The sequence below is a fragment of the Myxine glutinosa genome, chromosome 1 (genome assembly GCF_964187855.1).
Source record: "Myxine glutinosa chromosome 1, kmMyxGlut1.1, whole genome shotgun sequence".
Classification (NCBI taxonomy): domain Eukaryota; kingdom Metazoa; phylum Chordata; class Myxini; order Myxiniformes; family Myxinidae; genus Myxine; species Myxine glutinosa.
In genome coordinates, this window is record NC_136261.1 from 77,825,663 (window position 1) to 77,969,841 (window position 144,179).

Consider the following 144,179-nt stretch of genomic DNA (forward strand, 5'->3'; position numbering starts at 1 on the left):
GTTCAGGGGGCGGAGGAGTTTGTTTATTGTCGAGAAGAGTGCTTTTGGGTTTCCGGAGCCAGAGTGGATAATTTGAGAGTAGTAGGCGGAGCGGGAGAGGGCATCTTTGTAGTGTTGTATGTGGTCCTTGTAGGCTTGGGAGTGAACTGTGAGACCTGTTTTATTGCGGAGTCTTTCAAGTTGGCGAGCACGAGTTTTCATCAGGCGGAGTTCGGGGGTAAACCAGGGAGCAGAATGGGTGAAAGAAACTTTTTGGTTTTTACAGGCGCAAGCTGGTCAAGGCAGGAGGAGAGAGTGTGGTTGTAGTAGTCATTGAGGTCGGAATGGGTGTGGAGGTCAACGAAGGGAGAAGTGGACATTTTTTCAGAGAGGGTGGATGAGAATGAGGTAGGTGAAAGAGCGTTTAGCTGACGGAAGGTGATAGTGCGATAATGTCTTGGTGTTGGGGTGGGGATGTTGATGGTCATAGTGATAGCTAAGTGGTCAGAGAGGGTGAGGTCGGAGCCAGAGAGATGGTGCAAATTTAATCCAGTGGAGCAGACAAGGTCCAAAATGTGACCACGGATAAGCCTAGGAAAGTCGACATGTTGAGTGAGGTTAAAGCAAGTGAGTAAATCAGTGAAGTCAGTGGTTATTGTGGAGTCAGTGGAGTCCATATGGATATTGAAATCACCAAGGAGGAGGATTGAGGGGGAGAGGGAACATAGCTGGGTCAGAAAGTAGGAGAAGTCAGACAGGAATGATGGGTGTGGTTTGGGAGGGCGGTAGACGACAGCCATGACTGACTGCGTGCGACCAGAGAGTTTAAAAGCCAGGTGTTCAAATGATGAGGATGAGGCGATGGGGATGAGGCTGGTCCTGATGTCTTGACGGTGGATAACGGCAATTCCACCACCTCGGCCCCCCGAGTGTGGTTTTATTGACGTAGGAATATCCATTGGGTGTGATGAGGTTGAGTGTGTAGTAGTCCAGAGGTTGTTGCCAGGTTTCGGTGAGACAGAGAAAGTCCAGTTTGTTATCCAGGATGTATTCGTTCAGGATGAGGCATTTGTTGTTGAGGGACCGGGTGTTGAAGAGGGTGAGCTTGATGTTGTTTTGAACAGCAGGGATGAATTCAGGTGATTTAGCCAGGGTTCGTAGGCAGGAGGTGCGATCGTGTGCATTGCTGTGACCAGGTGTGCTGGGACGATGAGTGGGAGTGCGCTGAGCCGACCAGAGGACGGGGATGGAGTGACCTGATTGCAAATATACAAACTTACGACCGGAGCCATGGTGAATGTACCTGGGTCGTCGGAGGAGTCCATTTGATTTGATGGCAGAGATGCATGATGGGGTGGAGCGGGTATTGAGCAGAAGGAGCCTTGCGGCGGAGTACCGCAGAGCCATGCCAGGCAGGAGCGGAGAGACGAGACGAGGCCAAGGTTGAGGAGGTGAAACAATGGTCCCAACCCACGGGAGCGGGCCCGAGGAAACGAAGGAGCCAGGTAGGTGAAGCCAGGATCAGAGCCAGGACCAAGCAGAGGGCAGGCAGGAGCAAAGAGACGATCACGAGGCCAAGGTTGATCACAGCAAAGCGGCAAATGCAGCGGCAATCGACCGCCGCCGCTACAAATCTAGATCATGGCGGGAAACCGCCACCAAACCGCTGCGATGGTCACAACCCACGAGAGCGTGCCCGAGGAAACAGCGAGCAGGCGAAGGAGCCGGGCAGGCGAAGCAGGGAGCAGAGCCGGGGCTATGCAGAGGGCAGACTCAATGGCCAAAAAAATCCGCACGACCACCAAAAAAGCAAGCAACTGACAGTGGCCCGGTCGAAGAAGCGGCGAGCATGTGACACCTGCGTCCTCTTCATACCGGACCGGAAGCGGAAGTGAGATGAACTGGAATGGTAGCGTGGAATGGTAGCGCCTGCAGTGAACCTAGCAGGTGCTCCGGTTCCAGAGGGGGGGGGGGGGTGTGGGGAGGGGGCTGTGTTATGGATTTTGGGACATATATAGATCCAGGTAGATCTGCATAGGTAGGTGCTCCGATGTCGTGAAGAAGAAGAACCATTTCGATGTACAGTCAGTCAGGGATCTGTTTCGGTGGTTTGTCAGATTAAGTGCATACCTGTGATCATACAATGATGATCGTGTGATAAGTAGAGTAGGGATTATGCTAATTCCCCTGTGTGTCAAACGTGATCTATCCAGTGATCCGTATGGCAATGCACTCATAGACAGTAGTTAGGCCCATTAGCACCATGCTAATTAAATACCCCCTCCGCCACAATAACTTACGGAAGAACAGACCGGAAGCGGCCGTGCAGTATTACACCATGGCAATGAAACATCGAGCAGGCGGGCCGAGAGCCACGCCCAGAAGGACTCTTGATTGCCGGGAGAGGGGCGAGTAATAAGCAGGTTGCTGATTGGCAGAGTAAGGAAGGTGAAGGATGTGTCACACTGATTGGCCACCGACCGATGACCTAACACAAAAGGCGCGAAGCACTCGGCCAATCAGAGAGGAGGGTGCAAAAGACTAGCAAGAAGCGACGCACTGGTTGGAGGGGAAGAGAGCTGACATCACGAGACGGCCAGTAAAACCACTCGCTGGCCGACATTTCCTTATTCTCGTCTTTGGATTCCTTCCTGCCCGGACCTCTCTTTCCTTCTTGCCTTCTCTTTCCGTTGGACCCTTGCTTGTTGGACGTTGAAAGACGTTGGAGCGTTGACGATCCTCTTACCCTGCATCCACGCACGGGACCTCGCGAGGGATCGCGCAGGGACGCAAGGCTTGCCGTGCAGCGGCGTACGTTGGCCCAGCAGCATGCTTACGGGGGCGTAACGAGGCCTACTTCCCACCAACATCTGAGCTGCGGCGGGCTTGTGCGCTTGGAGCCGACGATACCTGACGAACCCTGACACACCTCAGCTAGACGGAGATAAGCCCGCACCCACAGAACACAACGATTGATTTGATTAATTCTTCCCCTGTGCTTGTATTTGAAGTGAGGTGTGGGTCGTCCCGATTTAAGAATATTATTTATTTACCGGCGCGTTTCCTTGTATCGGGGTCCGGCAATAAAGCCGTGTTTATTTTTGTACCATAAATCCGTCGTTTTTGTGAGTTACTTTTCGCAGGTTGAAGACCGCGCGGACCGTCAGGTAAATTCCCGCTTCTTCTTCCCCTTCTTCCTCCCTGCGTGCATTGGAAATCCGCCATTGATTGTCGCCTAATTAACGCTCGATTGCCATTCGTGATTTCCCCGGTCTTAACCGAGGGGGAGTCGCGCGACAATATGTATGTATGTATGTATGTATGTATGTATGTATGTATATATGTCGGTCATGGGGTTTAGACCCTATGCACCATGTGATCAGAACATTTGAAAATATATATATAATTATGTCTTTACTGTGGCTTGCTTTTAACACAGCTGGATTTGGCAGCTGAAAAACATGTTTTTCTCGGCTTGGAGAACTAGCCTTGGAGAGCTCTTTAAGCATGTGCCAGATTGAGATAAGAACCCACAACCGACGTGCAGGGAAAACATGTTGACAAGTTATTTCCTTTACAAATGTGAATGATTTACCATATAATTCCTGTAGCCTTCAAGTTAAGAGTATTGTTAACCTTGAATAGAGTAGGATCTCATAATATATCCTTTGATTTGTATGTACTCAATCTTTTAACCCACTATTAATGCTTTTTTGCCAAGTGTAAACAACTGGACTCTATTGTGAGAACGCTTCCTTTAGCCTTGCCCAGGCCTGATTTGTTTCGATAAGGGCCTGAGAAGGTCAAACCTATCTTATTCCCACATCTTTGCATTCAAAGTTTGGCCCTCTGCAGGAAGGGACCATGGTAGGGGTCTCTAGAGCCCAATTTTCCTTTGTCTTCAGCGGAGACTTTTATCTGATTTTTTGCCTATATAAGAAATGATCATTTACTGGATTTTCAGTGAGTGTCTTGGTGGTGAACTGCTCTGTGTAGAGCTTTACCCTGCTAAGCCTTGCTCCACAATTGTGTTCGTAATTGATATCATTAAACCATTGTCGCTCTAACTTTGTCTTTCTCTCCTTTCCTATAAAGTGAAGCCCAACAGAATTGGTGTCAGAAGTGGGATACATCCAGCGTGCAGGTTCGAGGTGGCTCCTCACTCCTCAGGTCGGGAGCAGGCCAGGCCAGCCAGCAACAATTGGGCTGAGGTAAGAAAAAATTTTGCACACCTAAATTGGAAAGCCTCTTCCCTTCTTTTGGATGTGGGGGGCCTCTGTCGACTGTACCTGAGCGTGTATTCCGAACCAAATTTAAGCGGAGCGCCAGTGGGTTAACGAATCAGTTATAGAGGGCGCCCGAGGTTAAGGAGGGATAACCCATCAGGTATACCCCGGCGTGGGTGATAATAGGTATTAAGAAATACCCCGGCATGGGTACTGAGTTAAGATAAAGGGGTGGTGAAGATCGGGTGGCGACCCGATCTCAGAACTACCAGGAGGGATTAGCCCAAGGAAGGAAGGACGATTGGTAATAAGGTAGAAAAAGAGGGAGAACCTTTAAAGAACAGCCCGGCGTTTTATATGAAAAGAGAACATGGGTATGCCGCTTTGCAACTGGGCAAAGCATGGGCTGCGTTAACCAAGGGTCGGAGTACGCCTTGGCCAGAAGAAGGGTCATTTGCATTAGACAAGTTGGAAGTGCTATATGGGGCTTTAGATGCCCTGGAGAAGAAAAAGAAGAGTCTCCCACCAGACTCGTAGAAAGTATATGGTTGGTGGAAGGAAGAAGCCTTGAAGAGACGAGCAGCCTCCAGACAAGCAGCCTCCAGACAAGCGAGTTTGCGAGGGGAGTTGGGAAAATACCAGGATGAGCGAAAACAGGGACGAAAGAAACAGGATAAACAGATGAAGGCGCTTGTGGCGCAGTCGAGCCAGAAGCTAATGGTAGCCCGGATGAACTCCGGTGAGGAGGAACCGGATGAGGAAGGTGAAATCCCCGTTCCCTATCCCTCCCAAGGCCTTGGTCCAGTCCCAGGATCTAAGGCACATGCATCCCGAGACCAGGGCGCTGTAGGGGAAATGAATGGGCGACCCCCCCAAACTCAAAAACCCCCACAACCATCAGCCCCTCAGGTCGAGGACGATGGAGATAGTGGCACTGACACCCCGGGATTCCCACCTCCGATAGGTCCAGATTGGAAATTATACCCTTCACTAGTGGAGTATCAGGCACTGGTGGAACGTGCGACAGAAGTGAAAAGGGCGTTCCCCGTGCGATGCGTGGGAATCAATGCGAACGGCGTCGTAGTAAGGGAACGGGTGCCATGGAAAGAGACGGATTTAACCGCAATGAAAAATAGGGTTAAGGACCTACTACTTGATCATCCTACAGGAATAGTCTCACTCATGGCGCAGTTGTTTCTCCAAGGGGACGCTGATTGAAGAGATATATGTCATTTGGGAGTGTCAGTACTGCCACCAAGAATTTGGGAACGGGCCAAAATTCGAGCGGCTTGGCCAGCCGACGATCCCCAGGCCGCCGGGGCATTACCGGCCCCAATGGGCCAGCAACAGTGGGCCACCTTAAAGGCCCTACTGTTGACAAGCATTGACCACGAGCTAGCGCCGCCTGGAGGACCAGATTGGGGAAAAATTGGGAACATAAAACAAAAGGCAGGAGAAACTGTCGGCGACTTTCGAGAGAGAATAGAAAAAGCAATAGCTCGATGGGGTGGACTTGGGTTAATCCAAATCGGGGACCTACCCGCTCCCCTGGTGAACAATTATCTAGTAGAAGGGCTCCGGCCAGTGCTGAAAAAACAAGTGCATGCCGTCCTTTTCGGTTGGAAGGGAATGGAAACCAATGAATTATGTGTGAAACTGGAACAATGCCCAGGCTCCTCCTTGGAGGAAAAGAAGGAAATCAAGGAGGAAATGTTGCAGATGTTGGTAAGGGAAAAATTGGCCCAGCAACAATCGAAGAGAACAAAGGGGAGCAAGAGGAAACAAAAAGGGGCAGAAATAATGGGAAGTGATAGTGAGAGTGGGCCGAGTGACGATGAGACACCCGCTCTGACACTACAGGCAGCCGTAATGCAAGTACCAAAGGGGCCACAAGGGCCTAGCGGGCCAGGGAACCAGATTTGGGGACCACCCCAACCCCAATGGGCCGCTCCACCATATCCTGCGCCAGGTCCCCCGCCAGGCTACTGGCCGCCGCAAACACCCATGACAGGATGGGCACCGCAATGGGGACCCTCTAATATGGGCCCCACCCCATGGGCTCCCCCCAATTCGGGTGTGCCATACGAGCCTCATGCCCCAGGCCTACAGATTCCGAGGGGAGGGCAAGGGCCCCCACCTCCCTACAGAGGGGGGCGAAGGCCAAGCCAACAGGGGGTTCCAGGACAGGGGCCTCTAGGGAAAGGGGCATGCTTCGAATGTGGGCAGATGGGCCACTGGAGAGGGAATTGTCCAAATTGCCCAAGGGGACTACGAGGGCCCCCGGGACAGCAAGGGCCGCTGTATGGAAACACCTATTGACGGGACGAATGCGGACCACCAAAGGAATGTCCATTGATAACGATGACCCCAGATGAAGAACCGACCTTGACCTTAGATGTAAATGGACAGCCACTAGATTTTCTGGTGGATACGGGGGCGACCCGCAGTACCATAAATAAGGGACAATTACCTACTTTGAAACCCACACACCAGAGCGTCCAGATCCAGGCCGTTTCGGGAAAATTAGAAGCTCTCCCCGTATCAAAGGAAGCCCGAGTGATGCTCGGACCGTTAGAAGCTAAGCATGCATTTCTCATGACCACCACTGCCCCAACTAATTTACTAGGAAGGGATTTGCTCTGCCGATTGGGATGCAATATAGCGTGTACCGAGGAAGGCGTATACGTCGACGTAGGAGAATCGAACCGAGATTTGTTAATGATGGCATTACAGCGAGCCGGCCCCAACGTGTATTGGTGGCGGTTGGAGGAGGGGGCTTTAGCAACATGGACCCATGTGATCGACATGGTCGGAGCGAAGACACAAGAAATTCGCTATTGGCTAGAAGTACACCACATAGCTACAAAGTTGAAATACGACCCGCCGCACTGCACCGCATGTTACGACGCGACTGGGAGCGATGATTACTAGTTAGACATGGCTGCGGAAGCAATCGGGAAAACTTCTGACCTCCAATTATCACACATATGGATTGGCCGAGAGGGAATCGGAATTGCAGTAACCTTGTCGCCGCGCCAGAGAACAAAGGCTAAGTACCCCGATGGGGTGGTAGCGCATGTTACCCTTAGCACCGCCAGGGGATGGCCACCTGAGAGCATTGGATGGATGATGGGCCGGCTGCGAAGAACGCCAGTAAAGTGTCGATACGATGTTGAACACCGAACGGTCCATGTGTTGGACAACAATGAAGGGTTCGTGATCGATTTGGCACCACAGGAAAGACGAGTCAAATTTGAGATGGTGGAATTACCACCCAAAGCGGCACACATGGTTAGAGCGATCCCCACTACCCCAGGGGACTCCAATGGGTTGCTCGACACCGTCACCCCGTCACTATGGGCGCAACACGAGAACGAGGTGGGCCGCATTAGGGACGCACCCCCCCTGGTGATTCCGATTAAAGAAGGGTTACCTTTACCACACATTCGGCAGTACCCACTTCGGCATGAGGCCGACGTAGGCATTTTTCCAGTGATAGAATCACTCGTACAGCAGGGGATAATAATCGAGGCCAACAGTCCATGTAACACCCCAGTTTTTCCAGTGCCAAAACCAATGACAGGAAAATGGCGATTCGTGCAAGATTTGCGGGAAATTAACAAAATAATTCAGGGCATTCACCTGGTTGTACCAAATGCGGAAGTTCTCATGACTTCCATTCCGCCGGAAGCCACACATTTTACAGTCATAGATTTGTGTTCCGCCTTCTTTTCGGTACCAATAGCTCCAGAATCCCAGTACCTCTTCGCTTTCACATTTAGAGGGCGACAGTTCACCTGGACAGTGCTTCCGCAGGGTTTCGCAGATAGCCCCACCTTGTTTTCACGGGCGCTGCATCGCGACCTCGCGGACATCCAGTTGGTAGGCGGCTCGGTACTGTTGCAGTACATCGACGACTTACTGATCTGCTCTCCATCCAAGGCAGCTTGCGAGACGGATTCACTAGCGCTATTAAATGCGCTGGCCGAGAAAGGCCACACGGTAGGCCAGAAGAAATTGCAGTTTGTGCGGGAAATAGTGACGTATTTGGGACGTGCGATTTCGCACGGGAAACGCGAGCTCGACGCGAGCCTGGTTACTGCCATCATGGAAGCCCTGTTACCTCGCACACAAAGGGAGGTGTTGCAATTTTTGGGAATGGCAGGGTACTGTCGCACATGGATAATTGACTATGCGTTACTAGCTAAACCTCTGTATGAGGCGACGAAAAACGACCAGCCACGGATGGTGGATTGGACCGAAGATCGCATTCGCTGCTACGAAGGGCTCAAACGAGCCTTGGTAACGGCCCCAACTTTGGGCCTTCCCGACTATAAGAAGCCCTTCATGCTTTTCACCCACGCAGTAGGGGGATTCGCACAATTTTTTTTTTTTTTTTTTTTTTTTTTGTATACAAGATCGAGGCTCGTGAAAGAGCGAACATTAACCACACAGAAAGACAAACCGACACATAAAACATATAACATCGGGAGCGGTAGACAAGATGGGGAGAGAGGGGGGAGGACACAAACACAACATTTGAGAGCAGGGACCGAGAGACATGGAGACATCGAGAGATCTGAGAGAGGGCGAGGGCTTTGGGGGGGGGGGCATGGGAAGGGGGCGGTGGGAGAGGTATAAAACATATGGACACTGCCAGGACTTCCAGGAAAGAAGTTGGAATTTCAAACAAGGTGGATCTGGGGTGAATTAGCGGGGGTAGAAAAGATCAAGGTTTTGGATGGGGGAAGATAAGAGATGGTGGTGAACAGCTGTTTTAAAGACCTGGAGGGAGGAGTGGGATTGAAGGGAGTGAGGGAGTTTGTTCCAGAGGCGGGAGAAAAGAGGAATGAAAGAGTGAAGGTGAGCAGAGAGCCGAGATTTCGGCAGTTTAACCATCAGAGGGTTGCTGGCAGATCTTGTGCGACCTGTAGGAATATTTGGGGGACAGAGCACAGAGAGAGAGCTGGGGGTGCAAGGCCGGAGAGGAGTCGGTAGAAGACAGAAAAACCACCAACCTGCCTGCGGTGAGTGAGTGAAAGGCCCTCAGAGATAGCTTCATCGCGGGAGATTCCAATAATTCTGAAAGCTTTGGTTTCAACAGCGTGAAGCTGAGCTAGGTGTGAGGCAGGAGCACCGGCCCATAGGGGAGAACAGTATTCCATTGAGCTGCGGATGAAAGCCTTGTATGTGGTGAGGAGCTCAGGTGTGCCGAGGAAGGACTTCGCACGACGGAGGATGCCCAGTTGGCGACTGGCTTTGGAGGCCAGCTTGGAAATGTGGTTTTCCCAAGAAAGATCATGGCAGATAGTGAGACCCAAAATCTTGAGCGACAGAACTTCTTGGAGAGGATTGTTGAGAAAGTAGATGGGAGGGTTGTCCAGTCGATCTTTTCGGAGAGACATAGTAAGAGTGTGAGATTTGTCAGGATTGAAAGACATGTTCCACTTGTTTGACCAGTCTGTGATTTTGTCCAGGTCTTCAGAGAGTGAGGAGGCAGCAGACTGCCGATCTGAGGGAAGAGGAATGGAGCGGCAGAGAGTGGAGTCATCAGCAAAGAGACAGAGAGGATTTTCGAGAGAGTAAGAGAGATCATTGATGAAGACCAGAAAAAGCACGGGGCCCAGAACACTGCCTTGGGGAACTCCAGCCTGAACAGGAAGAGGAGGTGAGAGAAACCCATTCAGGGCCACACGTTGACGACGACTAGAGAGGAAGTCCGCCAGCCATGCGTGGAGATTTCCATGGATACCAAAGGAGGAGAGTTTGGTGAGCAGAACGGGGTGCCAGACCGTGTCGAAGGCACGTGATATGTCGAGGGAGACAGCTCTAATTTCCTGTTTGGCATTGAGGACCTCCATCCATTGTTGAGACAGCAGAAGCAGCATGTCCAGAGTAGAGTGACCTGGTCTGAAACCAAATTGATGATCAGAGATCAAGCCATTGGAGAAGAGGAAAGATTTCATATCCGAAGCAATGATGGATTCCATGACTTTGCTGATAATTGGGAGAAGGCTGATTGGTCTGTAGTTGCTAGGATCTGTTTTTGCACCTTTTTTGTGCAAAGCGGTGATGTTGGCTGATTTCAAAGCAGATGGCAGTTGACCTTGAGCAAAAGAGAGGGTGAAGAGAACAGAGAGAGGGTGAGATAGAGCAGCAGAGCAGGATTTTAGGACCCGTGGGCTGATGCCGTCGGGTCCAGTTGCAGAATCAGAGTCGAGGGTTGACAGAAACTTTTCCACCTTGTCAGGAGGAAAGGACACGGAGTCCAGGAGCAGCAGGGTACGACTGGGTATGGTGGGTACAGAGAGGGATGGGTTTGGGACACAAGATTTAGAGGCAAACACAGAGTTGAGGCATTCAGCTTTTTCACGTGCGGAGTCAGCTGTGTAGCCGTTTGAGGTAAGGGAGGGGATGGAGGGGGAACAAACACCAGAAACGGATTTGACCAGACGCCACCAGGATTTGGAAGAGGGAGACAGATAAGAGAGTTCGGTCTTGAGAATGGAGAGATATTGTTTCCTGGCTCTCCTGAGGGTGGACACACACTTGTTTCGGGCTTTGTGAAAGGAAATGAGATTTCCTTCCGTTGGATTTGCTTTCCAGGAGACGAAGGCAAGTTGTTTCTGGGCAACAGCCTCACCACAGGATTCCGTGTACCATGGACGGGAGGAAGGGTATGACAACTGAAGACGAGATGGGATAAATCTGTGCATGAGAGAGAGCAATTTACTTTGGAAGAATTCCCAGGATGAGTTGATGTCAGAGGTGGTAGAGATGGGAGACCAGTCCAGATGATTGATGGCTGCTTGAAGACCGTGCCAGTTGGCCTGAGTGAAATTCCAGACTCGTCGACGCTGAGCAGGCTCCCTGAGGATGGTCAGAGAGATGTCCACTTTAACAAAGACATGATCAGATGATCCGATCGGAGCAGAAGAATAGCAGCAGACATTTTCAGGGAAGTTAGTCATAACCAAGTCCAGAAGAGAAGATGTTCCGTTTACTGAGATCCGGGTCGGGAAATTGACAGATTGTGTCAGTCCCAGTGAATCGCAGAAGTCCTTTGCTGAGGAGCCATGGCTGGTGAGAGAGGTACCCACACCCAGCCAACTGGCATGATGACAGTTGAAATCACCACATATGAGGAAGAGAGAGTTGGGATGAGTAGATAGAAGTTGGTCCATATCATCAGACGGCGAGATGTAGATGGAGTCATCACTGTTTGGTGGACGGTACAACACACATATGAACAAGAGGTGGGAGCGAAGGGGAAGCCGTAGCCAGAGGTATTCCTGGGGGTGAGGTGGAGATTTCTGGGGGTCAGACCTGGGGGTCAGACCCATGGAGATAAGGAACGTCTGGTAGCCTATTTCAGCAAAAAGCTTGATGCGGTAGAACAAGGCTTTCCGCTGTGCTTACAAGCCGTGGCGGCTGCCCGATACGCGGTCGAACGGACGGCTGACATAGTGATGGGACATGCGGTCCTTTTACAGGTACCGCATTGCGTTCATACGCTACTGCAGCAGCGAAACACACAGCACCTTACAGCCACTCGGCTGATGCAATACGAAACTGCATTGATTATGGCACCTAATGTAACGGTGAAGCGGTGCACTATTCTTAACCCAGCGACGCTTTTGCCAACAGAGGAGGAAGGGGACCCGCACGTTTGTACAGACGTGGTCCAATTCATATCGACTGTAAGGCCTGATTTGCAGGACACTCCACTACAAGAAGCCGACCACACCTATTACGTCGATGGATCAGCCAAACGGGCATGGGACGGATCCCTGTTATACCGGTATGCAGTATGCTCGGATATGGAGACGGTCGAAAGCGGCCGCCTTCCGCCCACCTGGTCAGCACAGCAGGCCGAACTGGACACGCTCACAAGGGCGTGCGAAGTAAGCGAGGGAAAGGCAGTCACTATTTATACTGACTCGGCGTACGCGCACGGAGTGGTGCACGATAAAGTGGCCATATGGAAGATGAGAGGGTTCCTCACTTAGGCGGGAGCACTCATCAAAAATGGAGACTTAGTGCGAAATCTGCTTCATAGTATTATGCTACCACGCGAAATAGCTGTAGTTAAATGCCGATGTCACCAGCGTACAGACGACGCAGTGGCGTGCGGAAACGCCCGAGCCGACGAGGCAGCAGGACAAGTGGCAAACCAACAGGTTGGGTACAATATGCCAGTAGTTATGCGCAAACAGGGCGCCAAGGCGGACGTCCCGACACCCGCACCTACAGGAACCGATGTAATGCAATTACAAGCCGCGGCCTCGAACGTAGAACATCAAGATTGGATTAAATTGGGAGCTCAGCGCCCCGCGGAAGGACAGATGTGGAAAATTAACAACAAACCCGTGGTACCACGCGCTTTATTGCCATGGTTGGCACGCATGGCTCATCAAAATGGCCATGTATGCCATAGGGGGGTGATGAGGCAGATTCTTTCCACCTGGGCAGCGCCAGGCCTTTCGGCTGTGGTTACCATGGTCTGTTGCTCATGCGCCATATGCCAACATCATAATAGGGGGGCTCCCCCCAGGCACCGCCACAACGGGGGCCATGCTCCTCCAGTTGGGCCGTTCTGTCATATCCAGTTCGATTTTTTCAATTTGCCGCCTTGTATATCCTTTAAACATGTGCTGGTAGTGGTGGACATGTTCACCAAATGGGTGGAGGCCTACCCATGCGTCAAGGCTGACGCTACAACGGTGGCCAAGTGCCTTTTGCGGCACTTCATATGTCGGTTCGGCGTCCCGCAGAAAGTGTCATCCGACCAGGGCGGGCACTTTACAGGGGACGTCATCAAGGCCGTGTTAAAAGCCTTGGGGGTAATACAATCGTTCCACTGCGTTTACCACCCCCAATCAGCGGGACTTGTAGAACGAACGAACGGCACACTGAAAGGTAAGTTGGCCATGATTTGCGCCGAGACAGGCCTCAAGTGGCCGGAGGCCCTTCCGCTAGCGTTAATGAGCGTGCGTTCCACCCCAGGGCGCACCACTGGTCTCTCTCCGCACGAGATACTGATGGGTCGGCCCATGAGCTTGCCGGTATCCACGCCAGTGGATATGGCGGCACTTGAATTACCTATCATGGATGACATGCTTTTAAAATTTTGCATAGGTCTGTCCCATGTGGCGCGCAGCATACACGAACGAGTTCGGGAGGCCCTGCCGGAGCCAACGAGCAAGCCTATCCACACCTTCAAGGCAGGAGATTACGTGCTGGTGAAGCATTTCACCCGTAAGACTGCGCTGGAACCAAGGTGGACGGGACCGTTCCAGGTTCTCCTGACCACACCAACAGCGGTGTTTTGTGAGGGCAAGTCGTCCTGGGTACATGCCACGCATTGTAAGTTGGCCATACCCACAGCCACCAACACCATAAACGGACCACCACAGATCGAGGATGCGGCTCCACCGCCTGCTAGGGGTGGCGATCATACTTAGTTTAATATACCTTGCCAGCACAAACCCGACCCCCCTAGACCCCGAGTCTCAGGTCCACCGGCAGAGCATTACCTGGGGTCAGAGGATAAACATACCCTGCTGCCCCGTAAAGGGTAACGTATGGATGTGGATAATGTGGAGGGCCGTACACATAGACCCAGATGGGAGGAAGTCAGGTTTTGCTGCCCTCACTCGTAGGAAGGAAGCACCACGGAAAGGCATTACACCAATAGTAGCCATGGCCAGAGCAGGTTACAAATGGGGAAAAGGCTCGAACAATTTAACCACGCACGCGTTACTGGACAGCAACACCACCCTGATATTACAATGTGAATTTATGACTTCACATAGCTTCCCCTACTCCTACAAGCCACCATGCGTCTCGCATGTACTGACACCATACCCACGGATAGAAAGTAAGAAAAAGCCAAAGGAAAACACGTATTGGACAGTGACCCGCGCAATGGCAAAGGTACAAAACCGATCACGTTGTTGGATGTGTATGCATTTTCCCCACACCAGTACTACAGGAATAGATATGGTAGTACTGCCCCTGTCCCTACGAGATATGTGTTCAGGACCCTTACGTACTCCATGTCTGACCACAACCTTGGAGCTGGTAGGCCCAAAACACCCAGCAGTGTGTTCCCGTGAGTTTCAATATACCCCACCCATTAAGCAGGCTTTGTTAGACAAAACACCAGACCCAGTCTGGGTGACGGAGCAAAGGGGACGGCTGTGTCTTATAGGAAAGGGACACGTCCAGATGGGAACCTCGGAATGCACCCACACCCTGCCATCCGACAATCTGCCGCCCAGTGCAACAGCGCAACAAAAGGGAGGAACCCTTAGAATAACGATAGATGACCAGGCCCACCATAATGTAATGAGGCTAACAGTGTCTTGGGGAGCACCAAACGACACTCGTTTCAAAATTAGTAAATGCATGGCCTCTGCCCTTATCCCACCCCATGGAGTAATGTTTATTTGCGGGAACAAGGCATATCCATACCTGCCCGAAAATTGGGGATGGACTTGTTATCTAGGGTCCATCTTCCCCAAGGTAAACTTGGTCGACCATTTTAACGAAACAGGGTATACCCATATCCACGAGAGGAATAAACGATTCTCTCTTTGGAACCCGGATGGGACAGTAAAATTGGATGGACGTTGGTGGCAGGTTCTGCTAGGAGCATTTTTTCCCCAGGCGGGAGTAACTATGAATAGCTGGCGAATAGATAGCCTTGCCTTAGTACTGGAACGAATTGGAAACGAAACCCGAATCGCAGAACTACAAGTAGAAGACGAATTAGTACACATGCGAACTATGGTGATGCAGAATCGCGTGGCGTTAGATATGTTGTTGGCAGAAAAGGGAGGAGTATGTGGGGTAATCGATGGAAAATGCTGTACTTACATCCCGGATCACTCGGAAGGAATAGATGCCTCAATCACCCGGCTTAAGGCCGCTACCCAGGATCTAATGGATAGCCGAAGGGGGAGGGAAGAGGCCAATAATGTATGGTCCGGAATAGCAGCCTGGTTCCGAGGATGGACGGGAATCATTGTAAAATGGCTGTTGACAGGCCTGGCCATAATCGTGGGAATCGTACTCACCCTGGTTATAATGAAATCCCTAATCATGATTTGTGTGAGAAATGTTTCACAGGATGGTCCACATCACCCGCTGCTACCAAGATGTTTCTCTCACTACATGGGAAGGATCCAAAGGCCCTCGGTGAACCGGCCAACTCTATCATCTCATGGCAAGATTCGGACGCCCACAATTGGGTTGACGTCCTGGACGTTTCATGGCAAGAGGATGAGGCTTTGGAGGTCTACGATGCCTGGCATGGCTCCAATGAGCATGCCGATGCGTGGGATTCTGATGAAGACTATGACTTTAGTTCTCTCCATTGGGATTCCTTTGATTTTAGTAGTGTAGGTTCCTTTAAGAGCTATTGCTATTATGCAAGTAGTGAGGAGCGATTGGCAAACACATATCCGGGATATCCGGGATAACCACCTTCACCACCACCTTCACCACCTGAAGCATGCAATTTGGGGTCACCTCAGTGCAAGGCACCCGACACTATGAATACAGACGCTGATTCAGAGATGGAGATTTGTGATAACGAATGTGCCACCTTCTCTCCCGCAGAACAATCACATGTACAAGGCTTGATGGCATTGGACGTCGATTGTTTGCCCTGATTCGCGAGGATTGCACCTGCATAAGGAGCGCCCCTCATTAGGCCGGCGACTGAGTCGCACCTACGCCGAGGGAAGGGTGGGCTTGGAACCCGGCCGGGCCTCAGCTATCTCCGAACCAGGGGTCTTCGTCGCAAATTATGGTTAACAATATGCGTTAAATGTCGGACAGCCACAACCAGGGGCCGGTTTCCCTCCCAGAGCATGCGTGACGCATTGCGCGCCTGGCATGTGACTGGGGGGCACTGGCCTGCTGGGGTTTATACATTGTCTTTTCGAGGTGTTGTCGTAAAGACAAAAGGGAGGTGATATCGGTCATGGGGTTTAGACCCTATGCGCACCATGTGATCAGAACATTTGAAAATATATATATAATTATATTATGTCTTTACTGTGGCTTGCTTTTAACACAGCTGGATTTGGCAGCTGAAAAACATGTTTTTCTCGGCTTAGAGAACTAGCCATGGAGAGCTCTTTAAGCATGTGCCAGATTGAGATAAGAACCCACAACCGACGTGCAGGGAAAACATGTTGACAAGTTATTTCCTTTACAAATGTGAATGATTTATCATATAATTCCTGTTGCCTTCAAGTTAAGAGTATTGTTAACCTTGAATAGAGTAGGATCTCATAATATATCCTTTGATTTGTATGTACTCAATCTTTTAACCCACTATTAATGCTTTTTTGCCAAGTGTAAACAACTGGACTCTATTGTGAGAACGCTTCCTTTAGCCTTGCCCAGGCCTGATTTGTTTAGACAAGGGCCTGAGAAGGTCAAACCTATCTTATTCCCACATCTTTGCATTCTAAGTTTGGCCCTCTGCAGGAATGGACCATGGCAGGGGTCTCTAGAGCCCATTTTTCCTTTGTCTTCAGCAGAGACTTTTATCTGATTTTTTCCTATATAAGAAATGATCATTTACTGGATTTTCAGTGAGTGTCTTGGTGGTGAACTGCTCTGTGTAGAGCTTTACCCTGCTAAGCCTTGCTCCACAATTGTGTTCGTAATTGATATCATTAAACCATTGTCGCTCTAACTTTGTCTTTCTCTCCTTTCCGATAAAGTGAAGCCCAACATATATACAGTCACGTGAAAAAGTAAGTACACCCCATGTAAAGTTTTGACTTTTTCAACATATTTCAACATACAGCTATTTGATCTTCATTTCAACAATATTGAGAGATAAAGTTGATATAATATAACAAATATCATTTTGTAGTCCATTGTATAATTTAAATAAACATAAATGCAAATTTCGCATGTGGAAAAAGTAAGTACACCCCTACATTTATCACGACTTCAAATACCTAAAATTAGAATCAGGTGCACCAGCTTAGGTGCAAATGATTAGAACATCATTAGAGAGGATCTTGGAGGAACCTGTCTCATTTAAACTTCAGACATTTAGTTTGGTTTGATCCTTGTTGAAGTGTGCAGTGTCACCATGCCTAGATCAAAAGAGCTCTCTGAGGCCTTCAGAAAGAAGGTTATAGATGCCTACGAGTATGGGCAGGGATTTAAAAAGATCTCCAAACAATTTGAAATCAATCATTCGACTGTCCAGAAGATCATCTACAAGTGGAGAAGATTCCAAACAACTGCCAACTTGTTCAGGCCAGGCCGCCCCAGCAAGTTCAGCCCGAGAGCAGACCGCAAGATGCTGAAAGAAGTCTCTAATAACCCCAGAATGTCATCACGGGACCTACAGGTAGCTCTTGCCACTGTTGATGTCAAAGTGCACCATCTACCATTGGAAAGAGGCTGCACAATTTTGATCTACATGGGAGGTGTGCCAGGAGGAAACCTTTGCTGTCCAGAAAAAACATCAGGGCAACACTAAAGTTTGCCAATGAACACCTAGGCAAAGACCAGCACTTCTGGAACAATGTGCTCTGGACAGATGAGTCAAAGGTGGAGCTATTTGGCCATAGTACCAGAAGACATGTTTGGCGAAAACCAAAGACAGCATTTGACCACAAGAACCTGATACCAACTGTAAAGCATGGTGGTGGAAATATTATGGTTTGGGGCAGCTTTGCTGCATCAGGGCCTGGGCAGCTCACCATCATAGAATCCACTATGAATTCTTCATTGTACCAGAGGGTGCTTGAGGATAATGTGAGGCCATCTGTCAGGAAGTTGAAGCTCAACCGAAGGTAGACCTTGCAACATGACAATGACCCTAAACATACCAGTAAATCCACCAAGGAATGGCTGAAAAGAAAGAAATGGAGGGTTCTGGAATGGCCAAGTCAAAGCCCGGATCTAAATCCCATCGAGATGTTGTGGGGGGATTTGAAACGAGCTGTGCATGCAAGAAACCCCTCAAACATCGCACAGCTGAAAGAATTCTGCATGGAGGAGTGGGCAAAAATTTCTCCCAGTTGATGTCAGAGAGTGGTAGACAGTTATAAGAAACACCTACTTGAGGTTGTTTCTGCCAAAGGGGGCAATACCACCTATTAGAGCCAAGGGTGTACTTACTTTTTCCACAGAAGGAAATGGCATCTCTGTTAATTTTTTGTTCAATAAATTATTGCAAAGTCAATTTTTCATTGTTTTTTGTTCAAGGTGGCGGCAGCCATTATCGGCGGTGTCCCGGCCTGGTTTCCTTTTGCCGGTTCTCTTTCACAGTGATGTCAGGGAAGGGCGTTATTTAGTGTTTCGCTAAGGACCTGTCGGAATGTCTATGTGGTTGCGGTGCCAAAAGGGACAAAGGTTTGGCTGACCAGGTGAGACACATAAGGGCGCTACTCTTTCGTCCCTAACTCTACTTAACACGAGAACCTCCTGGTAGTTTCACAAGTACACATCTTACCGACAAAACACCTACCCATGAACTTATTACAAGGTCAGATTCCTTACCGCGACAGACAAACCACGTTACCTATTCAGATGTATCTGCTCTATATATCACCACCACATCGACATAACAATATGTCCACATATGTCAAAAAGATTTTAAAAAACATTTCATGGGGTGTACTTACTTTTTCCACATGCGAAATTTGCATTTATGTTTATTTAAATTATACAATTGGAATTGGAATCTCCCGCGATGAAGCTATCTCTGAGGGCCTTTCACTTACTCACCGCAGGCAGGTAGGTGGTCTTTCTGTCTTCTACCGACTCCTCTCCGGCCTTACTCCCCCAGCTCTCTCTGTGCTCTGTCCCCCAAATATTCCTACAGGTCGCACAAGATCTGCCAGCAACCCTCTGATGGTTAAACTGCCGAAATCTCGGCTCTCTGCTCACCTTCACTCTTTCATTCCTCTTTTCTCCCGCCTCTGGAACAAACTCCCACACTCCCTTCAATCCCTCTCCTACCTCCAGGTCTTTAAAACAGCTGTTCACCACCATCTCTTATCTTCCCCCATCCAAAACCTTGATCTTTTCTACCCCCACTAATTCACCCCAGATCCACCTTGTTTGAAATTCCAACTTCTTTCCTGGAAATCCTGGCAGTGTCCTTATGTTTATACCTCTCCCACCCCCCCCCCCCTTCACATGCCTCCCCCCCAAAGCCCTCTCCCTCCCACAGATCTCTCGATGTCTCCATGTCCCTCGGTCCCTGCTCTCAAATGTTGTGTTTGTGTCCTTCCCCCTCTCTCCCCATCTTGTCTACCGCTCCTGATGTTATTTGTTTTATGTGTCTGTTTGTCTTTCTGTGTGATTAATGTTCGCTCTTTCACGAGCCTCGATCTTGTATACAAAAAAAATAAAAAAATTTTTTTTTTTTTTAATTATACAATGGACTACAAAATGTAAATGTTTCATGATATTTGTTATATTTTATCACCTTTATCTATCAATATTGTTGAAATGAAGATCAAATAGCTGTATGTTGAAATATGTTGAAAAAGTCAAAACTTTACATGGGGTCGGTGTACTTACTTTTTCACGTGACTGTGTATATATATATATATATATATATATATATATATATATATATATATATATATATATATATATATATATATATATATATATATATCTATTGTTGCGGATATGGGATTTGGCCTCCATCCATATCCGCTTGTAAATATTCCCCTATTTCCCCAATACTCCCCAACTATCCCCAATCCCCCATTCCCTAGTCCCATTGTCTGTAAACAACACTCTGTAGAACCGACCTTCCCCTATTTCCCCCATTAAATGTCGCACCCAGGTTCACCGCATCTCACGTAGACAACTATAGGACATCTTGCTAGTTATTCTTAGTCTATGTCAGTTAAGGACTCGTTTCCATTAATTCTGACTCTTCGTTGCACCAGAATGTGATTGTATGGCACCGTTAGAAAGTTTAGGACCTCCCAATACCTCCCCGCAGCTCTTCCTCATGGTACAACAACAACTACAACAACAGCGGCGGCGGCGCGGGGACTGTGCGTCCTCACTCCGGCTTGGTTAGCCGCCATTGAACATGTGCTCCGACGGGGTTACCACGCAGGGGCTCGCTGTCAGCTCCTCGTCAAGGGCGGAGCCCGGTAACCCCCCGCACCCAATAAGAAGCGGCGGACCGATTCCATCTGGGGCGGAGCTAACGAGCCGAGGGCGTGTCACTCCCCGCTGGGCATGTGCAGGAAGACGGAGGTGACGTCAGATGCGCCTCAGCTTGGAGAAGAAAGGACGCCACCTCCTAGCGCTGAGAAATACCTCCCCGCATCTCTGGACCGGACCGGGTCGATTCTGCCCCTGAGCCAAGGTGCACCTTGAGCTATCGACTGCCTGCCCTTCCCTGCCATCAATCCCCGTGTAAGTCAGTCTTGTCCCGTTTGTCTGTGGTCTGTCGGGAATAAGATAAGACTGTGTCTAAGTGCCCATCTTGCTGTGCTTTACCTCTTACCGTGTAATCTACCCGTTTCTGCATCACCAATTATATCCTCCTCCGGAGGTCTTGAGAACTGTACCCCTTGTGTCGTTACATTAATCCCAGCCGTTGTGTCCTTTCCTTCATTGATTTAGCGTAGCGCGATTTGGCCAACGTTCGAGTGGAATCGGGCGGGATAGGGTTCTAATCGGGGAGTACCTGTGCGGACGCGGTAATACCAAACCGCTCGGTAAACTAACATCTAAAACCGCGTCTGTAACAATATATATATATATACATATATATACATATATATATATATATATATATATATATATATATATATATATATATATATAGTAACGGCCCGCGGATAAGATGTTGTGTTTGCCGAGCGGATGGCCCCGCGGTCGTACAGTTACCCCGACTAACCCGATTCCCGAACGTTGGCCGGATCGCGCCACAGATATTCAATAGGGAAAAGACTAAGGCGACACGGATGTGAAGAAGAAGCAGACAAAAAGGTTGGAAATACGAATATAATTTATTTGCTATTTACAAGCTCAAAAAAACCAAGGAGAAGGAAAGATAAGAAAATAATATACAGAAGATATTAGAGACACAGTGAAAATCGCTAGCTTATCTAAACAGGTTAATTAATACCCAGAACAGAACAAACAAAACAAACTCACGTACACAAGAGGATGGAAAGGCAGGAGGTGGATGGCTGGAGGGAGAGGAAGGTCCAAGGGGTCCGGCAGCACGATCGGCGCGTTTAGCAGCCGCCGTTCCTTCGCAGCCCTGCTCAAAACCGCCGTCCAGGCCCCAAGCGGCTGTTGAGTGTTGTTGCTGCTGTGGCTGCCGCTGCTGCTGCTGCTGCGGTGGACGTCGCGCACTTTGCCAGGACTCGTCTGACTCAACCACACAACTGAACAACGTGCCTGCTTCTTGCCCAACTCTCTTGCTTGGTCCAACTTTGGCGAACAAGGCGACGAATAGCAGGCATTGTGCTTCCCTGGATATCTTACGCAGGCTTTTTGCTTCCCTGGATATCTTACGCAGGCTTTGTGCTTCCCTGGATCTCCTCTTTTATTGTTCCAACCACTCTTTCTCTCTCTTGGTCTAATCACTCCTCACCACCGACCACTTCCTCACCACCGACAACTCCTTTGCTTCTTGCGCGCGCGCCTTAATAGCGCCTCCGGCGATCAAGCCGCCGGCCTTCAGGACACGCCCATCGGTGTGCTCACCTCGGCCCTGGTTGGTCGCGCGACCCTCTGGCTCCGCCCTTGATGACGACGGGCGGGCACGCCCCTCTTCCCCGACCCGAGCACATGTTCAATGGTGGTTTTGGAGGGGATGTAATTGGCAATCGAGGCTTGGCAATGAAAGTTTTGGGAGTGGGAATGGGGAATGAAAGGAATCTACCTATTTCACTCGGTGCAATGGAGTGTCATCTTAATGGGAGACGAGGCCTTACCCTAATACACATAATAAAGATATAACTATCAACCAGGGGGAAATCTATGATTGGCTGACGTGTATGCTTTATGGACTAATTATGGGACGCCCTTTGACCTTTACACTATGGAGGTATTTACAAGGAATCATTACATTTTACAGAGGGTGATATTTACAACAATTTACTATACAATACAACACAATAAAAAAAACACAATCCTCATATCCGCAACACTGCACCCTCCTTCTCTGAGGCACAGCCCGGGCCTATAACTTTAACTTAGTGTGACACGTAGGTGTAGTTCCCTCTACTTTTAACCTGACCCTGAGTGCGACAGTTTTAAAACATAAATAAATATGTCCCGCTGCTCCATTGCACCCTACCTAACAGACTCACGCCCACAGCTAACCAAATTGCGGAATGGTCTTCAAACTATACACTGACGGTGGGGAGCATTATTTACACTGACGTTACTTTATTTACAAAACGCAACCCAGGACCTGTGATTGTTCTTTTGGGGGGGAGAGACAGTCTGCTCTGCATCAATGCACCCTGAAAGCACCCATAAACGCACCAAAACACCCTCAAGCACCAATCGGTGCACAGTCATCATTGTTCATGAATAAAAATAAAAACAACAACCCCTAACCCTGCAGGTGGTCTCTTGCTCTTTGGCTCCCTCTGCTGGCTATTATTATTTTCCTGGTGTTGTCATCTTCCTTTGCTGGCGGCCTATTTGGATTAATAAAATGCACCCAACGTGTCCATTTTTATTTATTTTATTTATGGCCCACAGGGCCGACTAGTGTGGTTCACCTGTGGGGCATCGGTGCCCTGTGATCAAGGTCCGCCAGCAAGATTTCGGGCCTTCATGGCCGGTTCCAGCAGAGGGGCCATGCCCCAACCCATGGGGTCCATAAGTGGTGCTCGGCCACAGACATGTGGTCCATAATGTGGTGCATCGATGCAGACAGCTGGTTCTGGGAGTTCCGGGCGCACAATGGCGGACTCACGCACGCTTCCCTCGGCGCCCAGTGGCGCACAGGTCCTCATGTGGGAGACAAAGGGGGGAAGAGACAGATGAGCGAGGGGTAAGGTCACAGGGTACACATCAATCAAGGCAATGCAAGGCAAAGTGCGTACGGAGAGCGAAGTGAGAAAACTCGTCCCTACCGTACGTCACCCCCCCTGTCACCTACTCTACCCTTGCCCTTACCCCATATTTACAAAAATCTACACATTTACAAATTCGTCACTAATGTCACGTCTTCCCCATATTTCCCCGATACCAAATTCGTCTCCACAATCCCCCTATCCAAAATTTGCCATCACCCAATTCATCATCAATCCTCATAAGGAGGCAGAGATGGAACATCAAGCACAATGTCGCACCCACGTCATGATGCGTCTCACAATCCAAACATTTGCACAATAAAAATAATAAAACATGGCATGGTGTGGAGTTACGTCACCTCAGGTGAGTGGATGTAGATGGTGCGAGGAGACTTTCATCCTAACTACTTTCTAAATGACATTAACACACTTTACACTACCCAGGGTCTTTCTCTGCCAATCCATTGGCCAACTTACACTATGGGTTCTAAAAACCAATTCCCATTGACCAAACTGTGGTGCTTCTCAATTTGGGGTCTCACTCCCCCGATTCATCTCCCGGTGCCCTTGCACAATTTCCGGGCTGGGTCGTGTAGCTCTCCCAGCAGGTCTACCCACCTGCACACCTCCACCACTGCAGTTGCCACCCGAGCTTACCTGCTCCTTACCTAACCTATCTAACTGGGGAAGGCCCCTCCTGGCTCTGTCACCCCTCGGTGCCCTCTGGCACTAGGCTACCCGGGTCCGTCCTCCGGATCCTCGGGCCCCATCCACAACAACTCTACCGGCTCCCAGAGCCCACCTGCGGCCTCACCTGGCCGACATCCTCACAGTGGTGGAGTGCCCAAACCAACTACACACACTAACAGGCTACACGCCCAGCCATTTCCACAACACTAATGCACCCATCCAAATACCATTCTTTCACCCGCACCACAGATGCCAATATCCAACCACAATTTACCTGTACCCTCTACCTAAAACTTACACTACCCGCCCCGGGTATTCGTGATGGGGTCCATCCTTCCCCCATTCACACCTTTGCACCATCCACTCCACTCCAGTTTCCACCATACCCACTCCACGACCATCCATTCCCATACTCCATATATTCCACACTCCATGTATTCCACACTCCATGTATTTCACACAACCATTCTCCATTCACCTGCAGTTGCACACCTGTGCAATCACCCCTGGTGCCACCTGCACCCTCCTTCCTTCCTGGACCATTTGGTCAGCACAATACTCATCACCATCACTCACTCAAACACTGCTCCATACACCTGTTCAGTTGCACACCTGTGCAATCACACCTGTTCACCATACACACGGCATCATCTAATCTACCTGTTGCCCTGCTAACTTAGTGCTCCCCGTCTTCCCTTTAAACTAAGCACATACCACGTCATTATCATCCACTCTAATCTCCCTGCGTCCCCACTACAGGTATCAGTCACTACCTAATCTTAACGTTACCTAAGGGCATCTTCTCTAGATCCCTACACATTATATCCTAACCCTCCCGGGCTAGTTTTCACTGCCATAAACCCCATAAGACTAGTGCTCCTTTGCCCCCGCGTGAGGGATGACAGAGTTGCCATCCCACCACATCGGGCATCTCTCACTACCTAAAAACTCACTCACTACCCACTCCCCCCATTCCTCTGACGCTACGAGCCCCCGTCGCAAGAGGTACTGGGTCCTGCCGAGGCATCTAGAGCCGAGGCGATCCATGAGGGCACCTGCTCGCCGGCATAAGGTCTTATCCGGTTGGCATGGACGATCCGAGGGGGGGCCCGTGGCCCCATTTTGATCTTAATGACCACGTCACAGATTTGCGACAGGACGACTCCTGGGCCTTGCCAGGGGGAGGTGAGTTTTGGGCACCTGCCCTTCCGCCTCCGGGGATTAAAGAACCAAATCTTCATCCCCGGAGCGTATTGACTCCCCTGGCTCCGGTCGTCGTACCTACGCTTCATCTTGGCCCCCGCCAGATGGAGCTGGCGGCGGGTGAAGGCATGGACCCGCTCCATGCCTTCCTCCAGGTGACGTGCGTAACCCTCCCTCGGCGGTGTATCCGTGGTGTCTGGCACGGGACCGCATAGCAAGTCGGCAGGAGCCCGTAACTCCCGCCCATACATAAGCAACGCTGGACTGCATGCGGTGGCCCCGTGCTGGCTAGTTCGGTAGGCCATCAACAGGTACGGGAGATGTTCGTCCCAGTCATCCTGACGGGTGGTGGTGAACAATGCCAGTTGTTGGATCAATGTTCGATTGAACCTTTCCACCATCCCGTCAGATTGTGGCCGCAAGGGCGTGGTCCTGGTCTTCCGAATTGACAGGAGTCTGCACACATCTTTTAATAATTGGCTCTCAAAATTTCGTCCCTGATCGGTGTGCAGCTCCTGTGGAATCCCGTGCCGACATACAAAGGGTCTTTCTGTCTTCTACCGACTCCTCTCCGGCCTTGCACCCCCAGCTCTCTCTGTGCTCTGTCCCCCAAATATTCCTACAGGTCGCACAAGATCTGCCAGCAACCCTCTGATGGTTAAACTGCCGAAATCTCGGCTCTCCGCTCACCTTCACTCTTTCATTCCTCTTTTCTCCCGCCTCTGGAACAAACTCCCTCACTCCCTTCAATCCCACTCCTCCCTCCAGGTCTTTAAAACAGCCGTTCACCACCATCTCTTATCTTCCCCCATCCAAAACCTTGATCTTTTCTACCCCCGCTAATTCACCCCAGATCCACCTTGTTTGAAATTCCAACTTCTTTCCTGGAAGTCCTGGCAGTGTCCATATGTTTTATACCTCTCCCACTGCCCCCTTCCCACGCCCCCCCCCCCCCAAAGCCCTCGCCCTCTCTCAGATCTCTCGATGTCTCCATGTCTCTCGGTCCCTGCTCTCAAATGTTGTGTTTGTGTCCTTCCCCCTCTCTCCCCATCTTGTCTACCGCTCCCTATGTTATATGTTTTATGTGTCGGTTTGTCTTTCTGTGTGATTAATGTTCGCTCTTTCACGAGCCTCGATATTGTATACAAAAAAAAAAAAAAAAAAAAAAAAAAAAAAAAAAAAAAAAATCCTTCCACGAAGGCCTGTGCTACCACCCCTGCTTCTTGGTTGGGGAGGGCATAGGCCTCCGGCCACTTGGTGAAATAGTCCATTACAACGAGGATATACTTATTACCTTGGCGGGTGCGGGTCCTAGAATATCCATAGCCACCCGCTCAAGGGGGGCCCCCACCTGGTGTAATTGAAGGGGGGTCCTCATCCTCCGTGCTGGTCCCTTTTTGGCAAAACAGGCGTCGCATCTCCGACACCAGTCCTGTATGTCGCGCCCCATATTCACCCAATAGAACCTCCGGCGGACCCGAGATATTGTCTTTGTCCTGCCCAAATGGCCGCCGGAGCGGGTACCATGCACCTGTTGTAAGATGACGTTCTTGAATTTGTCAGGGACTATCACCATTCAGGAAGTTCTATCAGAGGGAACCTCCACCCACTTGCGATATAAGATGTTGCCTTTCAACTCCAGGGTCTGCCACTGAGCCCAATACGCCTTTGTTTGCACCCCGAGGGGGGTGACCTCTTCCCCCTTTGGTCTTTGCCCCAATTTGACCCAATTGAACACCGGTCCCAGGACAGGATCCTCCTGCTGGGCCGTGCTCCAAGCCAAATCTCCAAATTCCTCATCCGCGGTTAGTGGCAAAATTGGCCCTCTCACCCGGGTTGCCCGGACGACGAGAATCGGGGCAGAATCGCCCAATTGTTCCCTCTCCTCGTGTCTTGCACAAAATTTGCAGTTTTCCCCCAGACAAGGACACCGAGAGAGTGCGTCCGCATTACCATGGGCCTTCCCAGCCCTATGGGTCACATTGAAATCATACTGCTGCAACTTTTCTAACCACCTTGCAATTGGCCCTCCGGTTCCTTGAACCGAAGGAGCCATTGCAGGGAGGAATGGTCAGTTCGAACCGAAAATTTCCGCCCGTACAGGTAAGGGTGGAAATGGTTCATGGCAGCCAGCATAGCCAATAACTCTTTGCGAGTGACACAATAATTTCGCTCGGGCCTACTTAAGGCCCGACTATAGTAACCAATCACTCTCTCCACGCCCTTCTGTGTCTGAGACAAAACTGCGCCCAATCCTTCCTGGCTCGCATCCGTGTCCAGGGTAAATGTCCCGTCACTAGTGGGGTAAGCTAGAAGGGGTGCGGATGTTAGACACCCCTTCAATTTTTGGAAGGCCTCGTGGCACTCCCGTGTCCAATTAAATCTCGTCCCCTTCTCCGTAAGCCGGTGGAGGGGACGGGCCAACTCCGCAAATTTCGCCACAAAACGTGGTAGTAGGAGCAGAGTCCCAAAAATCCCCGCACCTCTTTGATGGTACGTGGTGCGGGCCACTCCTCCACCGCTTTAATTTTGTCTGGGTCCGTTTTTACCCCCTCGCGGCCGATCACGTGACCTAGATAGGCCACCTCTCTTGCAAACAAGGTGCACTTACTCGGGTTCAGCTTCAACCCTGACTGTCTGAGGCACCCGAACACCTGGTCCAAATTAGCTAACGCCTGGGGGAAGGTCTTGGCATGTACTAGGACGTCATCCAGGTATACCAGGCATGATTGCCATGGCATGCCGCCTATGTACATGTTCCATTAATCGCTCAAAGGTGGCGGGGGCGTTACACAAACCAAACGGCATCACAGTGAACTGATACAGCCCCTTACCTGTGGAAAAGGCCGTTTTCTCCTTCCCTGTCCGATCCATCTCCACCTGCCAATACCCACTCTTGAGGTCCAAAGTTGAAAACCAATTTGAGCCCGCAACGGCATCGAGGGTGTCATCAATCCTTGGCAGGGGATATGAGTCCTTGAGTGTCACGTTGTTTAGCTGGCGATAGTCCACGCAGAACCGCGTGGTCCCATCCTTCTTTTTGACCAGCACAACAGGTGACATCCAAGGACTTCCCGAGGGCTCGATCACGCCTGCGTCGAGCATTTTTTCAACCTGCTCGTCAGCTTCCACCCTCTTGCTCCAAGGGAGCCGTCGGGCGGCCTGACGAATAGGCCGGGCCTCACCGGTGTGGATCTGATGTTTCACCAGGCCCGTACGTCCAATATCCTCGGTGGACAAGGAGAAGAGGTCCAAATGGGACCCAACCAGTGTGTGTAAGGCCTCCCTCTGGGTACCTCCCAACTCTACACTACTACGATTTACCATCTCGCAAATGGGATCGGGCCAATTCCTAGAACTTATTGAAGGCTACCCCTGGGGCCGGCTCGGCTGGACGTTCTCGCCCCTCACTGACGCGACTTCTCTAACTGGGGTGCAGCCAGCTACCTTCGTGCCCCTCACTATAGTGCGTGGTTCTGTACTAATGTTAATTACTCGGACGGCCAGACCACCGGCCCGTCCGTTTTTACGAGGGTACGGCCCACGATTAAACCAGGTATGGATAGCGCTGCCACCGGTTTGACCAGGCCGCAGGATTCCTGCCATGTCGGGCGAGCTGACCATCGGGCCGGCACTACTGCCTCGGCCCCCGGAGGGATGGTCACGGCCTCAGGAGCCTCCAGCTCCACCCTCTCGGCCGTGCTCACCCCCTCCAATGGTAACTCTTCCACTCCCCATTGCAGGATCCCCCGGCTCAAGTCGATTTTACAACCGCTGGCAGTCAACAAATCCAACCCTATTAAGCATGGGTCGCACACCTCCGCCACCCAAACCTCTATCTCTTGCTTTACCGACCCCAACTTAAGGGTTACAAAACCACGCCCTATGATCGGGGCCGTTACCCCGGTAGCCAACTGCAAACTATGATTTTCCAGACGCTGGATTTTACCCCAGCCGTCTGCACTCGAATTAAGGATCACGGGGCTGATGATCGTGGCGCTGGCTCCCGTGTCCACAACGGCGTCTACCCCCACGCCGGCAATTTTGCACCGAATTGTTGAACTACCTGTTCCAATTTGGCCACAATGAATGACCTGTCGCGTCAACGAGGGCTTCTCTCCATCCCCTACTGCCGAACACCGCCCTGCATGCCCGGCACGTTCTAGTTTCCCGGGCCCTGGCGGGGGGGTGTCTGTGGTCGGCTAGGCCGATCGATACTGGGCGGAGTTGAGGGCATCGGCTGACGGGGAACGTCCCGGCACGGAGCTCGACACTCCCACGCACGGTGACCCATCCGAGCACAATTATAGCACCTCACCTGGTAAGGTGCTTGCCTCCGGTATTCCAAATTCCCCCCCCTGTATGTCCGAATTGTGGTACTCTGTCGGGGACTACCGGGTGCCACCAGTGGAGCCGCCTGCCATGGTCCAGGTCCCGCTAGACGCCGATCCACCAGCCTCCGAACCATGCTTTCCAGGTCAGGGCCCCCATCGGGGGCCGGCCCCCTGGGGGGGGCGACCCCCATCACGGGCCCTACCTGACGCACCGCCACTACGTGGCGCTCGCCTCCCCGGGCCAGGGGCCTCGCTGCTTCCCAACGGGCTGCAGCGTCGGCCGCCTGACTCATGGTCTGCGGGCGCCACATGGCGAGCTGTTGTCGGAGCTCCAGATCCGGAAGGGCCTGAATAAAGTGATCCAGCGCCAGGCTTTCCTGGGAACTCGCTGCCATGTCCGCGTGTGCAATCCCTACCGCGCGGCGAATATCGTGAGCAAGTTCCCCGATGGTCTCCTGGGACTTGCGTTTATGCTGCGCAAGTTGAGCTTTAACAAGCTCGCTTTGCTGCTCGATACCAAAACGATTAATTAAAGCCGCACGGAGAGCTGACAGGGTGAGAGCACCCGGTGGTAAAGCTGTCAGCACCTCCGCCGCCGCACTGCGCAGCGCCCCTACCAGGTGTACTCCACCTTCGTCCGGACTCCAACCGTTGCCTCGGCACACGTACTCAAACTGCGCCAGGTACGCCCTCAGATCACTCTTGCCGTCATATGGCGCGAGTGGTACCTTGTGGGCGCCCGAAGGCCGGGCCCCGCGCGTCACTCCTGGCGGGATCAACGCGGGACCAAACCGTTCGGGCTCCCACAGTGCGCTATTCCCGGGGGGCTCCCGCGCGTCCCCCGTCCCTCCAAACACTACCCCTCTTAGTGTCGATGCCTGGGTCGCCCTTCCGCAACTCGCTACCCACTCCATACCTGCACATCCTTGCTCACCAGCACCCCCCTCACTCCCCATAGCCAGACCTCCTTGCACACCTCCTCTTTCCACACACTCCGGACCAGTCATACACCTCACTATTGGTCCCTCACGAACACCCGGGTCTAAATCAACCCCCAAGCCGACTGAAGCTCCCCTCACATCATATACATTTCCTCGTATATCGCCACTCACCTCGGTACCTCGTCGTCGCACCTCTTCTGCCACCTGCAAACTCTTTATTTGGCTAGTGAGCACATCATCATGATTTGAACACAGACCTTGCACATACTCCATCACTTCCTCCCTTATCTCCTTTTTAGTTTCCCTCCGTCTTTTCTTAATTTCACTCACCCCTTCTTCCACCTCCTCTAATTTTTCCTTTACCTCCTTCATCTCCCGGTGCGCCCCCTCTATCTCTTCCTCTAACGTCAGGAGAGCCAGGAAACAATATCTCTCCGTTCTCAAGACCGAACTCTCTTATCTGTCTCCCTCTTCCAAATCCTGGTGGCGTCTGGTCAAATCCGTTTCTGGTGTTTGTTCCCCCTCCATCCCCTCCCTTACCTCAAACGGCTACACAGCTGACTCCGCACGTGAAAAAGCTGAATGCCTCAACTCTGTGTTTGCCTCTAAATCTTGTGTCCCAAACCCATCCCTCTCTGTACCCACCATTCCCAGTCGTACCCTGCTGCTCCTGGACTCCGTGTCCTTTCCTCCTGACAAGGTGGAAAAGTTTCTGTCAACCCTCGACTCTGATTCTGCAACTGGACCCAACGGCATCAGCCCACGGGTCCTAAAATCCTGCTCTGCTGCTCTATCTCACCCTCTCTCTGTTCTCTTCACCCTCTCTTTTGCTCAAGGTCAACTGCCATCTGCTTGGAAATCAGCCAACATCACCGCTTTGCACAAAAAAGGTGCAAAAACAGATCCTAGCAACTACAGACCAATCAGCCTTCTCCCAATTATCAGCAAAGTCATGGAATCCATCATTGCTTCGGATATGAAATCTTTCCTCTTCTCCAATGGCTTGATCTCTGATCATCAATTTGGTTTCAGACCAGGTCACTCTACTCTGGACATGCTGCTTCTGCTGTCTCAACAATGGATGGAGGTCCTCAATGCCAAACAGGAAATTAGAGCTGTCTCCCTCGACATATCACGTGCCTTCGACACGGTCTGGCACCCCGCTCTGCTCACCAAACTCTCCTCCTTTGGTATCCATGGAAATCTCCACGCATGGCTGGCGGACTTCCTCTCTAGTCGTCGTCAACGTGTGGCCCTGAATGGGTTTCTCTCATCTCCTCTTCCTGTTCAGGCTGGAGTTCCCCAAGGCAGTGTTCTGGGCCCCGTGCTTTTTCTGGTCTTCATCAATGATCTCTCTGACTCTCTCGAAAATCCTCTCTATCTCTTTGCTGATGACTCCACTCTCTGCCGCTCCATTCCTCTTCCCTCAGATCGGCAGTCTGCTGCCTCCTCACTCTCTGAAGACCTGGACAAAATCACAGACTGGTCAAATAAGTGGAACATGTCTTTCAATCCTGACAAATCTCACACTCTTACTATGTCTCTCCGAAAAGATCGACTGGACAACCCTCCCATCTACTTTCTCAACAATCCTCTCCAAGAAGTTCTGTCGCTCAAGATTTTGGGTCTCACTATCTGCCATGATCTTTCTTGGGAAAACCACATTTCCAAGCTGGCCTCCAAAGCCAGTCGCCGACTGGGCATCCTCCGTCGTGCGAAGTCCTTCCTCGGCACACCTGAGCTCCTCACCACATACAAGGCTTTCATCCGCAGCTCAATGGAATACTGTTCTCCCCTATGGGCCGGTGCTCCTGCCTCACACCTAGCTCGGCTTCACGCTGTTGAAACCAAAGCTTTCAGAATTATTGGAATCTCCCGCGATGAAGCTATCTCTGAGGGCCTTTCACTCACTCACCGCAGGCAGGTAGGTGGTCTTTCTGTCTTCTACCGACTCCTCTCCGGCCTTGCACCCCCAGCTCTCTCTGTGCTCTGTCCCCCAAATATTCCTACAGGTCGCACAAGATCTGCCAGCAACCCTCTGATGGTTAAACTGCCGAAATCTCGGCTCTCTGCTCACCTTCACTCTTTCATTTCTCTTTTCTCCCGCCTCTGGAACAAACTCCCTCACTCCCTTCAATCCCACTCCTCCCTCCAGGTCTTTAAAACAGCTGTTCACCACCATCTCTTATCTTCCCCCATCCAAAACCTTGATCTTTTCTACCCCCGCTAATTCACCCCAGATCCACCTTGTTTGAAATTCCAACTTCTTTCCTGGAAGTCCTGGCAGTGTCCATATGTTTTATACCTCTCCCACCGCCCCCTTCCCATGCCCCCCCCCCCCCAAAGCCCTCGCCCTCTCTCAGATCTCTCGATGTCTCCATGTCTCTCGGTCCCTGCTCTCAAATGTTGTGTTTGTGTCCTTCCCCCTCTCTCCCCATCTTGTCTACCGCTCCCGATGTTATATGTTTTATGTGTCGGTTTGTCTTTCTGTGTGATTAATGTTCGCTCTTTCACGAGCCTCGATCTTGTATACCAAAAAAAAAAAAAAAAAAAAAAAAACGCTACTTTAACCGTTTCTATGTGCGTCCTCACCTCTCGGTCCTTTGTCTCCATTACTTCTGTCACCTCTTCCAACTTCTTCGTCAACCCCTCATGTACCATCTGACATTCCTTCTGTGTTGCTATTAATTCATTTTTAATGTCCTTTTGTGTCGCTTTTAACCCCCCGATTATTGCAGTGTTCTTTTCCACTTGGTCTACGAGTTCCTTTTGTCCCACTGTCAGCTGTTCTACTCCCCTCGTCAGACCCTCTATTCCCCCCTGTAACCTAGCTGTATTATTCCTCACCTCTTTCTCCATACGCTTTTCACCTCGCTTTACCTCCTCGCGTACCCCCGAGACCTCCTCGCTTACACCTCGTCGTATCTCCTCTTTCATCTCCTCCATCTCCTTAGTAGATGCCACCCTCATCTGTCCCAATTCATCCCTCTGAGCATCCAATTTACCTTCTAACCCGATTTTCACCTCCTCTATCTGGTTCCCCATCCGTTTGATTTCCCGGGCGGATTGCTCCCCTACTTCCCGCAATTTGCCTTCCATCCTATTTTCTAACCCCCTTAACCCATTTTTCACCCCCTCTATCTGATTGTCTAACCCCTCAAATTTCTTGTCTAACCCCTCAAATGTCTTATCTAACCCCTCAAATTTCTTGTCTAACCACTCACCGGTACCCCTCGCTTCGTCCCTCATTGCTCCCATTTGGCCCCTCAATCGCTCACTATCAGCCCTCGCTTCGTCCCTCATTTGCTCGCCCATTTCTCTTTGCTCTCGGGTGGACTTATCACTTTGGGCATCCATTTTTGCCATCATTTCAATCATAAAGACTCGCATGTACTCTGGCATCTCTGGCTCGGCTGCCGCGACCACGGGCGCGGCTAAATTTGGCGCCGCAATAACCATGTGCGCGAGGGCGCCATTTTGTGCGCCTGATACCTCCTCAACCACCTCCTCATTGTTCTCCTCCACCATTTCTTCCCTCTGATCCTGGGTTACCCCTAACCCCTCTTCTAGCTCACCCACCTGCATCCGATCGCCTTGACTATCCATGGCGCGATTTCAAAATTCGGGTTTTTTCTTTAAAACAAACCAAATTTCGGCCGCTCCAAATTTTGACCAAATTTTTTTTTTGATGTTTTAAAAATTTGGTTCGGGCCTCGAATCTCACTCCCAGACACCAATTGTTACGGCCCGCGGATAAGATGTGTTTGCCGAGCGGATGGCCCCGCGGTTGTACAGTTACCCCGACTAACCCGATTCCCGAACGTTGGCCGGATCGCGCCACAGATATTCAATAGGGAAAAGACTAAGGCGACACGGATGTGAAGAAGAAGCAGACAAAAAGGTTGGAAATACGAATATAATTTATTTGCTATTTACAAGCTCAAAAAAACCAAGGAGAAGGAAAGATAAGAAAATAATATACAGAAGATATTAGAGACACAGTGAAAATCGCTAGCTTATCTAAACAGGCTTGATTAATACCCAGGACAGAACAAACAAAACAAACTCACGTACACAAGAGGATGGAAAGGCAGGAGGTGGATGGCTGGAGGGAGAGGAAGGTCCAAGGGGTCCGGCAGCATGATCGGCGCGTTTAGCAGCCGCCGTTCCTTCGCGGCCCTGCTCAAAACCGCCGTCCAGGCCCCAAGCGGCTGTTGAGTGTTGTTGCTGCTGTGGCCGCCGCTGCTGCTGCTGCTGCGGTGGACGTCGCGTGCTTTGCCAGGACTCGTCTGACTCAACCACACAACTGAACAAGGTGCCTGCTTCTTGCCCAACTCTCTTGCTTGGTCCAACTTTGGCGAGCAAGGCGACGAATAGCAGGCGTTGTGCTTCCCTGGATATCTTACGCAGGCTTTTTGCTTCCCTGGATCTCCTCTTTTATTGTTCCAACCACTCTTTCTCTCTCTTGGTCCAATCACTCCTCACCACCGACCACTTCCTCACCACCGACAACTCCTTTGCTTCTGGCGATCAAGCCGCCGGCCTTCAGGACACGCCCATTGGTGTGCTCACCTCGGCCCTGGTTGGTCGCGCGACCCTCTGGCTCCGCCCTTGATGACGACGGGCGGGCACGCCCCTCTTCCCCGACCCGAGCACATGTTCAATGGTGGTTTTGGAGGGGATGTAATTGGCAATCGAGGATTGGCAATGAAAGTTTTGGGAGTGGGAATGGGGAATGAAAGGAATCTATCTATTTCACTCGGTGCAATGGAGTGTCATCTTAATGGGAGACAAGGCCTTACCCTAATACACATAATAAAGATATAACTATCAACCAGGGGGAAATCTATGATTGGCTGACGTGTATGCTTTATGGACTAATTATGGGACGCCCTTTGACCTTTACACTACGGAGGTATTTACAAGGAATCATTACATTTTACAGAGGGTGATATTTACAACAATTTACTTTGCAATACAACACAATAAAAAAAACACAATCCTCATATCCGCAACAATATATATATATATATACACAGACTTGGCATTTAATATGGAATATTTTTTTTGTGGGGGTGAACTTACTTTTCAAGATGACTTAGAACCAAAAGTTCATTGGAATTATGTTGAAATTATTCTAGATTTTGTTAATGTGACCTTTAAAAGAAACAAAAACCACATTTGACATTTCGAAGCAAATAAATTGATCCTTGAAAGTGATGTAAACTGATATCGAACTCAATTCACGGACAGTACTGTGTTAAACTTCTGTGCGTTTTCCAGAAGTATCTCTTTATTTTGCACATCAGCCAAATTTTTTTTTAAACAAAAACAAAAGTTAAATTATGACTAGAATTACGGACAGTAAAATTACTGTTCAGTACTTCGTGTAACCACCACGAGCACTCAGGAGAGCACGTACACGTTGAGGCATGCTGTTCACGAGATTTGCCCAGGTTTGGACAGGAATCGCTTGCCATGCAGTTACAATAGCCTGCTGCAATTCACGCACAGAGGCAGGCTGCTGGTCCAACTTGTCGATTTGATGCGTTAATTCTGCCCACAAGTTCTCTATCGGCTTCATATCCGGGGACATGGCAGGCCACTCCATAGGCTCTGCACCACGGTCAGCAAGAAAGTGTTGGATCATGCGAGCACGATGAGGCCATGCATTGTCATCTTGGAAGACAAAGTTTCCTCAAAAGGCTGCACGAACAAATGGATGCAATGTTTCTTCCAGAATGGCCCTGTGCTTGAACTGGTTCAGGTTTCCATTCAGAACAACCAGGTCAGTTTTGCCCCCTGCATGAAAAGCAGCCCAAACGGTCACCCCACCACCTCCAGCTTGGACTCTTGGCACTATACAATCTTCGTTGTAGGCTTCATGCACTTGTCTGTGCACTCGGACGCGGCCATATTGACGATAGACCAGAAATCTAGACTTGTCACTGAAGATCACGTGATTCCAGTGTCCTGGCTGCCATTGATGGTGCTCTCTGGCCCACTGCAATTGGCTCTGGCGGTGTTGTCTGATCAGACGTGGCTTTCTCAGGGGGCGCCTGGCATGATAGCCTGCTTGAACCAGTCATTGGTTGACTAGCCTTCTGGATACAGGCACATTTGTCAGTTGCTGCCACTCATCCCTAAGCCGATTAGCTGACTTGGTACGGCCATTGCGGACTAACCGGTGCAGCTGGCGATCATCCCTCCTTGTGGTTCTGCGGGGACGTCCTGACCTCGGTATTGGAGTAGGGACACCACTCTGAGCATTTCGTTTCAGGATCTTTGACACCTGACGTTGAGTGATGCCATACTGCCGAGCAATAGCACGCTGTTTCATGCCGGAATTTCGTAAAGCGACCACTAAATGACAAACAGCATTGTCGAGTTGACGGACCATCTCCAGGGGAAGCAGCAATAACTTTTGTAGACGTGCAGCAGTTGTTTTCCACTAATACAGAACGCAACAACCCTTATATACCCGATTGTGAAGCCAATCGTCAAATGTACCTGTCCGTACATTTTGCCACACCACCTGTGATATAATCCTGTTATTGACTTCTTGCTGCGACAGACAATCAGTGACATGGTTCTTTTCACAAAGAAATCACCGAAGCATAAAAGAAACTCACCAGATTGATACACCGAGTTCAGAAAGTAAACCCAAGTCAAGAAAAAAAAAATATTCCATATTAAATGCCAAGTCTGTATATATATATATATATTGTTGCGGTTTTGAGTCTGTCAAGTGAGTTTAATAAAGGTTAAAGTCTGTCCCCCATAGTTAGTCACACAAGCAACATGTAGCCTCGCAATAGTATAGTTATGTCTTCGTATTTGAGAGCTTAGTTCCCTTCCAGTGTTAATTCTGCGTTGAGTAGGAGCCAGGAAATAGGCCCTACTTGCCACCGATTTCCCAGCCACCCTAGCCTCGATCCAGTTTGTTAAGCATTGGGTGATCATTGGCCGAGATAACACGAGGTAGGCCAAGGAAGGATCGGGGCGGAGTCGAGGTGGAGCGGCAGAAGCAATGACGGTAAGCACGATCCGCCAATCAGAGATCGACGGTGGTGGCGGCGGCGTGGCGTCAGAGGGCGTGTTGAGAAGAGTTTGGTGAGTTCCAGAAGGGTCGGGGGGCTCAGCTATAAGAACCACTGCGCAAAAGCCCTCGAGAGGACTTGCATCGGAGGGCTAAGAGGACTTGACTTGCGGCGAGAGAGAGAGAGGTAAAAGGACTCGCGTTGTACTGCCTGATGAACTTGACCATTGCACGAGAACGCGCGCGCTAACCAACACCAAGTGTATTGAAGAAGAGGGGTTGGTTGCTACATATACGTGGGCGCAGCCAGGCGCGTTTATAACGAAATAGCGCATTTCAGCCGCACGGGTGAACAAGGCTGGGTAATCGCCAGCCGCGTTAAAGTCCGCCCTCTACCGTTTTCGCACTATCGTCTGCTTGTTCGAGAGACGCGCTACGAGTCCCTGCCTTCGCCTGCCATCATCTTCGCGGGACGTGCCGGGGCCGTGGAGAGCCGGACGGAGGCCGTCTCTGGACAACGACATCGACGCGTGGGGAACACCTGCCCATCTGCAATCCCCCGTGTGAGTGTGAGACGGGCCCGTTGTCCCAGGGATAAGTTAAGACTGTTTCAGGCTATCCTGTGTCTCTTCGTCCTTGAACTTGTACATACGTGTGGGGAATAATTAAACCCTTGTTCTTTCTTTCTGATTCGATCGTTCTGTGGTTTCCTCATTTGACTAAGCGTGGCACGAATAAGATCGCTCCAATCGGGGTTCCACTAATTAAGACAGCGCGGACCACATGTACGCAATCCGCTCGGCGTACTCAAACCACACGTGGTTCGTGCGAGGCTTGTTTCCTCGCTCCAAGGGCAGCGCGGGTACTTAGGTACGAGCGAAAAGTAGTCCCGAAACCCTACACCGCGTGTGTCTGGGAGGGACGTAATAAGTCTCGGTTCCGCCAGGCCCAGTAAAGACTAGGGGATTAATCCCCCCTTGATAAGGGGAAGAAGGCCGGCGTAGAGAACCGTAACAATTGGTGTCCGGAGTGGGATTTGGAACCCAACTAAATTTTTTGGACGAATTCGGCCCAAAATCACGAGCGACCGAAATTTAGTTTTAAAATCAAAAATTTTAAATTCGTGCCATGGCTACCCAAAGCGGTCGAATGCCAGTGGGGGTAGAAGATGAGGTAGATGAGGAGATAGAATCAATGACCCAGGACCCACGGGAAGAATTGGGAGAAGAGGAGGACATTGATGGGCTGGCAGTAGGGGAAGAAAATGGCGGCACCTCGCACGTGGCGACGAAAGCCGAGCCCGCAGCGCCAATGGATATGACCCTCTTTATGATACAACTCATGGCGTATATGGGAGAAGAAATTAATAAAATAAGGGACAAGGTAAGGTGTAGCAAGGGCGAGTTGACTGAAAAATTGGACGCCCAGAGTGACAAATCCACCCGGGAAAGGAAAGAATTGGGGGACAAATCCACCCGGGACATTAAAAAAATGGGTGATAAATTGGAAGAGGTGAAAAATGAATTGGAAAGCAAAATGGGTGGCCAATTGAAAGAAATGGATGGCCAATTGAAAGAAATGGGGGACGAATACATCCGGGGAATAAAAGAAATGGGGGAGGACATTGGGCGCAAGTTGAGTGAGGAGGTCGCGGTGGTACACGACGAGGTAACGCAGTGCGCGGAACGCGTGGAGAGCGGGGTAGAGCAGAGCGCGGCTACATGGACCGAGGGAATAGAAATCGCGACTCGGGGTGTGGAAAAGCCGACGGCCGCCGAATTGGAGAAGAAAATTTTAAGTGCACCGGCGATCGTCGAGGAAATAGAAGAAATAAAAGAAATAGTTGAAATTGGGGCCGAAGAGATGGCAGCGGAAGTAAATGTATCACGGGAGGTAGAAATGGAATGTCCTCAAAGTCTGTGTTTGCACCGTGATGTCGGGCTTGCTCACCCCAGTGAAAGTTTGCAGGTGGTGCTGCCGCGGAAGAAGGTCCCTAAGGTGAGCAGGAGTGTGCATGGCGGGAAAAGATTTTTGGCGCGCTTGGGATCGAGGCGCAACCCAGGCGCTCGTGGAAGGTCCTTTGCGTGGTGTACGAGGGTGAATGGCACACGTGTGCGAAAGAAGTGTGCTTTGGAGCGCGAGTGTATGACGGAGTGTGTCGGGGAAGAGTGTGTCGGAGACGAGTGTGAAACAGAGTGCCCGATGGCCGAGGAGAGTGAGAGAGGATGCACACCAGAGCGTGTTGTAGAGAGTGTGCAGGAGTGCACACCAGAGCACGTGATTGGGTGTGTACCAGAAGAGTGCACACCCGTGGATGTTACGGAGGGTGTACGCGAGGGTGTGCGATGGCCGATTGTGTTACGGAGTGTGTAACGGGGAAGTGTGCGGAAAAGGAGTATGTGGAGTTAAAGTGTGTAATGGAGTGCGTGAAGGGTATGAGTGCGCCTTGGTGTGCAGGTGCGAGTACGGTGTGCGAGAAAGAATGCACACCGGACCGTGTGCAGAGAGAGCGTGCGGTAACAAAATGTATGGAGTGTATGGGAGGCACTGGAGCGCCACGGTGTACGAATGTGGAATGGGTCGAATGTGGTAAGAACGCGGCTCGAGCATCGATGCAGACCGGGGTAGCGTTTAGCGCGACGTATAGCCGCTGCGAGCCCTCGGTGGGCTGTGTGCTTTGTGTGCAGTGGGGACCGGCGGGGATCGTTGCCGCGGCGGTCTCACAAGGACCGGCGTGCAAGGTTCGCGCCGGGCCCCGCCCTGTATGGTCGGTGCCGCGCCTTGGCGGGAAAGGCGATCGGCACGGTTCAAGGGGGCGTAGGAGAGGTCGGAGCCGCGCCCCCTGGCGGCTGCGGTGCTCCGACCATGGGCGGTTGGGCCATCGTGCGTGGGACCGCAAGGCTCCGCGCAGAGATGGAGCTCTGAACCTTGGCCCAACAAAGCCTCCTCCCCTGGATCGAAAATGCCGGATGGACCCAACCTACAGGAGACAAACCACCCGCATGCATCACTCGGCTTTTCGAAGCCGAGCTGTGACGACGATGTATTTCCACACGGAGAGGCTCAGGTGTAGTGGACGATTAGCAATAGTGTTGGCGAATGGTACCCGGCGTGTCGGAATGGTAGCTTTACCATTCCTCACTGGGCTCATGAGCATTAGATTAGGGGGATGGCAGTGAAATGCACATGGAGGGACCAGCGATGGTTACCTCCATGGGGCACCAAAGCTTGCCGAGGGCGGGCTAGGTTAATTGTTAGGGAATCAGCAGACAATAGGAGACACAAGATTTAAGTAGGGACATTGTGCAGGTAGAGGGGACGTAGAGAGATTAGATGGTTGCTAATGACGAGGGAAGTGCTGAGTGTAAGGGAAGACGGGGAAGCACGGTTTTAGGGGAAGTAGTCAGCTCGATGATGCTGTGTGTGTGAGGATGGTATTGAGCAAATGAGGAATTGGGTGCGATATTTGGTGTGTGAGAAAATATGGTGCGGAATACTTGGTGCGGAATAAAACGTGTGGAATGCATGGTGCGAAGGAGTGATTGGGGGGAGATGGACCCCTTCACGAATACCCGGGGTGGGTAGTTTAAAGCCAGGTAGAGGGCTTACGTAAATTGTTTGGATATTGACACCTGTGGTGCGGGGAGTAGCAAGAAGTGCTTGGTTGGGTGCATGAGTATGTGGAATGGCTGGGCGTGTGGGCTTTGTTGGTGCGTATGGTTATTGGGGCACACCACCACTGGTAATCTGTCGGCCAGGTGAGGCCGCAGGTAGGCTCCGGGAGCCAGTTAGAGTTGTGAGTAGTTGTTCAATGGGGCCCGAGGATCCAAGAGTAGGACCCGAGTAGCCCAATGCCAGAGAGGGCATCAGAGGGGTAGAGTGCCAGGAGGGGTCTTCCCTGGTTTAGGTAGTCGGAGGAGCAGGTAAGCTCGGGTGGCGACTTCAGTGGCCGAGGTGCGCAGGTAGTTGGACCTGCTGGTGGAGCCACACGACCCAGCCCCGAAATTGTGCAAGGGCACAGTATGAAAAATTGGGGAGTGAGACCCAAATTTGTGGGCACCGCAGAGTGGTCAATGGGAATTGGTTTTTAGAACCATATAGTTTAAAGAGACCAATTGGCAGGGTACGACCCCGGGTAGTGTAAGTGAGTTAATGTCATTTGAGTAGTTAGGAAGAGAATTCCCTTCGCGTCATCCACATCCATTCACCAAGGGAAACGTAACTCCACACCAGGGCTTTGAAACTGTTTGGGTGAGTAAGACGCATCACGACGTAGAGTGACATTGTGTTGGTTCCATCTCTTCCTTCCTGGGAGGGATTGGAAGACGAATTTGGCTTAGAGGGGGATATGGGAGACAGGACGTCGTGACAAATTTGTAAATATAAGGAAGGGCTAGGGTACTGTAGTGTAAGCCGACGTTGGGGGGTACGGACGGTTAGGGACGAGTCTGCTCTGCTCGCTCCTCCACGCCCCTCGCGTTGCATTGCTTTGTATTGATGTGTACCTTTGTGCCCTTTCTGCTTTGCTGACCGTGCTTTGTCTCTCCCCCCCACCCCTGGACCCACTTTGGAGGAGGAGTTGTGCAGCAAAAGCGAACTGTGCAGCTGCACCTTGCCACACGTGTGCAGCACCCCTGCTGCACTTTGCTACACCTGTGCAGATGAACTGCGTGGCACTTTGCTGCCATTTCATTGGTTATAACTTTGCTGCACATGTACAGCACTTGCTGCCACAGACACTTTGCTGCACATTACACATTATGGACCACAGGTTTTGTGGCCTTACACTTTGCTGCAGACTCACCTTGCATCTTCGGACCACTTATTTTGAGTGGCATCAATGTCACGCAGTTGGACCACATAGGGTTGGCCCTGCTGGCAAATCCAATAAAACGAACACGTGTTTTTGTACATTTTTATTATTGGTGGGCTAGGAAAGAAGAACAGTTAGTTTTATTGCACACAGAAGATGCAGGAAGACAGAAGATGCCGGACAGCAGCAGCAAATGTGAAATGTGAACTTTTGATGACTGTGTATTTGTGCATTGCTGTGCTTTTCTCTTCCCCTCCAATCTTCTTTTCAAAAAGGACAGGTCCTGGGTCATAGAATTGTAAATAGGTAGATTGTGATTGTATATAAAATGCTGCCCACCGGCTTTATGTTTAGTTTGAAAATAATTCCGCAATTCGGTTAATTGTGGGTGTGAGTCTGTTCGTTAGCTACTCAACGCAGTAGGTGGGACATATTTAGTGTTTTAAAACTGTCACATACACGGGATAGAGTAAATGTTAGGGGGAACCACATCTAAGTGTCACACGGCATTAAAAGTTAGTCCCGACTCTTTCTCAAAACCAGTCGATCCAGTTTTTAGGTTCGACTCGGGGATGATTCTGACGAGAGAGGGGGTCAATGTTGCGGTTTTGAGTCTGTCAAGTGAGTTTAATAAAGGTTAAAGTCTGTCCCCCATAGTTAGTCACACAAGCAACATGTAGCCTCGCAATAGTATAGTTATGTCTTAGTATTTGTGAGCTTAGTTCCCTTCCAGTGTTAATTCTGCGTTGAGTAGGAGCCAGGAAATAGGCCCTACTTGCCACCGATTTCCCAGCCACCCTAGCCTCGATCCAGTTTGTTAAGCATTGGGTGATCATTGGCCGAGTTAACATGAGGTAGGCCTAGGAAGGATCGGGGCGGAGTCGAGGTGGAGCGGCAGAAGCATTGACGGTAAGCAAGAGCCGCCAATCAGAGCTCGAGGGTGGTGGCGGCGGCATGGCGTCAGAGGGCATGGTGAGAAGAGTCTGGTGAGTTCCAGAAGGTTCGGGGGGGGGGGGGGGGTGGGGGCGTAGCTATAAGAACCCCTGCGCAAAAGCCCTCGAGAGGACTTGCATCGGAGGGCTAAGAGGACTTGACTTGCGGCGAGAGAGAGAGAGAGATATAAAAGGACTCGCGTTGTACTGCCTGATGAACTTGACCATTGCACGAGAACGCGCGCTATCCAACACCAAGTGTATTGAAGAAGAGGGGTTGGTCGCTACATATACGTGGGCGCAGCCAGGCACGTTTATAACGACATAGCGCATTTCAGCCGCGCGGGTGAACAAGGCTGGGTAACCGCCAGCCGCGTTAAAGTCCGCCCTCTACTGTTTTCGCCCTATCGTCTGCTTGTTCGAGAGACGTGCAACGAGTACCTGCCTTCGCCTGCCATCATCTTCGCGGGACGTGCCGGGGCCGTGGAGAGCCGGACGGAGGCCGTCTCTGGACAACGACATCGACGCGTGGGGAACACCTGCCCATCTGCAATCCCCCGTGTGAGTGTGAGACGGGCCCGTTGTCCCAGGGATAAGTTAAGACTGTTTAAGGCTATCCTGTGTCTCTTCGTCCTTGAACTTGTACATACGTGTGGGGAATAATTAAACCCTTGTTCTTTCTTTCTGATTCGATCGTTCTGTGGTTTCCTCATTTGACAAAACGTGGCACGAATAAGATCGCTCCAATCAGGGTTCCACTAATTAAGACAGCGCGGACCACGTGTACACAATCCGCTCGGCGTACTCAAACCACACGTGGTTCGTGCTAGGCTTGTTTCCTTGCTCCAAGGGCAGCGCGGGTACTTTGGTACGAGCGAAAAGTAGTCCCGAAACCCTACGCCGCGTGTGTCCGGGAGGGACATAATAAGTCTCGGTTCCGCCAGGCCCAGTAAAGACTAGGGGATTAATCCCCCCTTGATAAGGGGAAGAAGGCCGGCGTAGAGAACCGTAACAATATATATATATATATATATATATATATATATATATATATATATATATATATATATATATATTGTTGCGGATATGAGGACTGTATTTTTTTTATTGTGTGCTTTATTATTATTATTGTTTATTCTGCGCCTCCTGCCTCCGGAGTTGTGTAAAGATAAAAAGGGCGTCTCGGTAGTTATTCCATAAACACCACATTGCAGGACCCGATAAAACCCTTGTTCAGTAGCTTATATCTTATTATGTGTCTTAGGGTAAGGCTGTGTCTCCCATTAATTTAAATACTCCATTGCACCGAGTGAAATAAGAGTCGATCCCCTTTCATTTCATTTCAATGGCCAACTGCATTTTGGGCGGTTTTCTTCAACCACCATTGGCCACGAGGCAGGGTTGGGGAAGAAAGGCGTCTCTCCACCTCGTCATAGAGGGGAGGAGTGAGCCAGCCCCGAACAACCAACCGAGCACGAGGGGTTTGGTTTGAGAGGGCGGAGGAAGAGCGTTTGGGGGAGGTTCGCAAAGGTTGAGGGGCGGGGCCTATATAACCCGCCGCGGGGGCGTTCCCCGGGGAGATGAGTTTTACAGAGGAGAGATGAGTCCAAGAGAGGAGCTGAAAGGCTGAGCTGAGCTGCGTGGTGAGGTACAAAGGAAAGAGCTGGGTCGTCAGAGAGATGCGCTTTTACTGAGACAAGGAGCTGAGTCTGAAAAGAGAGGTCCATGACAAGAGCTGAGTTGGTCGACAGGGGTGGTCAGTGGTTGCGTTGGTTGGTTGCGTTGAGTTGTCGGTGGAGAAAGAGTGGTTGGACAAAAAGAAAGAGAGAGGAGAGAACCCGTCACGCCAGACCCCCCACCAACGCGTCGACTCCGACCGTGATCCGACCCGTGACCCCGCGCACACGGCAGGATCGGTGGCATCAGCGGCCGTCGAGGTCCAGCCCGACGTCCCGTGCGGGATCAAGCTCCAGCCAGCTCCGTGCCGTCCTCCCCCTCCAGCCACACACCTCCTTCCAGCCAATCCACTCTGCAATTCCCCGTGTGAGTCAGTGTCTTTGTTTGTTCTGTCCTGGGTAGGTAATTAAGCTTGTATAAGGAATTCACTGTGTCACCTGCGTCTCATGTCCCTGTACATAATCGTGACTGCTCCTTTTTGCTTGTGTGTGTAAATAATAATAAACCCCATTACTCTTCTGTACGTCTTCTTCCTCTTTGCATTCGGTCGCTTTAGAGTTTTCCAGATTGAGTAGCTGTGGCGCGATACGGCCAACGTTCAGGGTGAATCGGGTTTTAGTCAGGGAATAACTGTTCGGCCGCGGTTACACCACCGCTCGGTAAAATAACATCCTAATCCGCGGACCGTAATAAATTGGTAGTCAGGAGTTGGGATTCGAACCTGGGACTAAATTTATTTAGCCCAAATTTTGGACACCAATTGTGTTATTACCGTAACAAATTGGTGTCGGGGAGTGAGATACGAAGCCTGAAGCGCGTTTAACGCGCTCAAAATTACGAGCTGCTGGAAATTTGTGTTGTAAAGCAAAACCCGAATTTTGAAATCACGCGATGGCTGGTCAAGGCGGCGGGATGCCGGTGGGAGAGATAGACGGGGTGGAATCGACCCAGGACCTCGGGGAAATGTATGTGGAGGAAAGGGAGGAGGAGAAAAATGGCAATGTGGTTGCGGAGGTTTCAGACGCACAAAATGGCGCTCTCGCGCACGTGGTTGAGGGGGTAACGGCCGCGGAACCAATGAGCGCGGCCCAAATGCAAGCCTTCATGACCCAATTCATGGTGGAAATGCAGAAAAAAAACGATAGTGAGAAAATGGAAAGCAGAATGATGGGGGCCCTTATGGGACAAATGGGAGACCAAATTGGAGGTTTAAAAAACAGTATGGGGGTAATGAGGGACGAAGCGGGGGCTGAAAGTGAGCGAATGAGGGACGAAGCGAGGGCTGATAGTGAGCGAATGAGGGACGAAGTGAGGGCTGATAGTGAGCGATTGGGGGGCGAGATGGGGGGCAAAATGGGAGAAATGGGGGAATGGCTAGAAGCTAAATTTGAGGGATTAGACAAGAAATTTGAGGGGTTAGACAATGGGATAGAAGGGGTGAAACATGGGTTAACGGGGGTGGAAAATAGAATGGCTGCCCAGGAGAATCAGACAGAGGGGGTGAAAAATGGGTTAATGGGGTTAGAAAATAAAATGGAAGACAAATTGCGGGAAATAGGGGAGCAATCCGCCCGGGAAATCGAACAGATGGGGAACCAGATAGAGGAGGTGAAAATCGGGTTAGAAAGTAAATTGGATGCTCAGAGGGATGAATTGGGACAGATGAGGGTGGCATCTACAAAAGAGATGGAGGAGATGAAAGAGGAGATACGACGAGGTGTAAGTGAGGAGGTCTCGGGGGTACGCGAGGAGGTAAAGCGTATAGAGAAAGAGGTGAGAAATGGGACGGCAAAGTTACAAGGGGGCATAGAGGACCTGACGGAGGAGGTGGAACAGCTGACGGAGGGACAAAAAGAGTTAGTGGAGCAGGTTCAAAGGAACACTGCGGTACTAGGAGGGTTAAAAGCGACACAAAGAGATATCAAGGACGACTTAATAGCGACACAGAGGCAATGTCAGATGGTACGTGAGGGACTGACAATGAGGTTGGAGGAGGTGACAGAAGTAATGGAGACGAAGGACCGAGAGGTGAAGACGCAAATAGAAACGGTCAAAATAGCCTTAGAGGACGAACTTGAGGAGACGCACTGGGAAATAAAAGAGGTGAAGCAAAAATTAGAGGAAGTGGAAGAAGAGGTGAGTGAAATTAAGAAGGGACGGACAGAAACTAAGAGGGAGATAAAGGAGGAGGTGATGGAATATGTACAAGGTCGGTGCTCAACTCATAATGGTGTGCTCACTAACCAAATAAAGAGTTTGCAGGTGGTGAAGGAGGTGCGGAGACGAGGTGCCAAGGTGAGTGGCGATATACGAGGAAATGTATATGATGTGAGGGGAGCTTCAGTCGGCTTGGGGGTTGCTTTGGATCCGGGTGTTCGTGAGAGGCCGTTGGTGAAGTGTGCGACAGGTACGGTGTGCGAGGGAGGAGGTGTGCGAGAATGTCCAACCATGGGGTGTGTGAGGAAAAAGTGCGCGCCAAGGAGTGAGTGTGCTGTCGAGAGTGAGTCGGTCGTAGCGCGTGTGCGAGGGAGCACATGGAAGCGCGTAGTGAGGAGTGTTACAGAGGATGTAACGAAAGAGTGTACACCTGTGGTGAGTGTTACAGAGGATGTAACGGGAGAGTGTGCGCAAGAGGATGCGCGAGAAAGGTGTGTAACGGACGGGTGCATGAGGAAAGAGTGCGCTGTCAAAAGTAAGGAAGAATGCACACCTGTGGTGAGTGTTACAGAGGGTGTAACGGGAGAGTGTGCGCAAGAGTGTGCGCGAGAAAGGTGTGTAACGGACAGGTGCATGAGGAAAGAGTGCGCTGTCGAGAGTAAGGGTGAGTGCGTTGTCAAGTGTGGTGGTGAAAGTAGTGAGAGTGACACGGAGCGTGAGTTGGTTGTGACAGGTGAGAGAGGATGTACACCTGGAATGGAAGGAAGCACACCTGGAATGGTAGAGCGTGTGTGGGAATGCACGCTGGAATTAGTAGTGAGGCACGTGGTTGGGTGTGCGAGTGAGAGCACACTTGTGATTGTCACAGAGGAGGTGACCGAGAAGGGGGCGCGAAGAGGTGTGTTGGTGAGGTGTGCGAGCGCCGAATGTGTGCCAAGATGTTCGGTGGTCAGGTGTGTGACCAAGTCTGTGAGCGGAATGAGTGTACCTGGGTGTGTTAGAGAAGGTACGACGAGGAGCATGGGAACAGCTGGATGTATGAGCAAGGAACGGGCTGCTGGGTGTAAGCATGCAGGTGAGGCATCGACGGTAACCGGGTTAGAGGTTAGAGCGACTTATAGCCGAATCGGGCCCTCGGTGCGTGCCGGGTTTCGCGTGCCGCGAGGACCAGCGGGGATCCGAACCACGGCGGGTTCGAAAGGACCGCCGTACGGGATCCACGCTGGGCCGCGCTTGGAACGGCCGCGTCCGTGCTCCGCTAGGTGGAACGGGCAGCCCGATAGGAAGGGTCGTCATGGCGACCCCTTTTTGTTTAAGCGTTCCGGCAGGTCGAGATCGGGAAATTGGATGGCTCCGTGCCGAGGTGGTGCGTGGGATCTCGGCCCGGGTAAGCCCCCGTCCCTGCACCGAATGCAGGACGTATCCAGCCGCTGGCACAAAACAACCCGCATTCATTGCTCGGCTTTACGAAGCCGAGCTCTGGAAGTGAATTGGCGCACCGAGAGGCACTAGTAAGTGGACTGTAACGATGAGGATAGTGGTCTGGACCCGAAATTAGAAAAACAAAATTTGATGATTGGCAAAGGATTGGCAGAGTGATGATTGGTAATGGTACAGTGATTGGCAGATGATTGGCAAATTTTTGATTGGCTGAAATTTGGTGAGCAAAATTGGTAGTGGAAAGTCCCCGATGTGGTGGGATGGCAACTCTGTCATCCCTCACAATGGGGGCAAAGGAGCACTAGTTTATGGGGTTGATGGCAGTGAAAACTAGCCCGGGAGGGTGAGGATATATCGTGTGTCGGGACCTAGAAGATGACCTTAGGTGACGTTAAGGTTAGGTAGTGACAATGATACCTGTAGTGGGGACGCAGGTAGATTAGTGTGGATGATAATGACGAGGGAGCGCAATAGTTTAAAGGGACGACTGGGAAGCGCAAGTTTCAGAGGGGAGTAGTTAGATGAGATGATGCCGTGTGAGTGTTGGAGGTGTATTTAGAAGTGTATTGTGAAAAGTGTATGATTGAACAGGTGTGATTGCACAGGTGTGCAACTGAACAGGTGGATGGAGCAGTGTTTGAGTGATGGTGATGGTGAGGTGTGTTGTGTTGACCAACTGGTCCAGGAAGAGGAGGAGGGTGCAGGTGGCACCAGGTGTGAGTGCACAGGTGTGCAACAACAGGTATGGAGAACAGGAGTATGGAATAAATGGTAGTGTGGAATATCTGGAGTATTGGAATGGATGGTCGTAGAGTGAGTATGGCGGAAAATATGGAGTGGAGTGGATGGTGCGAAGGTGTGAATGGGGGAAGAGTGGACCCCCATCACGGATACCCGGGGCGGGTAGTGTAAGTGTTAGGTAGAGGGTATAGGTAAATTGTGGTTGGATATTGGCATCTGTGGTGCAGGTGAGAGAATGGTGATTGGATGGGTGCATTAGTGTTGTGGAAATGGCTGGGCGTGTAGCCTGTTAGTGTGTGTAGTTGGGTTGGGCACTCCACCACTGTGAGGATGTCGGCCAGGTGAGGCCGCAGGTGGGCTCTGGGAGCCGGTAGTAGTTGTTATGGATGGGGCCCGAGGATCCGGAGGACGGACCCGGGTAGCCCAGTGCCAGAGGGCACCGAGTGGGGTGACAGAGCTAGGAGGGGCCTTCCCCAGTTAGTTAGGTTAGGGTGAGGAGCTAGGTAAGCTCGGGTGGAAACTGCAGTGGTGGAGGTGTGCAGGTGGGTAGACCTGCTGGGAGAGCTACACGCCCAGAAATTGTGCAAGGGCACCGGGAGATGAATCGGGGGAGTGAGACCCCAAATTGAGAAGCACCACAGTTTGGTCAATGGGAATTGGTTTTTAGAACCCATAGTGTAAGTGGCCAATGGATTGGCAGGGAGAGACCCCGGGTAGTGTAAAGTGTGTTAAAGTCATTTAGAAAGTAGTTAGGATGAAGTCTCCTCGCACCATCTGCATCCACTCACCTGAGATGACGTACCTCCACACCATGCCATGTGTTTAATTATTTTTGATGCAGATGTTTGGAATGTGAGACGCATCATGACGTGGGTGTGACATTGTGCTTTGTGTTCCATCTCTCCCTCCTTATGAGGATTGATGAGGAATTGATGATGGCAAATTTTGAAGTAGAGGGATTGTGGTGACGAATTTGGTATTGAAGAAATGTGGGGAAGACGTGACAGTAGCGACGAATTTGTAAATGTGTAGATTTTTGTACATATGGGGTAAGGGCAAGGGTAGTGTAGGTGACAGGGGGGTGACGTACGGTAGGGACGAACTTTCTCACTTCGCCCTCCGTACGCATTTCGCCTTGCATTGCCTTGTTTGATGTGTACCCTTGTGACCTTACCCCTCGCTCATTTGTCTTCCCCCTTTTGTCTCCCACATGACCTGTGTGCCATTGGGCGCCGAGGGGAGCGTGCGTGAGTCGGCCATTGTGCGCCCGGAATTCCCAGAACCAGCTGTCTGCATCGATGCACCACATTATGGACCACATGTCAGTGGCCGAGCACCACTTATGGACCCCATGGGTTGGGGCCTGGCCCCTCTGCTGGAACCGGCCATGAGGGCCCGAAATCTTGCTGGCGGACCTTGGCCACAGGGCACCGATGCCCCACAGGTGAACCACATGTAGTCGGCCCTGTGGGCCATAAATAAAGAAAATAAAATGGACACGTTTGGGCAAGCTTTATTGCAAATAGGCCGCCAGTAAGAAAGCAAAAGAAAATGACAACAACTGGAAGAAATAATAATAGCCAGCAGAGGGAGCCGAAGAGCAAGAGACCACCTGCAGGGCTAGGGGTTGTTGATTTTATTTTTATTATTGAACATTGACGAACTATGATGACTGGGCACCGATTGGTGCCTGAGGGTGTATTGGTGCGTTTTGGGTGCTTTCATGGTGCATTGATGCAGAGCAGATTGTCTACCCCCAGAAAGAACAATTACAGGTCCTGGGTTAGTCTTGTAAATAAAAGTAGCGTCAAGTGTAAATAATGCTCCCCACCGTCAATGTATAGTTTGAAGACCATTCCGCAATTCGGTTAACTGTGGGCGTAATTCTGTTAGGCAGGGTGCAATGGAGCAGCGGGACACATTTATTTATGTTTTATAACTGTCGCACTCAGGGTCAGGTTAAAAATAGAGGAAACTACACCTACGTGTCACACTAAATAAACGTTGTAGGCCCGGGACGTGCCTAAGAGGAGGAGGGTGCAGTGTTGCAGATATGAGGACTGTAGTGAAATTATACCAAGGTGAACCCAGGGGTGCTCGCTACGGAAGGGGCTGTCTATAAGACCCGCGGCCAGCCGGGGCGTGCGGACACTTCGGCGGGACTCCCTGTGACATTATCCTGTAGTCTAACGGTATGTACGCCCCTAATGCTGCGCTGACGATGCGCTGTGCTAACCATTTGTTATATGGTAACTTCCATTGTTGTTCTTGAAGTGCTCTGATTTAATGCCTATTGCTGCGTGTATTGTTACAGAATGTATCAACGATCTGAATGATATTAAAGCCTACGCAGAGGTAAAGTCGTGTCTGTGTTTGATTTTCACGACAAGGACTGTTTTATTTTTATTGTGTGCTTTATTATTATTATTGTTTATTCTGCGCCTCCTGCCTCCGGAGTTGTGTAAAGATAAAAAGGGCGTCTCGGTAGTTATTCCATAAACACCACATTGCAGGACCCGATAAAACCCTTGTTCAGTAGCTTATATCTTATTATGTGTCTTAGGGTAAGGCTGTGTCTCCCATTAATTTAAATACTCCATTGCACCAAGTGAAATAAGAGTAGATCCCCTTTCATTTCATTTCAATGGCCAACTGCATTTTGGGCGGTTTTCTTCAACCACCATTGGCCACGAGGCAGGGTTGGGGAAGAAAGGCGTGTCTCCACCTCATCATAGAGGGGAGGAGTGAGCCAGCCCCGAACAACCAACCGAGCATGAGGGGTTTGGTTTGAGAGGGCGGAGGAAGAGCGTTTGGGGGAGGTTCGCAAAGGTTGAGGGGCGGGGCCTATATAACCCGCCGCGGGGGCGTTCCCCGGGGAGATGAGCTTTTACAGAGGAGAGATGAGTCCAAGAGAGGAGCTGAAAGGCTGAGCTGAGCTGCGTGGTGAGGTACAAAGGAAAGAGCTGGGTCGTCAGAGAGATGCGCTTTTACTGTGACAAGGAGCTGAGTCTGAAAAGAGAGGTCCATGACAAGAGCTGAGTTGGTCGACAGGGGTGGTCAGTGGTTGCGTTGAGTGGTTGCGTTGGTTGCGTTGAGTTGTCGGTGGAGAAAGAGTGGTTGGACAAAAAGAAAGAGAGAGGAGAGAACCCGTCACGCCAGACCCCCCACCAGCGCGTCGGCTCTGACCGTGATCCGACCCGTGATCCGACCCGTGACCCCGCGCACACGGCAGGATCGGTGGCATCAGCGGCCGTCGAGGTCCAGCCCGACGTCCCGTGCGGGATCAAGCTCCAGCCAGCTCCGTGCCGTCCTCCCCCTCCAGCCACACACCTCCTTCCAGCCAATCCACTCTGCAATTCCCCGTGTGAGTCAGTGTCTTTGTTTGTTCTGTCCTGGGTAGGTAATTAAGCTTGTATAAGGAATTCACTGTGTCACCTGCGTCTCATGTCCCTGTACATAAACGTGACTGCTCCTTTTTGCTTGTGTGTGTAAATAATAATAAACCCCGTTACTCTTCTGTACGTCTTCTTCCTCTTTGCATTCGGTCGCTTTAGAGTTTTCCCGATTGAGTAGCTGTGGCGCGATACGGCCAACGTTGGGTGAATCGGGTTTAGTGGGGAACAACTGTTCGGCCGCGGTTACACCACCGCTCGGTCAAAATAACATCCTAATCCGCGGACCGTAACAATATATATATATATATATATATATATATATATATATATATATATATTGCTACGTTTGTATGGGGTGGACAATGATTACCTTCGAGCCAGGTAGAGTGTATAGATTAGTGTGTTCCGACTGTTGTGAACAAGAAGAAGAAACTCATGTCATAAGTAGGAAATTTGTGTAGACCATATGTCGGGTAAGCTTGTATCTTCGTCCCCATGAGAGGGGGTGGGGTATGTTAATTAGCGAGGGATTATGGGTAAATTAATCCCCGGTATGTAATTGCCTCGGTAATATTTTCCTGTGTTCTTTATGACACCGCACTACACACCATAGCCAAGCGATTGACACCATAATTAATAACACTAATTAAAAACCAACCAGAAACCAGGCATCAAACACTACCGCTGGTGCCGCAGCCGCTACATCACCACCTCAATCAGGCAGGGCCTTGGAGCCACACCCTAAGAACAGTGATTGGTCCGGGATTTGATTGGCACAAGGACTGGAAAAGATGGGACTCGCTGATAGGAACGGGGACGTCGTGGGATGATATCAGAGCCTCAGAGATTGTATTGTTTGATATTGTTTCAGGTTGTTATACTGGTGGCGTTAGTACATGGTGTTTGATATTGTTTGATATTGTTTCAGGTTGTTATACTGGTGGCGTTTTAGTACATGGTGTTTGATATTGTTTGATATTGTTTCAGGTTGTTATACTGGTGGCGTTAGTACATTGTGTTTAATATTGTTTCATATTGTTTCAGGTTGTTATACTGGTGGCGTTAGTACATTGTGTTTAATATTGTTTCATATTGTTTCGGGTTGTTATAATGGTGGCGTTCGTACATTGTGTTTAATATTGTTTAATATTGTTTCGGGTTGTTATACTGGTGGCGTTAGTACATTGTGTTTAATATTGTTACTGATCGCGGATTAAGATGTTAGTTACCGAGCGGTTTGGTATTGCCGCGACCGTTACAGGATCCCTGACTCACCCGATTCACCCAGAACTTTGGCCGTATCGCACCACAGCTGCTCAATGAGGGAAAAGACAAAAACGACGCAATGCAAGAGGAAAAAAGGAATAAAACGAGAAGACGTACAGACGAGTAATGGGGTTTATTATTTACACACACAAGCAAAAAGGAGCAATCAAGTTTTATTTACAACACATAAGACGCAGGTGACACAGTGCAAATTTTAGCTCACCTACAGACTTAATTAAATACCCAGGGACAGAACAAACAAAACAAACTCACGTATACAAGAAGGATGGAATGGAATGAATGTTGGAAGGAGGAATGGGAAGGTTCAGCTGGGGGCAGATGGTTCGGGCTTGATCCCGCACGGGACGTCGGCTGGACCTCGACGGCCACCGATGCCACCGCTATTTGGTCCCCGCGGGGTAACGGGCTGAAGCTGCCTGGTGGAGTCAACGCTGCCTCGCTGGCTCAGCTCAGGGCGCGTCTGCCGTCTCTGGCGCAACTGCTGGTAATGGCCCTTGGCACCTTCTCTCTCTTGGCCCTGGTGTCTCCTCACCATTGACAGCTCAACGCAACCAACGCAACCACTGACCCCTCGACGCCACCACTTCTCACCACCGACTTCTTACCACCGCAACCAACGCAACCACTGACCCTCCTCTGGCAACCGACTCAGACCAACTCACTACTCACTTCCGTTTTGCGCCTTTTATAGCGCCTCCAGCGATTACGCCGCCGGCGTTTTGGACACGCCCATCGGGGTGCTCACCTCGGCCCTGGTTGGTCGCGCGACCCTCGGGCTCCGCCCTGGATGACGACGGGCGGGCACGCCCCTCCTCCCCGCTATGACGAGGTGGAGACACGCCTTTCTTCTCCGACTCAAGCACATGGTCAATGGCGGTTATTGGAGGGGAGGTGATTGAGAATCGAGGGCTCAGCAATGACGAGAGGGGATGTAATATGGAATGGAGATTTTGGGGATGGGAAGGAAAGGGGATCTATTCTCTTCCACTGGTGCAATGGAGTACTTCAATTAATGGGAGACACAGCCTTACACTAATACACATAATAAGGATATAACTGTCAACAAAGATATATCGTGTCCTGCATGTATGTTTCATGGACTAACTACGGGAACGCCCTTTGACCTTTATACCACCACAAACGGAGGGAGGAGGGGTGATATTTTACAACAACCTTTTACAACAACATTTTACCACAACAATAAAATTTAAAAAACATTCTCATATCCACAACACTGCACCCTCCTCCCCTTAGGCACGTCCCGGGCCTATAACTTTTACCTTAGTGTGGCACATAGGTGTAGTTCCCTCTACTTTTAACCTGACCCTGAGTGCGACAGTTTTAAAACATAAATAAATGTGTCCCGCTGCTCCATTGCACCCTGCCTAACAGACTTACGCCCACAGTTAACCGAATTGCGGAATGGTCTTCAAACTATACACTGACGGTGGGAAGCATTATTTACAATGACGCTATTTTTATTTACAAAACTAACCCAGGACCTGTGATTGTTCTTTCTGGGGGGGAGACAGTCTGCTCTGCATCGACGCACCATGAACGCACCCAAAAACGCACCAATACAAGCACCCAAGCACCAATCGGTGCAGTCACCATAGTTCATCAGTGTTCCATAAAAATAAAATCAACAACCCCTAACCCTGCAGGTGATCTCTTGCTCTTCGGCTCCCTCTGCTGGTTATTATTATTTGTTCTTCCAGATGTTGTCATTCTTTTGCTTTGCTTACTGGCGGCCTATTTGTATTAAAACTTGCACCCAATGTGTCCTTTTTATTTATTTTATTTATGGCCCACAGGGCCGACTAGTGTGGTTCACCTGTGGGGCATCGGTGCCCTGTGGCCAAGGTCCGCCAGCAAGATTTCAGGCCCTCATGGCCGGTTCCAGCAGAGGGGCCATGCCCCAACCCATGGGGTCCATAAGTGGTGCTCGGCCACAGGCATGTGGTCCATAATGTGGTGCATCGATGCAGACAGCTGGTTCTGGGAATTTCGGGCGCACAATGGCCGACCCACGCACGCTCCCCTCGGCACCCATTGGCGCACAGGTCATGTGGGAGACAAAAGGGGAAAGACAATTGAGCGAGGGGTAAGGTCACAAGGGTACACATCAATAAGGCAATGCAAGGCGAAATGCGTACGGAGAGCGAAGTGAGAAAGCTCGTCCCTACCGTACGTCACCCCCCTGTCACCTACCCTACCCTTGCCCTTACCCCATATGTACAAAAATCTACACATTTACAAATTCGTCACTACTGTCACGTCTTCCCCATATTTCCCCTATACCAAATTCGTCTCCACAATCCCTCTACTTCAAAATTTGCCATCACCAAATTCATCATCAATCCTCATAAGGAGGCAGAGATGGAACATCAAAGCACAATGTCACACCCACGTCATGATGCGTCTCACAATCCAAACATTTGCACAGTAAAAAATAATTAAACATGGCATGGTGCGGAGTACCTGTCACCTCAGGTGAGTGGATGCAGATGGTGCGAGGAGACTTCATCCTAACTACTTCCTAAATGACATTAACACACTTTACACTACCCGGGGTCTCTCCCTGCCAATCCATTGGCCAACTTACACTATGGGTTCTAAAAACCAATTCCCATTGACCAAACTGTGGTGCTTCTCAATTTGGGGTCTCACTCCCCCGATTCATCTCCCGGTGCCTCGCACAATTTCTGGGCTGCGACGTGTAGCTCTCCCAGGAGGTCTACCCACCTGCACACCTCCACAACTGCAGTTGCCACCCGAGCTTACCTAGCTCCTCACCCTAACCTAACTAACTGGGGCAGGCCCTCTCCTGGCTCTGTCACCCCCTGGTGCCCTCTGGCACTGGGCTACCCGGGTCCGTCCTCCGGATCCTCGGGCCCCATCCACAACTACCGGCTCCCAGAGCCCACCTGCGGCCTCACCTGGCCGACATCCTCACAGTGGTGGAGTGCCCAAACCAACTACACACACTAACAGGCTACACGCCCAGCCATTTCCACAACACTAATGCACCCATCCAAAGGCCATTCTTTCACCCGCACCACAGATGCCAATATCCAACCACAATTTACCTGTACCCTCTACCTAACACTTACACTACCCGCCCCGGGTATCCGTGATGGGGGTCCACTCTTCCCCCATTCACACCTTCGCACCATCCACTCCACTCCACAATTTCCACCATACTCACTCCACGACCATCCATTCCAATACTCCATACCATTTATTCCATACAGCCACATACACCTGTTTGTTGCACACCTGTGCAATCACCTGGTGCCACCTGCACCCTCCTCCTCTTCCTGGAACAGTTGGTCAACACAACACACATCACCACTACTCACTCATACACTGCTCCACACACCTGTTCAGTTGCACACCTGTGCAATCTCACCTGTTCAATCACACCTGTTCAATCCTCACACACACGGCATCATCTCAGCTAACTACTCCCTTCTGAAACTTGCGCTTCCCAGTCGTCCCTTTAAACTATTGCGCTCCCACGTCATTATCATCCACACTAAACTACCTGCGTCCCCACTACAGGTATCAGTCACTAACTAACCTTAACGTCACCTAATGTCCTCTTCGCTAGATCCCTAACAATATAACCTAACCCACCCAGGCTAGTTTTCACTGCCATACACCCCATAAGCTATTGCGCATTTGCCCCACCTGTGAGGGATGGTGGATTTGCCATCCCACCACATCGGGGGTCTCTCACTATAAATTTTGCTCGTCCAAATTCCAACCAATTCAAAAATTTTCCATTTACTGCCAATTCTACCCACTATTATAAATTTCGTATCAAATCACGATCACTATCACCCGTCTACTTATTACATCCTCTCGGTGCGCCATGACATCATTAAACTCGGCTTCGCAAAGCCGAGCAATGAATTCGGGTGGTTTGGTCGCCTGCAGGTTGAATCCGTCTGGCTTTCGGTTCAAGGGAGGTGGTTTGGTTGGACCGAGATTCCACGCACCATCTCGGCGCGGCACCTTGCGGTCCCGGGCCCGATGGCTCAATCTCCCCCGGTCGGAACCCCGTCCCCACGAGGGGGCACCGTTCCGCTTCTTCCCACTCGCCCTCGAACCGGACCGGTCGCCTCGCCCGACAAAGCCCGGACTCGACCATGCGGGGCGGGGCCAAGCCCGAATCGGCAACGACGCTTCGAAGAGAAGCGACGCAGCATCGACCCGCGCCGGGCCTCGCATCCAACAAATCACACCGCGCCCCGAGTGCTCGCATCGGCTATCCGTCGCCCTAACCACTACCCCGGTTACCGTCGATGCTTTACTTGCATGCTCACAAGCATACGCTACCCCTTTCACCCTCACAAAACCTGGCGTTCCAACGCCGTCTGTACATTCCACCAACGCTCTCCCTGCTACACACCACACCTCTCGCGCACACTCTTGCGCACACTTTGGTCCACACCTCTCCTCCGTTACGTCCTCCGTAACACTCACCATGGGCGTGCACTCTGGCATCCACCCACTAACGCGCTCAGATGGGCTCTCCCACACTCGCGCCATGACCAACCCAGGTGTGCTTCCTCGCACACCCTCTACCATTCCAAGCGTGCATTCTCGCACCCGCTCCACCACCAACTCACTCCTCGTGTCACACTCCGTACATCCCGACGTGCATTCTTGCTCGCACTCGGTTTCACTCCCACACTTTATAACACACCCACTCGCCGACGCACACTTTTTCCTCCCACGCGTGCCATTTCCACTCACACGGGACCCTTCACCAACGCCCGGATGCTTCCTCGATCCCAAGCGCGCGAAAATTCTTTTGTCGCTAAACATCCTCTTACAAAATCTCCCCACACAATACACAACAGCACGTCTCACCTTCGGGGTTCTTCTTCCTCCCTGCACCAAAACCTGCAAACTTCCATTTGGATTAGCGAGTACAGCATCAGGATGTGCATTTAGACTTTGAGCAATTTCCATTCCTTCCTCCGATTGTTGCTCTTTTAACTTTAAGTCCCCGGTCTCTCCAATTTCAACTATACCCATAATTTCTTTGTTCACCTCGACGACCGTTGGCTTTAATAAAATTCCCTCTACCTCATCGGTCGCCGGCTTTTCCAAACCCCGGGTCGCGATTTCTACCCCCGTCATTGTACCCGTGCTTTCCTCCGCTTCGCTCAACCAGCGCTTTTCGACCCGCTTTACCTCCTCGTGCACCCCTGGGACCCTTTCACCCAACTTGCGGTCTCTGTCCCTCTGCTCCCTTTCCTCCCTATCGGCCCTCATTCCGTTAGTTGTTGCTTCAATTTGGTTACTCAACCGCTCACTCTGAGCATCCATCCGGTTCCCCAAGTCATTTTTGAATTGCTCCCTCATCTCGGCCATAAGGGCCTCCATTTCAGCCATAAATGATTGCACGTCTTCCACCGTTGGTACAAAGGGCGCGGCTCTATTTGGTGCCGCTGTAACCACGTGCGCGAGGCCGCCATTTTGTGCGTCTGAAACTCCCTCAACCGCCTCCTCATTGCTCCCCTCCATTTGATCCTGGGTTACTCCTAACCCCTCCTCTAGCTCACCCACCGGCATTCGATCGCCTTGACCAGCCATGGCGCGATTTCAAAGTTCAGGTTTTGTAAAACAAAACAAATTTCGGCCGCTCCAAATTTTGACCAAATTTTTTTTTTTTCCTATTCGTTTTAAAAATTTGGTTCGGGCCTCGAATCTCACTCCCAGACACCAATTGTTACAGATCGCGGACAGATGTTATGATGACCGAGCGGTGGTGTATTACCGCGACCTAACAGGATCCCTGACTCACCCGATTCACCCAGAACTTTGGCCGTATCGCACCACAGCTGCTCAATGAGGGAAAAGACAAAAACGACGCAATGCAAGAGGAAAAAGGAATAAAACGAGAAGACGTACAGACGAGTAATGGGGTTTATTATTTACACACACAAGCAAAAAGGAGCAATCAAGTTTTATTTACAACACATAAGACGCAGGTGACACAGTGCAAATTTTAGCTTACCTACAGACTTAATTAAATACCCAGGGACAGAACAAACAAAACAAACTCACGTATACAAGAAGGATGGAATGGAATGAATGTTGGAAGGAGGAATGGGAAGGTTCAGCTGGGGGCAGATGGTTCGGGCTTCATCCCGCACGGGACGTCGGCTGGACCTCGACGGCCACCGATGCCACCGCTATTTGGTCCCCGCGGGGTAACGGGCTGAAGCTGCCTGGTGGAGTCAACGCTGCCTCTCTGGCTCAGCTCAGGGCGCGTCTGCCGTCTCTGGCGCAACTGCTGGTAATGGCCCTTGGCACCTTCTCTCTCTTGGCCCTGGTGTCTCCTCACCATTGACAGCTCAACGCAACCAACGCAACCACTGACCCCTCGACGCCACCACTTCTCACCACCGACTTCTTACCACCGCAACCAACGCAACCACTGACCCTCCTCTGGCAACCGACTCAGACCAACTCACTACTCACTTCCGTTTTGCGCCTTTTATAGCGCCTCCAGCGATTACGCCGCCGGCGTTTTGGACACGCCCATCGGGGTGCTCACCTCGGCCCTGGTTGGTCGCGCGACCCTCGGGCTCCGCCCTGGATGACGACGGGCGGGCACGCCCCTCCTCCCCGCTATGACGAGGTGGAGACACGCCTTTCTTCTCCGACTCAAGCACATGGTCAATGGCGGTTATTGGAGGGGAGGTGATTGGGAATCGAGGGCTCAGCAATGACGAGAGGGGATGTAATATGGAATGGAGATTTTGGGGATGGGAAGGAAAGGGGATCTATTCTCTTCCACTGGTGCAATGGAGTACTTCAATTAATGGGAGACACAGCCTTACACTAATACACATAATAAGGATATAACTGTCAACAAAGATATATCGTGTCCTGCATGTATGTTTTATGGACTAACTACGGGAACGCCCTTTGACCTTTATACAACCACAAACGGAGGGAGGAGGGGTGATATTTTACAACAACCTTTTACAACAACATTTTACCACAACAATAAAATAAAAAAAACATTCTCATATCCACAACAATATTGTTTAATATTGTTTCGGGTTGTTATACTGGTGGCGTTAGTACATTGTGTTTAATATTGTTTCATATTGTTTCGGGTTGTTATAATGGTGGCGTTCGTACATTGTGTTTAATATTGTTTGATATTGTTTCAGGTTGTTATACTGGTGGCGTTAGTACATTGTGTTTAATATTGTTTCAGGTTGTTATACTGGTGGCGTTAGTACATTGTGTTTAATATTGTTTCATATTGTTTCGGGTTGTTATAATGGTGGCGTTCGTACATTGTGTTTAATATTGTTTAATATTGTTTCGGGTTGTTATACTGGTGGCGTTAGTACATTGTGTTTAATATTGTTTCATATTGTTTCGGGTTGTTATAATGGTGCCGTTCGTACATTGTGTTTAATATTGTTTAATATTGTTTCGGGTTGTTATACTGGTGGCGTTCGTACATTGTGTTTGATATTCTTTCAGGTTGTTATACTGGTGGCGTTAGTACATTGTGTTTGATACTGTTGCAGGTTGTTATACTGGTGGCGTTTGTACATTGTGTTTGATATTCTTTCAGGTTGTTATACTGGTGGCGTTAGTACATTGTGTTTGATACTGTTTCAGGTTGGTGTGCTGGTGCCTGGTGGTGTTAGTACATGGTGTTTGATACTGTTTCAGGTTGTTGTGCTGGTGCCTGGTGGTGTTAGTACATTGTGCTTGATATTGTTTCAGGTTGTTGTACTGGTGGAGTTAGTACATTGTGTTTGATACTGTTTCAGGTTGTTGCACTGGTGGCGTTAGTACATGGTGTTTGATATTGTTTGATATTGTTTCAGGTTGTTATACTGGTGGCGTTTTAGTACATGGTGTTTGATATTGTTTGATATTGTTTCAGGTTGTTATACTGGTGGCGTTAGTACATGGTGTTTGATATTGTTTGATATTGTTTCAGGTTGTTATACTGGTGGCGTTTTAGTACATGGTGTTTGATATTGTTTGATATTGTTTCAGGTTGTTATACTGGTGGCGTTAGTACATTGTGTTTAATATTCTTTCATATTGTTTCAGGTTGTTATACTGGTGGCGTTAGTACATTGTGTTTAATATTGTTTCATATTGTTTCGGGTTGTTATAATGGTGGCGTTCGTACATTGTGTTTAATATTGTTTAATATTGTTTCGGGTTGTTATACTGGTGGAGTTAGTACATTGTGTTTAATATTGTTTAATATTGTTTCGGGTGTTATACTGGTGGCGTTAGTACATTGTGTTTAATATTGTTTCATATTGTTTCGGGTTGTTATAATGGTGGCGTTCGTACATTGTGTTTAATATTGTTTGATATTGTTTCAGGTTGTTATACTGGTGGCGTTAGTACATTGTGTTTCATATTGTTTCAGGTTGTTATACTGGTGGCGTTAGTACATTGTGTTTAATATTGTTTCGGGTTGTTATAATGGTGGCGTTCGTACATTGTGTTTAATATTGTTTAATATTGTTTCGGGTTGTTATACTGGTGGCGTTAGTACATTGTGTTTAATATTGTTTCATATTGTTTCGGGTTGTTATACTGGTGGCGTTCGTACATTGTGTTTGATATTCTTTCAGGTTGTTATCCTGGTGGCGTTAGTACATTGTGTTTGATACTGTTGCAGGTTGTTATACTGGTGGCGTTTGTACATTGTGTTTGATATTCTTTCAGGTTGTTATACTGGTGGCGTTAGTACATTGTGTTTGATACTGTTTCAGGTTGGTGTGCTGGTGCCTGGTGGTGTTAGTACATGGTGTTTGATACTGTTTCAGGTTGTTGTGCTGGTGCCTGGTGGTGTTAGTACATTGTGTTTGATACTGTTTCAGGTTGTTGTGCTGGTGCCTGGTGGCGTTAGACGTTAGTACATGGTGTTTGATACTGTTTCAGGTTGGTGTGCTTGTGCCTGGTGGTGTTAGTACATTGTGTTTGATACTGTTTCAGGTTGTTGTGCTGGTGCCTGGTGGCGTTAGACGTTAGTACATGGTGTTTGATACTGTTTCAGGTTGTTGTACTGGTGGAGTTAGTACATGGTGTTTGATACTGTTTCAGGTTGTTGTGCTGGTGGCGTTAGTACATGGTGTTTGATATTGTTTCAGGTTGTTGTACTGGTGGAGTTAGTACATTGTGTTTGATATTGTTTCAGGTTGTTGTGCTGGTGGCGTTAGTACATTGTGTTTGATACTGTTTCAGGTTGTTGTGCTGGTGGCGTTAGTACATGGTGTTTGATATTGTTTCAGGTTGTTGTACTGGTGGAGTTAGTACATTGTGTTTGATATTGTTTCAGGTTGTTGTGCTGGTGGCGTTAGTACATTGTGTTTGATATTGTTTGAGGTTGTTGTGCTGGTGGCGTTCGTACATTGTGTTTGATATTGTTTCAGGTTGTTGTACTGGTGGAGTTAGTACATTGTGTTTGATATTGTTTGAGGTTGTTGTGCTGGTGGCGTTCGTACATTGTGTTTGATAATGTTTCAGGTTGTTGTACTTGTGGAGTTAGTACATTGTGTTTGATATTGCTTCAGGTTGTTGTACTGGTGGCGTTAGTACATTGTGTTAGATATTGTTTCAGGTTGTTGTGCTGGTGGCGTTCGTACATTGTGTTTGATATTGTTTGAGGTTGTTGTACTGGTGGCGTTAGTACATTGTGTTCGATATTGTTTGAGGTTGTTGTGCTGGTGGCGTTCGTACATTGTGTTTGATATTGTTTCAGGTTGTTGTACTGGTGGAGTTAGTACATTGTGTTTGATATTGTTTCAGGTTGTTGTGCTGGTGGCGTTAGTACATTGTGTTTGATATTGTTTGAGGTTGTTGTGCTGGTGGCGTTCGTACATTGTGTTTGATATTGTTTCAGGTTGTTGTACTGGTGGAGTTAGTACATTGTGTTTGATATTGTTTGAGGTTGTTGTGCTGGTGGCGTTCGTACATTGTGTTTGATAATGTTTCAGGTTGTTGTACTTGTGGAGTTAGTACATTGTGTTTGATATTGCTTCAGGTTGTTGTACTGGTGGCGTTAGTACATTGTGTTAGATATTGTTTCAGGTTGTTGTGCTGGTGGCGTTCGTACATTGTGTTTGATATTGTTTGAGGTTGTTGTACTGGTGGCGTTAGTACATTGTGTTCGATATTGTTTGAGGTTGTTGTGCTGGTGGCGTTCGTACATTGTGTTTGATATTGTTTCAGGTTGTTGTACTGGTGGAGTTAGTACATTGTGTTTGATATTGTTTGAGGTTGTTGTGCTGGCGGCGTTCGTACATTATGTTTGATATTGTTTCAGGTTGTTGTACTTGTGGAGTTAGTACATTGTGTTTGATATTGTTTGAGGTTGTTGTACTGTTGGCGTTAGTACATTGTGTTCGATATTGTTTCAGGTTGTTGTGTTGGTGGCGTTCGTGCATTGTGTTTGATATTGTTTGAGGTTGTTGTACTGGTGGCGTTAGTACATTGTGTTAGATATTGTTTCAGGTTGTTGTGCTGGTGGCGGTCGTACATTGTGTTTGATATTGTTTCAGGTTGTTGTGCTGGTGGCGTTAGTACATGGTGTTTGATATTGTTTCAGGTTGTTGTACTGGTGGAGTTAGTACATTGTGTTTGATATTGTTTCAGGTTGTTGTGCTGGTGGCGTTAGTACATTGTGTTTGATACTGTTTCAGGTTGTTGTGCTGGTGGCGTTAGTACATGGTGTTTGATACTGTTTCAGGTTGTTGTACTGGTGGAGTTAGTACATTGTGCTTGATATTGTTTCAGGTTGTTGTACTGGTGGAGTTAGTACATTGTGTTTGATACTGTTTCAGGTTGTTGTACTGGTGGCGTTAGTACATGGTGTTTGATATTGTTTCAGGTTGTTGTACTGGTGGAGGTAGTACATTGTGTTTGATGTTGTTTCAGGTTGTTGTACTGGTGGAGTTAGTACATTGTGTTTGATACTGTTTCAGGTTGTTGTACTGGTGGCGTTAGTACATGGTGTTTGATATTGTTTCAGGTTGTTGTACTGGTGGAGTTAGTACATTGTGTTTGATGTTGTTTCAGGTTGTTGTACTGGTGGAGTTAGTACATTGTGTTTGATACTGTTTCACGTTGTTGTGCTGGTGGCGTTAGAACATGGTGTTTGATGTTGTTTCAGATTGTTGTACTGGTGGAGTTAGTACATTGTGTTTGATGTTGTTTCAGGTTGTTGTACTGGTGGAGTTAGTACATTGTGTTTGATACTGTTTCAGGTTGTTGTGCTGGTGGAGTTAGTACATGGTGTTTGATATTGTTTCAGGTTGTTGTGCTGGTGGCGTTAGTACATGGTGTTTGATATTGTTTCAGGTTGTTGTACTGGTGGAGTTAGTACATTGTGTTTGATGTTGTTTCAGGTTGTTGTGCTGGTGGCGTTAGTACATGGTGTTTGATATTGTTTCAGGTTGTTGTACTGGTGGAGTTAGTACATTGTGTTTGATGTTGTTTCAGGTTGTTGTACTGGTGGAGTTAGTACATTGTGTTTGATACTGTTTCACGTTGTTGTGCTGGTGGCGTTAGTACATGGTGTTTGATGTTGTTTCAGATTGTTGTACTGGTGGAGTTAGTACATTGTGTTTGATGTTGTTTCAGGTTGTTGTACTGGTGGAGTTAGTACATTGTGTTTGATACTGTTTCAGGTTGTTGTGCTGGTGGCGTTAGTACATGGTGTTTGATATTGTTTCAGGTTGTTGTACTGGTGGAGTTAGTACATTGTGTTTGATGTTGTTTCAGGTTGTTGTACTGGTGGAGTTAGTACATTGTGTTTGATACTGTTTCAGGTTGTTGTGCTGGTGGCGTTAGTACATGGTGTTTGATGTTGTTTCAGATTGTTGTACTGGTGGAGTTAGTACATTGTGTTTGATGTTGTTTCAGGTTGTTGTACTGGTGGAGTTAGTACATTGTGTTTGATACTGTTTCAGGTTGTTGTGCTGGTGGAGTTAGTACATTGTGTTTGATACTGTTTCAGATTGTTGTACTGGTGGAGTTAGTACATTGTGTTTGATGTTGTTTCAGGTTGTTGTGCTGGTGGCGTTAGTACATTGTGTGAGGTCAGGATATTTCGGGAGTGTGTTTAACCCGCAGGATGTTCTCCATTTGGTTCGCAGTTCGGTTTTGTGGAATGTCGAGGGTTCTGCGCCAGCGCTGCGGCCGATCCGCTGTTGCGAAGGCGCGATGTGGAGCGACACAGGAAAGTGGGAACAGGGAGTGTGGATGGAAGGAGGGGAGGCGCACGTGCTGCGACGTGGGAAGAGGAGCACTTTAACTAGAGGTGAGGAAGGGGGAGCGGAAGTCACATGTAGAGGTGATCAGGCAGGGTCATGTGTCGAGGGAGGGAGACAGTGTTGGGACTTTGGAGTGGCGAGTGAGTACATGTGGAGTTGAGGGGAAGCATGTGTAGAGATGCGGCCACGTGTGGAGGTGATGGGAGGGAGGGTATGGTGGAGGTGATGGGAGGGAGGGTACGGTGGAGGTGATGGGAGGGAGGGTACGGTGGAGGTGATGGGAGGGAGGGCACGGTGGAGGTGATGGGAGGGAGGGCACGGTGGAGGTGATGGGAGGGAGGGCACGGTTGAGGTGATGGGAGGGAGGGCACGGTGGAGGTGATGGGAGGGAGGGCACGGTGGAGGTGATGGGAGGGAGGGTATGGTGGAGGTGATGGGAGGGAGGATATGGTGGAGGTGATTGGAGGGAGGGTATGGTGGAGGTGATGGGAGGGAGGATACGGTGGAGGTGATGGGAGGGAGGGTACGGTTGAGGTCTATGGGAGGGAGGGCACGGTGGAGGTGATGGGAGGGAGGGTACGGTGGAGGTGATAGTAGGGAGGGTATGGTGGAGGTGATGGGAGGGAGGGTACGGTGGAGGTGATGGTAGGGAGGGTACGGTGGAGGTGATAGTAGGGAGGGTACGGTGGAGGTGATGGGAGGGAGGGTACGGTGGAGGTAATGGGAGGGAGGGTATGGTGGAGGTGATGGGAGGGAGGGCACGGTGGAGGTCTATGGGAGGGAGGGTATGGTGGCGGTGATGGGAGGGAGGACACGGTGGAGGTCTATGGGAGGGAGGGTACGGTTGAGGTCTATGGGAGGGAGGGCACGGTTGAGGTCTATGGGAGGGAGGGCACGGTGGAAGTGATGGGAGGGAGGGCACGGTGGAGGTCTATGGGAGGGAGGGTATGGTGGAGGTGATGGGAGGAAGGGCACGGTGGAGGTCTATGGGAGGGCACGGTGGAGGTCTATGGGAGGGCACGGTGGAGGTAATGGGAGGGAGGGCACGGTGGAGGTCTATGGGAGGGAGGGCACGGTGGAAGTGATGGGAGGGAGGGCACGGTGGAGGTCTATGGGAGGGAGGGTATGGTGGAGGTGATGGGAGGGAGGGCACGGTGGAGGTCTATGGGAGGGAGGGTATGGTGGAGGTGATGGGAGGGAGGACACGGTGGAGGTCTATGGGAGGGAGGGTATGGTGGAGGTGATGGTAGGGAGGTCACGGTGGAGGTCTATGGGAGGGAGGGTATAGTGGAGGTGATGGGAGGGAGGGCACGGTGGAGGTCTATGGGAGGGAGGGTATGGTGGAGGTGATGGGAGGGAGGGCACGGTGGAGGTCTATGGGAGGGAGGGTATGGTGGAGGTGATGGGAGGGAGGGCACGGTGGAGGTCTATGGGAGGGAGGGTATGGTGGAGGTGATGGGAGGGAGGGCACGGTGGAGGTCTATGGGAGGGAGGACAGGAAACTCAAAACAAACTGGGTACCGTCAAAGGCAGACGCAGGTCTTTGCTTGCAATTTGTTTATAATGAATTTGGGGTGAATCGGGGTCAAAGCTGCTTCAAATAAAAGGGAAGGATTTGACCGAGGGAGGAGCAAATGGGGACTTCGGAAGGCATCGAGTGCACGGCTACTACGAATGGGTGGGTAATCCGATACCTGCGTAATACATGATGTCAAATGTGAGATGATGTGAAAAGTCTCATGAACAAGAACAATCAGCAGTGAAATTCCAAGAACAATCTTTGACCATTTCACATTTTAGTCTCGCCATGCGGTCATCGTGAAATATAGGTAGGTATATATACCTGCAGGCTGCAGGTCATGTACCTGTAAAACGTCCTCCGCAGGTGAATCTCTGTCAACAGAAATGAGGTGTCATCATGATCGGTCATTCCTCCATGCATATGGCTGAAGTTTCTTAAAGCCCTGAACAGCGAAGCAAACGGCCAAACGAGATTCCTCCGATATCCAATATACATGGAATATTGTGCTATTTTTGGTTCCGGACATAAAACAAGTGAGATAGATCAAAGAGTTATTTGTGCATGTCGATTTGGTTCAACAAGTATGTTCCTTCCACATTGAAGTTCCGCTTTGTTTATTGACCCTGATGTACTTGTACAGGAATGGCACACGGGGCATTATTTTAGTTAGAATGATAAAAAAAACAAGGACAAATCATTGTCGTCGTATACTACTACTATTACCACTACTACTACTGCCACAACTAAAACTACTATTATTACGACCACCACTACTACTACTATTAGTATTACGACGACGACTACGCCTCCAACTAATCTCACGTGCTTGTGGAGTCAGTTGGGGAAGATTTCTGGCCCAAGTCTATCTCAAAGTAGCTGGACATGCCTACCTGACGTTCGACTAAAGGTGGCCAAAATTTGTAATTTGTTCAGTGTTCTGGCGATAACTTACCCACTCTTCACATAATACACTGTGGGATATTTAACGTTCATCAACAAATGCGAGCAAACTGTGTGTCTTTAAAGGTCTTTGGAGTATTTCGGGTCATCGAGGTCTTTTCGGTCTTTTGGGCCCTCAGCATCTTCAAGGTATTTTGGGTCTTATCAGTCTTTTGGGTCCTCTGGGTCTTTTGGGTATTCTCAGTCTCTTTACTAGAGTAGCTCATGGTGGTTGAGTATGCACTTTATTGTACAGACCTAAACTCTTCAGGAATCCACTAATTGAAGGTCCAGGAACAATATTTGGTTGGTAACACATTTGCCACTGACGGCGAAATAGCTGAAATGGCCACACCCCTTTTTGGGCCACGCCCCCTTTTTGCCGTGACTGTATCTACAGAACCGTTGGACCTAGGAGGTTGCCCGACCACTCAAAATTTGCGCAATGGCCACATTATGGGGGGTCAGTAATACATTTTCATATCCAAAAGTCAATGGTTTTTAAGATAATTGCCAAAAACCGATTTCAACATGTTACGAACTACAATATTATTCGTAATTGTTCCTGTTCCTGTTCCTATTGTTCAATTACTTGATTCCTGAAGAGTCTAGACTAGACTAGAGTCTAGACTAGAGTCAAGACTAGAATCTAGACTAGAATTTAGTCTAGAGTCTAGACTAGAGTCTAGACATGGCTAGAAATTCCGGTCATGGGTGTTTTGTCGTTTCAGCTGTGCGGAGGTGCATGCCTTTGTTCTTCGGGTTTGGCCGGACAAACTATAGCAGATGGGGTACGCTGTTCCTTGAAGATTGCCTGGACCTACAAAGGAAGTTCCCGGGTATCTACAGATGCTTTACAGATGGTGGATGGGTGATGTACCACACTACCCGACAAGGCAGTACAGTAGGATTTGACATGGCACTCGAGAAGTGTTACAATAAACCCGCCAAGGTTGCTGGAGGTATCATTGGGATGACCAGACAGAAAGAAGCAGTAGCCTTATGGAATCTCCTAAAGCATGAGAAAGATCTTCATGTGGCACAGCTGCTGGAATGGTGCAACTTGGGAGACAAAGATGACAGTGAGCTGAGCCTACACCATGAGTTCAATCCAAGTTCTACGAAGATTGGCCATGTTCGTGCAAAGGCCCTTCTGGATTACATAAAATCCATCAACAATCCGTTCGACGCTGGAATCAGACTTCAGAACATCTCTACTGGAGCTGACATTCCCAGGAGGTTGTCGACGGATTACTTGAATGCCTGGAAATTGGTGAGAAGAGTTATGAAGAGTTTGTTGAGACCAGATTTCAGGATAAGGAGAAGCACCTACATGATACAATCCCTACCAACCGCAAGACTGTTTTCGTGAAACGTACTTCTACTCCGTTCACAGCGAAGAAATCGATGGCGAAAAAGGATGCAGCGGAAACGGTTAGGTACATTGACTATGCTAGAGAAAGAGGGTACAGCATGCTAGAACTCCTGAAGTATGAATTGACCAGCACATCCCAGTTCCTCACCACTGAATGTAAAGATGGCATCAAATTGAAGAAGCCCGATAAAGCCTCCTTAGCCAGGGAACTTGTCAGTCGCCTTCCACAGGAGACGAGGAATGTAAAGAGTGACGCTCAGATGACAATAGTGGACTTCATGGCACTTGTGCGTAAACTACCGATGAAAAAGATGGGCCTTCACACATTCGGGGAATTGGCTGAGAGTCTTTCCAACAGGATTCTTGCTACAGGCTCCGTGTCCACAAGAATAGACATTATTTTTGATGTTTATCAAAAATCATCAATCAAGCAAATGGAACGGGCACAGCGAAGTTCCTCAGAACAAATCACAATCACCATTGGGTCTGACAATCAGAAACTCCCTGTCGATCTTGATATGTTCTGGAGCTCAATGTTGACAAAGTTCGGTTGCAGGAGTATGTCTTCAAGTGGATGCTGCAGAATGTCGAGGTCGGACAAGGAAATATTCTTTGGAGGAGTATATGGGGGTGAATGCAGGAAACTGTTAGCTGGCACTGAAACACAGATCGCAGAGCTCTCAAGCAACCAAGAAGAAGCCGACGACAGAATCATGTTCCATATTAATGATGGTGTTGTGAAACACGGGGTTCAATCAGTCTTGGTCGACTCGCCTGACACAGATGTCTTTGTCAACCTCATCTTCCACTTCAACACAACCTGGCAACTACAAAAGCTGTACGTGAAGCTTGGTAACCGGAAAACAAAGAAAACTGTACCAGTCCACATGTTGGTTGATCAACTGGACAACGGTTTGGTGTCGTGTCTCCCAGCCATTCATGCTCTCAGCGGTTGCGACAGTACCAGCAAGGTGGGTCCAAAGCTGTCTGGCCTGAAAGCATCCATCGATCTCTCCCTACTGGAAGGGTTTGGTGTAGAAGAACTGTCACCACAGATAACAAGCAATGCTGAAAAGTTCCTTGTGTCTGGATTAAAGAAGACCGACTGTTCCACTTTCGATGAATATCGATGGGAGCAGTACCACAACTCCAAGAAAGAACTGGACTTCAACCAGCTTGTGTGCTGTTCATCAACGCTACGAGAACACATAAAGCGAGCATTTCTTCAGTGTAAGATGTGGTTGCAAGCCCCAACTCCTGCCGTCACCAAACCAGATCCACTCCAGTATGGGTATGAAGCAACGGACGTTGGCATAACACCAGTGATACTGCCAGTATCGTGCAGGCCCGATGACCTGCCTCCTCCATGCAAATGCCCAAGAGCATGTATGAGTACCAAAACGTGCACTTGCAGAGACAGGAACATTAAATGTGTCACGTTTTGTGGCTGTAGTAAAGGCGAAAAGTGTAGAAATCCAAATAAGTAAATTCCAAAATAGGATGATGCAAAAGGTATAAGTGTCATATAATGTTGTGGCCTTGGTGGTATCATACAATTGTAGTTCGTAACATGTTGAAATCGGTTTTTGGCAATTATCTTAAAAACCATTGACTTTTGGATATGAAAATGTATTACTGACCCCCCATAATGTGGCCATTGCGCAAATTTTGAGTGGTCGGGCAACCTCCTAGGTCCAACGGTTCTGTAGATACAGTCACGGCAAAAAAGGGGGCGTGGCCCAAAAAGGGGTATGGCCATTTCAGCTATTTCGCCGTCAGTGGCAAATGTGTTACCAACCAAATATTGTTCCTGGACCTTCAATTAGTGGATTCCTGAAGAGTTTAGGTCTGTACAATAAAGTGCATACTCAACCACCATGAGCTACTAGAGTACTTGGGTTTTCAGGGTCTTTTGGGTGTTTTGGATATGTATGGATATGTATATATATATATATATATATATATATATTTATATATATATATATATATATATATATATATATATATATATATATATATATATATATATATATATATATATATATACACACACATATTGTTGCGGATCTCCCGAAGCCCGTTCCCATTACAAAGGGGGGATTAAACCCCTTTTTATTCCCCTGGGTCTTCCGGTCCACGAGACCGAATCGCCACTTCCGGGCAAACGTGAAAAAGGGTATCGGGACAAATTTGCACTTACCTTTGGTACCCACGCTGCCACAAAAGTGGGGATCGAGCCTCGCACAAGCCACGCTTAATCGAGTACGCCCGAGCGGCATGCGTATCACATGACTCGTGCTGTTACTTTTATTGGAACCCGATTCGAGCAGTTTTATTCGTACCATGCGAAGTCAATGGATGGAAGGGACAGGACGGTCAAATCAGAGGAAGAACACAATTTATTTACACTATTATGTACAATGATTCAGGAATAAGGAAAGGGGGACACAGAGCAGAAGCTTAACCAGTTTAACTCATTTCCCAGACACGGGCCCAATCACTCACACGGGGAAATGGAAGAAGAGCAGGTTCGCGCGCCAAACGCACCTTGCTGCCGGTCGCTCCCGGACAGCTCGCTCGTGGTGTAGCCCTCTGGCGGTCATGGCCCGTATGCAGGAGAAATGCGGGCAGGAGGAGATCGCGCGTCTGTGGCCCGGCACGGGTCGTCCTCTCGAGCGCGCGATTAATACAGCGGCCGAGCGCAGGGTACAGGGCATGGGGCAAGTTCGTGTACAACGAGGCTATTACAACAGTCAATTCAAGCACTTCGACTTGTTCAGGGCTGGGTGACTTTCACTCCTCGTCTCTCGTTCTTGATCTCACCCGTTCTACCGCCCACGAACTCTCACAGCTCTCTCCTCTCGTGCGTTCTGCTGCTGTTCTGGTTAATGGGCTCGGGGCAAGGCCTTAGATGGCACCTACCCGATGTTACCCGAAAGTTCCAAGCCCCACCTCCTGCCGCAGTGGTAAGCCACTCCCCTCGAGCCCTGATTGGCGGCTCGCTGCTTACCGGCCACTCCCCCTGCAGCTCGTCCCTTCGGCCGTGCCAGACTTGTTGAAGCCTGCCGCGTGGATTTTCAGCGCCAAACCAAAAGCACCAAAGCAAAGCGCCAAAAGAACACCTCAGCTCACTGGCCTACTCAACGCAAAACTAAACACAGGAAAGGACTACGCTTACATTCACTAAGAAATAACTGAACTATCGGGAGGCTTCATGTTGTGGTGCGTCTTTCTACGAGGGGGAATTAACCTTTATTCCAAAACCGCAACAATATATATATATATATATATATATATATATATATATATATATATATATATATATATATATATATACATACATACATACATATATATATATATATATATATATATATATATATATATATATATATATATAATATATTTGAAATTTTTTATTTGTAATATACTTGAGTTAAGGGTCGTGATAGAGCTGACAAACACAAACAAACACACATAAACACCCATGGACAAACTGACGAGATAAACACAGCCACTGAGCTTGGTGACGGTAGTGCAGTCACTACCGTCACTTCCCGGGATACTCTGGGTACCAGCAATGTCATAACAATGGCGCCATTTTTCTCACCGTACTCAGCAGAGCATTTCCTCAAGAGGAATTTCCTCCTCTCCATGGATGCCAACCGATGGGGATTGTCCATGCCCTATCCTTTTCAAGCAAAGAAGCAGCCTGTACCATTTTAAAGTCTTTGATATGACTTGAACCGGTCCAAACCAGATGGGTGTTTTTTAGGAGACACCATCTCCTTGCTGGATGGCCGATGGCTCCCTGCAGGAGCTCATCTGCCCTTTGCCAGGTGCCATTTTTGGTCCTGGCAGGGTGTCACAGTCACCCTCCTCACAAGCAAAGCCAGTGAGGGGTGTCTGTTTTGTCTAATTCTGGGTCTTTTTGTTCTTGGTGGTTTTATGGGATTTTTCAGATGAAAATTTAATGATTTGAGAAGATTGACATCGAGTTGAACTTTGACCTTTTGACCTCAAAAATAGTTGGTTACCTAATTCAGTGAGACACTGCAATTGCTGTTCCATTTTCAAGTTAATAGGATGAAAATTGATGATTTTCAGATGGAAATTGATTATTTTAGAAGTTTGACCTTAAGTTGACCTTTGACCTTTTGACCTCAAATAGTTGCTTTCCCAATTCAGTGACTCGATATATAAATGCCGTTCAACTTTCAAGTCAAGCTGATGAAAAATGACGATTTTAGAAATCCGACCTTAGGATGACCTTTGACTTCAAAATCAATAGGTTTCTCAGTTGTGACTAACTGTACAACTTGGTAATGTTTCATGATGATTGGTTTGGAATTGTAACCTGTAGGCGAGTGACAAACAAATAGGCAGACAAGACAGAATAACAGTCAACCGACCAATATAAACTGAACGTCAAAAGAAACTTATCACTTTCATTTTTTGAAATGTGCAGCTTTGCTAACACGTTTCTTCGATTGTAATGGCTGATATGATTATGTAACGGGAACTTCACTTCAATCACCTGGTTGATCAACAATGGCATGCTTGAGTGGTTCTGTATTGGGATCTCTCCCTTTAAATAATGACCCTCATAATGAAATCCTTCAGTTCTTGTGGTTAGACATTCATTTACTGGTGTCTATAGTCACTCTAGTCTAGAGGCTTTTGACAGGGAAAACAGCAACAAAATTCAGATGCCACACCTGACATCTGAACAACGTTTAAGGGCAATCAGGATGCTTGAGGCTGATGGAAGCTAGCGAACAATTGCCCAACATCTTGGTTGCTCACAGCCTGCAATTTCCAACCTGGCCAGGCATTACGATGAAACTGGAACTGTGAATGATGGTCCACGAAGAGGAAGACCACGGGTAACCACCCCAAACCAAGACCGCTGGATTGTGCTGTAGCATCTTCGTGATCGTTTCCACCCTGCGACGCAAACAGCTGCAGTGACAAAAGGTCGCCACAACAACTGCATCAGTGTCTCTACTGTGCGGAGGCGCTTGAGAAGTCGGGGCCTGGTGGCAAGACGTCGTTGCAGAGGTCCACTGTTGAACGCAGTGCATCGGCGGAACGGACTAAAATGGTGTCTGCAGCATCGCGGCTGGACACAGCAACAGTGGAGTGCAGTCTTGTTCAGCGATGAGTCCAGATTTTGCCTCCATGCTGCTGATCGCGTCAACGGGTATGGCGCTGTGGTGGGGAAAGGTATGCATCATGCTGTATTCACCAGATCAATCGTTGGGGAGGACCCAGTGGGATGGTATGGGCCGCAATTTCCATCCGTTTCAGGACACCTCTGGTCGTCATCGAAGGCAATCTCACTAGTCAGCGTTATGTCAATTAAGTTTTGATACCTCATCTGCTGCCATTTCTCCAGGCTCATCCTGACATCGCAGTTTTCCAGCAGGACAACACTCGACCTCATGCTGCTCGCCTCACCACCAACTTCCTCCAGGAACAGGGTGTTGAAGTGATGCCTTGGATGCCTTATTCCCCTGACCTCAATCCCATTGGGATGAGCTTGGTCGACGTCTTGCATCGAGGAGATCAACGGCTGTCAATCGGCAAATGCTCATTCAGGGCTTGCAAGAGCAGTGGGACAGACTTCCCCAGGACCACATCAGACGCCTGGTACAGAGCATGCGTCGGAGGTGTGCAGCCTGCATCACAGCTCAGGGAGGACACACACGATATTGAGGACTGCTGCCATTCTGTCCTTGAATGTTAGGAGTGTTGTGTCCATTCCTGTGCCATTTTGTTTTGACTGTATTCAGGCGCGTGCCTTCGTGTTGCAGTGCTGTGACTTTTGTTGCACCACCCCTTGTGATGCTTTTTGTTTTTTGTTTTTTTTGCTTTTTGTTTTTTTGTGATTGAGGCAACCTCTTGTTTATTGACATGTGTTTAGTAAAGAAAGCTGAACTTTACCTGTGTTCAAATATTTTTCATTTTTGCGTGGAGGATTTCAATGAGTGTCCTTCTAAAGATTTGATAAGTTTCTTTTGATGTTGAGTATACTTGAAAAATCTTCGATTTTGCAAGTAACAAATATAAAAATTCACTTTTAAAGTACGTTCTTAGAACGAGACACAACAGCCCAAGAAACTTAGACGTTTTCTGTAATTATCTTTTCGATATATAAGTAGGTAAGTTTGAAAATATTGTTTCTCACTGAAACTTATGTAAATATTATATGTATTTTGTTATACAGTATATTCAACGTTGGTTTTTCTTTCACTATTGTAAACTTGTTCAGATAACTTTTTAAACCCTCTCGGATTATTCGAGCATAACTTTCGCATTTATTGAACCCTCAGACAAAACGAGTTTTGGAGATTCCGCCGGTTGTGAACGGTTATCCGATGACGGTGCATATACAGTATTATGTGTGGCACGTAAGAAAGACATTTTCTTCTTAAAAGTTCAGGCCGAATTGGTTACTCTGCACTGTGAAAAAACGGCAACGCAAAGTTTCCATATCGACTACAATTGGAAAGCGTGCTACTTACGGCACGAAACGCAATACGGCAGGAAGTCTTTAGGCCTTTGAGGTGTTTTATTAAACGGGGAATACAAACTTGTTCAACCTATGAAAAAAATATTGCAAGTAATGTGAAGGTTTTGGATGTGCAGATTTAATAATGTATAAGGGTATCGTTATATTTCATTTAATGCATTCAACTGGTGGCCTAACCTAAGGAGATGGAAAACAAAAACTTCAAAACATTGATCTAAGGCTCCTGGAGGAACTTATCACATGCAGGACAAAGACATTATTTGACATCAGTGTACTTTGATATGATTGAAAAGGATATCAGTGCACGATGAACAAATAAATGGTATACATGATTTGATCCTGGGTTTCTGCATCACGTGTTAAGTGTTCAGATGGGAACACTAACAGATCAAATTTTTACTTCGGATGAATGAATATGAATGATCGTTTTAAGGCCATTTTCCCCACTAGAGCGGGGGTTAGCCTTGCGGGCGCCATGACAATCATGGTTCCCTGTTTGAGGCAATGTTTTTATGGCCGGATGCCCTTCCTGACGCCAACCCTTGGTCACACTCTTCAGATGCGCAGGGATACGGTGTACCTATTCTAAACCGGGGTACACACCGGGATCATTCATCCCAGCAAGCTGGTACTCAATTTGCCGACCTCGGAACGATGACAGGCTGAGTCAACCCCCCTGGTGTTAATTCAGTGATCGACCGGGATTCGAACCCAGGATCCTAGGATCCCAAGCCGGCACCCTAACCGCTAAGCCAACACCAGGCAAATTTTTACTTAGGATAATAAAACATTATTGTAGCAATTCAATTTTTACGTCAGTACCTGTGACTGACCATTGTTACGTCTTCCACATCATATTTAGAAAACGGGCACCAGCGTCGACGTGTCGCCACCACAAGCGGCGGCTGTCCCACAGCAAGTGTGAGAGGTAAAGAGACCGGTGATGCACGTAGAGGTGGAGATTCTCTCGCACATTCTCAGCGAGGACGCTGTGGAGTTTTGCCTGCTCATGTGAGGCCAGTGAGGCAAAAGGCTTCGTCGGTTCGTGGAGAAAGTGTGAGTGCAGTTTATATCAAGCGAGGTACACATCTGTCTGGACAAGATCTGTGTAGCCAGTGAGTGTCAGCCATGGTGACGTTATATACAGTGCATTCAGAAAGTATTCAGACCCCTTCACTTTTTCACATTTTGTTATGTTGCAGCCTTATGCTGAAATCGTTCAAATTCGTTTTTTCCCCTCATCAATCTGCACTCAATACCCCATAATGACATAGAGAAAACAGGATTTTCGAGAGTTTTGCAAATTTATTAAAAAGAAAAAACTGAAATATCACATTGACATAAGGATTCATACCCTTTGCTATGACACTTGAAATTGAGCTCAGGTGCCTCCCATTTCTCTTGATCATCTTTGAGATGTTTCTACACCTTGATTGGAGTCCACCTGTCGTAAATTCAATTGATTGGACATGATTTGGAAAGGCACACACCTGTATATATAAGGTCTCACAGCTGACAATGCATATCAGAGCAAAAACCAAGCCATGAGGTCGAAGGAACTGCCTGCAGAGCTCAGAGACAGGATTGTGTCGAGGCACAAATCTGGTGAAGCCTACAAAAAAAATCTCTGCTGCATTGAAGGTTCCCAAGAGCACAGTAGTTTCCATAATTCTTAAATGGAAGAAGTTTGGAACAACCAGGACTCTTCCTTGAGCTGGCCGCCTGGCCAAAGTGAGCAATCGGGGGAGAAGGGCCTTGGTAAGAGAGGTGACTAAGAACCCGATGGTCACTGGCTGAGCTCCAGAGATCCTGTGTGGAGATGGGAGAAACTTCCAGAAGGACAACTATCACTGCAACACTCCACCGATCTGGGCTTTATGTCAGAGTCACCGACTACTGTATATATATATATATGTATATATATATATATATATATATATATATATATATATATATATACAGCCTTGGCATTTAATATGGAATTTTTTTTTCTTCTTGACTTTGGTGTACTTTCTGAACTCGTTATATCGATCTGGTGAGTTTCTTTTATGCTTCGGTGATTTCTATGTTGAAAGAACCATGTCACTGATTGTCTGTCGCAGCAAGAAGTCAATAACAGGATTATATCACAGGTGGCGTGACAAAATGTACGGACAGGTACATTTGACGATTGGCTTCACAATCGGGTATATAAGGGTTGTTGTGTTCTGTATTAGTGGAAAACAACTGCTGCACATCTACAAAAGTTATTGCCGCTTCCCCTGGAGATGGTCCGTCAACTCGACAATGCTGTTTGTCATTTAGTGGTGGCTTTACGAAATTCCGGCATGAAACAGCGTACTATTGCTTGGCAGTATGGCATCACTCAAGGTCAGGTGTCAAAGATCCTGAAACGAAATGCTCAGAGGGGTGTCCCTACTCCATTACCGAGGCCAGGACGTCCCCGCAGAACCACAAGGAGGGATGATCGCCAGCTGCACCGGTTAGTCCGCAATGGCCGTACCAAGACAGCTAATCGGCTTAGGGCTGAGTGGCAGCAACTGACAAATGTGCCTGTATCCAGAAGGCTAGTCAACCAACGACTGGTTCAAGCAGGCTATCGTGCCAGGCGTCCCCTGAGAAAGCCACGTCTGACCAGGCAACACCGCCAGCGCCGATTCCAGTGGGCCAGAGAGCACCGTCAATGGCAGCCAGGACACTGGAATCACGTGATCTTCAGTGACGAGTCTAGATTTCTGGTCTATCGTCAAGATGGTCGGGCCCGAGTGCACAGACAAGTGCATGAAGCCTACAACGAAGATTGTATAGTGCCAAGAGTCCAAGCTGGAGGTGGTGGGGTGACCGTTTGGGCTGCTTTTCATGCAGGGGGAAAAACTAACCTGGTTGTTCTGAATGGAAACCTGAACCAGTTCAAGCACAGGGCCATTCTGGAAGAAACATTGCTTCCATTTCTTCGTGCAGCCTTCCGAGGAAACTTTGTCTTCCAAGATGACAATGCACGGCCTCATCGTGCTCGCATGATCCAACACTTTCTTGCTGATCGTGGTGTAGAGCATATGGAGTGGCCTGCCATGTCCCCGGATATGATTCTGATAGAGAACTTGTGGGCAGAATTAACGCGTCAAATCGACAACCTGGACCAGCAGCTTACCTCTGTGCATGAATTGCAGCAGGCTATTGCCACTGCATGGCAAGCGATTCCTGTCCAAACCTTGGCAAATCTCGTGAACAGCATGCCTCAATGTGTACGTGCTCTCCTGAATGCTCGTGGGGGTTACACGAAGTACTGAACTGTAATTTTACTGTCCGTAATCCCAGTCGTAATTTAACTTTTGTTTTTGTAAAAAAAATTTTTTGGCTAATGTGCAAAATAAAGAGATACTTCTGGAAAACGCACAAAAGTTTAACACAGCACTGTCCATGAAGTGAGTTCGATATCAGTTCACATCACTTTCAAGGATCAATTTATTTGCTTCGAAATGTCAAATGTGGTTTTTGTTTCTTTTAAAGGTCACATTAACAAAATCTAGAATAATTTCAACATAATTCCAATGAACTTTTGGTTCTAAGTCATCTTGAAAAGTAAGTTCACCCCCACAAAAAAAATATTCCATATTAAATGCCAAGTCTGTATATATATATTGTTACGGTTTTTAGAACCTTCACTAGTAAATTTTAGTAAATGTTTCCCTTATAAATGACCCCCTGTAAATATCCCCATCAATTGGCTCTGTTAAAGATCGCACCCTAGTTAGTCCATGTACAACACGTAGCGAACCATAGGACCTCTCCGTAGTTATTTCATTATTATGTGTTTCAGTTAAGGATCTGTTCCCAATAGTTGAATCTGTGTTGCGTTAATCAAATAAGATAGGCCGCAGTATCTTACGTATTCTTACAACCACATAGTGTAAGATGGCCAATGGTTTGGCAGGGAAAGACCCCGGGTAGAGTAAAAGTGTTAAAGTCATTTAGAGGATAGTTAGGATTGCAAGTCCCTTCACACCATATACATCCACTCACCAAGGTGACAGGACTCCACACCATGTTTTTTGTTGCAAATGTTTTGGAATGGTGAGACGCATCATGACGTGGGGGTGACATTGTGCTTGTTGTTCCATCTCTTCCTCCTTATGAGGAATTGATGAGAAATTGGGCTTGATGGCAAATTTGGTTAGAGGGATTGATAACGAATTTGGATTAGGGGAGATATGGGGAAGACAGGACATTAGTGACGAATTTGTAAATGTGTAGAGTTTTGTAAATATGGGGTAAGGGCAAGGGTAGGGTAGGTGACAGGGGGGTGACGTACGATAGGGACGAGCTTTCTCAGCTCGCTCCCATGCGCACCTCACCTCTGCATTACCTTGTTTGGATGTGTACCCTTGTGACCTTGCTCCGATGCTTGCTTTGTCCTTCCTTCCCCACTCACGGCTTGTTTATTTTGCGTCCGGGGGGGAGTACGCAGGTAGCCGCACTTGTGTGCCCGAGCCGCCGCTGCACAGCCTGCCTGGACTGGTACACCACCTTATGGACTGCACGACTTGCGGTCGAGCACCACTTTATGGACCACACGTTTTTGTGATGTGGAAATGTAACTCATTGATTGTAACTCAGTATAACTCATTGGTTGGAAGCAGGTACTAGCAGGTGGTTGTAAGAATGTCAGGAATGTATCTCGCTCTGTCGAAGCTGGGAGTCCTTTTGTCCACCTTTATTACGACCCCGGGCTAACACACATTCCCAAGCCCGCACTATTTGTTTTTGGACATCGGGATGCAAAGAGGGTGAAGAACCTCCCCAGCAGGGAGGCGGTTGTGGATGACCAAGGAGCTTCAGCGCACGGAGGATTAACATTCAGCGCACGGAGGATTAACTCCAATTTGCCCATATAAGCAAGAGCAAACTTTGAGTCAGGAGGACTTGCCACGAGAACATCTGCCCGACGGACGAACGAGTATGCAATGGGAAAGCAGCGCCAGGAGAGCACCGGCCAATGAGGAAGAACCAACGACTTGAATTACTAAATTCGTTATGGTATTGTAGTTCCTTATTATATTGAAACAAGTGAACTAGTAGTTAATAAAGTCTTGATCTTTTGTAAACCTGTTTCCGGTCATTGGAGTCTCGAGTCCCAAACACACTTCCACGACAACTTGGTGGCTACCGTACGTGGATCGAGTGGACATCGCCAAGGTAAGCATGGCTTCTTGGGGATTGTCCATTATGATACGAACCTGTGTTTAGTTTTTGTACATACATGGTGGAGGAGGTGGTGTTGGACTTCCCTACGCACCGATACCACGATATAGGTAACGTAACGATAATCCGAGGAGTGTAACGTATTTTTGCGCTGTGTAAATAGATGCGCCAGTTCGACGCTGGTTATTAGAAGCCTTACCATGAACTAGGAGCAAGATCGTGCCATGAGTGCACCATGGGACGATCTGCTTCCAGGACGTGTAAGGCCGGTACACTCGTTTACCCACCAGCACACGGATAAAGTACTATTTTTTTTTTGCACTTGTTCGAAGCACTTGACTTGATCGGCGCTTGGCGAGCGACAGGGAACCGGGAAACGGAATTATATTTATATATATATATATTTCCAATATGGTACACCGGCCACAACGATTTTAGCGATTATCCGAGTTTTTTTTAACGATTTCTGTAAATACGTATTTTTCCTGCGCTGTGTAATTCTTCTGACATGCGCCACGAAGAAACGCACCACTGATGTGCATGAAGCGACTTGTTTGCCGGTTCGGTAAGGTCCGTCCGTACACGTGTACAATCGTGTACACCCGTTTTAAATAAATAATTTTTTTCAGTTTTCCCGCCATGCCTATAAATTCATGACAGACAACCCCCCTCATGCCGGTCCAGAATTATGATGAAAGATGGCGATTGAGGAAAAAATTGCATCAAATTTTGTCCAGGTCCATCAAGAAGCCTTTGAGACATGCTTCACGGTTGAATAAAAAACCACCGTTTAGAGTACTTTTTTTGTTCAAAGCACTCGACTTGGAGCCAGCGACTTGCTCGGCGGGGGATATAATTTTAGATATATATATAGTATGGGCATGCCCTAGTGAGAGATAATTACAGGAAATGGTGTTTTGTGAGTAGCAACCACTCTCTGGTCGAGGCTCATAGAAAAATTGATACTTATTGATTTGGCACGCTTACAATAGATATTAATGGCGAGGGTTCTGTGGTCGTTCGTTTTGGCTTTGCGAATGGACCAAAGAGACAAAGTGAGAAAGAGAGACAGACAGAGAGAGATAGACAGAAAAAGAAAGAAAGAGAGACATAGAGACAAACAGAGATAAAGATGATAGTCAGAGTCAGACACATAGAGAGAGACAGACAAAAAGAGATAGACAGAGTGAGACAAAGTGAGAAAGAGAGACAGACAGAGAGAGATAGACAGAAAAAGAAAGAAAGAGAGACATAGAGACAAACAGAGATAAAGATGATAGTCAGAGTCAGACACATAGAGAGAGACAGACAAAAAGAGATAGACAGAGTGAGACAAAGTGAGAAAGAGAGACAGACAGAGAGAGAAAGACAGAAAAAGAAAGAAAGAGAGACATAGAGACAAACAGAGATAAAGATGATAGTCAGAGTCAGACACATAGAGAGAGACAGACAAAAAGAGATAGACAGAGTGAGACAAAGTGAGAAAGAGAGACAGACAGAGAGAGATAGACAGAAAAAGAAAGAAAGAGAGACATAGAGACAAACAGAGATAAAGATGATAGTCAGAGTCAGACACATAGAGAGAGACAGACAAAAAGAGATAGACAGAGTGAGACAAAGTGAGAAAGAGAGACAGACAGAGAGAGATAGACAGAAAAAGAAAGAAAGAGAGACATAGAGACAAACAGAGATAAAGATGATAGTCAGAGTCAGACACATAGAGAGAGACAGACAAAAAGAGATAGACAGAGTGAGACAAAGTGAGAAAGAGAGACAGACAGAGAGAGATAGACAGAAAAAGAAAGAAAGAGAGACATAGAGACAAACAGAGATAAAGATGATAGTCAGAGTCAGACACATAGAGAGAGACAGACAAAAAGAGATAGACAGAGTGAGACAAAGTGAGAAAGAGAGACAGACAGAGAGAGATAGACAGAAAAAGAAAGAAAGAGAGACATAGAGACAAACAGAGATAAAGATGATAGTCAGAGTCAGACACATAGAGAGAGACAGACAAAAAGAGATAGACACTGAGTGAGACAAAGTGAGAAAGAGAGACAGACAGAGAGAGATAGACAGAAAAAAAGAAAGAAAGAGAGACATAGAGACAAACAGAGATAAAAATGATAGTCAGACACATAGAGAGAGACAGACAAAAAGAGATAGACAGAGTGAGACAAAGTGAGAAAGAGAGACAGACAGAGAGAGATAGACAGAAAAAGAAAGAAAGAGAGACATAGAGACAAACAGAGATAAAGATGATAGTCAGACACATGTTTTACAGATGGATACAGGTGGGACAAAGGGAAACACCGTATCAAGACAAGCCGACCAATCAAGGGAAACCAGAGACTTCTACTTCAGATACTCCTTGAAAATGGTGATATTTATCCTAGGAATGGGTTCTCTGGTAGTGGGGACTCTGTGTTGTATGGATTATTTTGGGGTAATGAGGGAACAAAACGCAACACCAGCAAATGATACACAGATATATGATCATGCGGAACGACAAAAGCAGAAGAGAAGTTTGATGAAGGATAAAGACACACCTTTAGAATCCGATGGATTACACGGGATTAATACTTTTTTACATTTAGCCCATACAAGGGCTGTTATAGCAAATGAAAGTAATTGTTGGAACTTGCTGTTGGAACTTGCTGTTGGAACTTGTTGGAACTTGCTGTCGGAACCTGTTGTTGGAACTTGCTGTTGGAACTTGTTGTGGGAACTTGTTGGAACTTGTTGTTGGAACTTGCTGTTGGAACTTGTTGTTGGAACTTGTTGTTGGAACTTGCTGTTGGAACTTGTTGTTGGAACTTGCTGTTGGAACTTGTTGTTGGAACTTGTTGTTGGAACTTGTTGTTGGAACTTGCTGTTGGAACTTGTTGGAACTTGTTGTTGGAACCTGTTGTTGGAACTTGTTGTTGGAACTTGTTGTTGGAACTTGTTGGAACTTGTTGTTGCAACTTGCTGTTGGAACTTGTTGTTGGAACTTGTTGTTGGAACTTGTTGTTGGAACTTGTTGGAACTTGTTGTTGCAACTTGCTGTTGGAACTTGCTGTTGGAACTTGTTGGAACTTGCTGTTGGAACTTGTTGTTGGAACTTGCTGTTGGAACTTGTTGTTGGAACTTGTTGGAACTTGTTGTTGGAACTTGTTGGAACTTGCTGTTGGAACTTGTTGTTGGAACTTGCTGTTGGAACTTGTTGTTGGAACTTGCTGTTGGAACTTGTTGTTGGAACTTGTTGTTGCAACTTGCTGTTGGAACTTGCTGTTGGAACTTGTTGTTGGAACTTGCTGTTGGAACTTGTTGGAACTTGTTGTTGGAACTTGTTGTTGGAACTTGTTGTTGCAACTTGCTGTTGGAACTTGTTGTTGGAACTTGCTGTTGGAACTTGTTGGAACTTGTTGTTACTTGTTGTTGCAACTTGCTGTTGGAACTTGCTGTTGGAACTTGTTGGAACTTGTTGTTGCAACTTGCTGTTGGAACTTGCTGTTGGAACTTGTTGGAACTTGTTGTTGGAACTTGCTGTTGGAACTTGTTGTTGGAACTTGCTGTTGGAACTTGCTGTTGGAACTTGTTGTTGGAACTTGTTGTTGGAACTTGTTGTTGGAACTTGTTGGAACTTGTTGTTGCAACTTGCTGTTGGAACTTGCTGTTGGAACTTGTTGGAACTTGTTGTTGGAACTTGTTGTTGGAACTTGTTGTTGGAACTTGCTGTTGGAACTTGCTGTTGGAACTTGTTGTTGGAACTTGTTGTTGGAACTTGTTGTTGGAACTTGTTGGAACTTGTTGTTGCAACTTGCTGTTGGAACTTGCTGTTGGAACTTGTTGGAACTTGTTGTTGGAACTTGTTGTTGGAACTTGTTGTTGGAACTTGTTGTTGGAACTTGTTGTTGGAACTTGCTGTTGGAACTTGTTGTTGGAACTTGCTGTTGGAACTTGCTGTTGGAACTTGTTGTTGGAACTTGTTGTTGGAACTTGTTGTTGGAACTTGTTGGAACTTGTTGTTGCAACTTGCTGTTGGAACTTGCTGTTGGAACTTGTTGTTGGAACTTGTTGTTGGAACTTGTTGTTGGAACTTGTTGTTGGAACTTGCTGTTGGAACTTGTTGTTGGAACTTGTTGTTGGAACTTGTTGTTGGAATGAATGGGAACATTCAAATGTTGGGTTTTGCTAACATTTCCACAACGTCGCTACAACGTTTCACTTTCGTTGTTGCAACGTTTTGCTCCAACGTTTTGGGGACATTCGAATGTCAAGTGAATCGAATGAGAATTCAGGAATTATTTCATTATTAACGATTAATGAAGTACTTATTTAATTACTTACATTTCTTATTACATTACAGTAATTACATTACAGTAATTACCTGAGGTAATTACAGTAATTACAGTTCCGGTAATTACAGTAATTACAGTAATCATTACAGTAATTGCAGTAATCTTATTACAGTAATTACATTACATTAACTCAGGCACCTTTTGAGTAAGGAAGCTGATATTTGGACATGACACTGACCAAGTGATGTGGCTGTCAAGGAAAATATTGATTTATTGATTAATCATTTAATAAATTAACTCGTTGATTTATAAATGACTTATTTAATTAAAATTCCTGAGAGATACATCTTCGGATGAAATACTTGCAGATTGGTTATGCTATGAGCCAATTGATTAAGGAAAATATTTTGTGATGGCCATATTGGCAATTTCGTGGCCATATTCGTGGCAACTCAGTTAGTGCCACTGCACCTTTAAAATGCATCCCTGCGTTCATTTTTCGATCGATTGAGTTGAAATTTTGAACAATCGGATCTGGACTGTCGTTGTTAACGACTCTAGCACGCACTCGTCCAATCAGGATGGAGCGGTATGGTCCCCGGATCATCACTGCCCGCAGTTTTAATTAATTTTACTTTTTCTCTTGGTCATATAATTTTGAAGACATGCGTGTCATGATAGAGGAAATGTTTGTTCTGTTGAACGGAATAAATGTTGTTTATTTGTGTGGGAGTGTATTTTTGTGTATTTCTTGTGTATTTTGGATATATTTTCACGACTAATTCCAGTTAACATCCTGCAAAATTTGCTCGTTTGCTGGCCGAGTCGAAATTGCGTTGAGTTTCTATGGCATGCGCCATTAAAAGCGCTGTGTAATGGTTGAGCTCCTTTTATTTCGGTTTGGTCATGCGGATGAGCAAACAAAGTGACAAATGCTGCGGCTGGAGCAGTAGAAGCGATGTTTTTTTAAATGGAAACGATGTAATGAGTAATTAAAAGTGGGAGGGGGCAACACCACGCATACCTCTTTTAAGGTGTGTATAAACCCTGGAATATTTCAGCAATCAATACAATGCTGAAACTATGTAAGTTAAGTTAATGAGTAATTTACTGAGTAATTTAATGAGTAATTTAATGAGTAATTTAATGAGTAATTTAACGAATAATTTAATGAGTAATTTAATGAGTAATTTAACGAATAATTTACTGAGTAATTTAATGAGTAATTTAATGAGTAATTTAATGAGTAATTTAACGAATAATTTAATGAGTAATTTAATGAGTAATTTAATGAGTAATTTAACGAATAATTTAATGAGTAATTTAATGAGTAATTTAACGAATAATTTAATGAGTAATTTAATGAGTAATTTAATGAGTAATTTAACGAATAATTTAATGAGTAATTTAATGAGTAATTTAATGAGTAATTTAATAAGTAATTTAATAAGTAATTTAATGAGGAATTAAAAGTGGGAGGGGGCAACACCACGCATACCTCTTTTAAGGTGTGTATAAACCCTGGAATAAACGTGGGAGGGGGCAACACCACGCATACCTCTTTTAAGGTATGTATAAACCCTGGAATATTTCAGCAATCAATACGATGCTGAAATGATGTAATTTACTGTGTAAGAGGGTCGACCTTGGGTTTGTTTGGGTTTGTTGTTTATTTTGTGGATGTGTATTTTTTGTGTATTTTGGATATATTTTCACGACTAATTCCAGTTAACATCCTGCAAAATTTGCTCGTTTTCTGGCTGAGTCGAAATTGCGTTGAGTTTCTATGGCATGCGCCATTAAAAGCGCTGTGTAATGGTTGAGCTCCCTTTATTTCGTTTTGGTCATGCGGATGAGCAAACAAAATGACGAATGCTGCGGCTGGAGCAGTGGAAGCGATTTTTGAATTGTTCAATGATTATTCGATATTGTTATGACTTATTGTCAATAGGTATACTGAGTGGCCATGAGGTAGCCTGTTGCTATGTACAGTTTTATTCTATTGTTGATTATACCACATAATTGTGGTGATAAAGGAAATGTTCGTTTTAAATAGATGATTATGATATGACCATGACTATAAAATCATGATGATTATTATGAATGATATCATAGGGTTCAAATGCAGAATGATTGCATGAACTTGGGAAAGAACTTTCAAGCCCTATGGGATAAATTGGGTGTTACAAGCGATGGAGCTTCAAAATTTAGCATGATTGAAGGAATTTTACAGTCTTATTTCAGTAGTTTTACGAAATTTAAATTGCCAAGAGATTTTGGGTACTATTAAAGAAAAAAAAAAATGATGAGATATTTTTTCCAATGAACTTTAATATCTGCCATCCATTTTGGCTGTCTCACGAATGAAGGATGAGTTGCCTTTAGTGGTTGCAAAGAAAATTTGTGGAGACCAGGCAAAATGGGGAAATATGTCAGATATGACCCTAGGACAGGACGGTGATTCATCAATTGACATGAGGTACGAACCAGAGGTGACGACCGATGAGTCGATCTCAGTCAATGGATGGACCTGTCCTGACATCATTGGGGAAAGGGCTTATGCAAGGAGTCATTCAAAATGATTAATTTGATTTATTGATGAATATTGATGAATTAATTGAAATTGAATAATTGATTGAATTGTTAATTGATTGAATCTAATTGATTGAATTTAATTGCATAAATTGAACTGAATAAATTGAATTGAATATATTGATTGTTTGATTGATGAAAATGCGGTCTCAAGAAAGAAGCTTTGATATATTTGCGAGATATTATCAATGTGGAGACAACCTGGGAAAATTGAGCAAGGTGGTGAGTTTATATACAGATATATATGTGCGGTTACCATTGTGTGATTTCCCCGTCAAACAGAGCGGACACCTGAGGATTCACCCATTTCATACTGACCCTCCGGCTCATCTGCAAATACTGATCTGTGAGATTGGATTGTGCAAAAGCCACAGCTGAGGGAGATTCTCTGGAAATCACCGTGTGAACAGGTGGAGAGATCCTTCCTGGAGGTACGAGTGAAGCTTTAGAGGAACCTGGAACAAGCTACAACACATCCAACGCTACTTTGATAAAAGGCAGAATGGGAAATGGAGCCTGCAAGAATACACAAGGACAACCAGAAATTCCACAAAAAGGTACTTGTACACATCATATGTACGACCGTTATGGTGCCGAAGCTATAAGACAGGTCGAGAATTGGTATTTGTGGACAAAGGGACATGATGAGGAGTTTCCAAGAGATGGTACATTCGAGCGAAGTCGATTGGAAAGATTGGAACAAAGATTGAAAGCCAGGAAGAGACAGAATCTAACGGTAGACTGGCTTGCATTCCATCTTTGGGATGGTGAATCCAGACAACGGGAACAGCAAGAACGGATAACGGATCTAGAACTTAAAATAAAAAGGATACAGGATACAGTGGAGGAGACAAATGCACAACTGCCCTCGAAATTAGGAACGAAAGTGACAGTTGTCCCATCAGATTTCCAGTTGTCTCCCCAAAAAGGACGGTACAGAGAATTTTTTCGTGTTTCAGGAGATAACGAGAGATTGCAGTGGCAACTCAGGGATGTAGAGATGCAGCCCAGCAATACAAGTGCACAGGTGCACAGATCAGACAACGACAGAAACCGGTGTTTCAAATGTGGACGGATGGGACATTGGAAAAGAGGATGTCCGTATACCAAAAGGAAGACAAGTTAATAGGGTAAACCAAGATCAAGGGTACCAGTGCTGACCGATACCTCAGACAATGATTAGGCCTTCATTGCTGCAAATCCCAAATGATGATTGGCCTCAACAGATTCGATTACTGGACAAACATGAATAACTGTCGATGATTCTTGTGTCTGAAAAGTTTTCAGAGCAAGAATGATTCATTTTTTCTTTTTGCTTGTTAACAAATTAATAATTAATTGATCAAATGCCAAAATTGGATCTTCTATTTTGGGCACAGCAATTTTAAATTTACAAAGTTTGGAACAATTGCGTTGCAATTTTTGGCAAACCAAGTAACAAGAGTCACATGATGATCAGGTGGGAATTTCGGACTATTGTTCCGCACGATTGATAGGTCAATGGTCGACTGACATGCAAATGGGTGTGTAGTCAAAATTTGGATAGATTATTGTGAAGGCAGAAAGGGTAATTTCAATGTGACATCATAAGGGTTTTCTAAGAATGGACTTTTGGTTTATTTGTCTATAAGCATTTTGAATTTGATTGACAAATTTTATGAAATTGAAATAAAATTGACACCCATCTGATCTGTAAATAATGGTTCCAACGCAAACAAATATGCATAATGCATGTGTGTGTGTGTTTTTGTGTATCAATCTTACAAGATTGTTGACACCGACAGTGTGCCTGTCTGGAAATGGATAGTTATATGTGGATGGGATTGGGATATGTGGATGGGATTGAATATCCAGAGAATCCGTAAAATAAAATAGAAATATAATTTGATTATGAGCATTATCTCTTTTGTCAAGGGAAATGGAATATAAAAATTTGATGTGCTGGGTTATGAGCAGCCATTAATTAATAGTAAAATTGTGAGTAATTTTGGGATTCCATTTTTGATAGAATGTATATGAGAATAACATCTATTTATGGATATGAGCTTCATAAAAGGAAATGAGGAAGTACAAAATCATCCAAATTTGGGAGAGGTCTTACACTGACTTCCCAGAATACTCTGCTCATGGATTTTATATATATAAACTTGAATTTTATCAGCATATAAATTGTGCTGTATGTATGGATGTGTTTTAGGCATAGATGATATGGGAAAAGAGTAAAGAAAATTTTGCTGGTTTGAACTATTGTGGGTTTTCAGTTCTGGAGTTTAAACAAAGTCACTGGTTAACAGATGAGAAAGGATAGTAAATAAATTATTCTCTGCTGGGCAAATTAAGTACGATATTACTAAGACTTATGAGAGCTATTGTTCCGCCTTACAGCAGTGGAAAATTATTGGAAAAAATTAGATCCAACATAATGAATCTATAAAAGAATGTGAGAGGGATAATATCCTCAATTTGTACTAATTATTTGATTGTGGGTAAAGGAATTAAGTCATCGTAGTGGATTGTTAACAGCAGCCTGAAAATGTCCTGAGAGTGTGCATCCATGTAATCAGAAATCCCAGATTTGTTTTTACAAACAACATTTTGGTAGAGGTCTTGTGTGGAACACTTCCTTGGTAGATAAAAAACGGTACTGCATGCTGGCAGCCACTTTTGCGGCCAGTTAGGCCAAACAAATTGAGAGGAAATTGTAGTTAAATACGTAAGTTACACATGGCTATTTGTAAAAAGGAAATTTGTTGAGATGGGAAACATTTTTTCGAAGGTTTATTAAGGTGTTATAATATGACATGTGGCAAGGCAAACTATTGGATGGGAAAATTAGATCTGGCTATAGAATAAATTTATTGACCCCTTGAAGTTAATCCTTCAAATCATTGTTTCACTGGCATTTTTGTTCAAATTGGAAATAGTTTGGTAGAGCTTTGGTTAAAACCTTTGGTTGCGGTATCTTGGAACGAATTGATAAACCATAGGAGATTGATAAGAATAGAAACAAATATGGACCCAAAATAGAAAGTTGGATTCATGCCTCTCATTGCAAGCAAGCACATGGGGCTAAGGTGGACGATCCCACAGAAAATGAGGCTGCACCTAGCAGCCCAGCAGAACATTCAGTGGTAGAAAAATGATAGTCATGATTTACAGTCATTTGAATTACATTTTAACACCCCTTGCATTGATAAACATTACATTTTCAACATGTGATATTCCTACTTGGAATAGTGACATTTATTTGCCTACATGACATACAATTACCTGCTGATATTAATACAGCATGAGTGAAAAAATGTATCACAACTACACCCATGATCAGGGGATTGAGTTCAACCCCGGGAGATAGGGGGATCAGGGTAAGACAAATAATCTGATTATGTTACATATTAAGGGATTTTCTTTATTTACCTTTTAGGAAGCTTGTTAGTTTGGTATATAATGTTAAATGTCATCGACATATAACTATGTCATAGATATGAATATATACAAGGAGTAGCAGACTTGTTTGTTGGTTTAGTAGTTATATTGGCAATTGTTTTAGTGGTGGCTTGCTTGAAAGCCTTAGTGACGGTGTGTTTGAATAAGGTAACCAACAACACGATGATAACACATGAAGTGACAAATGAGGAAAGAAATGTGGAACCAAAAAAGGAAGACTTTTATGGCGACATAAACAGTAGAATTAAGATAATGGCATAACGACAATGTTATGAGTTGTGTCAATTACAATATCAATGAACTCATATCACCACGAGTGACACACTGTTAGGAAAAAAAAAAAAAAAAAAAAAAAAAGAGGGAAAAGAAAAAGTGGAGAGGAATTATGGTAATTATACATTATGCTTAATTTGTTGGTTTGGGAAAATTGTTGTTGGGAATTAGGTATTCCCGTTTGTGATTGTAATCATATACAATGCTATTCTTAGTTTAGTAATAAAATACATACCTGATTGAATATTATTTGTGTGACGCATATAAATGAATATAACTTTTTGTGTTAAGGAAAAACAACAAATTGTTGAATGTGAAACTGTCGGAAGATATACATGATTATGCTGATTTCATGGTAAGATGTACCCTATCTGATTCAGTGTGTGCGGAAAGCAGATTCAGATATGACTGAGCATAAGGATAAGACGAGATCACATTTTGGAGGGATTGCTAACGGAATTGGGAAGAAGAAAGAAAGAAAATTTGTGGCTAAAAAATGAAGTTAATCGTGGCATACACCCTCTTTCTCAAAGAATGATGAAGACATTCTCCCGTGTAACTTGGAGATGGATGCTTACCTTCACCAAGGAAATTTATGTGACCATCTGCCTGGATCACACTGCAACATATGAAAGAAAGGCGATCACTTACTCTTGTTCGAAGGCTTGGAACATTCATCACATCAGAAGTTGCAGGACAACGACATTTTACCTGCAACCTCTGTGAAATGCGGGAACATATGTTATTACTTCACCAACTTGCGGGGAGCCAGCATGGAGCTGCAAACAAATGGCTGTGCCTTTTCACAACAGCTGTGCACAATTCCGCTGGTTGCTCATGGTATGGACCATGGATGACCTGAACACCATGGTCCCAACATCATTGTGGATGCATCCGGCATCCCTGTTCCACATCTTGCTGGCCAATCAACGTCACACCAATACTTGCTGCCCACTCATAATGAGGGAAGAGGCAAGTCGACTACAACTGGGCGAAGGCCTTGTTCAGGAATTACTATGGTTTACAGCAAAAGTGGCAAGAATGCTACATGGAGAGCAGGGTCAGTCTGTGACTCCGCACTGTTACCACAACAGCGAAATCCTACACGAAGTAGTGCAGGTGTTATGAAGACAGAAAATGTTTCATACCTGGATTCAAACACAAGTGATCAGCCCTTCCTTTCAAACAAAGAGTCAACATTTGTGTGGAGGCAAACGTTTTTGCCAGATGTTGCAGATGCTTTACAAAACTTGAAAATGAAGTGAAATTGTTGTATCTTGGTGATGGTGAAGTGTTGTTTTGAAAAGATATTTGGGATGCAAATGCAATAGATTGAACAATATGGAAGGAGTCAATGACCAACGAAATGTTTTGTGATTCTTGCAGGATGACGGTGTATGCCCAAGGGAATGTAATTACCAAAGTTGTGGTTTGAGTACTTGTATTGATATTTACTTATACTTGTATTGATATTTACTTGTAGTGATTGATTATTTACTTATACTTGTATTGATATTTACTTGTAGTGATTGATTATTTACTTATACTTGTATTGATGTTTACTTTTAGTGATTGATTGTTTACTTTTATTGATGTTTAGATTAATGGTTAATATAAACAAAAACAAAAAGATGAGGGAATTGTGGAAATGTAACTCATTGATTGTAACTCAGTATAACTCATTGGTTGGAAGCAGGTACTAGCAGGTGGTTGTAAGAATGTCAGGAATGTATCTCGCTCTGTCGAAGCTGGGAGTCCTTTTGTCCACCTTTATTACGACCCCGGGCTAACACACATTCCCAAGCCCGCACTATTTGTTTTTGGACATCGGGATGCAAAGAGGGTGAAGAACCTCCCCAGCAGGGAGGCGGTTGTGGATGACCAAGGAGCTTCAGCGCACGGAGGATTAACATTCAGCGCACGGAGGATTAACTCCAATTTGCCCATATAAGCAAGAGCAAACTTTGAGTCAGGAGGACTTGCCACGAGAACATCTGCCCGACGGACGAACGAGTATGCAATGGGAAAGCAGCGCCAGGAGAGCACCGGCCAATGAGGAAGAACCAACGACTTGAATTACTAAATTCGTTATGGTATTGTAGTTCCTTATTATATTGAAACAAGTGAACTAGTAGTTAATAAAGTCTTGATCTTTTGTAAACCTGTTTCCGGTCATTGGAGTCTCGAGTCCCAAACACACTTCCACGACAGTGACCAAGCACCACACCGATGGACCCCATGTGTTGGGGCCTGGCCCCTCTGCTAGGACTGGCCATGATGGCCAGAGAGAGTCCTTGCTTGCGGACCACGGAGAGGTGGCCCCCTTTGCCATACAGGTGGACCACCCTTAGTTGGCCCCTGTTGGCCCTAAATAAAAATGGACGCGTTGTGTGCCTTTTTATTATTTCAAATAGGCCGCAAGCAAAGAACATGACAACAGCAAGAAACATCGGACCAGCAGAGCAGGGGAAGCAGGAGCTGACAACCAGGTCAACAGTTTTATTTTTATTTTTATTGAAATGTGTGAAATGAGCACTGGATGGTGCTTGTGTACTTATTGGTGCTTTGGTGCTTTGTAATGCTCTTGTGCTTTGTAATGCTCTTGTGCTCGGGGGTGCACTGCAATATCAATTGTGCATCCCCGGGCATTTGAGTATGGTGTATTGGTGCAGTGCAGTGCATGCTCCTTCCTCTTTTCAAAAGATCTTTTGTCTCCCAAAATGACAGGTCCTGGGTTTGCAGTGTAAATACAAATTAGTGTTTTGTAAATAATGCTCCCAATCGTATGTGTTTAGTTTGCGAATAATTCTGCAATTCGGTTATTCTGTGGGCGTGAGTCTGTTAGGTAGGATGCAACGTAGCAGGCGGGACATACTTAGTTGTTTTAAAACTGTTGCACTCAAGGGTAAGGTTAATAGTAGGGGGCTACTACACCTGAGTGTCACATTAAGTAAAGTGATTTTGGGCTGGGACGGCCCTAGAGGAAAGACGGGTGCTGTGTTATGGTTTTTAGAACCTTCACTAGTAAATTTTAGTAAATGTTTCCCTTATAAATGACCCCCTATAAATATCCCCATCAATTGGCTTTGTTCAAGTTCGCACCCTAGTTAGTCCATGTACAACACGTAGCGAACCATAGGACCTCTCCGTAGTTATTTCATTATTATGTGTTTCAGTTAAGGATCTGTTCCCAATAGTTGAATCTGCGTTGCATTAATCAAGTAAGATAGACCCCAGTACTTTGTTTGCCAGCAGCGTTTGCCGCCATTGCATTGGGCTGTTTTTGTTGGCACCACGCTGCCATAAGCCATGCGGTCAAGCAGAGGAAGAAGGGGGCGGAGCCACAAGAACAGGGTGTGGCACGTCGACGCATCATCAGAGGTGGAGTCAGCGAGCCCTTTGCCGGCCAACCAGCGCCGCGGTGAGCCAACCGGTAGGCGTGTCATCGGAGCCGGCGGCTTGATTCCGACATGAGCAATAAAAGCGGCTGCGAGGGACTGCTTGAAAAAGACGAGTGAGAAGGTTCAGATGAGAAGAGAAGGAGCTGGAGTACGCTACGAACTGGCATCTCTCCCATCTTGTTCAAGAGAGAGTGCGTTGGCACGAGCCATTTATTACATACGGAGCATCCCAGTCCCACCGCGATATGCATCGTCCGCTCGCGGTCAACGATACGCACTCGCTGCCTGCCAGGGTTTTCCCGCCACGACACGAGTCGACTCCTGGAGCCGGACCTCGATGCCTACCGTCTGCCTGGGCCTTCTCATTCCTTACAGTCATTCCTGCCTACTATTCCCCTTTCGTGTAAGTCTGTGTGTTTGTCCTGGGCGTTGATAATTAAGACTGTTTTAAGGTTTGCCCTGTGTATCTTCTTTTTCCTACTTCTAAATGCCCTTCTTTCGTTTCCTCTTTTAGTATAGAAATAAACCTGTGTTCTTCCTTTATCCTTTTTGGTCCTTTGGCTTCCTCTCATCCGGTCGCTTTAGTCTTTTCCCCATTGGTACCTGTGGCATGATTTGGCCAACGCTCAGAATCGGGTTAGTCGATTGCTAACGGCTCGAATTGCGGATTGCTAAACCGCTCGGCAAATACCATCTTGTCCGTGGTTCGAGCGGTACTTGTCTCCCTGCTTTGCGGAGGGATTGGTAAAGGTATTCGGGAGAACACCTTGACCAATAACCCTGACCAATTTCACCCCGCAAAGGAGCGTTATAAGTACCAGGACTAGAGACGGCCAGCTTAACAGGCCAAGGGGATTAACCCCCCTTGCTAAGGGGAGTGCCGTCTATATATATATATATATATTGTTACGGTTCTCTACGCCGGCCTTCTTCCCCTTATCAAGGGGGGATTAATCCCCTTGTCTTTACTGGGCGTGACGGAACCGAGACTTATTACGTCCCTCCCGGACACACGCGGCGTAGGTTTCGGGACTACTTTTCGCTCGTACCTAAGTCCCCGCGCTGCCCTGGGAGCGAGCAAACAAGCCTCGCATGAACCACGTGTGATGTGAGTACGCCGAGCGGATTGCGTACACGTGGTCCGCGCAGTCTTACTTAGTGGAACCCGATTGGAGCGATCTTATTCGTGCCACGCTTAGTCAAATGGAGAAACCACAGAAACGATCGAATCAAGAAGAAAGGAAGAACAAATTGGTTTAATTATTTCCCACACGTATGTACAAGTTCAAGGAAGAAGAGACACAGAATAGCCTTAAACAGTCTTAACTAACCCTTGGACAATGGGCTCGTCTCACACTCACACAGGGGATTGCAGATGGGCAGGTGTTCCCCACGCGTCGATGTCGTCGTCCAGAGACGGCCTCCGTCTGGCACTCCACGATCCCCGGCACGTCCCGTGAAGATTGTGGCAGGTGAAGGCAGGGACTCGTAGCGCGTCTCTCGTACAAAGGGATGCTGGGGCAGAATTGTAGAGGGCGGACTTTAGCGCGGCTGGCGGTTACGCAGCCTTGTTCACTCGCGCGTCTCAAATGCGCTATATTCGTTCATAAGCGCGTCTGGCTGCGCCCGCGTATCTGTAGCGGCCAACTCCTTTTCTTCAATACACTCCGAGCTGGTTAGCATGCGCGTTCTCGTGCAATGGTCAAGTTCATCAGGCAGCAGTCCTCTCTCGCTTATCCGGCGTTCCTCTGCGAGTCCTTTATCTCTTTCTCTCCTCTGCGAGTCCTGTCGAGGGCTTTTGCGCAGTGGTTCTTATAGCTATGCCACCCGAACCTTCTGGAACTCACCCGACTCTTCTCACCACGCCCTCTGACGCCACGCCGCCACCACCACCCTCGAGCTCTGATTGGCGGCTCGTGCTTACCGTCATTGCTTCTCCCGCTCCCCCTCGACTCCGCCCCGACCCTCCTCTGCCTGCCTCGCGTTAACTCGCCCAATATGAACCAACGTTAACGCAAAAGGGATTGAAGCTACGGATGTAGGATGATCGGTGGCAGTAGGGCCTATTTTCCTGGCTCCTACTAAACGCAGAGTTAACACTGGAAAGGAACTAAGCTCACAAATGCTAAGACATAACTATACTATTGCGAGGCTACATGTTGCTTGTGTGACTAACTATGGGGGACAGACTTTAACCTTTATTAAACTCACTTGACAGACTCAACCGCAACACTGCCCCCCTCCCTCGTCAGACTCGTGCCCGAGTCGAACCTACAAAAACTGGAATGACCGGTTTTGAGAAAGAGTTGGGACTAACTTTTAATTCCGGGTGACACTTAGATGTGATTCCCCATAACATTGACTCCAACCCGTGTATGTGACAGTTTTAAACACTAAATATGTCCCACCTACTGCGTTGAGTAGCTAACTGACAGAATCACGCCCACAATTAACCAAATTGCGGAATTAATTTCAAACGAAACATAAAGCCGGTGGGCAGCATTTTATATACAATCACAAAACCTAACCTTATTTACATTTCTATGACCCAGGACCTGTCCTTTTTGGAAAGAAGTTGGAGGGGAGAAAAGCACAGCAATGCACAAATACACATAGTCCGTGGGCTGAGTAGGGTTTACATGCACCCCCCCACAACTTAACTTCCCGGGTATGTCCATGTACCCCCCACCCGAGGGGTTAGGAAAAACCATCTTAACAGAAAAAAAACTCATTCCCAAGGTACCTCCCACTCATACTTTGATGTTACCCCCCCCCCCCCCCCTGTGTCAGTGATTTCCGAAAATTAGGGGTAGGCGAAATTCAAATGGCCATAACTTTTTACCTCGTCATCCTATGGTTGCATATGACCCCTCAAAATGTTTGTCCTGGGACACTCTTTACAATGATATGTGTTATATGCAAATGAGGTCACTAATGAGGTCACCAGAGGTCAAACTATGAGGGAATGAGTTTTTTTCTGTTAACATGGTTTTTCCTAACCCCTAAGGTGGGGGGTACATGGACATACCCGGGAAGTTAAGTTGTAGGGGGGGGGGGGGGGGGTGCATGTAAACCCTACTCAGCCCACGGACTAACAGTTATCAAAAGTTCGCATTTCACAATTCACATTTGCTGCTGTTATCCGGCATCTTCTTCTTCCTGCATCTTCTGTGTGCAATAAAACTTACAGTTCTTCTTTCCTAGCACACCAATAAAAAAAATGTACAAAAACACGTGTTCGTTTTATTTGCCAGCAGGGCCAACCCTATGTGGTCCAACTGTGTGACATTGATGCCACTCAAAACAAGTGGTCCGAAGATGCAAGGTGAGTCTGCAGCAAAGTGCTGCACAGCAAAGTGTAAGGCCACAAAACCTGTGGTCCATAATGTGTAATGTGGTAATGTGCAGCAAAGTGTCTGTGGCAGCAAGTGCTGCACACATGCAGCAAGGTTATAACAAATGACAGATATGGCAGCAAAGTGCTGCACAGTTCGATGTTGCTGCACAACTCCTCCTCCAAAGTGGGTCCAGAGGTGGTGGGAGAGACAAAGCACGGTCAGCAAAGCAGAAAGGGTGCAAAGGTACACATCAACACAAGGTAATGCAACGCGAGGGGCGCGGAGGAGCGAGCAGAGCAGACTCGTCCCTAACCGTCCGTACCCCCTAACGTCGGCTTACACTTACAGTACCCTAGCCCTTCCTTATATTTACAAATTCGTCACTACATTCTGTCTCCCATATCCCCCTCTAATTCCAAATTCGTCTTCCAATCCCTCCCAGGAAGGAAGAGATGGAACCAACACAATGTCACTCTACATCGTGATGCGTCTTACTCACCACACAGTTTCAAAGCCCTGGTGTGGAGTTCCGTTTCCCTTGGTGAATGGATGTGGATGGCGCGAAGGGAATTCTCTTCCTAACTACTCTAATGACATTAACTCACTTGCACTACCCGGGGTCATACCCTGCCAATTGGCCATCTTTACACTATGTGGTTCTAAAAACCAATTCCCATTGAAAACTCTGCGGTGCCCATGAATTTGGGTCTCACTCCCCAATTTTTCAATCTGTGCCCTTGTACAATTTTGGGGCTGGGTCGTGTGGCTCCACTGGCAGGTCTACCTACCTGCGCACCTCCGCCACTGAAGTCGCCACCCGAGCTTACCTGCTCCTGCGACTACCTAAACCAGGGAAGACCCCTCCTGGCACTCTACCCCTCTGATGCCCTCTCTGGCATTGGGCTACCCGGGTCCTTCTCTTGGATCCTCGGGCCCCACTGAACAACTACTCTGAACTCTAACTGGCTCCCGGAGCCTACCTGCGGCCTCACCTGGCCGACAAACTACCAGTGGCGGAGTGCTCCAATAACCATACGCACCAACAAAGCCCACACACCCAGCCATTTCATAGACTCATGCACCCAACCAAAGCACTACTTGCCACTTCCCGCACCACAGGTGTCAATATCCAAACAATTTACCTAAGCCCTCTACCTGGCTTTACACTACCCACCCCGGGTATTCGTGAATGGGTCCATCTCCCCCCATTCACTCCTTCGCACCATGCATTCCACACCTTCTATTCCCACACCAAGCATTCCACACTACTCATTCCACACCATTTATCTCGCACACCACTTTTCTCGCACACCAAATTCACACACCTTTTGTGCTCTTACACCTTTTCCCATACACTCCAACACAACTCCATCTGTCTCAATACACAATTCCTTACACACACAGCATCATCTAGCTGACTACTTCACCCTAATACTCGTGCTTCCCCGTCGTCCCGTTACACTATGCACTCCCTTCATCATTATCAACCATCTAAACTACCTACGTACCCTCTACCTTTACAAATGTCACTATTTACATCTTGTCTTCTAAACTCGTCTAAATCCCTAACAATTAACCTCGCCCGCCCTCGGCGAGCTTCGGTGTCCCATGGAGGTAACCATCCCTGGTCCCTACAAGTGCATTTCACTGCCATCCCCCCAATCTAATACTCATGAGCCCCGATGTGAGGAATGGTAAACTACCATTCCCCAACACTATCGCTATCCGTCCACTCCACTTGAGCCTCTCGGTGCGGAAATACATTTTCACAGCTCGGCTTCGAAAAGCCGAGTGATGCATGCGGGTGGTTGGTCTACTGTAGGTTGGGTCCGTCCGGCATTTTTGATCCAGGGGAGGAGGCTTCGTTGGGCCAAGGTTCAGAGCTCCATCCCTGCGCGAGGCCTTGCGGTCCCACGCACGATGGCCCAACCGCCCACGGTCGGAGCACCGCAGCCGCCAGGGGGCGTGGCTCCGATCTCTCCTACCCCCCCCCCCTTGAACCGTGCCGATTGCCTTTCCTGCCAAGGCGTGGCACCGACCATACAGGGCGGGGCCCTGCACGAACCGTGCACGCCGGTTCTTGTGAGACCGCCGCGGCAACGATCCCCGCCGGTCCCCGCTGCACACAAAGCACACAGCTCACTGAGGGCTCTCGTCGGCTATACGTCGCGCTAAACGCTACCCCGGTCTGTGTCGATACTCGAGCCACGTTCTCACACCTCACGACCCATTCCACTCTCACACACCTAGGCGTCCCCATACACTCCATGCATTCCATTACTGCACTCTCCTGTGCACACTCTTCTCTTGCACACTCATGTGCACACCACCCAGGCACACTCACGCCGTTCGCACACTCCATTATCACACTCCCTCGCGCACACCCTGGCACACTCATACCACTCACACACTCCTTTACACACTCTGTAACACCATCGTACATCGCACACCCTCACGCACACTCTTTTGTTACACCCTCAGTAACAACCACGGGTGTGCACTCTCCTGGTACACACCCAATCACTCGCTCTGGTGTGCACTCCTGCACATTCTCTACAAGACGCTCTGGTGTGCACTCTCTCTCTCACTCTCCTCGGCCATCACACACTCTGTTTCACACTCTTCTTCGACGCACTCTTCCCACTCACATTCCGTCATACACTCGCGCTCCGGTGCACACTTCTTTCGCACACATGCGCCATTCGCTCTCGTACACCACACAAAGGACCTTCCACGAGCGCCCGGGCTCCGTCTCGATCCGAAGCGCGCCAAAAACTTTCCCGCCAAACACATTCCTACTCACCTTGGGGACCTTCTTCTCCGGCAACAGGACCTGCAAACCTTTATTGGGGTTAGCAAGCCCGACATCACGGTGCAAATGCAAACTTTGTTCAGGTTCCATTTCTACCTCCCGTGATTCATATTCCAATTCTATCCCTGCCGTCTCTTCGGCCCCAATTTCAACTATTTCTTTTATTTCTTCTATTTCCTCGACGACTGTCCGCGCGCATAAAATTTCTTTTTTCAATTCGACGGCCGTCGGCTTTTCCACACCCCGAGTCGCGATTTCTATTCCCTCGGTCAATTTAGCCGCGCTCTGCTCTACCTCGCTCTCCCCGCGTTCCTCGCACCGCGTTACCTCATTGCGTCCCTTTGCGACCTCCTCGCTCAGCTTGCGCCTTATGTCCTTCCTCGCTTCTTTTATCTCTTTCTTCGACGCCACCCTCATTTTTTCCAATTCCCGGGTGGATTTGTCCCCAATTTCTTTCAATTGGCCACCCATTTCGCTTTCCAATTCATTTTTCACCTCTTCCAATTTATCACCCATTTTTTTAATGTCCCGGGTGGATTTGTTCCCCAACTCTTTCATTTGATTACTTTTAGCATCCATCTGTTCCTCTTGGATGTCCATTCTCCCATGTATTTTATTTATGTCATTCTTCTGGGCATCTATTTTGTTTTCCAACCCTTTTAACCCATCTTTCATTCCCTGGGTGGATTTGTCACTCATTTCCTTCATTTCTGCCCTTGATTTGTCCATTTTCACAGTTAGTCGGATTAGGAGCAATTCCAGGCCAAATGCGGCCGGCACAGCGGGCTCGGCTGCCGCGGCCATGTGTGAGGTGCCACCATTTTCTTCCCCTACTGCTGGCCCCTCATCAACATCCTCCTCTTCTCCCAATTCTTCCCCGTAGGTCCTGGGTCATTAATACCTCCTTATCTACCTCCTCTTCTAACCCCACCGGCATTCGATCGCTTTGGCTAGCCATGGCACAAATTTAATTTTGGATTTTAAAACTAAATTTCGTCCACTCGCAATTTCAAGTGCGTGAAGCACACTCCGGGTCCAATCCCACTCTCCTGACACCAATTGTTATGGTTCTCTATGCCGGCCTTCTTCCCCTTATCAAGGTGGGATTAATCCCCTTGTCTTTACTGGGCCTGGCAGAACCGAGACTTATTACGTCCCTTCCGGACACACGCGGCGTAGGGTTTCGGGACTACTTCATTTCCGATTCTCGGCGCACTCAAACCACTGTGTTACGGTTTTTAATAAGGTAAAATAGGGCGTGGCAAGAAATTCCTGATTCAATGTTCGGCAGGATGCAACGTAGCAGACGGGACGCGCAGGTGTAATACCCCTCCACTATTAACCTTGCCCTTGAGTGCGACAGTTTTAAAACACAATTAAGTATTGGTGTTTGCATGCTCGGGGATGCATTGCAATAGGATTTTATCCCAGCCATCTGCACTTGAATTAAGGATCACAGGGCTGATGATCGTGGCGCTAGCTCCTGTGTCCACAACGGCGTCTACCCCCACACCGGCAATTTTGCATCGAATTGTGAGGCTACCCGTTCCAATTTGGCCACAATGAATGACCTGTCACGTCAATGAGGGATCTTCTCCATCCCCTATCGCCGAACGCCGCCCTGCATGCTCGGCACCTTCTAGTTTCCCGGGCTCTGGCGGAGGGGGGGGGGGGGGGGGGGGTGTCTAAGGTCGGCCAGGCCGATCGATACGGGGCGGAGTTGAGGGCATCGGCTGAGCGGAGCTCGACACTCCCACGCACAGTGACCCAGCCGAACACAATTATAGCACCTCACCTGGTAAGGTGCTTGCCTCCGGTATTCCAAATCCCCCCCCCCTAAATGTCCGAATTGGTGTACTCTGCCGTGGCCCACCGGGTGCCACCACCGGGGCCGCCTGCCATGGTCCAGATCCCGCCAGGCGCCGGTCCACCAGCCTCTGGACCATGCTCTCCAGGTCAGGGCCCCCTAGGGAGGCCGCCACCCGTCACGGGCCCTACCTGACGCACCGCCACTGCGTGGCGCTCGCCTCCCCGGGCCAGGGGCCTCGCTGCCTCCCAACGGGTTGCAGCGTCGGCCGCCTGGCTCATGGTCTGCGGGCGCCACATGGCGAGCTGTTGTCGGAGCTCCAGATCCGGAAGAGCCTGGATAAAGTGATCCAGCGCCAGGCTTTCCTGGGAGCTCGCTGCCATGTCTGCGCGTGCGATTCCCACTGCACGGCGAATGCCATGGGCAAGCTCCCCTATGGTCTCCTGGGTCTTGCGTTTTCGCTGAGCAAGCTGAGCTTTAACAAGCTCGCTTTGCTGTTCAATGCCGAAACGATTAATTAAGGCCGTGCGGAGGGCTGGCAGGGTTAGAGCACCCGGTGGTAAAGCTGTCAGCACCTCCACCGCCGCGCCGTGCAGTGCCCCCACAAGGTGTACTCCACCTTCGTCCGGATTCCAACTGTTGCCCCTACATACATATTCAAACTGCGCCAGGTACGCCCTCAGATCACTTTTGCCGTCATACGGCGCGAGTGGGACCTTGTGGGTGCCCGATGGCTGGACCCCGTGCGTTGCTCCTTGCGGGGTTAGCACGGGGCCGAACCGTTCGGGCCCCCACAGCACACTATTCCCGGGGGGGTCTCGTGCATCCCCCGTCCCTCTGAACACTACCCCTGTCGGTGTTGATGCCTGGGTCGCCCCTCCGCAACCCGCTACCCACTCCATACCCGCACACCCTTGCTCACAAATACCCCTCACATTCCCCATAGTCAGACATCCTTGCACACACCCTCTGTCCACGCACTCTGCACCTGTCGCACACCTCACCAGCGGCCTTTCACGAACGCCCGGGTCTAGACCAACACCCAAGCTCACTGAATCTCCCCTCACACCATATACATTCCCGAGCATATCGCCACTCACCTCGGCACCTCTTCTCTTTCGCTCCTCCTCCGCCACCTGCAAACTCTTTATTTGGTCAGTAAGTACATCATCACGCTCTGAGCACAGACCTTGCACCAATTCCATCACCTCCTCCTTTATCTCCTTCTTCGTCTCCCTCCATCTCTTCTTAATTTCACTTACCCCCTCTTCCACTTCCTCTAACTTTTGTTTCACCTCCTTTATTTCCTGGTGCACCCCTTCAATTTCTCCCTCTAAGGCCACCTTGGTCGTTTCTATGTGCGTCCTGACTTCCCGTTCTTTTGTCTCCATTGCCTCGACCACCTCTTCTAACCTCTTCATCAGTCCCTCATGTACCGTCTGACATTCCTTCTTTGTCGCTATTAGTTCCTTCTTTATTTCCTTCTGGGTCGCTTTCAACCCTCCTATCACCGCCGTCTTCTTTTCCACCTGCTCCCCTAACTCCTTTTGTCCCACTGTCAGCTGCTCTACTCCCCGCGTCAGGTCTTCTATTCCCCCCTGTAACCTAGCCATGCTGTTCCTCACCTCTTTCTCCATGCGCTCCTCACCCCGCTTTACCTCTTCGCGTACCCCTGTGACCTCTTCGCTCACTCCGCGCCTTATATCCTCCCCCATCTCTCCTATTTCCTTTGTAGATGCCGCCCTCATCTGCTCCAAATCCCCCTTGTGGGTGTCCAATTTGGTTTCTAACCCGATTTTTACCTCCTCTATCTGATCCCCCATTTGTTTAATTTCCCGGGCGGATTGCTCCCCTATTTCCCTCAATTTGCCTTCCATATTGTTTTCTAACCCCGTTAAACCATTCTTCACCCCTTCCATCTGGTTCTCCTGGGCGGCCATCCTATTTTCCAACCCCGTTAACCCATCCTTCATTTCCCTGATTTGGTTACCCACGTCCTCCAGTTGGCCCCCCAATTTACCTTCCAGCCCTTCCAACCTGTTGTCTAACCCCACAAATTTGTTGTCTAGACCCTCAAATTTGGCTTCTAACCCCCTGATTTGATTTCCCATGTCATTTCTCAATTCCCCGATTTGGCTTCCCAATTTCTCACTGGTACCCCTTGCTTCGTCCCTCATTTCTCCAATTTGGCCTCCCAATTGCTCCATTTGGCTTCCCAGCCCCTTGTTCTTTTCAATCTCCTCACCCGACTTGACCATGAAGGCCTGCATTTGCACCATGAATAGGTCCCAGTTCATCGGTGCTGTGGGCGTGGCTGCCACAGCCATGTGCGAGCCACCATTTTGTGCGCCTCTAACCTCGTGCGAAGCGCCGCCATCTTGTGCGCCTGACACCCCCTCTACCACATCCTCGTCGCTCTCCTCCTCTCTCTCTCTCCCAATTCCTCCCTGGGGTCCTGGGTTACCTCCAAACCCTCTTCTTCTACCCCCACTGGCATCCGACCGCCTTGATCATCCATGACACGATTTAAATTTGGATGTTAATAAAAATTTTGGCCGCTCCAAAATTTGGACCAAATTTTTCAGATGGATAGAAATTTGGTTCGGGTCCAATCCCACTCCCAGACACCAATTGTTACGGATCAAGGGGACGAACTCCCGTTAGCAAGGGGGGGTTAGTCCCCTTGTCTTGTTAAGCTGGCCGTCCAACCGGTCCTGGGGGTATGACATCACGCCCGGTCAGCGCTGAATAGGGTAGTAGGCCAATCCTTCCTATGACCTAAGTACCAGCGCCTTCCGGTACGCGAGGAAATACTCCCGCCCGAGCCGCAGCGTAATAGATGTATTGCGCTGAGCGAAGCGAGCTGCGACGTGGGCCGTTAACAGAAGACTAAACCCGATTGTAAGCGGTTCGGCCGAAATCGCGCCACAGGTACTCAATTGGGAAATCACTAAAGCGATCGGACGAGAAAGAAACCAAAGAATAAGAAGGAACAGGGATTTATTAATTATTATACAAAAACCAAAGAAAGAGCAGCAGGGAACGAAAGTAATTCACAGAAGAAGAAGAAGACACAGCGCAATTCCTTAAAACAGTCTACTTAAACCCACAGGACAACACAAACAGCACAAACTCACATACACAAATGGGGAATTGCAGGCAGGAATGGCTGGAGGGATGAGAAGGGCAGACGGTCCACAGAGCTGGTGGCAGGGAGGTCCGGGGATCGCAGCACGACGTCGAGGTCCTGCTTGAGCGTCCACGCTCCGGCTCAGTGGTGAAAACCTGGTCGTCAGTGCTGGTTAGTATCGCCCACGAGCGTGCCGACTCTCACTCGCCGCAGGATGTTCGCGCCAAGAAATGAATGGTTGATCCTCTCTCCTCACTCATCTGCTTCTCACCGTGGCTCTTGAACCTCCTCACGCGTCTCTGCCTTCTCACCGTGGCTCTTGAACCTCCTCACGCGTCTCTGCCTTCTCACCGTGGCTCTTGAACCTCCTCATGCATCTCTGGTGGGGGCCTCGCGCCAAGGGTTTTATAACCACGCCCTTGGAACCCTCTCGAACTCACCAGACGTTTCTGGCCATGCCCTATCAAGCCATGCCCACCAAGCCCTGGTTGGTTGTTAAGGGCTCTCTGACTCCACCTTTGATGACGAGGTGGTGCCACGCCCGTGCTCTGGCGGCTCCTCCCCCCTTCTTGGCCTCGTGCATAATGGAGTTTGGCGCCAGGCAGCGAACGCTGCTGGGCGAGCAGAGGCGGTGCGATGCCCACGAAAACAGCCCAACTGTTACTGGCACTTTGAGTAGATGATTGGGGAACTGAAAGGGACCTATCTTATTTGATTGATGCAACGTAGAGTCAACTATTGGAAACACAGCCTTACCTGGAACACCTAATAATGACATAACTATAGAGAGGTCCTAAAGTGTCCTACATGTTGTACATGGACTAACTAAGGTGCAATCTTTAATTAACAGCCAATTAAGGGGACATGTACACAGGGGTCATTTATAAGGGAATTTACTACTAAATTTACATGCGAAGGTTCTAAAAACCGTAACAATATGTAGCAAGAAGTCGGTGATGCTTGCCTGTAATCATAAAGCTTCTGTTTATTATGTACCTATGCATGAAGCTCGGTTTGTTATTGCTTACAATGTGTAAGCATACCCCACTAGTAGTAAATAAAAGTAACTTCTTTAACGGGTCCAATTCATCCACCCTTCCTGTTAGCCTGCTGGAGAGGGATGTTGAACCCAATTTCTTCATGAACCAGCTGGCTAGGCCTGGCGTTTGACTGAAGGTGGTTGTAGTTGTTGCACTAATTAGTAATTTGTTCATTAGATTCGCAAAAGTTACCGTGTGATCTTTCACGTCCACCAAGTGATGCCAGCAGACGGGACACCAGGTGTAACGTCCACCCAAGGGATGTGAAACAACAGTGCAACACCAATCCCACAGTCAGGTCGAGAATGATACCCAGACTAGAGAGCTCCAAGGTAAGTGCATTCCTCTGCACCATGCTGTTAGACAATATAGTAAACAGAGAAGGCTAAAAAACTGTGAATGTTGGTGAATTCCCTGGTTTCTTTCGTTCTTCTTGGTCATATCGTTTTGCTTGCTCGAATCTACTTCTGTAGTCTTACTCTTCCTCCTCTTCCTTACTCACAAGGTGGGATGCTGAGGTTGGGATGTCGCGCATGTATGGTATGAGGGTGAGCATGTGTGTCGTTGGTTGTTTTCTCAATATTCGTGTTTTAGAAGGTGTAATGGCGTCTTCCCAGGTCTCGAAGTATCCACCTTCCGTTTCAGTAAGGCCTCATGATTCGTGGAGCAATTTGTGAAGTTTTGCTGTTCTAAAAGTTTTGTTCCGAGGGTTCTTTTTAGGATCGTCACTGAGCCCTGGACAGCTTCCAGCTGTAGTTTGTTTGTTTAGTCATATACCCAGGGATGGTTTTTAAGATCTCCGCAAGGTTCCTCTTTATCATTCCCGTTGCTCCAATAATCACTGGTACAATTTTGTCGCTCTTCAGCATCCAGGATCTTTTCACTTCATTTTTGAGGTCTTGGTATTTGGTTATTTTCTTGATTTTTGCGTGGTTTAGGCCAAAATCGTTGCAAACGGACACCCCAATTAGCAATGCCTTATTTTTTTTTTTTTTTATACCTAAGTACTATATCCGGTTGCAATACTTTGTTTTCTGTGTTCATGCTCCATGGGATTGTCAGGTCATACGTGAGCGTTATTTCTTTATTTTCAATGATTGCTTTTGGTTCATGTTTCCCTGAGTTTTCTTAAACTGGGGGATATTGGCATTTTTACAGATGTGCCAGTGGACTACTCTCGATACTTTGGTACTTTGTGTTTGTGGTGTTTTTAATTTTGAGATATTTTTAGATATTTTTTTTTCACATTTGGACGAAATTGGACGGATTTGTCATTTGGACGGATTTTCACCTTTTTCACATTTTCACATTTTTTTTTTCACATTTGGACGGATTTCGACGATTGTTTTGGATTTGGATTTCACATTCGAGATATTCCGCCCCCCCCCCACCCACCCTTCCCACGCCTCCTCCCCCCAAGCCCTCTCCCTCCCACAGATCTCCCGATGTACCTGTTCTCTGCTGTTGTACTTGTGTGCTTCCCTCTCTCTCCCCATCTTGTCTCCCGCTCCCTTCCCTTTATTGTATGTTTTGTGTCCGTTTTTTTTTGTGATTGATGTTAGCTCTTACACGAGCCTCGATCTTGTATACAAAAAAAAAATCGTATTACATGCTACTCAAAAATAGACCGTAGTAAACCCATATTCGTGTTAAAAGATCGGCCTTTAAAACCTACCCTTATGAAGAGGGACAGACATCTGTACAAACACACAACCTGACATTGTGTTTTATATGGTAGATGTTATTACCCTCTCGATTTTAATTATCTAAGGAATGTTGTTGAGAGCATCATTCCTTCTTATATTATTGAATCCACCTTTTCAATCCCACCAAAGCTTCATGCAATCGACATCTTTCTGAGCTTCCACATTTCTTTTTAGCGCTTGTTGTCTTTACTCTCTCTCTCTCTCTCTCTGTCTGTGTGTGTGTGTGTGTGTGTGTGTGTGTGTGTGTGTGTGTGTGTGTGTGTGTGTGTGTGTGTGTGTGTGTGTGTGTGTAACCGAGTTATATTGGAGTATTATTTTGAAATCTCAAACCTTTTTCTGTATAATTTTGTTGTACGAAGCCTTTTCCTTCATATTAAAAATTTTGAGGGCGGAATAATTGTTTTCACACCCGGGCAATGGGCTGCCACTTGTTGAGTCGTTTGTAACATCATGCTCTAAAAGTCTTTTTTTAGGTCTGAATTGAAGGGTTGGATCTCCTTGATCAATATCGAGTTCCCAGGGACTGGATTAATTAGGCATGGAAATGTGTTTTTTTTTTTTTGTTGTACGGTCGTAAAGTAAGTTTTAAAAAACCATAATAAAGTTTGCCTGCCTACGAAGCGAAGTCCTGGCCAGGGAGGCCGTGACGTCATATTGAAAATAGCCAATAGCGAACGTCAAGGGGTGGGGACTTTGACCGTTTTTGAAAAGCCGGACCAACGAGGCGGAGCCATCAATCGGACCGGTGAACGTGTCCAGGACAACATCACGGGGCGGTAAGTCGGAGCCGTGCGGAAACCTTGATGTAGCAATTGTCCTTACCATATCTTTATATATATATATATATATATATATATATATATATATATATATATATATATATATGATACAAAATTCATAAACATGGGCATTTGCTTTGACTATCGTATCTCGTTCCGACAACATTTTGAACGCTCCTCGTACAGTTTACTTTACTGTCATTATAATAATAATATAAGTGCCATGACAAGGAACTGAGACACAGGAGGAAGCCATTAGGTCCATTAAAGCCTGTGCTTGTTATTATCGACCTATGGTGCTTTGTCCGTGCTCTGTACTTTTTAAATGGTGAACCTCAAGCAAGGAAGCAGCAAATCAATTTTAAAGTTATTGGTATATGACTCGGCTGGGATTCGAACCACCAACCCCCCAAACTCAAGAGCAGACGTTCTAACCATTACACCTGGTATAAGTTAATCATTGTACCAGTTAATTCTAACTGACAAAGTTAACAAACGATTTCTTGTTTGTTCGTCCACGCATGTTCGTCTACGTCTACATATGTGTACGATGCTCATGAAGCGAAGTTAAAATCCCACAAACTTGTCGGGTTTTTTGCGCATTGTCTACTAATGTCCACGCAATTCATGTAATATACTCTAATATCTTTGTCCTGCACCTCATTTTTCTGCAAGCTCCACCAGGAACGTTAGGTCAATGGATACAACCCGTTCCGATAGAAAGAAGCCACTTAATGTTTCTCGAGCACCTGGCCGAACAACATATCCGGTTTACAAAACACCTTTGCCAAAACACCAGATTCCAACGTCTCGGCCAATCATGCGTGAGAAACAAACCATGTACATCGGTAATATATATATAATCATGACGTTTTACGAACTCATTATTAGTAGTTCTAAATGCTTCACAATATTTCATAGTGTAGTATATGGTATCGGTTGATACAGTAGATTACAGTCTTATTCTAGTAGTATAGTGTTACGCAGTTCAGCATCTATTTTTCTATGTTCGGCATTTGTTGACATTTAAAAGTCGAGGCTCATGGAAAATCTTACCTTTAAACTTTAAAGACAACAAACAACAACAACAGGCATTTTAAGGCCATTTTCCCTGCAAGAGCGGGGGGTCCCATGACAATCTTCTCCATTTTGCCATATTTTCTGCATCTCCCCTTGTTAAAATCTTAACTTTAAAGGTTGGTGGAATATTGATAATAATACAGTAATATTATTAATAATAATACGGTGGCCGTGACTTGCCATGGAGGATCTGCTGCGCAAATAACAACACTGATAGAACAAGGAGCGCAGGAACCTGGTGTTAAAGGATAATCAAGACCAGAGCACTTGCTACCCGTGCAGTTTAGGCAGGAATTTGTAATATGATTGATGTTAGCTCTTACATGAGCCTCGATCTTGTATCCCCCCAAAAAATAAAAATAAATCTGTTCATGCTGCCGGCGATGACTCCCCTCCTCTTCACGAATGAAACCGTGGGGATTTTTAGCATCCAGCAACAACCAGGGCTGGCAGACTCGTCCTCCGGCGTAACGTCCTTTCGATGGATGGCAGGCGGACGGCGCACGGACGATGGACGGTGCACACATTGATGCATCGATCCCTGCTCGCTTAACACCAGGACGACAGTTTAAAGCTGAGTCAAGAGTAGAACACAAGTTAAACAGCTTAAAGAATAGTACACACATCTCCAGGCTATCCCGCAAGCCCGAGGTAGGTGTAATACTTATACGTAGCGACAGTCAGATGAAAAGGAATGTCTGTGTTTGGTACTTCAGGAAGAATTTTTTTTAAAGTTTATGGAGATGTTATTAATTTTTTTTTAAATTTTAATAAAGCATTCTCATGCCAGGGTGCTCGGTGGTGACCCATTCCGTGTCGTCACACTGGCGACCTCGTATGCCCCATCTGAACGGTGTTGCTATTCAAAAGGCAGGATCCGTTAGAGCACTCTGACAAATCGCCAGATTTTACTTGAAGGAACTTGTTGGATATTTAGCTGAAGCGTATTCATAACTACCGTGTCGATTTGCCAAATTGCCTCGTTAGAATCCCTCCTGGCATGTAACCTCCGAGACACCGAAGGTGAGCCTCCACTGCGAACTTGCATCGATATGCGGTATGTGAAAGGATACAACACTGGTTAAAATAACAAAGTAAAATTAATCTTTACTTAACTTTTACAAGTTGAAGTTTTTCGTCAATAAGTCTAAAATAAATTGCCAGTGATCTATAAAGGTTCAGGTAGGTACATTTCAGTACTGGTTCAGGTTCAGTTCAGGAACACAAGTCCCATGTACGACAAGGGCATCTGATGTCTCCTAATGTTATTGTTCATCTTTGTGACTTATATAAAACAACACACACATTTTCATGACTTTTTTTTTTTTAATGAAAATATTTTTAATGTTTTAAAAATTTGTATTCCATAAATGTATTTATTTAATTATACATGTGTATGTATACATCTGAAGAAGATGCCGGTGTGTGCCACGGTTTAGAATAGGTACACCGTATCCCTGCATGTCATAAGAGGCGACTAAAGGGGTTGGCATCAGGAAGGGCATCCGGCCATAAAACATTGCCTCAAAAAGGGAACCATGATGATTGTCATGTGGCCCGCAAGGGTAACCCCCGCTTTAGCAGGGAAAAATGGCCTTAAAAAGGAAATGCATATACATCTGAAGAAAGATATTATTTTAGCATTCTTTGTTTTTCTTCTCATGTAGTTCTGCACCACTGACGGGATCCATGGCTGAGACGCGGGTAAACGGGGTCACCTCGTTCAGCACTCGCTTCGAAAGCCCTACAGCAAGTCCCACCGATATTCCACCCAACGAGATTCCCGCTCCGCCCACCGAGACTCACCTGTCGCCTCGTGCGGACGAATTGAAACGGGAAGCCACACCCATCCCGCGGGCTGTACCCAGGTTACCAGATGAGGCCCCGCTCCCCGTATCACGCCGTCTCGCCCGGACCCCGAAGTGCGCGCGATGCCGCAACCACGGCGTGGTGTCGTGCCTCAAGGGCCACAAGCGACAATGTCGCTGGAGAGACTGCGCATGCGCAAACTGCCTGCTCGTGGTGGAGCGGCAGCGAGTGATGGCTGCACAGGTGGCTCTCCGGAGGCAGCAGGCTGGACAGGTGTGGAAATGTGCGCTGTTCATTTGTGCGATTAAAAATATTGGTTAAATATCATGGTAACTGCTTATGCCTGATTTGTCAAGGTAAATTATAATTTGTAACTGTGCTGATTTTTTTGAATTGCTGAATTGTTACTAAAGGTGTTTTGTTCAGTTGAGTATCACCCCCATCAAACATGACAAGTAAAAAAAAATAAAGCTTTCCTCCTATTGCAGAATCACCTTTGATTTGTTTGTATCTCAAACAAATGCCTCTCACACCAGTTTGTGAAAATTTTCCAATACATCATTTGTCATTCCACGAATCACCTGACGAATTCCACGAACATGTGATGAAAAAAAAATTACACTCATCTTTACAATTTCATGAATCACTACAAAGCCCCAAATCCTCATTCCGCAACTATAAAAAGTTACTCACTAAATTCATCGTCCGTCGTCAAAAAACAAAATAATTAAATGTATTGCAATCTACCTCCAAACATGAAATACGACACCTCACAAAACGTTCCGGACAAGACTCGACCAAGGTTTTTGGGAACGACAATGAGGGTTATGGCCCTGATTCCTGCCACGGAATTTGTGCCCCTCAAAAACAGATATTTTAGAAAGGTGAGGAAAAAAGGAGGCGGGTAGAGGCTGTGGGGAATAAAATAGTTGACTCGGCTATGTAAATGTGATAGGTGAGTACAGCATATACCTAGCTTCAATGTACCTGAATTATTATCTACTACTAGTATAAAAGCCCGTCAAAAATGATGGGTCGGAACAGTTTGTTCGACAGTGCAGCCTCATGAGCGTGCCAAAATCTGAAGCCTCGGCCTAGTGTCAGGTGTGCTTATATCTTGTCTTTTAAATTAGATATCATACAGATGTAAATGAACACTCGTTTTACTCTGCGCGTGTTGCACTGGACAGGTGTGCTATGAATTTCACCTCCCTGCACCTTGTATTTATTGTTATTTTTAAAAAAACGCTTCTGTGCACTGCCCTTGAGGCTTGATTTGCAAGCCACCGTCTACAATTCCAATTAAAGAGACATAATTACTCTTTTATGGAAAATGTTTTTAGAGTTTGTTTTATCCTCAAAAATAGACCGCAGTGAACCCATATTAGTGTTAAAAGATTGGTCTTTCAAACCTACCCTTATGAAGAGGGACAGTTGCGGATCTGTACAAACACACAAACTGACATTGTGTTTTATATTGTAGATGTTATTACCCTCTCGATTTTAATTATCTAAGGAATTTTGTTGAGAGCATCATTCCTTCTTCTACTCTTGAATCCACCTTTTCAATCCCACCAAAGCTTCATGCAATCGACTTCTTTCTGAGCGTCCACATTTCTTTTTAGAGCTTGTTGTCTTTAGATTCTCTCTGTCTCTCTCTGTCTGCCCAATTGAATGACCATTTGACACAACTATGGTTGTGGAGCCAACATTCGGATAAAACTTTGAAGCCTTGATCATGATCCGTGCCCAGGTGATGATCCTGATGGTCATTGAATCGTGTACTCAATCGGCTGAAGGAATTCTTCAAATCTCTGTCTTTATTCCATTTATTTTTTTTACAGATTTCTCTTTCTCACTCTCTTTCACTTTCTCTCTCTCCCTCTGTCCATTTCAAGGTGACATTTTCTTTGGTGGTTAAGGCGAGATCTTTCATATTGATTCCTCTCTGATTGAGGATTCTATTCCCCTTCTCAATGCAGCAGATTTGTCATTCTGCTAATAATAATGTCCAAGATGAAGAATTGTTGACATATTCTCATTAAATCAACTAGTGAGGTACCCGTGCTATGCACGGGTGGGAGGCCAGAAGCAAACAGACAATGCAGAAACGGCGAATGCTAAAGCATGAAACCAATAAATTCCACATTCCTGTAGCACCTTCAGTCACACGTAAGACATGGACAGCAAGTTCGTGAAGGACTTACATGAAAAACGTACCCGTTCGCAAACAAACGGGTACGTTTGTTCCATACCCAGTCAATGGTGAATCTGCATATTATGGCAATCCACGAATTTCACGTTTAGAAAGTAGAAACCCTCGCGGCATTTCGTCATTCACTTGAACTCGATATCTCTTTTTTCATTCCAAACAGCATAACTCCAATCACAAATTAAATAACATTCATGTAAAAAATAAACTTTTAACAACATTTGTGACATAAACAAATATTTAAATCCTGATGTGAAGTTCCGTACGGGTGGGTGAACACAATTACGAATTCAAAATCATAATTGTATTCACTCAATTCCAATCGTAAATTGATACTTTAACAAAATACTGTTTCAAATGACGGTTGTATTGGGATATTATCAAACCAGCTCATTGCCGTAATCTGTCCACTTCCGCATTCGCGGCAGGTTCGTTGCGGTACCCTGGACAATAATGTTATGCGGGAGTCCAAACCTAAAAATGCTGGAGACCAAAGCTGAAATTGGATAAACAATATAGCCCATTTTACTCCAGGGGGTCCCAGGATTATCCACCCGAAATATCGTTGCGATCGGTTCAGCCATTTTTGCGGTACCTGGGAACAGACGGACAGACATTTGGTGAATTACAGTAAGATTATCATGCTTTGTAATGTTGACTTGCATGCAATAGACATGAAGTTGTGACGTATGCTCATCTCTCAAAGCAGATAACTTCTATTGCCAGAATAACCAGCATCCCTTAAGCTCAAATAATGTGTACCCAGAGTTTTAATGCTGAGAATATATATTTGAAAATATGAAGGAAACAGACATGTACATAAGAACCCTTCCTTTTATGCATACTCTCAGTTGCGGAAGGGTCTGCAGTTGGACCCCAGCGAAGGACATACACAACGAAGACATCCTCCTCCAAGGACCCTCAAACCTCCTACCTTGCTGGCTAAAAGTATCGTAGAAGGTAATTATAATCTTGATTTAGAAAATGTGACAATGTGTTGAAATTCAATTTTTTTTTATGTTAGAGACTGCTGTTCCACCTTAAATTAAATGATTAGATGCATGATAATGAAATCTTTGAAAGAAGATTTTCATTTGGTGAAGAACTTGGCATAAAAGTTATTTGTGATCCTTAACGTTCGTAGGTTATCGTATGAAAGTCGATGACCTAATTTGCACCTGATGGGTTTTGACTTTCTTGTTTTTAGGTTATGCTGTTTTTCCCAAAGTTACAAAATTTGTAAAGTTATCCTAATATAATTCACAAGCATTTCACAGTAATGTGATGAAGAATCACTCCATCAAATATCTTTTCCTCCCATACAATTCTCATAGCCAAACTTCCTTGGTTATACATCATCTGTTATATTCGTTCCTTATTGATTGTGTCATTCTTTTTTTGACAATGATTCATAAATCATGTCCCAATTTGCTTTCTGCCCCCCTAAACAATTATTTACTCTGTACCCTTAAAACACAGAGAGAGAAAGCGAGAGAGAGACAGAGACAGAGAGCTGTTGTAACCTTTGAACTGTTGAATCTGGGTTACATTTTCAACCTGACTATAAACTGTATGGTTGATGCTTAGCAGGCTGGATATTGATTCACAAACAGCAAGGTCCCTCACCCTTTGCATAGGGGATAAGATGGGAATCTATCTGCTAGCATTGCTTGGTGTAATTTAAAGACCTCACGGTGTCTTTCACAAAGAGTCAACTAAGTATCGCCTTACCCTAAACAAATTACAAATTGTTGCCTAAATGTCTGGCAACAAGAGGTCTGATCTTCTCAGGTTACTCTGCTTGCTATCTCAGAGTTAAGTGGGTGCTTTGCTTGTAGCAATTCCTATACTACAAACAAATTCACACTCGCAGGTGTTGTCATGTCATTTGTAAATGTCCATCTTCGGCTATGAAGGGTCAACCATCACGTAGCCTTAACCATTCCTTCTCCCCCTCTTTATCTGCCTCAAATCCTTTACCCAGGCCTTCACACTCACAACAGTCTGTTTGACTCTGCGACTTTCTGCTCAACACCCCCACTACCTCCTCCCTTGAGCACACGCATGCGGAAGCGACGTGCCTTTGCAGACAAAGAGCTTGAAAGCGCCATGCTCTGCCACGAACTTGCCACCACTCCACTCATTCAGCCACTTCACTTCTTGCCTCCTATCCCAATGCAAGGCTTTGTTCTGCCCAAACCAATGCCTGCCTCTGTTACTTGTCCCTTTAGCCTCAGCCAGCCATGGGCCAAAGGAGAAAGCACAGCAATTGAAAGACCGAGTATTGTAAGTCTTGCAGCGCTGCGACCGGGTGGCTTAACATGGCCTGGCGTCTTTAGCAATCAAGGCACATTGCAACCTTCAGCCTTTTCTCCTCTTGCTGCCTGGCAAACAGACAGGGAGCCTTGCAAAGACTTTACAACTCTAGGACCATCGAAACCTCTAAAGGTTGCTTCGAGTGGTAACAAGCTGCCTGGTATTGGACTACGATGTCCAGAGTCTGCCAGCAAAGGTGCTTCCAAGTTGCCATTTTCCATTGAAGCTTTGTTGAAGGACAAGATTGTGACGCTGCATACATACAGACCTGCAGTACAGTAATTTATAATATTACCAGTCTGGTTTTCCTGCCATTTGTACCATTTGGTGTGAAGGATGCTATCGTCCACCGAGCTGCCATATCATCAACACGTACGATGTTGGCATGTCAACACGCATGTGTCGAACCCACTTCAATGGTCCTGTTATGCCCTGGATGTGCTGAGTACTCTATAGTACAGTTGGTAACTCAACAGAAAAGGCATGGTGAAAGGCCTGTGTCATCTCTGATATGTCGATGCTTGATTTTACCCGCCCTCTTATACTCCACGGCTTGTAATTGCTTGCATTGCTGGAAAAACTCCTCCTGAGATATGCTTTCCCACAATTTTCTTCTCAATCGATACAGGATAAATCACTTTCGGTGTTCAAAGACCAAATTCAATAGATATATGTATTGTTTATTTCGAAAAATGTTCGTTTGCACATTTTCCAGCAAGTCAAACAAAATCGATGTTTAATGACCAATATCGGGTTTTATGATTGGATGTCGATATGCGATATGAATATCGAATGTTCTTCTCTCGCACACCGCAATTTGTCTTCTGCGAAATCTGACATTGTGGAAGAGCGAGGCAACAGCCTGGGAAAAGGGCAACGAATACATTGACAGTGGGGCAGTGATGGAACAAGCAGGGGAATGAATGAATAGTAAAAGAGGAAGTTGGAGGGAACACAACACAAGAACACGTAGCCCAGACAAGGACACATTAAAAAAGACAGTTCCACAACCAGGTATCCTCACATTTAGAAAACAGCCTCAAAGAGCAGAAAGAGATGTTGTGGGTCTGCAAAGGTGCCTGGAACCTGAAATTAGCTCGACAAAGATCCAAGAACCGGAAGTGAACGCGCAAAGAAACCCAAAATTACGCACAATAGTCCAGAAAACTGATCGCTGAACCACAAAGGAATGTTTGTCCTTTTCTATGTCGTTTCAAACAGTGTCACATTTTCTTTGGAACATTGGTCTGGATTTTTGGCTCTGAAACCTTAAAAAGAGGAAATCTTTTTGACTTTCCAACCTCTCGCTCCAGTCGAAACTGAGCGTGTGCAGATCTGAAACCCCAGTTGTTATGAGACACAGTGGAAAACGTCTTAAAACAAACTCACCGAATATTTAATTGTTCCACCGATTGCATTATTGCCTTGATTTCGAGTGCAGTTAATTTAATTAATTAATTAAAGAAATGCAAGTCATCGGCCACAAACACCGGCAACAATATTGGCATCTTTGGTCCACAAATTGTCCAAAAATATGAGATCAACTTTTTTTCAGTTGCATTCATGTATTTCTACCTCCACTCGAGCTTTCCGCCATTTGTTCGCAGGCCTAACGAGCAAGAAGGCGTAACGAAATTCCACCCGAGCCGGAATTTTATTTCAGGGATGCGAATTGAGTGTTCAAACATCATAGAGACTGTAGTTTCCGGTTGAAGTCATCGAGAGCTTCACACGTTCAGGTGAAAGACCTATAACGATGATCCCATGATGACCGAAAGCAAAATGTGTGGAATTTTGTGCTCACGCACACGGCGGGCCGTGAAAAGTGAGCAGCCTCGGCCATTGGAAGGCCGTTTCAAACATGTGCTTCACATCATCTCCACAGGTGTTCACATCAGGTTCTCTTTTTTTTTGCTTTTTTTTTTTTTTTTTGCCTTTCCCCGCACTCTCTGCGTGTGGAGATACTATGACCCCCGGAGCTTTGAAACACACGCGTGACGAAAGCGTTCGTACATGATCTCTTTTGTGTTTTATTTATTTATATATGTATGCGCTGATGTAGGTTTTTTTTCTTTCTCCATTGCCACATCTCCCTCGTGTAACCGCGCATAGCTGCAAATCACCCATGCTGTCAATACAAACTGCAAGATTTGGGTTTTTATGAGTGGAAACGTTTTGCGAAAACTCCATCAAAAGCTTCTGGGATTCTGGTGTGGAGTTAACAGGCCACAATGTCTGTGACTTTGCGCAGGAGGTTGCTATGCACCCATATACCAATGATGTCATTTGGGATGTATGTATGTAAGTATGTATTGTATGTATATGTATGCAGCACATGTACATGAATATTTATGGACAATATAACCACTTCCTGAAAAGTTTGGCCTTTTGTTTCTTACTTCATTTGCGGAGGTTTCCCTTTTTTTATGGAAGAGGGAGCGCGAGGTGGGTGCTTCAAAGTTCACCCCCCAAACACCTGGCTCAGGCATTAAGGCATTACATTGGCACAGTGCAGGTAACGAACTTAAAGCGTCTTGAAGTGTCACGTCGACCTGGATTTTCAAATGAATAAAACTTTTAGTCCCTTTTTAGAAGGTTCAGCCGCGTGTAGCCGTACTGCGTGAAAGCACATTCCTTGCTATACCTGCTGCGTCATGGATGGGGGCATGACCCCACAGCTGATTCAGAACCACTGCAGATCAGAGCACCAATTTAAATTTTTGCCGGTGTGGTGGCACACAATAGTATACTTTTCTTTGATAGATATTGTATGTTTGATGCCTTTACGTGACGTGTACAAGCAGACAGTACAGCTCGATTTGAGGTACTCTCTTCAGGATGGTTAAAAGTTCTGCCTGCTGGTGGTTTATCGTAGGGCAGGGAATTTAACCAGAAGAGATTGAAGTACAAAGCGAATGTGACACCTGAACGATATATCTAGGTAAGTGAAATAATCTGCACACTTCTGTTGCATTTTAGGTGAACAAGTCATGCAGGAGCAGAAGTACCTCGATATTAGCCCATGCTGGTCGTCATATATATATATATATATATATATATATATATATATATATATATATATATATATATATATATATATATATATATATATATATATATATATATATATATATATATCATTCCCTTTGCACCTTGACGAGATGCATAGGGCTGCCGAAGCGATTTCCTTGGTTAATGGGCACAATACTGGACGGGTCACCACTCAAACAGAGGATACCCAAATGGCTCATTCATCCCAGCAAGCTGGTACTCAATTTGCCAACTCCAGAAGGATCACAGGTTGATTCAACCCCCCTAGCATTAATTCAATGATCGACTGGGATTCAAACTCAGGATCCTAGGATCCCAAGCCGGCACCCTAACTGCTAAGCTAACACCAGGCTAATATACTCGTGTATTGGCATATGTACATATATATATATATATGTTATTTTTTAACGTATATATATTGTTACGGACCGTGGATAAGATGTTCGTTTTGCCGAGCGGAGGCCCCGCGGCCCTAACAGTTACCCCGACTAACCCGATTCCCGAACGTTGGCCGGATCGCGCCACAGATATTCAATAGGGAAAAGACTAAGGCGACACGGATGTGAAGAAGAAGAAGAAGACAAAAAAGGTTGGAAATACGAATATAATTTATTTACTATTTACAGACTCAAAAAAACCAAGGAGAAGGAAAGATAATAAAATAATGTACAGAAGATATTAGAGACACAGTGCAACGCTAGCTTATACGAGCTTAATTAAATACCCAGGGACAAAACAAACAGAACAAACTCACGTACACAAGAAGGGTGGAAAGGCAGGAGGTGGATGGCTGGAGGGAAAGGAAGGTCCAAGGGTGCTGCAGCACGATCGGCGCGTTGGGCAGCCGCCGTTCCTTTGCGGCCCTGCTCCAAACTGCCGTCAAGGCCCCACGCTGCTGTCGTTGCTGCTGTGGCTGCGGTTGCTCTGGGGACGTCGCATGCTTTGCCAGAACTCGTCTGGTCCAACCACACCACTGAACAACGTGCTTGCTTCTTGCCCAACTCTCTTGCTTGGTCCAACTTTGGCGAGCCAGGCGACGAATAGCAGGCTTTGTGCTTCCCTGGACGATCTCCTTAATGTTCTCTTGGTCCAACAACTCTTTCTCTTTCTTGGTCCAACCACTCCTCACCATCGACAACCCAACGCAACCACTTTGCTTCTTGCGCGCGCGCTTTTATAGCGCCTTCGGCGATCAAGCCGCCGGCCTTCAGGACACGCCCCTCGGTGTGCTCACCTCGGCCCTGGTTGGTCGCGCGACCCTCTGGCTCCGCCCTTGATGACGACGGGCGGGCACGCCCTTATTCCCCGACCCGAGCACATGTTCAATGGTGGTTTTGGAGGGGATGTAATTGGCAATCGAGGCTTGGCAATGATGAAAGGGGAAAGTGAAAGGAATCTACTCTATTTTAATGCAGTGCAATGGAGTGTCATCTTAATGGAAGACAAGGCCTTACCCTAATACACATAATAAAGATATAACTATCAACCAGGGGTATTCTATGATTGGCTAATGTGTATGCTTTATGGACTAATTATGGGATGCCCTTTGACCTTTACACTACGGAGGTATTTACAAGGAATCATTACATTTTACAGAGGGTGATATTTACAACAATTTACTATACAATACAACACAATAAAAAAACACAATCCTCATATCCGCAACAATATATATACATATATTAAAAAAATTTTTTAAATGTGTATAATATATATATACTGTATATATGAATATATATATATATATAAATATATATATATATATATATATATATATATATATATATATATATTCTTTTTTAACGTGTATAATATATTGTTGAGGTTTTGAGATTGTACATATAACATCATTAAAGGTTAAGGGTTTTCCCCCCATAGTTAGTCCACAAGCAACACGTAGGCCCATTAGAATTAGTTATGTCATAGTATGTGTAAGAGTAGGCCATTTCCCTCGTGACATCTGCGTTGTGTAAAGAATTGAGCTTCGGTCCTTTTCATTTTGCGGCCACCCTTCATTTTCATCAATGGGCAAACTCGATCCCGCACCTCATTTTGGCTGATCCCTCCGTGTGTGGTGCTTTGGCTGCCAGCAGCATTAGCTGCCTTTTGCTCGCTCAAACTAGTCGCGTAACCATGAGGTAGGCCTGAAAAGAGGGCGGAGCACGAGGGTCGAGGTGTGGCCGCGTCAAGCATCACGTCAGAAGGCGGAGACGGTAAGAACAACAGCCAACCAGGGCTGAGAGGGTATGGCTTGATAGGGCGTGGTACAGAGCGTCTAGTAAGTTCGAGAGGGTTGGCTGGGCAAGGCTATATAAGCCAGTGCACAAAGCCCTTGAACAGGACTGGCTGGAAGAGTTAAGAGATGAGAAGGGATGCGCAGTTCAGAGTTGAGTTACGAGTTGGGAGAGAACTGATCTGGAGCACTCATGTGGGAACAGCACTGCGAGGACCGGCGTGCACATGACAGTTCGAGGCATTGATTGAGCAGCGCATTGAGAAGCGCGTATTAAACTGTCCATTTATTACGTATGCAGCTCCGTGAGTGTAACCGCCAAAGCCAGCCCTACCGTTCGCCCTGTGATAATCCCGTGCGCGCCAAACGACGCGTGGAGAGCTCCTGGCCGCTGCGTTCTTCTACTTTGCAGTGCGAGTTGGGGACCGGAGAGCGAGCTGCCTGGACGCCAACCCTGGACCATTGACCTGTTCGTCTGCAATCCCGTGTGAGTGTGTCTGAGTGTGACGGGCCCGTTTGTCCAGGGATAAGTTAAGACTGTTTAAGGCTGCACTGTGTATATTTCTTCTTCTTATTGTACAAAGTGTAAATAAATCTGTTATTCCTTTTCTTCCCAAATTCGACCGTTTCAGTCATTTCCTCCATTGGGTAAGCGTGGCACGATTACGGACCGCATGGATCGGGTTTAGTCCTTGATAACGGCTCGGGTCACGGGTTCGCTACCGCTCGAATAGGGAGGGAATTGCAGTTGCATGAATAGGGAATTGCAGATTGGATTGGCTGGAGGGAGAGGAAGGTGGGACCACAAGGCTGGAAGGTTTGGCAGGGCGGCACAGCAAGCAGGTCCTCTCCGGGCTGGAAGCGAGCAAGGCGGCGGCAGGCACACGTATTTCGTTGACACGCCTCTGGCTCCCTCGGTCATCTGCTGCGGTCATCTGCTTAAGCAGTCCCTCCCAACTTCCTTTTATAAGGCGCGTGGCGATGAAGCCGCCGGCCTTTTAGAAACGCCCATCGGTGAGCTCGCCTCGGCCTGGATTGGTCGCGAGGGCTCACCGATCCCGCCCCCTTGATGAGGCGTTGGCAAAGCCACGCCTTGTTCCTGGTGCTTGGTTGACTCCTCCCACCTTCTTCTCCCTCCAGCCAATCCAATCTGCAATTCCCTATTCGTGTGAGTGAGTTCGTTCTGTCTGTATTGTCCTGGGTATAAGTTAAGCCTGTATAGATAAGTTAGAAATTGCTCTGTGTCCTTCTGCTCCTTCCATTTCCCTGTAAATTACATTTCTTTTCTTCCCTGCTTTGGTTGTGTGTAAATAATTAATAAATCCCTGTGTTCTTTCTTTACCCCTTTTGCTTCTTCACATTCGGTCGCTTTAGAGGTTTCCACATTGAACACCTGTGGCACGATTTGGCCAACGCTTAGAATCGGGTTGAGTCTTTGGTAATGACTCGAACGTCATGTTGCTAACACCGCTCAGCAATTATAACATCTAAAACCGTGGTTCGAGCGGGAGTCCCTCCCCTGCTTCGCGGTCAGGAGTGGCACTCAGGTCCTTGGGATTTTTTGTTTTTTTTTTTTTGTTTTTTTTTTTGTATACAAGATCGAGGCTCGTGAAAGAGCGAACATTAATCACACAGAAAGACAAACCGACACATAAAACATATAACATCGGGAGCGGTAGACAAGATGGGGAGAGAGGGGGAAGGACACAAACACAACATTTGAGAGCAGGGACCGAGAGACATGGAGACATCGAGAGATCTGAGAGAGGGCGAGGGCTTTGGGGGGGGGGGGCATGGGAAGGGGGCGGTGGGAGAGGTATAAAACATATGGACACTGCCAGGACTTCCAGGAAAGAAGTTGGAATTTCAAACAAGGTGGATCTGGGGTGAATTAGCGGGGGTAGAAAAGATCAAGGTTTTGGATGGGGGAAGATAAGAGATGGTGGTGAACAGCTGTTTTAAAGACCTGGAGGGAGGAGTGGGATTGAAGGGAGTGAGGGAGTTTGTTCCAGAGGCGGGAGAAAAGAGGAATGAAAGAGTGAAGGTGAGCAGAGAGCCGAGATTTCGGCAGTTTAACCATCAGAGGGTTGCTGGCAGATCTTGTGCGACCTGTAGGAATATTTGGGGGACAGAGCACAGAGAGAGCTGGCGGTGCAAGGCCGGAGAGGAGTCGGTAGAAGACAGAAAGACCACCTACCTGCCTGCGGTGAGTGAGTGAAAGGCCCTCAGAGATAGCTTCATCGCGGGAGATTCCAATAATTCTGAAAGCTTTGGTTTCAACAGCGTGAAGCCGAGCTAGGTGTGAGGCAGGAGCACCGGCCCATAGGGGAGAACAGTATTCCATTGAGCTGCGGATGAAAGCCTTGTATGTGGTGAGGAGCTCAGGTGTGCCGAGGAAGGACTTCGCACGACGGAGGATGCCCAGTCGGCGACTGGCTTTGGAGGCCAGCTTGGAAATGTGGTTTTCCCAAGAAAGATCATGGCAGATTGTGAGACCCAAAAGCTTGAGCGACAGAACTTCTTGGAGAGGATTGTTGAGAAAGTAGATGGGAGGGTTGTCCAGTCGATCTTTTCGGAGAGACATAGTAAGAGTGTGAGATTTGTCAGGATTGAAAGACATGTTCCACTTGTTTGACCAGTCTGTGATTTTGTCCAAGTCTTCAGAGAGTGAGGAGGCTGCAGACTGCCGATCTGAGGGAAGAGGCATGGAGCGGCAGAGAGTGGAGTCATCAGCAAAGAGATAGAGGGGATTTTCAAGAGAGTCAGAGAGATCATTGATGAAGAACAGAAAAAGCACGGGGCCCAGAACACTGCCTTGGGGAACTCCAGCCTGAACAGGAAGAGGAGATGAGAGAAACCCATTCAGGGCCACACGTTGACGACGACTAGAGAGGAAGTCCGCCAGCCATGCGTGGAGATTTCCATGGATACCAAAGGAGGAGAGTTTGGTGAGCAGAGCGGGGTGCCAGACCGTGTCGAAGGCACGTGATATGTCGAGGGAGACAGCTCTAATTTCCTGTTTGGCATTGAGGACCTCCATCCATTGTTGAGACAGCAGAAGCAGCATGTCCAGAGTAGAGTGACCTGGTCTGAAACCAAATTGATGATCAGAGATCAAGCCATTGGAGAAGAGGAAAGATTTCATATCCGAAGCAATGATGGATTCCATGACTTTGCTGATAATTTGGAGAAGGCTGATTGGTCTGTAGTTGCTAGGATCTGTTTTTGCACCTTTTTTGTGCAAAGCGGTGATGTTGGCTGATTTCCAGGCAGATGGCAGTTGACCTTGAGCAAAAGAGAGGGTGAAGAGAACAGAGAGAGGGTGAGATAGAGCGGCAGAGCAGGATTTTAGGACCCGTGGGCTGATGCCGTCAGGTCCAGTTGCAGAATCAGAGTCGAGGGATGACAGAAACTTTTCCACCTTGTCAGGAGGAAAGGACACGGAGTCCAGGAGCAGCAGGGTACGACTGGGTATGGTGGGTACAGAGAGGGATGGGTTTGGGACACAAGATTTAGAGGCAAACACAGAGTTGAGGCATTCAGCTTTTTCACGTGCGGAGTCAGCTGTGTATCCGTTTGAGGTAAGGGAGGGGATGGAGGGGGAACAAAGACCAGAAACGGATTTGACCAGACGCCACCAGGATTTGGAAGAGGGAGACAGATAAGAGAGTTCGGTCTTGAGAACGGAGAGATATTGTTTCCTGGCTCTCCTGAGGGCGGACACACACTTGTTTCGGGCTTTGTGAAAGGAAATGAGATTTCCTTCCGTTGGATTTGCTTTCCAGGAGACGAAGGCAAGTTGTTTCTGGGCAACAGCCTCACCACAAGATTCCATGTACCATGGACGGGAGGAAGGGTATGACAACTGAAGACGAGATGGGATAAATCTGTGCATGAGAGAGAGCAATTTACTTTGGAAGAATTCCCAGGATGAGTTGATGTCAGAGGTGGTAGAGATGGGAGACCAGTCCAGATGATTGATGGCTGCTTGAAGACCGTGCCAGTTGGCCTGAGTGAAATGCCAGACTCGTCGACGCTGAGCAGGCTCCCTGAGGATGGTCAGAGAGATGTCCACTTTAACAAGGACATGATCAGATGATCCGATTGGAGCAGAAGAAGAGCAGCAGACATTTTCAGGGAAGTTAGTCATAACCAAGTCCAGAAGAGAAGATGTTCCGTTGACTGAGATCCGGGTCGGGAAATTGACAGATTGTGTCAGTCCCAGTGAGTCGCAGAAGTCCTTTGCTGAGGAGCAATGGCTGGTGAGAGAGGTACCCACACCCAGCCAACTGGCATGATGACAGTTGAAATCACCACATATGAGGAAGAGAGAGTTGGGATGAGTAGATAGAAGTTGGTCCATATTATCAGACAGCGAGATGTAGATGGAGTCATCACTGTTTGGTGGACGGTACAACACACATATGAACAAGAGGTGGGAGCGAAGGGGAAGCCGTAGCCAGAGGTATTCCTGGGGGTGAGGTGGAGAGAGTGCAGTGCAGGGCGAGTGAGGAAGAGAGTTTTTGATAAAGATAGCAACCCCACCTCCAGGACGAGGCTCAGGTCTATCATACCGGAGGAGGCAGTAGCCCGGGAGAGATACTAAGGAATCAGAGACATCATAAAGGAGGAAGGTTTCTGTTAAGCAGATCACGTCTGGTTTGACAGAAGCAACCTGTGTGGAGAGATCAGTTAAGTTTGAACGAAGGTCCCGGATGTTTGAGGTCCATACCGTTAATGAAGAGGAAGGGGGAGCATCAGATACAGAACAGGGGAGAGGATGGGTAGGGTAAGATGTGGAAGAGGTGGAAGAGGTAGGGAGAGCTGTTGAAGGTGTGTCAGAGAGTTCAGAATAGCTCGGAGAAAGGGAAGGATGGGGCGGACAAAAGGTTTGATGGTGATTGGGTGAGGCACAATGAGGTGTTATTTGAGGAGGGGGAATAGCGAGGCAGAAGGTTGGGGGAGATGGAGGTGAGAGTTGGAAGGGGGAAGAAGCGGGGAGGACGCTTTGAGGAGGGGGAGTGAGAGGGGGGAAATTGAGAAGCAATGAAGGTGGGGAGATTTGAAGGGGAGGGGCGAGGGGGGAGTTTGGGAGGGAAGGGACAAGGGGAGGGATTTGAAAGGGATGGGATATGGGGGAGATTTGGAGGGGAGGGGTGAGGGAGGAGTCTAGGAGGGGAGGGGCGAGGGGGCGTCTTGGCGGGGAGGGGTGAGGGGGTAGTTTAGGAGGGAGGGGGCAAGGGGGGAGATTTGAAAGGGATGGGTGATGGGGAAGATTTGGAGGGGAGGGGTGATGGGGAAGATTTGGAGGGGAGGGGTTATGGGGAAGATTTGGAGGGGAGGGGTGAGATTGGATTTTAGAAAGTGTACGATTTATGGGAAACGAACATTTATTGCAAAATGAGTTTCTTGTGACCTTCGAGTTAAAAATACGTTTAAGGACGCTGGATGGAGGATGGAGTGCAGGAGAGTTTAGGGAATGTAGAAAAAAGGCACTATAGGAGATGGATATTTTTTTTGGGATGAATTGATTTGGTGAGCAAGTCGAAAGCAGCCTTTTAAAGAAGAAGAAAAAGGTGTTATAATATATGACGGAATACATAACTTGAGGGGAAAGTGTAAACATTGAAGGTTAATAACAGTGAAAACTATCTGGGGAAATGGGGGAGAAACACGTGGTCGAAGAACGAACGAACGAATAAGAATGAATAAACGAATGAGAACGGAGAAGGAAATGTTTTTTTTTTAGTTTTTTTTTTAGTTGAGATTTACACAAGGAAGTAGGCTATGGGTGAAAAGCCTGGGAATACAGAGAACGAAAGTTATTGGATCACAAACGATGGACCGCTGAGAGAAAAACAAAGCCTCAAGATTGTACAGTGTACACTGTACAAGGCCTCAAGACATGACACGAATTAACACGATTTTCAATGCAGGTATGAAAGATTTGCACCGAAAAATCTTCGTCGGGACACAATATACGTACAACACCATAAATAAATACAGTTTTCACGAAAATACAAATGGGAACAATCACTTAACTTCGATTTCAAATCGTTCGCGACGCAGCAAACGCCTTGCTCGCGACGCGGCAAACAGACGATCAATTTATGAAAGATAAACACCGAGAAACAACCAAAGTTGCACACAATAACTTCACACACCGAAGGATAAATACAGTTTCGACAAAATACAATTGTGAACAGACTTAACTTCGAAAAACGTGGAGACCGTGTGGAGCTTCGAAAATCCCTGCCACCGTCTCCGAGATCTCTCCGAGATTCGTTGACCAAATACCCTGGCTGCTCCCGACCGGAAGGAGCGTTGGGACCCCCAGGACTCACGTCGGTCAGTCGCAGACAAGGGGATTAATCCCCCCTTGGTAAGGGGAAAAGGGGCTGACGTTGAGATCCGCAACAATTGGTAGTCAGGAGTTGGGATTCGAACCTGGGACTAAATTTATTTAGCCCAGATTTTGGACACCAATTGTACTATTGGCCATAACAATTGGTGTCAGGAGCGAGATTCAGACCTGAAGTGCGCTTAGCGCACTCAAAATTACGAGTGGCCAAAATGTTATTAAAACATCCAAATTTAAAATCATGCCATGGATCGTCAAGGTGACCGGATGTCGGTGGGTGAGTTAGAAGGGGGGGGGTAGAATCGACCCAGGACCCCGGGGAGGATTTGGGAGTAATGGAGGAGTGCAATACGCATTGGGTAGCGGAGGGTTCAGACACACAAAATGGCGGCCTCGCGCACGAGGTTGGGGGTGCACAAAATGGCGGCCTCCCATACGTGACGGCGATAGCCGGGCCCCCTGTGCAAGACTGGGTGAGCATTAAACTATTGCTAATCCAGATGAATGCAAAAATGGACGCCATGATAGACGAAACAAGGTGTGATACGGGAAAATTGTAGGGCATAAATGACCGAGCCCAATAAATTAATGAGGGGTTCGCGAGGGGGCAAGCCACGTATGAGGTAAGGGATGCGGAGAGGGACAGAGACCGCAGGTTGGGCAAGCAGGTCCCAGGGGTATGCGACGAGGTAAAGCGGGTCGAGAAGCACTGGTTGAGCGAGTCGGAGCAAGGCACAGGTAACTGGACCGGGGTAGACATCGCGACCCGGGGTATGGAGAAGCCGGCGACCGCTGAGGTAGAGGGAATTTTATTAAAGCCAACGGTCGTCGAGGTGAACAAAGAAATAATGGGTATAGTTGAAATTGAAAAGACGACGGAGGTAGCCCGGGAATTGGAGGAAGGAATGGATAATGTGCAAAGTCCCTTCTCACATCACGATGCTGTGCTTAATAACACCAATGAAAGTTTGCAGGTGGTGTTGGAGCGAAGGAGAAGAATCCCCCAGGTGAGTCGTGCTGTATATTGTGCGGGGAAATTTTGCAGGAGGATGTTTGGCGACAAAATAATTTTCGCGCGCTTGGGATCGAGAAAGCATCCGGGCGTTGGTGAAGGGTCCCTTGTGAGTGGTGTGAGTGGAAATGGCGTGCTTGTGGAAAAAAAGTGTGCATCGGGAAATGAGCGTGTAACAAAGCGCGAGTGTGGAACCGAGTGCGAGCGAGAATGCACGTCGGAGTGTACAGAGTGTGACACGGAGAGTGAGTTGGTGGTGGCGCAGGTGCGAAAGGGCACATCGGAGCGCGAGTGTGAAACCGAGTGCGAGCGAGAATGCACGTCGGAGTGTACGGAGTGTGACACGGGGAGTGAGTTGGTTGTGGCGCAGGTGCGAAAGGGCACATCGGAGCGCGAGTGTGAAACCGAGTGTGAGCGAGAATGCACATCGGAGTGTACGGAGTGTGACACGGAGAGTGAGTTGGTGGTGGCGCAGGTGCGAAAGGGCACATCGGAGCGCAAGTGTGAAACCGAGTGCGAGTGAGAATGCACGTCGGAGTGTACGGAGTGTGACACGGGGAGTGAGTTGGTGGTGGCGCAGGTGCGAGAGGGCACATCGGAGCTCGAGTGTGAAACCGAGTGCGAGCGAGAATGCACGTCGGAGTGTACGGAGTGTGACACGGAGAGTGAGTTGGTGGAGGAGCGGGTGCGAGAATGCACGCTTGGAATGGTTGAGAGTGTGCGAGTACGCACACCTGAGTTGGTTGTGGTGCGTGTGCGGGAGGGCACATCGGAGCGCGTGAGTGGGTGGATGCAAGAGTGCACCCCCATGAGAGGTACGGAGTACGTACCGAGGGAGAGTGCGCAAGACGGTGCACGAGGTGTGTTAAGGAAGTGTGCGAACGGCGAGTGTGCGCAAGAGGGGGCGCGAGATGTGTGGTGTGTAACAGGGAGTACGGTGGTGGAATTGACGAAGTGCATGGGATGTATGAGCAACAAACGGAACGAGTGGTGTGAGCATGTCCAGGAGGCATCGACGTTGACCGGGGCAGCGTTTAGGGTGACAGATAGCGTGCGCGGTGCGCTTTGTTTGCAGCGAGGACCGGCCGGGACCGTAAGCGCGTCGCTCTTCGGAGCGTCGTGCGCGATTCGGGCCGGGTCCCGCACAGAATGGTCGGTGCCGCGTCAGAGCGGTGATCGGCGCGATTCCGGGGGAAGGGGGCCAGGTCGGACCTTCGCCCCCTGGCGGGGACGGGGTTCCGACCGGGCGAGATTGAGCCATCGGGCCGGAGACCGCAAGGATCCACGCCGAGATGGTGCGTGGAATCTCGGCCCGACCAAACCGCCTCCCCTGAACCGAATGCCGGACGGATTCAACCTGCAGGCGACCAAACCACCCGAATTCATTGCTCGGCTTGGCGAAGCCGAGTTTTAATGATGTAACGACGCACCGAGGCTCAGATATAGTGGACTGTGATGATGATAGTGTTTTGGATCCGAAATTGAGAATAGTGAATAGGATTGGCAGTAATGATTGGCAAATTGATGATTGGTAGAATGATTGGCAGTGATTGGCAAATTTTGATTTGCAGGAAATTGGATGGGCCAAATTGATACTAGGACATGCCCGATGTGGTGGGATGGCAAATCCACCATCCCTCACAGTGGGGGCACATGAGCTATAGTTTTATGGGGTTTATGGCAGTGTAAGCTCGCCGAGGGAGGGTTTGGATAATGTATAGGGATCTAGAGAAGATTGACCATAGGTAACTGGAGATTTAAGTAGCGACATTATACAGGTAGTGGGGACATAGAGAGGTTAGAATGGTTGTTTTTTATGTGGGATGTGCTTAGTTTAAAGGGAAGACGGGGAGCACCAAGTTAGAGGGAAACCAGGTAGATCAGATGATGCCGTGTGTTTGAGAATCGAAAGTGTATTCGGAAGTGTATTGTGAAAAGAGTGAGGTGATTGTGAGTTGTATTGAGCGTGGAAGTGTATGGAGCAGTGCATGAGGAACAATTGTGGTTGTGCATTGTATTGAATGATTGAAGAAGCCTGGGAGGAAGGAGGGTGCAGGAGGCACCAGGTGTGATTGCACAGGTGTGCAAGTGAACAGGTGTATGGAGCAGTGTATGACTGAGTAATGGTGATTGTGTGTTGTGTTGACCAAATGGTCCTGGGAGGAAGGAGGGTGTAGGATGCACCAGGAGTGATGGCACAGGTGTGCAAATACAGGTGAGCATGGTTGTATGGAATAAATGGTCTGGAATATATGGAGTATGGAATGGGTGGTATGGAGTGAGTATGGTGGAAACTGTGTAGTGGAGTGGATGGTGCGAAGGTGTAAATGGGGGAAAAGTGGACCCCTATCACGAATACCCGGGGAGGGTAGTTTAAGAGTTAGGTAGAGGGAGTAGGTAAATTGTGGTTGGATATTGGCATCTGTGGTGCGTGGTGGAAGAATGGTGTTTGGATGGGTGCATTAGTGTCGTGGAAATGGCTGGGCGTGTGGCCTGTTAGTGTGTGTAGTTAAATGGGCACTCCACCACTGTGAGGATGTCGGCCAGGTGAGGCCGCAGGTGGGCTTTGGGCGCCGGTAGAGTTGTGGATGGGGCCCGAGGATCCAAAGGACGGACCCGGGTAGCCCAGTGCCAGAGAGGGCACCGAGGGGGTAAGTGTCAGAGAGGGCCTTCCCCATTTAGATAGGTTAGGTAAGGAGCAGGTAAGCTCGGAGGCAACTGCAGTGGTGGAGGTGTGCAGGTGGGTAGACCTGCTGGGAGAGCCACATGACTCAGCCCGGAAATTGTGCGAAGGCACAGGGAGTTGAATCGGGGGAGTGAGACCCCAAATTGATGAAGCACCACAGTTTGGTCAATGGGAATTTGGTTCTTAAAACCGCATAGAGTAAGTTGGCCAATGGATTGGCAGGGAAAGACCCCGGGTAGTGTAAAGTGTATTAAAGTCATTTAGAGGATAGTTAGGATTGAAATCTCCTCGCACCATCTACATCCACTCACGTGAGGTGACGAAACTCCACACCTTGCCATGTTTTTATTATTTTTTGTGCAAATATTTGGAATGTGAGACGCATCATGACGTGGGTGTGACATTGTGCTGATGTTCCATCTCTCCTTCCTTATGAGGATTGATGATGAGTTGGTGATGGCAAATTTGGTTAGAGGGATTGTGATGACGAATTTGTTATTAGGGGAAATATGGGGAAGACGAGACAGTAGTGACGAATTGGTAAGGTTGTAGATTTTTGTAAATATGGGTAAGGGCAAGGGTAGAGTAGGTAACATGGTGGGGGGTGGGGGGGGGGGGTGACGTACGGTAGGGACGAAATTTTCTCCGCTCAGTCTCCAGACGCACCTCACTCTGCATTGCCTTCATTGATGTGTACCCTTGTGACCTTACCCCTCATTCACCTGTCTTCTCTGTCTTCCTTCCCCGACCCATGGATCGTGCTCTCTGGGCACTGAGGGGAGTGTGCGGGGGGCCGCGTCAGTGTGCCCGAATCCTCGCAACCAGCCGCCTGCATCCACGCACCACTTATGGACCACATGTCTGTGGCTGAGCACCACTCATGGACCCCACGGGTTGGGGCATGGCACCTCTGCTGGGACCGGCCACGATGGCCCAAGATCTTGCTTGCGGACCCGGTGAGGTGGCACCAAGCCCACAGGTGAACCACCCATAGTCGGCCCCTGTGGGCCATAAATAAAAATGGACACGTTCTGTGCTTTTTATATCCACTAAATAGGCTGCCAGTAAGAAGAACAAGTTGACAACATGAGGAAGAACAACGGCCAGCAGAGGGAGCCCAAGAACAAGACCACCAACAGGGTTTTGGTTTTTATTATGGAACTATGGTGACTGTGCACTCTGGTGCTTTATGGTGCTTTATGGTGCTCTTCATTGGTGCTGGTGCGTCGATGCAGCGCAGGCTGTCTCCCCCCCCCCCCCCCAAAAGAAAAATCACAGGTCCTGGGTTGCGTTTTGTAAATAGTCCAAGTAACGTCACTTGTAAATAATGCTCCCCACCATACATGTTTAGCTTGAAAACCATTCCGCAATTCGGTTATCCTGTGGGTGTGAATCTGTTAGGCAGGGTGCAATGCAGCAGAGGGACATACTTATTTGTGTTTTAAAACTGTCACACTCAGGGTCAGCTTAATTGTAGAGGGAACTACACCTACGTGCCACACTAAGTTAAAGTTTTGTCGGCCCGAGCTGTGCCGTGAGGAATGAGGGTGTGTGTTACGGTTCTTAGAACCTTCACTTTGTAAATTTAGTATTAAAATTTCCTATGTACATTTCCCCTTGAATTGGCTGTTAATTGAAATGAGTGCACCGTAGCTAGTCCATGTACAAGCACGAAGGCCACCATATACCCTTCTAAATAGTTATTTCTTATTCTATGTAGTTTAAGGCTCTGTTTCCCATTAGTTGACTCTGCATTGCATCGCATGACATAAGATAGATCCCTCCGACACCCCCATGGCCTCTTCAAAGTGCCAGTAACTTTGGGTGGGGTTATTGGCATCACCTTCACCCCAAGACTCCATTGACACGAGGTAATCTCGGAGCAGAAGGTGGGAGGAGTCAGCAAAGCGCCAGGAACAAGGCGTGGCTTTGCCAACGCCTCCTCAAGGGGCGGGATCGGTGAGCCCTCGCGACCAATCAAGGCGGAGGCGAGCTCACCGATGGGCGTTTCCAACAGGCCGGCGGCTTGATCGCGATGCGCCTCATAAAAAGGGGGTGGGGAAGGACTGTGGAGTCAGATGCCGGAGATGCGGGAGATGCGGCAGATGAACCACACATGAGCGAGGGACCTCCGATGAGCTTTGAATCCACCGCAGCTTTGACCACTGCATCTTTGAGCTTTGACAGCGGTTTCGGCCACGGCTACGAAGGAACGCCGCCATGCGAAACCGATTGAGGAGGGTCGGCGGCTGCTCACCTCGAGCCGCGCCATCACCCCAACCGGGCCCGCACCCTTCCCGCCCTGTGATCCCACCTTCTCGCCCATCCAGCCATCCACCTCCTGCCATTCATTTCTGCTTCATTCCCCGTGTAAGTCTGATTGTCGTCTGTCCTTTGTGTTGTCCCTGGGGTTTAAGCAAGACTGTATAGGTAAGCTAGAAATTGCTCTGTGTCCTTCTGATCCTTCCATTTCCCTGTAAATTGCATTTCTTTTCTTCCCTGCTTTGGTGGTGTGTAAATAATTAATAAATCCTGTTCTTCCTTACTCTGCCTTCTTTCCTTCACATCCATTCGTCCTTGTCTTTTCCATCATTGAATACCTGTGGCACGATTTGGCCAACGAATAAGAATCGGGTCTAGTTTTTGTTAATGGTTCGAGCAGCGGCTGCTAATCCGCTCGGCAAATAACATCTTGTCCGCAGTCTCGAACGAGGTTGCTCACCTGCCTCTCTGGAGGGAGCTGGGCAGCTTCAGGACTCACGTCGGTCAGTCGCAGACAAGGGGATTAATCCCCCCTTGGTAAGGGGAAAAGAGGCTGACGTTGAGATCCGTAACAATATATATATATACAGACTTGGCATTTAATATGGAATATTTTTTTTGTGGGGGTGAACTTACTTTTCAAGATGTCTTAGAACCAAAAGTTCATTGGAATTATGTTGAAATTATTCTAGATTTTGTTAATGTGACCTTTAAAAGAAACAAAAACCACATTTGACATTTCGAAACAAATAAATTGATCCTTGAAAGTGATGTAAACTGATATCAAACTCAATTCATGGACAGTACTGTGTTAAACTTCTGTATGTTTTCCAGAAGTATCTCTTTATTTTGCACATTAGCCAATTTTGTTTTTAACAAAAACAAAAGTTAAATTACGACTGGGATTACGGACAGTAAAATTACAGTTCAGCACTTCGTGTAACCCCCACGAGCATTCAGGAGAGCACGTACACGTCGAGGCATGCTGTTCACGAGATTTGCCAAGGTTTGGACAGGAATCGCTTGCCATGCAGTGACAATAGCCTGCTGCAATTCACGCACAGAGGTCGGCTGCTGGTCCAAGTGGTCGATTTGACGCGTTAATCCTGCCCACAAGTTCTCTATCGGATTCATATCCGGGGACATGGCAGGCCACTCCATATGCTCTACACCACGGTCAGCAAGAAAGTGTTGGATCATGCGAGCATGATGAGGCCATGCATTGTCATCTTGGAAGACAAAGTTTCCTCGAAAGGCTGCACGAGCAAATGGAAGCAATGTTTCTTCCAGAATGGCCCTGTACTTGAACTGGTTCAGGTTTCCATTCAGAACAACCAGGTCAGTTTTGCCCCCTGCATGAAAAGCAGCCCAAACGGTCACCCCACCACCTCCAGCTTGGACTCTTGGCACTATACAATCTTTGTTGTAGGCGTCATGCCTTTGTCTGCGCACTCTGACGCGGCCATCTTGACGATAGACCAGAAATATAGACTCGTCACTGAAGATCACGTGATTCCAGTGTCCTGGCTGCCATTGACGGTGCCCTCTGGCCCACTGCAATCGGCGCTGGCGGTGTTGTCTGGTCAGGCGTGGCTTTCTCAGGGGACGCCTGGCATGATAGCCTGCTTGAACCAGTCGTTGGTTGACTAGCCTTCTGGATACAGGCACATTTGTCAGTTGCTGCCACTCAGCCCTAAGCCGATTAGCTGACTTGGTACGGCCATTGCGGACTAACCGGTGCAGCTGGCGATCATCCCTCCTTGTGGTTCTGCGGGGACGTCCTGGCCTCGGTATTGGAGTAGGGACACCCCTCTGAGCATTTCGTTTCAGGATCTTTAACACCTGACCTTGAGTGATGCCATACTGCTGAGCAATAGCATGCTGTTTCATGCCGTAATTTCGTAAAGCCACCACTCCATGACAAACAGCATTGTCGAATTGACGGACCATCTCCAGAGGTAGCGGCAATAACTTTTGGAGACGTGCAGCATTTGTTTTCCACTAATACAGAACGCAACAACCCTTGTATACCCGACTGTGAAGCCAATCATCAAATGCACCTGTCCATACATTTCGCCACGCCACCTGTGATATAATCCTGTTGTTGACTTCTTGCTGTGACAGACAATCAGTGACATGGTTCTTTTAACAAATAAATCACCAAAGTGTAAAAGAAACTCACCAGATTGATATACTGAGGTAAGAAAGTAAACCCAAGTCAAGAAAAAAAATATATTCCATATTAAATACTAAGTCTGTATATATATATATATATATATTTTAAAGTATATATATATATATATTTTAAAGTATATATATATGTATATATATATATATATATATATATATATCTATATATATAATAATAATAATAATTCATTTATTTTGTATAGCGCTTTTCCAGAAGCCCAAAGGCGCTTTGACAGAGTGGAAAACATAATGCATAACAATACATGAAAACAACAATTGCAAAAAGACAAGAATCAAGAAAACAAACAGCAGCGATATACGGCATATATATAAGACAAGAATCAAAAAGACAAGACAAGAATCAATAGGGAAATATTTAAAGCAAAAGGAGGGAGAAGGAGAAGAGATAGTCAGGGGTTAAATGCTGTGGGTTGAATGTTGAATGCAGCGTTGAACAGGTGGGTCTTTAGTGATGTTTTGAATGTGGTGAGTGAGGAGGAGTCTCTGATGGTGTGAGGTAGTGAGTTCCAGAGGGTGGGAGCAGCGATGGAGAAGGCCCTGTCCCCCCAGGATCTGAATTTGGTCCGGATGGAGGGGGTCAGGAGGTTGGTACCAGCAGAGCGGAGGTTGCGGGTGGGAGTGTGTCTGGAGAGGAGGTCAGCCAGGTAGGATGGGGCCAGGTTATGGAGGGCTTTGTATGTCAAGAGGAGGATTTTGTACTGGATTCTCTGGGGGATGGGGAGCCAGTGAAGCTTGTAAAGGACGGGGGTGATGTGGTCACGGGTCCGGGAATGAGTGAGTAGACGGGCAGCGGAGTTCTGAATGTATTGGAGTTTATTGGTGATTTTTGAGGGTGAACCATAGAGGAGGCTATTGCAGTAGTCCAGACGGGAGGTGACGAAGGCGTGGATGAGGGTTTCTGCAGCCGTGGAGGAGAGGGATGAGCGGAGACGGGCAATGTTTTTCAGGTGAAAGAAGGCTGACTTTGTGATCTGTTTAGTGTATTTGTCGAAGGAAAGGGTTTGGTCAAAGATGACGCCAAGATTCCGGATGTGAGGGGAGGTGGATACTGGGATACCGTCGATGTTGAGGGCAAAGTTATGGGTGGATTTTGTGAGCGTTTTTGGGCCAATGATGATTATTTCAGATTTATCACAGTTAAGCTTGAGGAAGTTGATTTGAAGCCAGGATTTTATTTCAGTGATGCAGTTTGTCAGGATAGAGTGGGTGTCGGTGGAAACGGACTTGGTGGAGATGAAAAGCTGGATGTCATCGGCGAAGCAGTGGAATTGGAGACCATGACGGCGGATTAAGTGACCGAGCGGGGACAGGTAAAGGATGAAGAGGAGGGGGCCAAGAACTGAACCTTGGGGGACACCTTGGGGGAGGGGAGCAGTGGGGGATTTGCAGTTATTGATGGAGATGAACTGGCATCTGTCAGAGAGGTATGATTTAATCCAAGAGAGGGCAGTGCCGGTGACGTTAAAGGTGGATTCAAGTCGGGTGAGGAGGATAGTGTGATCGATGGTGTCAAAGGCAGCGCTGAGGTCGAGGAGGACGAGAATGTTGAGGTTGCCAGCGTCAGAGGAGAGGAGAAGGTCGTTGGTGATTTTGAGGAGAGCAGTTTCAGTACTGTGGTTGGAGCGGAATCCGGATTGGAATGTTTCATACAAGTTATTGGCAGAGAGATGATGTTTGAGTTGAGTGGCTACAGCGCGTTCCAAAACTTTTGACAGAAAGGGTAGGTTGGAGATGGGTCTGAAGTTGTTTAGGGTGTCAGGGTTTAGACCAGGTTTTTTTAGAATGGGGGTAACAGCAGCAATTTTGAGGGAAGGTGGGACGATGCCTGTAGACAGGGAGGAGTTTATTGTTGCAATGATAAGTGGAGAGAGAGCAGGGAGGGAGGCTTTGACAAAGCTGGAGGGGATGGGGTCAAGAGTGCAGGTGGCAGTTTTCATTCCTATGAGGAGTTCAGAGAGGTCAGTAGGAGAGATTGGGGAGAACCGAGACAGGGGATGGCAGGACAAGGGGGGGCAGGTGGTTGGAGGGGGAGCGGGTGCGGCGGTGGTCAAGCTGTTGTAGATGTTGTCAATTTTGCGTTGGAAGAAAGAGAGGAAGGAGATGCAGTTGTCTACTGTGAATGACTGGGTGGTGGTGTTCAGGGGGCGGAGGAGTTTGTTTATTGTCGAGAAGAGTGCTTTTGGGTTTCCGGAGCCAGAGTGGATAATTTGAGAGTAGTAGGCAGAGCGGGCGTGGGAGAGGGCATCTTTGTAGTGTTGTATGTGGTCCTTGTAGGCTTGGGAGTGAACTGTGAGACCCGTTTTATTGCGGAGTCTTTCAAGTTGGCGAGCACGAGTTTTCATCAGGTGGAGTTCAGGGGTAAACCAGGGAGCAGAATGGGTGAAAGAAACTGTTTTGGTTTTTACAGGCGCAAGCTGGTCAAGGCAGGAGGAGAGAGTGTGGTTGTAGTAGTCAGTGAGGTCGGAAGGGGTGTGGAGGTCAATGAAGGGAGAAGTGGACATTTTTTCAGAGAGGGTGGATGAGAATGAGGTAGGTGAAAGAGCGTTTAGCTTACGGAAGTTGATTGTGCGATAATGCCTTGGTGTTGGGGCGGGGATGTTGATGGTCAGAGTGATGGCTAAGTGGTCAGAGAGGGTGAGGTCGGAGCCATAGAGATGGTGCAAATTTAATCATTCCTATGAGGAGTTCAGAGAGGTCAGTAGGAGAGATTGGGGAGAACCGAGACAGGGGATATGTATATTGTAGTTTTTTAGAACCCTCCACTTTGTAAATATTTGTAATAATCCCTTATAAATAATCCCCTGTAAATATTCCCATTTTTGTGTAAAGGTCAAAGGTCGCACCCTAGTTAGGTCATATTGCAACACGTAGAACACCATCGGATCTTCTTCACTTATTTCATTAGTATGTGTTTCAGGTAAGGATCTGTTCCCAATAGTTTGACTCTGTGTTGCATTAATCAAATAACCTAGGCCCCCTTCTCAAATTCCCATCCTATTCATTTTGCGGCTTTACCCTCTCCAAATTGTATTACGCGCCTCTGCCAGCCGCAGCCGCCCCAGCGTTCGCTGCCTTTTGGTTGTTCGCTGCCAGCCGCCATAAGCCACGCGGCGGAGTTGGAGAAGAAGGGGGAGGAGCGCCAGGAATTGGGCGTGGCCCACCAACGCACCATCAAGGGGCAGACCGGTGAGCCCTCACGACCAATCAGGGCCGAGGCAGCTCACCGATGGGCGTATCCAAAAAGGCAAGCGGCTTAATATGCGATCGGCCAATATAAGCGGCTGCGTGGGACTACTTGAGGAGATGTGCCCGGGAGAGCCAAGGAGATGAACGAGCAGATGAGCGCACATATTCCATACGCAGTGTACCAGCTTTCTCCCGCTATATAATTGTCCGGCCGCGTTCAACTGCACGCGGAGCTGTTGCCGGGTTTCGTCTCGAACCCAAAGCGTGGACCGGAGCGCGAGCTTGGAGCGGAACCTCGACGCCTGTGCCATCTGCTGGACCTTCCTTCCCTGCCACCTGCATGAACCTTCTCTTCCTTCCCACCACCACCACCTTTTCGTGTAAGTGTTTTTGTTCTGTCCTGTGAGTGATATATAAGACTGTCTAAGCTTGCCCTATGTCCTTTTATTTCCTTCTTTTGTATATTCTTGAACTTTCGTTTCCTCTTCATTATTGTACAATAAATTCTGTGTTCCTTCTTATTCTTTGGGTTTTCCTCTCATCCGGTCGCTTTAGTCTTTTCCCAATTGAATACCGGTGGCACGATATAGGAACCGCTATAATCGGGTTTAGACTGCCACTAACGGCTCGAGCTTCGGATTGCTAAACCACTCGGCAATATTCCATCTTGTCCGTGGCTCGGGCAGGAGTATCGCCCTGCTTCCTACCGGAAGGAGCGCGATATCTTCTAAGGACTCAGACGGCCAGCTTAATAGATGAGGGGATTGACCCCCCCTCGGTAAGGGGAGCGCCATACTCCGAGATCCGCAACAATTGGTGTCTGGAAGTGGGATTTGAAGCCCGAACCCAATTTTAATCCATCGGGAAAAAAATTTGGTCAAAATTAAGAGCGGCCAAAAATTTATTATAACATCTAAATTAAGGTCGTGCCATGGATAGTCAAGGCCATCGGATGCCGGTCGGGGAGAATGAGGAGGTAAATGAGGAGGTAGAATCAACCCAGGACCCCAGGGTACAATTGGGAGAAATGGAAGAGGGGGTTGAAGAAGGTGCGGTAGAGGGGGTTGCAGGTGTGCAAAATGGCGGCACCTCGCACGTGGTCGCAGCAGCACAAAATGGCGGCACCTCGCACATGGCCGCGGCAGCCGAGCCCGCGTAGTGTAGGCTGTTATGTCATTTCGTGTTTTTTTTTTGTTAAAAGCAAAATTCCACTTGATTCCTTGTCTTTGGGGAGTCACATGTTCGAAAAAATAGGTTGTTAATTTTTTAAAACGGATTAAGGGTGTCAAATCCAAGATGGCCGCCAAAATATATAAATTCCATTAAAACTGGTATTCTGAACACAGTATGAGGTCCAAATTAATGATAATACCCATAATTTCAATACCAAGGAGTTCAAAAACAATTAATTTCAATATGGCAGTCAAATTCAAAATGGTGGAAAAATCCAAGATGGTCGCCACTTCTTAAATAACCACAGTACAAAAACTTAATGTTCTTGATAACACAAATTGTGAATGATGAAATAGGTCCATTTTGGTGGTAATGCCCACATAAGTAATGCTAGGCCGTTGGTTGGGGAAACATGTTACTGATTCGTTGAAATCGGTGGATGCCAGCCATAGTGAGAAATAGTGAGAAAATCCAATATGGCTACCACTGTTTTACACAAAGGTCCACATTGCTCTAACAATGATAGCGTAATGTAATTTCCTGTTTGACCATATTTAAATATTCCTGTCTCACAATCATCCGTTTTACCTTACAAGTCCTCGTGTTCATCTCCCACAATGTTCTGAGCTGATTGTTCATTGTTGCTACAGCCGTAGTTCAAACAGCTACAGACCTCTGTGCATGGGAGTTTATTGCTGCGGCAACTACAGGAGTTTCCTTTGCATCCTGATTTGCAGCCACATTTTACCAGCTTAGTCACGGCCTCTGGTGCTGGAGGGTTCAAACACATCACCGGAAGAAATCTATTTTCCTCTGACTTCCATCCGTAGTCATTGGAAGAAGGAAGGGACGGTTGACTTTCGCATGCCTGCATCCATATCATTGCAATATAATGTGCTCGCAGAATGTGTGGTGTCAATGATCCAGAGTTTGGAGGCAGACTCTCTCCCTCGGCCTGTCGATTTGAGTACAAGAACCATCGTAGTGCATTTACTTTGGTGTGTGTTTTGGATCTGTACAACAAGCAAACGAACCTTTCCAGTTGGTCAATTGCATTTGGAGAGGGTGTAGCAGCAGATTTGCCAAGTGAAGCAAGTAAATCCAGTATCATATCATCGCAGGACATGAACGCCTTCATACACCAGTCCTTTGTCCTGCCGGCGAACCTGCCACACATATCTGATCCTGTGAAAGAATGAAACCCGAGAATAGCTGAGGCGCGGTTAACTCCTAACTTTTCAAAGACAGGTTTGACTGCAATTTTCCTATTCAGTTTTCCTTTTCCGGTAAGGAAATATGTCTCAGCAGGTAGCTGTGGATACATGTGGATCATCAGCAAGAAGACATCGGTATCTGGAGAGTCTATTACAAGTTCTACATCGCCGTTAACTGTTAGGGCATGGAGCCAGAGTAACGTATCCGCTTCTTCATGACCGTGTTTTACCAATTCATCAGGCACACTTACATTGCCTTTTGTCTCAGTGCCGAAGGTTACCATGAACTTCTTCAATTTGTTGGCAGAGCTGTTGCTGTGATCCAGAGTCTTTGCAGCTAAATACTCTACAAGTTCTGCCTTGGTTTTGACACTTGAAAGGAAGTCCTTCAAGGAAATATTCTGGATCAGTGTACTATCTTGGATGTGATAGTAGGTCGAGTTTCCCTTTGTTCTCTTTTTTCTCATTTGCTCTTTCAGAGAACTTTCGACGTATCTGTCAAATACCAGTCTTACTTCGTCGTAGTTAGCTGCAATCCTGATAAGCTTTTCAAGAAATGACATGGCAAAATCACTGCATGTTTTCATTTTGTCTGTCTTGGAGATGGAGTTAACGAGGGTCATGCCATCTATGACTACAACTTTAAATTTCTCAGACATGTCGGACATGTCAGTTGAAGCTTCTTGCTCAGGCTGCGCTTCTTGTACTTCAGGCGTCTCGGCTTGGGGTGGTACTTCAGTTTGAGAGTTTTCACTCAATACTTGGTCGCCAGAAACACTCGGTATGGCATTAGCTGGATCGCTTGTGGCTTCTGTTGGGCTAGGTTGCTCCTTGGTAACTAGCGCTTCAAGATGATGAAGGACCTTAGCCTTGTCATATGCTAGGAGAAGTGACCCATCCGAAGCGAAAAGGGCACGTGGAACAATTCCAAATTCATACTTCCCAATACAGTCCTTTAGATCAAGGTCTGGACGGCTTCTTGAT

General features: G+C 47.6%; 1 protein-coding gene across 1 annotated transcript; it reads left to right on the forward strand.

Moving 5' to 3' along the window:
* The first annotated feature begins 7,493 nt into the window (after positions 1–7,493).
* LOC137419195 (uncharacterized) lies at positions 7,494–120,166 on the forward strand. Its single transcript, XM_078771848.1, has 4 exons — positions 7,494–8,371; positions 113,137–113,551; positions 116,342–116,450; positions 117,475–120,166. The coding sequence occupies exons 1-4, from the start codon at positions 7,494–7,496 to the stop codon at positions 118,086–118,088; spliced, it is 2,016 nt and encodes a 671-aa protein (XP_078627974.1). The 3' UTR covers positions 118,089–120,166.
* The last annotated feature ends 24,013 nt before the right edge of the window (positions 120,167–144,179 follow it).

What these genes read in the sequence shown, in the direction of transcription:
- LOC137419195 (XM_078771848.1), top strand. Translation starts at nt 7,494, where the DNA reads ATGGTTAGAGCGATCCCCACTACCCCAGGGGACTCCAATGGGTTGCTC. An exon ending in CAATTTTTGGGAATGGCAGG is followed by an intron (nt 8,372 to 113,136) that starts GTACTGTCGCAC and finishes CTTCTCATGTAG; the next exon opens with TTCTGCACCACTGACGGGAT. An exon ending in GGAGGCAGCAGGCTGGACAG is followed by an intron (nt 113,552 to 116,341) that starts GTGTGGAAATGT and finishes GCATACTCTCAG; the next exon opens with TTGCGGAAGGGTCTGCAGTT.